The sequence below is a fragment of the Staurois parvus genome, unplaced genomic scaffold (assembly GCF_062004578.1).
Source record: "Staurois parvus isolate SC_StPar_1 unplaced genomic scaffold, SC_StPar_1.0 ptg001037l, whole genome shotgun sequence".
Taxonomy (NCBI): Eukaryota; Metazoa; Chordata; class Amphibia; order Anura; family Ranidae; genus Staurois; species Staurois parvus.
The window spans coordinates 159,730-281,625 of NW_028318833.1; the positions used below are offsets into that span (position 1 = coordinate 159,730).

Below are 121,896 nucleotides of genomic sequence, written 5' to 3' on the forward strand. Positions count from 1 at the left end.
TAAAGCACACAGCAACTCGCTTCTTTAAGGGCCTTTTTGCCCAAGTTTATTTAAAAGAAAAAGTTCCATAAACAAAAATGCTTCCCACGCAGGGGTATCCACCATCAAACCATATTCAGCCTTCTGGCTTGTACACCGATTTCCGTCTGTCTCCTGCAGACTCTTTCCAAAATAGGGCACACAGCTGGCCACTAGCACACAGCTAGTCTGGCTTCCACCTCTCCTTGGTGAAGCCCACCTGACTCCAAGGCAGAGACCTCCCGTCTGCCAGGGTGGAGCCCTCCTGACTCCGTCTGCCCGGGTGGAGCCCAGAATCATGGCCTGGCCTCCACAAAAAGGCCTGCACACACCTGTGCAATCAGCGCACTGGCTGCTCTCAAAACATGGGCCCAGGATTGGAGATTTCATCCCTCCCAAATCTCTTAGAAATCTCCAGGCTACAGGTCCCAAAACAGGCTTTACAAACCAAAGAGGAAACTTATAAACCAGTTTCCTCTACATTATGAGAACTGGCTGGAGCCCCTCAACCTGTATAGTTGAGAATCCTGGGTCTCCATCGTGATTTCTACCGTGGCACGATACCGCACTGCCACTATATATATATATATATATATATATATTTATAGGAAACAGTAAAAGTTATACATTCGAAAGAGAGATTATATCTAAAAAATGAATTATAAAAAATATAATGAAAAAATGATAATTCGATTTACCCATTATTAATGAATGCGTTTACATCCCATTCAATCTTGAGACCATGGGGCACATAAGATAAGAAGTGTAAATCCCCCATACTTCCAATTTGAAAATTTCACTTTTGATATAGCTACCCCTCCACTTCTTAGAAAAAGTATCAATGCCAACAAATAGCATAGCCTCAGGGTTTTTATTATGATAAGGGCAAAATGCTTAGAAACGCTATGGTTGGGAAAGCCCTTTTTTATATTAGTAATATGCTCTTTTACCCGGGTTTGAAAAGTTCTAACTGTGCGTCCAATATACCGGTACCCACACTTACATTGAATTGGCTAAACTACATTTTTAGTAGAGCAAGTGATAAAACTTTAAATTTTATATGATTCACTAGTGGTAGTAGAAGAGAAACTATCAATTTTTCTATTCTTACATATATTAAACGTACACACTGTACATTTTCTACACGGATAATATACCTTCATGTCGTGAAACATGAAGGGTTTCTTTGGAGCTGCTTTAACACTCGGGGCCAAAGATAATCTTAAGGGGGGTGCCCTTAACTACTTGCCGACTGCAGATAGCCGAATGACGGCTGCACTGCGGCCGGCCAGTTCTGGGTGGACGTCATATGACGTCCCCCCAGAACGCGCTCTCCTGCGCGCCCCTGGGGCGCGCACCGGGCGATCTCTGTGATCGCTGTGTCCTACGGACACAGCTGATCACGTGACGTGGTAAAAGGCCAATCACAGCGGCCTTTTACCACTTGATCAGCCGTGTCCAATGACACGCTGATCACAGGGAAATGCAAATACCGGTTCTCGGCTGCACTTTCCTCATTCTGTAAGATCGTGAGGAAAGTACTGCCGAGAACCGGCAGTTGTCAGAGCAGGGATCGGCACCGATCATCAGGGCACTGATGATCATTGCCCAGCAGTGCCACACACAAGTTCCGCCCACCTGTGCCCAGCAGTGCGCCCACCTGTGCCCAGCAGTGCCCCCACATGTGCCACATAGCAGTGTCACCACCTTTGCCCAGAAGTGCCACCTACCTGTGCCCAGTAGTGCCACCCACCTGTGCCCACCAGTGCCACCCACCTTTGCCCACCAGTGCCACCCACCAGTGCCCATCAGTGCAGCCCAGCAGTGCTGCCAGTCAGTGCCACCAGTCAGTGCTCAGCGGCTGTGCCAGTCAGTGCCCAGCAGTGCTTCCAGTCAGTACCCAGCAGTGATGCCAGTCAGTGCCACCTATCAGTGCTGTCTATCAGTACCAATTATCAGTGTTGCCTATCAGTGCCACCACTCAGTGCCGCATATCAGTGCCACCTATCCGTAACACCTCATTAGTGCTGCCTATCAGTGCCGCCTATCCGTGCCACCTCATTATTGCTGCCTATCAGTGCCTTTCAGTGCTGCTTATCAGTGCCCATCAGTGCCGCCTATCAGTGCCGCCTCATCAACGCACATCAGTGAAGGAGAAAAATTACCTGTTTGAAAAATTTTATAATAGAAACAAGGAAACTTTTTTTTTCAAAATTTTTTGCACTGTTTTTGTTTATAGCACAAAAAGTAAAGTGCCCAGCAGTGATTAAATACCACCAAAAGAAAGCTCTATTTGTGAGAAAAAAATTATAAAAATTTCATATGGGTACAATTTTGCATGACCGCGCAATTGTCAATCAAAGTGCGACAGCGCTGAAAGCTGAAAATTGGCCTGGTAATTAAGGGGGTATAAGTGCCCGGTAGGCAAGTGGTTAAAATTCATCAATCTCCTTGAGGATGTAGAATGGAAAGAAACGTATACTTTGGTGACTGCTGATGTCGCCTCTTTATACACCATCATTTCTCATACTCATGGTAGGGAAGCAGTAGAACATTTTTTAAAAGAAGATGACACACTATCAGACCTTCAGATTAATTTATTCTTTCTCTTCTGGATTTTGCTATGCAATACAATTATTTTTGGTTTGAGGACATTTTTTATTTAAAAATAGGGGAGTGGCCATGGGAGGAAAATTTGGCCCAAGTATGGCCAGCCTCTTCATGGCCAAATGGGAGGAGGAGGCCATTTCTGGTCCAAAATATCCACAACTATTATTTTGGAAAAGGTACATCGATGATGTCCTTTTCATATGGGAAGGGGAAACTAATACTGTTGATGAGTTTATTTCTACACTTAACAGGAATAATAGGGGTATTGTCTTTCAATATGAACTTAGTCAAGAAGAAATACACTTTTTTGACTTACAAATTAGAGTGGAGGATAAGAAGCTAGTTACCTCCTCTTTTTTCAAGAAAACGGACAAAAATAGTTTTATTGGACCCACAACTTGTCACCACCCAACGTGGTTAAAGTCAGTCCCTAAAAGTCAGTTCCTTATACTTAAAAGACGTTTTAATGGAAGCTGATCGTTTGAAATCACAATTCATTGAAAAGGGGTATGATAATCATTTACTAGAGAAGGCATTCAAGGAGGCAGATGCAAAAAACAGAAGAGAACTACTTGTTCCTAGCTTAAGGAATAACCCTGCGGAGTTGTTTAAATCGGCTTTTGTTACTACGTATTCCACCCAATACTGTGACATTAAGAAGATATTTAGGAAGCACTGGGGTGTACTACTCCATGATAAAATCTTGGGTCCCCTGCTCCCAGAAATTCCTCCTGTTATCTTTAGGGGGGCACCCCCTGTAAGGGACAGCCTGACAGCACCTCTATCAGTCCCCCGGTAGAGCCTCCCCAGCGTGCGGAGTCTAAGCACCAGAGCACTTGTTCACCAGGGCCCCTGATGGTGGGGATAGACTTGGAGCACTCCGGTACCAGGTCGCAACTACCAGGTATCTCCAACAGGGGTAGAGGAGTCTGACAGGAGCTCCAGAGAGCTAGGAGTCTGATGTAAGGGAGCCTAGTGATCCCTGCGGGGTGGGTGGATGGATGAGCTAAATCAGAGTCATGCAGGCCGGGACGATAACTAGAGGATCAGTAAGGTACAAAACGGTAGGCAAAGGATAGTCGGGTCACACGCAGGGTCAATACCAGGAGGTCAGATCTAAACGGAAACATCCGGGAGCAGAGTCAGGCAAGCCAAGGGGTCAGGATGGGAGAAGGCAACAAGGTCAAAACAATCCAGATCAGAAGTACTCACTACACAGGCAACAGGATACAAAGACCATTCGGCAACAAGTGTCTGTGCAGGGCTAGTTTAAATAGCCCGCCCTGCACCTGACAGGCGTAGCCTGGGTCCCAGTGCCTGCCTAGTACTGTCCAGATGACGGGTGCGCCTGGGTCCTAGTGCCCTGCCACCTATACGTCTCGGCAGACACCTACGCATGTGTAGACCCATGCGTCGCGATGGTTCCTGACACCCCCCTTAAGATTATCTTTGGCCCCGAGTGTTATAACAGCTCCAAAGAAACCCTTCGTGTTCCACAACATGAAGGTATATTATCCGTGTAGAAAATGTACAGTGTGTAGGTTTAATGTATGTAAGAATAGAATAATTGATAGTTTCTCTTCTACTACCACTAGTGAATCATATAAAATTAAAAGTTTTATCACTTGCTCTACTAAAAATGTAGTTTATCTAATTCAATACAAGTTTGGGTATCAGTATATTGGACGAACAGTTAGAACTTTTCAAACCCGGGTAAAAGAGCATATAACTACTATAAAAAAGGGCTTTCCCAACCATAGCGTTTCTAAGCATTTTTTCCCTTTATCATAATAAAAACCCTGAGGCTACGCTATTTGTTGGCATTGATACTTTTTCTAAGAAGTGGAGGGGTAGCTATATCAAGCGTGAGCTTTCCAAATTGGAGGTATGGGGGATTTACACTTTAAAATCTTATGTGCCCCATGGTCTCAATATTGAGTGGGATGTAAACACATTCATTAATAATGGGTCAATCTAATTATCATTTTTTCATTATATTTTTTTTTATAAATTTTTTAGATATAATCTCTCCTTAGAATTTATAACTTTTATTGTTTCATATATATATATATAGTTGTAATTAAAAATGTGTTTTTCTTTCATATTTATTTGTGAAAGATAAAATATTTCTTTCTTGTATCTGTTATTATTCAGTATTGTTGTGTTGCTAATTGCATTTTGTACACAAGATGGCACCAGGTTCGGCTTTGCTATGTCCGTGCTGCATTTTTTTTTTCATTTACTAGTGATATCTAATTCATCTGATGGTTTAAAGATAATCCGTCATAGTGTTTAGTTGTTTTTTGTGTCAAGTGTCCCATATATTCAGTTCTACGGAACACTGACACTGGCAACGTATCTGGGGGCATGTTTGGCTTCAGTGCTAATGTGTTCTTTCATGTTCCGGTATTAGCCTTGATTGAAATAGGGGAGGAGTTGGGCTCCCTCCTCCCTATATATAGGCGTCGTGTGCGCTCACTGGCCACAGCCTTGAAGACATCACAGATTACGAAACGTATTGAGAGGAGTCAGAGCACGTGACATCAGCACACACTGGAACGTGGTGGCCATCTTGTTGGTTAGAAACATATCATTTGGTTATATGGTGACATGTTGTTTTAATTATCTTTTGATGTACATTTAATACTACACTGTAAGGCAATAAATCCTGTTACTCATACAACACTATGAGGATTCTTTTGCTTTTTGGATGATTTTTGGAAATATCCTCTTTGAGGATAATTCATTGTTTTAGGTCTATATTTGGCAAATTACCTGGAGTATCAGTTGGGAGCGAATGCCTTGATTTGGGAATCTATTGAGAGGGATCCAATAGGCATCTATCTACATCCAACATTTGGAGATCACCTTATCCTTCCAGAGTAAATAGTGTCTGAGTTTGTCATCCTAATTTGATATCTGCACTATGCTTTTCCACTTAATTGTGTGGTCATTCCAGTCTGGTAAGAGGCAGTATTTCTTGAGGTGCTGGTGATGGTGGACTACCAAGGCATTTTTTTGAACTCTTTGAATTTATATTTGTCATGAGAGACTTTTTATTTTATCTTTCATTTTTTCTGCAAATCATTGAACTTTTTAATTTTTATTTTTTATTTCATGTTTAGTTTTAGAATTTTAATTGTAGCGCCGTACATTTTCTGTTTTATATGTTTTATGTATTGATACCTGCAATACTGTGCTGGCTGCTTTTTTGTTGTTACTTTACATGATATTTGAATATATAGGGCGGAAGTGTTAAATTGTTAAACATCATGTTTGGTATCTATTTGCACGGCTTACCATCATCTTTTATATTTTACCAAATAATTGGCCAATATATTGTGTTCTTGTGCATTAAATGTAAAATAAAGTGTATTTTTTTTCAAAAAATTTGCGTTTGAAAAATCGCTGTGCGAGTACTATGTGACATAAAAAATTGCAGCACCCATCATTTTATTCACTAGGGTATCTGCTTTAAAAATATATAATGTTTGGGGGTTCAACGTACTTTCCTAGCAAAAAATACTGATTTTTTTTTTCATGTGAACAAAAAGTGTTAGAAAAGTCTTGGTCTTCGGGTGGTTAGAAAAGTGAGTGATGTGTGTGTCACGGATCCAATCCACACGCATAAACTTCTTATGTTGAGCATAAAATGCCCCCACCCCCCAAAAACAATCCCTTTTTGGAAAGTAAAAGCCCAAAACTATTTGCTGACAGGCATGTTGAATCAATAGAAGAATTTATTTTTTTTACCACAAGCTTTTGGAAAATGACAAAAATTAAAACATGTTTTTTTACACAAAATTGTCACTTAAATGATTTACTGCTCACACATGCCATGGATATATGTGGAATTACTCCCCAAAATACATTCTGCTACTTCTCCCGAGTATGGGGGTACCACATGTGAGAGACATTTTGGCAGTCTAGCCAAGTACAGGACCCCAAAATCCAATAAGCACCTTCAGGCTTTTAAAGGGATTTATTTCCTCATTACACTTCCTGACTACCTATCACAGTTTCAGAGGCCCTGAAATGCCAGGATAGCACCAACCCCCCCCCCAAAAAAAAAATTACCCCTTACTGGAAAGTAGACACCCCAAGGAATGTGATAAGAAGCATGGTGAGTATTTTGCAGATCTCATTTGTTTTCACAAATTTTTTGGAAAATGAAGAAAGAAAAAAAAAACATATTTTCTTTTTCTATTTTTATATTTCAAAACCTTGTGAGAAAAAAACGAGATCTGCAAAATACTCACCATGCCTCTTTTTAAATTCCTTGGAGTGTCTACTTTCCAAAAAGGGGTAATTTTGGGGAGGTTTGGTGCTATCCTGGCATTTCAGGGCCTCTAAAACTGTGATAGGTAGTGAGGAAGTGTAATGAGGAAGTTACGCACCTTCAGGCTTTCAAAGTTGTCATTGGATTTCAGGATCCTGTATGTGGCTAGGCTCCCAAAAAGTCTCACACATGTGGTATCCCTATACTCGGTAGAAGCAGCGGAATGTATTTTGTGGTGTAATTCCACATATACCCATGGCTTGTGTGAGAAACATAATTTAAATGAAAACTTTGCGTAAAAAAAAAAAAAATGTTTTGTAATTTTCCAAAAATTTGTGGAAAAAAATAAATCTTCCATGGACTCAATATGCCTCTCAGAAGATAGCTTAGGGTGTCTACAAAGGGGTCATTTGGGGGTGTTTATACTATCCTGGTATTTTAGCACCTCAAGAAATGTGATGGGCAGTCAGAAAGTAAAAGCTGTGTAAATTCCACTATCTATACCATAGTCTGTAGACGCTATAACTGTCACACAAAGCAATCAATATACACTTATTGGGATTTTTCTAACCAAAAATATGTAGCAGAATACATTTTGGCCTAAGTTTATGACAAAATGTGTGTTTTTTGGATCTTTCTTATGATAGAAATTAGAAAATATTGTTTTTTTTTTTATTTTGTTCTCAAAATGTTATTTGTTTATAGCGCTAAAAATAAAAAGCGCACAGGTGATCGAACACCACCAAAAGAAAGCTCTATTTGTGTGAAAAAAGGATGTAAATTTCATTTATGTACAATATTGCATGACTGTGCAATTGTCTGTTAAACTAGCGCAGTGCTGTATAGCAAAAAAAATGGCGTAAATTGCAGTATCTATCCCATAGTTTGTAGACGCTATAACTTCCACACAAAGCAATCAATATACACTTATTGGGATTTTCTTTTACCAAAAACATGGAGCAGAATACATTTTGGCCTTAATTTATAACTAACTTTGAGTTTACTATATATTTTTATAGCCGAAAAAGCCGAATAAGTAAAAAAATATTGTTTTTCTTCCAAATTTTCTGTCTTTTTTTGTTTATAGCGCGAAAAATAAAAAGCGCACAGGTGATCAAATACCACCGAGAAAAAGCTCTATTTGTGGGAAAAAAGGATGTAAATTTTGTTTGGGTGCAGCAGTGCATGACTGCGCAACTATCAGCTGAAACAGTGCAGCGCCGAGTAGGAAAAAGAGGCGTGGCCATTAAGGGGGGTAAATCCTCTGGAGGGCAAGTGGTTAATAAAGGACATACATATCAAAAATTGCCAGTCTGTTTATTTACTGAATACATTTTCTAGAATGAGTATTATGTTCCTCTTACTCATTCTTGTGGGAATGATATCTGGGGCCTCCTCATTTATAAAGGGAACTTCTCCCCTCTTTCTTGGTCTGCCAGGCTACATGCTTGGATATAATTTTGATACGATATTTTGGCTGGAATCTCATATTTTACTTTGCTTTTTGCATGTGATTCCTCATTAAAACATGTTCATACGTCTAGGGCCACTTTATTTACACACAGAACAGAGCATCTGGGAGCTGTAATTTACTGTCAGTTTATACAGTGCTTGCTGCAGTAGGTTGTGTAGATCATACAGATGCCCCACTTTACCGGAAGAGTCAGGGCTTCCCCCGGGGCACGGCATTGAAAGGAATTGTGCAGTTTAATGTTACACTTAGAAAAAAACACTGATCCCTGCTAAACAAAAGTTGTTTGTTTTTTTGGTACATGTCCTCCAGGTCAATGCTCAGCCACCCATGTCATTTGTTTGAAAATGCCTTGCCTATTGGCCAAGAAAATATCTATTATTGATTTCTAATTTTCATCTCTTGATTTCATTCTGGGTCAGATTCAGCATCCAGACTTCAGTAAAGTTAGCTGAACTTGTCCTGAACCGAGCCCAGATACACTCAGCTCATCACTAGTGGGAAGGTGAGCAGCACTACAGATGAGCCAAGCCTTACAAATTATCTTGACCATGGGTCAGTGAGGTCGCTCTCCCAATATGGGTCAGTGAGGTCGCTCTCCCAATATGGGTCAGTGAGGTCGCTCTCCCAATATGGGTCAGTGAGGTCGCTCTCCCAATATGGGTCAGTGAGGTCGCTCTCCCAATATGGGTCAGTGAGGTCGCTCTCCCAATATGGGTCAGTGAGGTCGCTTTCCCAATATGGGTCAGTGAGGTCGCTTTCCCAATATGGGTCAGTGAGGTCGCTTTCCCAATATGGGTCAGTGAGGTCGCTTTCCCAATATGGGTCAGTGAGGTCGCTTTCCCAATATGGGTCAGTGAGGTCGCTCTCCCAATATGGGTCAGTGAGGTCGCTTTCCCAATATGGGTCAGTGAGGTCGCTCTCCCAATATGGGTCAGTGAGGTCGCTTTCCCAATATGGGTCAGTGAGGTCGCTCTCCCTATATGGGTCAGTAAGGTCGCTTTCCCAATATGGGTCAGTGAGGTCGCTTTCCCAATATGGGTCAGTGAGGTCGCTCTCCCAATATGGGTCAGTGAGGTCGCTCTCCCAATATGGGTCAGTGAGGTCGCTCTCCCAATATGGGTCAGTGAGGTCGCTCTCCCAATATGGGTCAGTGAGGTCGCTCTCATAATATGGGTCAGTGAGGTCGCTCTCCCAATATGGGTCAGTGAGGTCACTCTCCCAATATGGGTCAGTGAGGTCGCTCTCCCAATATGGGTCAGTGAGGTCGCTCTCCCAATATGGGTCAGTGAGGTCGCTCTCCCAATATGGGTCAGTGAGGTCGCTCTCCCAATATGGGTCAGTGAGGTCGCTCTCCCAATATGGGTCAGTGAGGTCTCTCTTCCAATATGGATCAGTAAGGTCGCTCTCCCTATATGGCTCAGTAAGGTCATTATCACAATATGGGTCAGTGAGGTCGCTCTCCCTATATGGGTCAGTAAGGTCGCTCTCCCTATATGGGTCAGTAAGGTCGCTCTCCCTATATGGGTCAGTAAGGTCGCTCTCCCTATATGGGTCAGTAAGGTCGCTCTCCCTATATGGGTCAGTAAGGTCACTCTCCTAGTATGGGTCAGTAAGGTCGCTCTCCCTATATGGGTCAGTAAGGTCACTCTCCTAGTATGGGTCAGTAAGGTCGCTCTCCCAATATGGATCAGTAAGGTCGCTCTCCCTATATGGGTCAGTAAGGTCACTTACTCAATATGGCCCAGTAAGGTCGCTCTCCCAATATGGGTCAGTAAGGTCGCTCTCCCAATATGGGTCAGTAAGGTCGCTCTCCCAATATGGGTCAGTAAGGTCGCTCTCCCTATATGGGTCAGTAAGGTCGCTCTCCCTATATGGGTCAGTAAGGTCGCTCTCCCTATATGGGTCAGTAAGGTCGCTCTCCCTATATGGGTCAGTAAGGTCGCTCTCCCTATATGGGTCAGTAAGGTGGCTCTCCCTATATGGGTCAGTAAGGTCGCTCTTCCTATATGGGTCAGTAAGGTCGCTCTCCCTATAAGGATCAGTGAGGTTGCTCTTTAAATATGGGTCAGTGAGGTTGCTCTTTAAATATGGGTCAGTAAGGTTTCTCTCCCAATATGGGTCAGTGAGGTCGCTCTCCCAATATGGGTCAGTGAGGTCGCTCTCCCAATATGGGTCAGTGAGGTCGCTCTCCCAATATGGATCAGTAATGTTGCTCTCCCAATATGGGTCAGTAAGGTCGCTCTCCCAATATGGGTCAGTAAGGTCGCTCTCCCAATATGGGTCAGTAAGGTCGCTCTCCCAATATGGGTCAGTGAGGTCGCTCTCCCAATATGGCTCAGTAAGGTCATTATCACAATATGGGTCAGTGAGGTCGCTCTCCCTATATGGGTCAGTAAGGTCGCTCTCCCTATATGGATCAGTAAGGTCGCTCTCCCTATATGGATCAGTAAGGTCGCTCTCCCTATATGGGTCAGTAAGGTCGCTCTCCCAATATGGCTCAGTAAGGTCATTATCACAATATGGGTCAGTGAGGTCGCTCTCCCTATATGGGTCAGTAAGGTCGCTCTCCCTATATGGGTCAGTAAGGTCGCTCTCCCTATATGGGTCAGTAAGGTCGCTCTCCCTATATGGGTCAGTAAGGTCACTTACTCAATATGGCCCAGTAAGGTCGCTCTCCCAATATGGGTCAGTAAGGTCGCTCTCCCTATACGGGTCAGTGAGGTCGCTCTCCCAATATGGGTCAGTAAGGTTTCTCTCCCAATATGGGTCAGTAAGGTCGCTCTCCCAATATGGGTCAGTGAGGTCGCTCTCCCAATATGGGTCAGTAAGGTCGCTCTCCCAATATGGGTCAGTAAGGTCGCTCTCCCAATATGGGTCAGTAAGGTCGCTCTCCCAATATGGGTCAGTAAGGTCGCTCTCCCAATATGGGTCAGTGATCTCGCTCTCCCAATATGGGTCAGTGAGCTCGCTCTCCCAATATGGGTCAGTGAGCTCGCTCTCCCTATAAGGATCAGTGAGGTTGCTCTTTAAATATGGGTCAGTAAGGTTTCTCTCCCAATATGGGTCAGTAAGGTCGCTCTCCCAATATGGGTCAGTGAGGTCGCTCTCCCAATATGGGTCAGTGAGGTCGCTCTCCCAATATGGATCAGTAATGTTGCTCTCCCAATATGGGTCAGTAAGGTCGCTCTCCCAATATGGGTCAGTAAGGTCGCTCTCCCAATATGGCTCAGTAAGGTCATTATCACAATATGGGTCAGTGAGGTCGCTCTCCCAATATGGGTCAGTGAGGTCGCTCTCCCAATATGGGTCAGTAAGGTCGCTCTCCCAATATGGGTCAGTAAGGTCGCTCTCCCAATATGGGTCAGTAAGGTCGCTCTCCCAATATGGGTCAGTGATCTCGCTCTCCCAATATGGGTCAGTGAGCTCGCTCTCCCAATATGGGTCAGTGAGCTCGCTCTCCCTATAAGGATCAGTGAGGTTGCTCTTTAAATATGGGTCAGTAAGGTTTCTCTCCCAATATGGGTCAGTAAGGTCGCTCTCCCAATATGGGTCAGTGAGGTCGCTCTCCCAATATGGGTCAGTGAGGTCGCTCTCCCAATATGGATCAGTAATGTTGCTCTCCCAATATGGGTCAGTAAGGTCGCTCTCCCAATATGGGTCAGTAAGGTCGCTCTCCCAATATGGCTCAGTAAGGTCATTATCACAATATGGGTCAGTGAGGTCGCTCTCCCTATATGGATCAGTAAGGTCGCTCTCCCTATATGGGTCAGTAAGGTCGCTCTCCCTATATGGGTCAGTAAGGTCACTTACTCAATATGGCCCAGTAAGGTCGCTCTCCCAATATGGGTCAGTAAGGTCGCTCTCCCAATATGGGTCAGTGAGGTCGCTCTCCCAATATGGGTCAGTAAGGTTTCTCTCCCAATATGGGTCAGTAAGGTCGCTCTCCCAATATGGGTCAGTGAGGTCGCTCTCCCAATATGGGTCAGTAAGGTCGCTCTCCCAATATGGGTCAGTAAGGTCGCTCTCCCAATATGGGTCAGTGAGCTCGCTCTCCCAATATGGGTCAGTGAGCTCGCTCTCCCAATATGGGTCAGTGAGCTCGCTCTCCCAATATGGGTCAGTAAGGTCGCTCTCCCAATATGGATCAGTAAGGTTTCTCTCCCAATATGGGTCAGTAAGGTCGCTCTCCCAATATGGGTCAGTAAGGTCGCTCTCCCAATATGGGTCAGTAAGGTCGCTCTCCCAATATGGGTCAGTAAGGTCATTATCACAATATGGGTCAGTGAGGTCGCTCTCCCTATATGGGTCAGTAAGGTCGCTCTCCCTATATGGGTCAGTAAGGTCGCTCTCGCTATATGGGTCAGTAAGGTCGCTCTCCCAATATGGCTCAGTAAGGTCATTATCACAATATGGGTCAGTGAGGTCGCTCTCCCTATATGGGTCAGTAAGGTCGCTCTCCCTATATGGATCAGTAAGGTCGCTCTCCCTATATGGGTCAGTGAGGTCGCTCTCCCAATATGGCTCAGTAAGGTCATTATCACAATATGGGTCAGTGAGGTCGCTCTCCCTATATGGGTCAGTAAGGTCGCTCTCCCTATATGGGTCAGTAAGGTCACTTACTCAATATGGCCCAGTAAGGTCGCTCTCCCAATATGGGTCAGTGAGGTCGCTCTCCCAATATGGGTCAGTGAGGTCGCTCTCCCAATATGGGTCAGTGAGGTCGCTCTCCCAATATGGGTCAGTGAGGTCGCTCTCCCAATATGGGTCAGTGAGGTCGCTCTCCCAATATGGGTCAGTGAGGTCGCTCTCCCAATATGGGTCAGTGAGGTCGCTCTCCCAATATGGGTCAGTGAGGTCGCTCTCCCAATATGGGTCAGTGAGGTCGCTCTCCCAATATGGGTCAGTGAGGTCTCTCTTCCAATATGGGTCAGTGAGGTCGCTCTCTCAATATGGGTCAGTGAGGTCGCTCTTCCAATATGGGTCAGTAAGGTCGCTCTCCCAATATGGGTCAGTAAGGTCGCTCTCCCAATATGGGTCAGTAAGGTCGCTCGCCCAATATGGGTCAGTAAGGTTGCTCGCCCAATATGGGTCAGTAAGGTTGCTTGCCTAATTTATTTTTTTTGGCAGCCATTGTGGTCAAAATACTCCAACCCACATTGTAGTAAATTATTGGGACCTAAATCATAATGTGACCGACTCTCAAGCAGTCCGACTCTCTCCACAGCTGCCATCCTCCCAGTCTGACCCTCCCCTCTTCCCCGTATATTACCAGCCTTATGGTACAAGCATACATCTGCTATCTCTACAGTCAGTGACCTGACAAGCATGCAGCCCAATTCTCGGACTTGCTAGCAACAGGTGGTCAGTGGCATTTTAACCCCCACCCTCTATCATTGGTGGCCAATGGCATTTTAGACCTTCCCAGTGATCACTGATAGCAGGGAGAAGAAGGAGATAGAGTCCCAATTCTGGGACTCGCCAGCAACAGGATCACAAAGGTGAAAACACTGGTCTTCTTGGATGCGGCACTCCCTTACTGCCTGGAGGAGGAGAGCGGCATTCTCTTATTGGCAGCTCAGGTTTTGCAGCATTTTTGTCTGCTGATGGAAATGAAAAAAAAATATTTTAAAAGTCCTACATTTAGTTTTATTAGAAATCAGCTCCAGCCTGTCCCCTGCCAGCATGCTGCAAAGAAGGACCCTTTTTCTCTGTGTGGAAGCAGTGGTCTCTCTGGATCAGTAAGGTTTCTCTCCCAATATGGGTCAGTAAGGTCGCTCTCCCAATATGGGTCAGTAAGGTCATTATCACAATATGGGTCAGTGAGGTCGCTCTCCCTATATGGGTCAGTAAGGTCGCTCTCCCTATATGGATCAGTAAGGTCGCTCTCCCTATATGGGTCAGTGAGGTCGCTCTCCCAATATGGCTCAGTAAGGTCATTATCACAATATGGGTCAGTGAGGTCGCTCTCCCTATATGGGTCAGTAAGGTCACTTACTCAATATGGCCCAGTAAGGTCGCTCTCCCAATATGGGTCAGTGAGGTCGCTCTCCCAATATGGGTCAGTGAGGTCGCTCTCCCAATATGGGTCAGTGAGGTCGCTCTCCCAATATGGGTCAGTGAGGTCGCTCTCCCAATATGGGTCAGTGAGGTCGCTCTCCCAATATGGGTCAGTGAGGTCGCTCTCCCAATATGGGTCAGTGAGGTCGCTCTCCCAATATGGGTCAGTGAGGTCTCTCTCCCAATATGGGTCAGTGAGGTCGCTCTTCCAATATGGGTCAGTGAGGTCGCTCTCTCAATATGGGTCAGTGAGGTCGCTCTTCCAATATGGGTCAGTGAGGTCGCTCTCCCAATATGGGTCAGTAAGGTCGCTCGCCCAATATGGGTCAGTAAGGTTGCTCGCCCAATATGGGTCAGTAAGGTTGCTTGCCTAATTTATTTTTTTTGGCAGCCATTGTGGTCAAAATACTCCAACCCACATTGTAGTAAATTATTGGGACCTAAATCATAATGTGACCGACTCTCAAGCAGTCCGACTCTCTCCACAGCTGCCATCCTCCCAGTCTGACCCTCCCCTCTTCCCCGTATATTACCAGCCTTATGGTACAAGCATACATCTGCTATCTCTACAGTCAGTGACCTGACAAGCATGCAGCCCAATTCTCGGACTTGCTAGCAACAGGTGGTCAGTGGCATTTTAACCCCCACCCTCTATCATTGGTGGCCAATGGCATTTTAGACCTTCCCAGTGATCACTGATAGCAGGGAGAAGAAGGAGATAGAGTCCCAATTCTGGGACTCGCCAGCAACAGGATCACAAAGGTGAAAACACTGGTCTTCTTGTATGTGGCACTCCCTTACTGCCTGGAGGAGGAGAGCGGCATTCTCTTATTGGCAGCTCAGGTTTTGCAGCATTTTTGTCTGCTGATGGAAATGAAAAAAAAATATTTTAAAAGTCCTACATTTAGTTTTATTAGAAATCAGCTCCAGCCTGTCCCCTGCCAGCATGCTGCAAAGAAGGACCCTTTTTCTCTGTGTGGAAGCAGTGGTCTCTCTGCAGAAGACCAACCCTCCCCCTTCTGAGTCAGAGCTTTGAAATCAGCAGGGTGCATGAGCTTTACTGATTAGAGAGTTCTGGTTTTACTCAGCAGGGGGAGTGTTGGACTTCTGCAGAGAGACCACTGCTTCAGCACACAGAGCAACGGTTCTTCTTTGCAGCATGCTGGCAGGGGGCATGTGCACCAAGCCTCTGCTCCCACTCTCATTAGACAGCAAAGAGCATCAGCTAAAGGTACAGAGCCGATTGGTGTGGCTCTGTGCTATGTGATCACTGGAAGGGTCTAAAATGCCATTGACCGGGCGCATGTCCAAGATGGCGACCGAAGCAGACACATAGTGAAGGAGCTCCACTGTACTGTTTGCCTATTACCCTGTATCTTGCAGATTGAGTGCATTTGGCTACCATTTCCTTCCTCTCCCTGCTATCAGTGATCACTGGGAAGGTCTAACATGCCATTGACAGAGGGTGGGGGTTAAAATGCCACTGACCATCAATGATAGAGGGTGGAATGGGGGGGTAAAATGCCACTGACCACCAATGATAGAGGGTGGGGGTTAAAATGCCATGATCGCCAATGATAGAGGGTGTTAGTTAAAATGCCACTGACCACCAATGATAGAAGGTGGGGTGGGGGGTTAAAATGCCACTGACCACCAATGATAGAGGGTGGAGAGGGATTTAAAATTCTGTTGACCACCAATGATGGAGGGTGAAGTGGGGTTAACATGCTGTTGACCACCAATGATAAAGAGTAGGGTGGGGTTAAAATGCCATTGACCACCAATGATAGAGGGTGGGGGGGGGGGGGGCTTAAAATGCCACTCACCATATACAGTATCTCCCAGAAGTGAGTCACTCCCTCCCCCTCACATTTTCGTACATATTTGATTCTCTCTTTTCATGTGACAACACTGAAGAAATGACACTTTGCTACAATGTGACGTAGTCAGTGTACAGCTTGTATAACATGTAAATTTGCTGTCCACTCAAAATAACTCAACACACCGCCATTAATGTCTAAACTGCTAGCAACAAAAGTGAGTCCACCCCTAAGTGAAAATGTCCAAATTGGGTCCAACTAGCCATTTTCCCTCCCTGATGTCATGTGACTCGTTAGTGTTACAAGGTCTCAGGTGTTAATGGGGAGCAGGTGTGTTAAATTTGGTGTTATCGCTCTCACTCTCTCATACTGGTCACTGGAAGTTCAACATGGCACCTCATGGCAAAGAACTCTCTGAGGATCTGAAAAAATAGAATTGTTGCTCTACATAAAGATGGCCGAGGCTATAAGAAGATTGCCAAGATCCAGAAACTGAGCTGCAGCACGGTGGCCAAGACCATACAGCGGTGTAACAGGACAGGTTCCACTCAGAACAGGGCTCGCTATGGTCCACCACAGAAGTTGAGTGCACGTGCTCAGCGTCATATCCAGAGGTTGTCTTTGGGAAATAGACGTATGAGTGCTGCCAGCATTGCTGCAGAGGGTGAAGGGGTGGGGGGGGGGGGGGTCAGCCTGTCAGTGCTCAGACCATACGCCACACACTGCGTCACATTGGTCTGCATGGCTGTCATCCCAGAAGGAAGCCTCTTCTAAAGATGATGACCAAGAAAACCTGCAAACAGTTTGCTGAAGACAAGCAGACTAAGATCTTGGATTACTGGAACCATGTCCTGTGGTCTGATGACACCAAGATCAACTGATTTGGTTCAGATGGTGTCAAGCGTGTGTGGCGGCAACCAGGTGAGGAGTACAAAGACAAGTGTGTCTTGCCTACAGTCAAGCATGGTGGTGGGGGTGTCATGGTCTGGGGCCGCATGGTGGTGGGAGTGTCATGGTCTGGGGCCACATGGTGGTGGGAATGTCATGGTCTGGGGCTGCATAAGTGCTGCCGGCACTGGGGAGCTACAGGCCCGGCTCTCCACTTTTAAACTCAGGTGAACAGGCCGCTATTGCAATTTTTCTATTTTATTTTATTTTTCTGTTACAACTTTCAGAGTTTGCGCAAGACCCCCCCAAACCATATATTTTCTGAAAGCAAAGGACTGGTAAAATGAAAGGAAGGTACGGCTGATTTTTTTTGGCCCTGTGAAATATTCACAAAAGTTTCTCAAAACAATATTTTAGTTAAAAACACACTAAACTCACTATTGGTGGATACATATATAGCAAAAATTAGAAATTTCCTACTAAATATAAAGGCTAAAAGCTGTATTGAGGTAATATTATTATTATTATTATACAGTATTTATATAGCAGCAGAAGGTTGCTCAGCGCTGTACATTATAGTGGGGGGCAGAACATGAGACAATACAGTAACAATACAATACACGAGGGGTTCGAGGGTCCTGCTCTTTCCAGCTTACAATCTAGGAATAGTAATAATAACAAATACTTGTAAATTTTAAATTGTGTCTCTTTGTGAAATGATGAAAACGGAATGTGGGCAAAACTGTAAATAAAAACAATTTAGTCTCAAAATCTGGAGGTTACCATTTTTCACTTACAACTTTTCAGAATTTGAAAAGAAAACCATATACTGTACACTGCTCAAAAAATGAAAGGAACACTTTGAAAACACATCAGATCTCAATGGGAAAAATTCTCCTGCTTGATATCTATAATGATATGGACGGGGTAATGTGTGAGGAATGTAAGGACGCCCCATCGTTTGATGGAAATGATCGACCTACAGAGGACTGAATTCAAAGACACCCCGAAAATCAAAGTGAAAACATGATGCTGCAGGTGAGTCCATTTTGCTGAAATTTCATTGCAGCAACTCAGAATGGTCCTCAGTAGTTTGTGTGGCCCCCACATGCTTATATACATGCCTGACAACGTCGGGGGAGGGTCCTAATGAGACCACAGATGGTGTCCTGGGGTATTTCCACCCAGATCTGGACCAGGACATCACTGAGCTCCTGGAATGTCTGAGGTACAAACTGGTGGTGTCGGATGGACCGAAACATGACATCCCAGAGGTGTTCTATTGGATTTTGGTCAGGCAAGTGTGGGGGCCATTCAATGGTATCAATTCCTTCATCCTCCAGGAACTGCCTGCATACTCTCCCCACATGAAGCCGGGTATTTTCGTGCACCAGGAGGAACCCAGGACCCACTGCACTAGAAGGAACCCAGGACCCACTGCACCAGGAGGAACCCAGGACCCACTGCACCAGGAGGAACCCAGGACCCACTGCACCAGGAGGAACCCAGGACCCACTGCACCAGCGTAGGATCTAACAATGGGTCCAAGGATTTCATCCCGATACCTAATGGCAGTTAGGGTGCCATTGTCTAGCCTGTAGAGGTCTGTGCGTCCCTCCATGGATATGTGTTGCACATACGGTTAATAATTCCACTGTGTGAAGGATGGGTCGGGTGAAACCAGAAGTGCTTTATTAGGAACGGCTGTAATAAACACATGACTGTTGGACTTGCAGAATCCCCGAGGCTAATACTTACCTACCCCTCTTAAAACCACCACCACCCCTTCAAAACCTTTCCACCCAAATAAACACGCAACTCTCTTTCTGGTGTAAAACCGGCCATAGCAGCCATTTATTCAACATAACCAAACATAAATTACAGTAACTCAATTGATACCTGACAGTAAAATACCAACCTGGGTCTAAGGTCTCTGAAGGCACCATTACTCCCATCACCAACTCGGCTGTATCTGATACCCAATGAAAGGCCCCCAGCCGCTACTACACCGCCTCGGGGACAATACTACCGTTACTTAACCCAGATACAGCCAAAATGAACTCCCACATTACCAACATGACCTTTTATTGGGAAGGGACACCCATACCTACGATGGGCCCAACCCATAATTCATCAACTTGTCACTCCACCACCGCCTTCAAAGACCCATCGACCCCTGCCGGCTGCCATGACAAACAAACAAACACTTCGGGACACAACCGCTGTCCCGAACTCTGAACAAACGCCATGAACCCACATAAAACAAATACCACTAACAACCCACCACACAACAAAACAACACTGGGACAAACACAATGACAAAACTATAACCAACACAACAAACAGAATACAAACCAACTTCAGGGCGGGAGGGCGGGAGAAACCACCTCCGTGATGGCACAAGCTCCGACTGACTCCGACAAGACCCAACCCACCCATTTCAAATCCTGCAAGACCACCCACAATGCTGCGTACACCAATCAAGTAAGTAACCACCCCCCATCCCCTTTTCCTTGCCTAGACTCTACCCAAATTACACTCTCCGCCTCGTCTGCACGCCCCAGTCATGCTGGCCCTCCCTTATACTTCGCTCAGTACAGGCCTTGACTGAAAACTCTTAAATACATGTGACCGGATGTTCATTGTAATCACGGTCCTGCCGGAAACAAAGTTTAGACATTTTGTTCCCCCTTCTGTGTCCTCCTATTATAAACAGGATGTAGTTCTGCCATCTTGTGATGATACAATAACAATGCAATCACTAGTATCTTCTATTGACAAAGATAGATTACTGTTATATTAGGTATTAGGCTTTGGATTTTAATTTTATGGGGCTGCCTATTTTCTACACTTTACATATGCCTCCCCAGACCATCACTGACCCACCACCATAACGGTCATGCTGAACCATGTTACAGGCAGCAGAATGTTCTCCGCGGCTTCTCCAGACCCTTTCACGTCTGTCACATGTGCTCAGGGTGAACCTGCTCTCATCTGTGAGAAGCACAGGGTGCCAGTGGCAGACCTGCCAATTCTGGGGTTCAATGGCAAATGCCAATCCAGCTCTATGGTGCCAGGCAGTGAGCACAGGGGCCACTAGAGGATGTCGGGCCCTCAGGCCACCCTCATGAAGTCTGTTTCTGATTGTTTGGTCAGAGACATTCACACCAGTGGCCTGCTGGAGGTCATTTTGTATGGCTCTGGCAGGGCTCATCCTGTTCCTCCTTGCACAAAGGAGCAGATACCGGTCCTGCTGATGGGTTAAGGACCTTCTATGGCCCTATCCAGCTCTTCTAGAGGAACTGCCTGTCTCCTGGAATCTCCTCCATGCTCTTGAGACTGTGCTGGGAAACACAGCAAACATGGCAATGGCATGGACTGATGTGCCATCCTGGAGGCGTTGGACTGTCTGTGCAACCTCTGTAGGGTCCAGGGTCCAGGTATGGCCTCATGCTACCAGTAGTGACACTGACCCTAGCCAAATGCAAAACTAGTGAAAAACAGTCAGAAAAGATGAGCAGGGAAAAAATGTCAGTGGCCTCCACCTGCAAAATCATTCCTGTTTTGGGGGTTGTCTCATTGTTGCCCATCTAGTGCACCTGTTGTTAATTTCATGAACACCAAAGCAGCTGAAACTGATGAACAACCCCCTCTGCTACTTACCTGATCAGATCAATATCCCAGGAGTTTCATTGGCTTCTTGCTTTACTCTGATTACAAAGTCTTCCTCTCATTTCTTTGAGCCGTGTATTTTCTGAAAGCACATGACCTGTAGAAATAAAGTGCTACTGATTTTTTTGGCCCAGCAGTAGTTACGTAAATGTTCATCAAATCGCTTTTTTACCAAAAATACAGTAAAATCATTAGTGCACACAAACACAACATTCCTGCTATATTGCTCTGAAGGTCTTGTTCACATGGGGCGTACTAATGTGTATGGTGGTAGAGGGCCATGTATACCCTCAAGGGGATGCCCATGTGTTCCATGCATCCCCATGCAGGCAGTCCCATTCATGTCTATTGGGATACATAGCCGCTGCTCCCAATCTGACATCTGTGTGTGGGTTTGGGTGTAGGACCCCCCGACCGCAGGCAGCATGAGCTCAGGGACATGGAACCAGACCTACATGGATGTCAAAATGGGAGCAACGGCTGTGTTCCTGCAGTCACTACATCCCAAATGACATGAATGGGACTCCCAGCACAGGGATGCATGGAACACCCCTGTGCAGGTAAACCCAGCCTTGCAGGGGAATACGCTGTGCATGCCGTGTGTGAACAAGACCTTACTATTAGGGATGCACCAATACCGGGATTGGGAACAGTGCAGATACCGAGTATTGAGTGATCGTAAAAATACTCCTGATACCCGAAACTGATACTTTGTGGTACAATTTACATCCATACAAAATGACTGAGCGCAAATCACACTGCAAAGAATGGCATGTGGTATGAACAGAAATGCGCTGTGATTCCTGTGTAGCGCTCACCCCCCGAAGGAGCCGCTGGAATTAATGGGCACTTCTGTCCTTACATCAGTGATGAACCATATATATATATTGGATCCACAGCACAGCAGGACACCTTGTGGGAAGTTGTATAACAGGTGTAACCACTTCATGTCCGGACACTTTTCAGCTTTCAGCGCTATCACACTTTGAATGACAATTGCGCGGTCATGCAACACTGTACCCATATGAATTTTTTAGCATTTTTTTGAGACAGATAAAGCTTTATTTTGGTGGTATTTATTCACCGCTGGGATTTTTATTTTTTTTGCTATGTAAATGAAAAAGTCCAAAAATTTTGAAAAAAGTGTTTTTCTTATAAAATTTTGCAAATAAATAATATTTCATCATAAATCTTGGCCAAAATTTATTCCGTTGTCTTTTTAGTAAAAAAAAAATAACCCAAATTAGTTTATAACCAAAAATTATAATTTTTAAACTTTTTTTTTTACATTTTTATTTTATTTTTTTATATTAGTTAGGTTTTTTTGTGGGTTTTTTTTACATACTGTCACCCTAGCAGTACACTGTCACCATGGTGACACTACTTCTTGTGGGGGTGATGAAGATTTTTTTTTTTACATTGATTGCTTTTACACCCATATAGGATGTAAAAGCAATCATTTCTCCTTCTCTCTGGCTACATTCTTGCAGCCATTGAGAACTACTGTGTGAGCTGTGATTGGTCACAGCTTGTCACATGGTACAATGCTGTTGTGAATAGCCCTGTACCATGTGACCTCTGTGATCATTCACAGATTTCACACGTAGTAAGCAATGATGTCACAAGTGACATCTTGCTTACCACTCTGCATGTGATCACTGATTGGCCAATCAGTGATCACATGATCGGGACCTCGCACAGAGGTCCCGTAAGTGATTGGTGTTCCACTGTGTCCAGAGGACACAGCGGGCACCGGATTGCGGTGCTGCGCGCTCCCAGGGGGGCCGGGAGGCCATTTATAAACGTTCCACCCGACCCTGCACTGCCACCGTCCAGTCGTTTATATACAATGGCCAGACGGGAGGTGGTTAATAAGACGGGTAAAACTCTGCAAATAGACTGCAAATTAACTTGGAAAATAGCAGGTAAATGCACTGAATACACAAACCTTCTAGAATTGGCACAATCACATCAATAAACACAATATTCATGTATATACGTATATACCGGTATAGCTATAGATCAGTATTACCCCCCTGCAACTACAGCAGCAATATGTCCCCAGCTAAACTGACGTCTCTTTAGGCTCAGCCCCACATTCCCTTGTATACTGTGAGATGTAACACTGTGTGAGTCTATGTGTTGTACAGGCCTGTGTTAGTGAATTGGTGGAATGCTCTTAAGGACTGACATGTCACAGGTTAGCAGTTGCTCACCACATTCAAGAAGAACAGTCTCCAGCATTTAACTCCTTGAAGATGTGATGAATGGGGATCTCCCTCTCTGGCTAGATTCATGTTGTCAATTGTCGGTGCTGCACAATCTCTGAGGTGCCTCGACTGGGATGGTCACACGCCTCCAACACTCTGGCCTCTGTCTGCGGTGGGAGATGTGGTTGCTGTCGGTAACTGCCATGGCTGGTGACTGGCACCAATGATCACAGTTGCTCCTGACTTCAGTTGCTGTAGATAACCGTTGTCCTTAGCAACCACTGCTGATCTGGAAACAGTGTCAGTGTACTTCAACAGTAGGGGCTGCAGACTCGCTCCCACATGTCCTCTGCAAAGGCTCCCCCACCCCCCCTCCTTGCAAAGCATCCTGGTCCCTGTAGTCCTGTGCAGTATGAAGTTACATTGTCTGCCTCTGTGATGAAACTGCAACTCCCACAAACACTCCAGTACTGCTGACAGCTCAGCCAATCAAACCCTTCCTGACAGCATGCGGTCTTAAAAGGGAAACAGCAATGGCCCCGCTACACCTGTCTAAATCTCATGCGGTTTCCTGCAGCGCTCCTGTGTGAACCCCGGGCTGAAATCACTATGAGAAGCCTGGAGTCACACAGGATGTGGTGGGGGAAACTACATACAATTTGGACAGGAATCGCACCACATTCCTGTTCAGATCACATGCCATTCTTTGCAGTGTCATTTACACCCATTCATTTTGTATGGACACAAATCGTGATGCAAAGTATCGGTACTCATACTCGTATCGCTGCTTCCCTACTTACTATGTTATTTCATTATTATTATTTATTGAATTTTTTTTTACAATTTTATTTTTAAATATTTCGTACTTTTTTTTTTGGGGGGGGGGGGGGGCATGGTGAGATATCAGGTGTCAAAACAGACCCCTGATGTCTCTTTTTTAAGACAGAGAAAGGAATTGAAGGCAGACCAGGCTAAGCTGCACATTACATGAATGAATGAGGAGTCTGTATAGAGACTCCTTTTCATTCATAAACTGACATAGTAAACACAGTTTACTATGCTGCGTTATCAATGGATATAGAAGTGATCAGTAGTACTTCTAGGTATGGTAAACCTCTCAGAGCTCACAGAACTCCCTCAGCCAATATTGCCATCTGCTTTTCTCTATAGGTGGATGGCACCATCTTTATTCAGGCATCAACCAAGGTCACCATCCATTTCCTGGACTGAGATGCCAGCTCAGAGATGACACATTCATGGAAATCCTATTGCCTGTGCAGTTATTGGTTGTGTTCACAAATGTTTGACACAGATCAGCCCCTTGCTGCAGTATCTCTTGTGAATTGCTACAAAGTTACAATGTTGCAATCTGATCAAGTAGGGGAGAGGAGACTAGGGGAATGCTCCCTCCTGACTGCAGCAGACTAAAGACATCATCTCTGCCTAGGCAAAGTCACTGACTGGAGATCAAGGATGAATTTTCAGTGATAAAAGGTGGAGCTTTTCTGAACAATGACCCTGTCGCTGTACATTGTGACATATCAGGAATTATTCATACAGTCTGGTGCAGTTACTGACAGGTCCACTTTACTTTTTATAAGTTTTTGACATTTGGATTTAAACCTGACTGTCCGGTTTCCTCTGACACAAAAGGAACAAATGCGTCTCTTCTAAATAACATGAAGGAATAGGTTTACTTGATGTGAAAGTGAAAGCAATCGCACATATTTCTGTAAGGTGGAGCGACATTTCCACCCCCTCCCCTGTATACAGACATTATCCCAGGGAGAGGAGAAGACGAGAATACAACCATTACTGACCAGAGACCGGCTGTGATCAGACAGAGACAAGGAGAGAGAAGGAAATGGCAGCATCAGGGGAAGAGGGGGCACCACTGAATGATCAGGAAGCGGCACGGTAAGATGATCCAAGTCCATTCTAAACATCTGTCTATACTTTGTAACATAAAGGCCCAGCAATCATTTCTATATGTACTGAGGAGTGCAGAAGAGTCTCTTTAAGGATGAGATAAGATCAGCCAGAAATTGTCAGCGGCCCAATCAGCTGCAGCCATTGATTTTTTTTTTTATGTGGCGGGGGGGCGGGGATACTGGTGACATCATTGATCCTATGTGGCCCCGTGGTCATATTTGGAGAATGTCCTGGACCAAGTCTAACCATGTGGACTTTTTAGGTTGATGATATCACCAGCCTCCCCGCTCCTTTTCTAGGACTGACTTCAGGGAATTCCATGGCTGCAGATGACTGGGCCTCCGGCCTGCTATCATGTGACGGAGTTCAGTTTATTTTTCACCTTCTGCCAACCACCTTTTAATGCATATATGCAGCACCATGAAAAATTGGCTTTTATTTTATAATTTACTTTATATTGATTTTTAACCACTTGCCGCCCTGCCACTGTAGAAATACGGCGGCAGGGCGGCACTCGCAGGCAAAACCACGTTTTAAAATCGCCGCCATAATTCGCTGATCGCCGCCATAATTAGTATAATAAAAAAACTAAAAATCCCAGTATCTTTCCCGCCATTTGTAAACGCTATAACTTTCATGTAAACCAATTTTTTAGCAAAGACATGTCGCAGAATGCATTTTGGCAGAAATTTATGACTAAATTTGATTTTTGCATTTTTTTTTTACTGGACATGTTTTATAGCAAAAAGTCCAAAATATTGTTTTTTTTCCCTCAAAATTGTCAGCCTTTTTTTTTCATAGCGCAAAAAATAAAAACCGCACAGGCAATCAAATACCACCAAAAGAAAGCTCAATTTGTGGGGAAAAAAGGATGTAAATTTCATTATGTACCATATTGCATGACCGCGCAATTGTCCGTTAAACTAGCGCAGTGCTAGCAGAAAAATGGCGTAAATTGCAGTATTTATACCATAGTTTGTAGACGCTATAACTTCCACACAAAGCAATCAATATACACTTTTTTTTGTTTATAGCGTGAAAAATAAAAAGCGCACAGGTGATCAAATACCACCGAAAGAAAGCTCTATTTGTGTGAAAAAAGCGTAAATTTCCTTTGGGTGCAGCAATGCATGACCGCGCAATTATCAGTTGAATTAGTGCAGCGCCGAGTAGCAAAAAGAGGCGTGGTCATTAAGGGGGGTAAATCCTCAGGAGGGCAAGTGGTTAAAAAGCTTACAACCAACAGAGTTGCACAAAATTGTGAAATAACATTCACAAGGCAATGAAAGAACAAAGAGAGGCTCATCGATGAGAGACATATAGGTAGGTACATACAATGTGTCACATACCTGACCGGAGGCTGCAATAGGGCTCCCCTTATGGCTAAGTGCAGTGCGCCCCTGGAGGTGGAAACAGGAGGTGCAGTGCCCAAAGAAGAACGGGTTGCCAGTGGTGTTGCTGCTTGAAAATGCCTGATGAGATGGAACCCGTGGGTGCTCCAGTTGCAGGATGTGTTTCTCCAAAGAACACATGGATCCCGGAGGATGGGTAGAGTAGTCAGACCCAGGATCAATATGGAACAGCAAACAAGAGCAACTTTAGGATCAAGCCGGGGTCATACACAGAGTAGCAGCAGACAGGAGACGGTCAGGATCAAGTCGGGGTCATACGCAGAGTAGCGGCAGACAGGAGACGGTCAGGATCAAGCCGGGGTCATACGCAGAGTAGCAGCAGACAGGAGAAGGTCAGGATCAAGCCGGGGTCATACACAGAGTAGCAGCAGACAGGAGAAGGTCAGGATCAAGCCGGGGTCATACACAGAGTAGCGGCAGACAGGAGACGGTCAGGATCAAGCCGGGGTCATACACAGAGTAGCAGCAGACAGGAGAAGGTCAGGATCAAGCCGGGGTCATACGCAGAGTAGCGGCAGACAGGAGAAGGTCAGGATCAAGCCGGGGTCATACGCAGAGTAGCGGCAGACAGGAGAAGGTCAGGATCAAGCCGGGGTCATACGCAGAGTAGCGGCAGACAGGAGAAGGTCAGGATCAAGTCGGGGTCATACGCAGAGCAGCGGCAGACAGGAGACGGTCAGGATCAAGCCGGGGTCATACGCAGAGTAGCGGCAGACAGGAGAAGGTCAGGATCAAGCCGGGGTCATACGCAGAGCAGCGGCAGACAGGAGAAGGTCAGGATCAAGCCGGGGTCATACGCAGAGCAGCAGCAGTCAGGAGAAGGTCAGGATCAAGCCGGGGTCATACGCAGAGCAGCAGCAGACAGGAGAAGGTCAGGATCAAGCCGGGGTCATACACAGAGCAGCAGCAGACAGGAGAAGGTCAGGATCAAGCCGGGGTCATACACAGAGTAGCAGCAGACAGGAGAAGGTCAGGATCAGGGTCGGTAATGTGTAATCAGCAGTAAACACAGGAACGGGAGGGGCTGCCGATAATCCAGCAATCACTGAGCAGAGCTGCAGTCCTTATAAAGGCCACTGAGTGTCAGCAATTAGTTCACACTGCGTGTGTTGGTGCGTTTTCGTGCACAGAAATGCTTTATTACGCGTCGCCCACCTATGCACATGCGCACTTCTTTGCGCGAACTGGTGTGGCCATATTGCACATTGGCGTATTCGTCCGGGCTTCCTCGTCTTTTTCTCTGACACAATGTCAGCACATAACAGACAATTGAGAAGGTAAATCGGAAACGGAAAGATCCCACGGCTCTCAAACTGCCTCAAAGATGAGTACAGAGTTAGCATGCAAGGCAGTGAGGTACTCCATTCATCTAATCTCTGCTGTAACCTTCACCAATTCCGATTGTGTAGGAGGCGTAGTAGAAAGCCAATGCATGGGAATGGTTCTCCTGGCCACTGTTAAAACATGGAAAGATAGTTTCCTGGCAAATTTGGAGAGGCTTGAAAAAGGTAGGCCCAGCAAAAAGTGGATGGGCTCAAATGAAATAGGAGCCTGTAAAAGTAGCTGAAAAATGGTTAAGACCTCTCTCCAGAAGGGTACAATGTGTGCAAGTCCAGAAAATGTGAAAGAGAGTGCCAGTATCCTCGCCACATCGCCAGCAGACAGGAGAAACACTCAGATTACGAGCATGGAGAACCTCAGGGGTCTTATACCAAAACATCAGTATTTTGTAAGTGTTTTCTTTGTATACTACCAAATCCTACTCCATTGATCCAAGGCAATATCACGTTGGAGGATTCGGGGCCATTTGCGCATACACCGTGTTCCAAATTATTATGCAAATGAAATTTTTCGAATTTCCCTAAATAATTGATGTAAATAACAGTCGGCATAATTCTCATGTTACAACTATTAAGAGTACAATTCAAATTTTATTGAACAAACCTCCTAATGATAAGAGGATTTTTGTTCCAAATTATTCCGCACAGTAAGTTTCAAAACACTTTCTAGGTTGTAAAGAACTGAAAATTGTCATTTGTTGTGTTTGCAGCATATTTACTGAAATCAAAAGCTATTTCAATCAAACTTTTAACAACATTTTAACTTTTTAACCTCCTTAGCGGTATTCCCGAGTGTAGCTCGGGGTAAAATTTGAGTACCAAGAGCGGTAACCCCGAGCTACACTCGGGCTTACCATGCGGCATTCTCCAGGGGTCCCTGCAGCACTTACCTTGTCCTTCGCTCCCGTGATGTGTCCCCTGCAGCACCCCCAGCCATCTCCTCCAGCCGATGCCGGCATCCGGCTTCTGTGTTCTGGTCCCTGTGACGTCGGGACGTACGGGCGCCGGAACCGGCGGGAAATTTGAAATTTTTAAAAAATGTCATTTTTGCTATCATTGCTGTTTCAAACCATTTCACATACATTTTGTCCCGAGTGCTTTGTCCGGCGCCCTGCCTGCATTTTGTCTGTTCTTTCTGCCTGGAAACTGAGAAACGTCCATGGCGTCCAAAAAGCATTCCTTTAGGTCAAAAGCGGTTTTAGACCGGCTAGAGAACAGCGATAGTAAATCAGAACCACTTGCAGAATTGAGTGATAATGATTTGTGGGGGAAATTCCTCATCAGACACTGAAAACGATTTTGTGACTTTGCTAAGCGATGTGCGAATTTGCCTCTGTATTTCACATTTCAATGTTTTTGGTTTGATTATATTTAGAGATGAGCGAATCGAACCAGGCAAACCGGAATTCGATACGAATTTCAGGAAAAATTTGATTCGCGTCGAATCCGAAAATTTGCCTACTTCGGGTGCGCGAATCAAATTTTTCCCGATCAGCCGGCAAAAGTGTCCCTGCAGAGAGCTCCGCTATTTCTGACATTTCTCTGACAGTTCCTTCACATGTACAGCGGTTGAAACATTGTATCTATTAGTTTCCATTTAGGATACAGATGTTTCAACCGCTGTACATGTGAAGGAGCTGTCAGAGAACTGTCAGAAATAGAGGAACTCTGCAGATACACTTTTTGCCGGTTTGGAATTCTTATTTTCATCCTACTTCTTCTTCTTCTTCTTCTTCTTCATCCTCATCCTCAGAAGAAGAAGAAGAGGATGAGGATGAGGATGAAGAAGAAGAAGAAGTAGGATGAAAATAAGAATAATTCCAAGCCGGCAAAAAGTGTATCTGCAGAGCTCCTCTATTCTGCAGATACACTTAGAGGAGCTCTGCAGATACACTTTTTGCCGGCTTGGAATTAATCTTATTTTCATCCTACTTCTTCTTCTTCTTCATCCTCATCCTCAGAAGAAGAAGAAGAGGATGAGGATGAGGATGAAGAAGAAGAAGAAGAAGAAGAAGTAGGATGAAAATAAGAATAATTCCAAGCCGGCAAAAAGTGTATCTGCAGAGCTCCTCTAAGTGTATCTGCAGAATGTCATTTATGGAAACAAATAGATACAATGTTTCAACCGCTGTATGGAGGGAATGTCCCAGAACTGTCAGAAATAGCCTAAGAAATAGCGGAGCTCTGCAGATACACTTTTTGCCGGCTTGGAATTCTCCTTCTTCTCATCCTTCTTCTTCTTCTCATCCTTCTTCTTCTTCTCATCCTTCTTCTTCTTCTCATCCTTCTCCTTCTTCTCATCCTTCTCCTTCTTCTCATCCTTCTCCTTCTTCTCATCCTTCTTCTTCTTCTCATCCTTCTCCTTCTTCTCATCCTTCTTCTTCTCATCCTTCTCCTTCTTCTCATCCTTCTTCTCATCCTTCTCCTTCTTCTCATCCTTCTTCTCATCCTTCTTCTCATCCTTCTCCTTCTTCTCATCCTTCTCCTTCTTCTCATCCTTCTCCTTCTCCTTCTTCTCATCCTTCTCCTTCTTCTCATCCTTCTCCTTCTCCTTCTTCTCATCCTTCTCCTTCTCCTTCTTCTCATCCTTCTCCTTCTTCTCATCCTTCTCCTTCTTCTCATCCTTCTCCTTCTTCTCATCCTTCTCCTTCTTCTCATCCTTCTCCTTCTTCTCATCCTTCTTCTCATCCTTCTCCTTCTTCTCATCCTTCTCCTTCTTCTCATCCTTCTCCTTCTTCTCATCCTTCTTCTTCTCATCCTTCTCCTTCTTCTCATCCTTCTTCTCATCCTTCTCCTTCTTCTCATCCTTCTTCTCATCCTTCTCCTTCTTCTCATCCTTCTCCTTCTTCTCATCCTTCTTCTTCTCATCCTTCTCCTTCTTCTCATCCTTCTCCTTCTTCTCATCCTTCTTCTCATCCTTCTTCTTATCCTTCTCCTTCTTCTCATCCTTCTCCTTCTTCTCATCCTTCTTCTTCTCCTTCTTCTCATCCTTCTCCTTCTTCTCATCCTTCTTCTCATCCTTCTCCTTCTTCTCATCCTTCTTCTCATCCTTCTCCTTCTTCTCATCCTTCTTCTCATCCTTCTCCTTCTCCTTCTTCTCATCCTTCTCCTTCTTCTCATCCTTCTCCTTCTTCTCATCCTTCTCCTTCTTCTCATCCTTCTCCTTCTCCTTCTTCTCATCCTTCTCCTTCTCCTTCTTCTCATCCTTCTCCTTCTTCTCATCCTTCTTCTCATCCTTCTCCTTCTTCTCATCCTTCTTCTCATCCTTCTCCTTCTTCTCATCCTTCTTCTTCTTCTCATCCTTCTTCTCATCCTTCTCCTTCTTCTCATCCTTCTTCTCATCCTTCTCCTTCTTCTCATCCTTCTTCTCATCCTTCTTCTCAAGCTTCTCCTTCTTCTCATCCTTCTCCTTCTTCTCATCCTTCTCCTTCTTCTCATCCTTCTCCTTCTCCTTCTTCTCATCCTTCTCCTTCTTCTCATCCTTCTCCTTCTCCTTCTTCTCATCCTTCTCCTTCTCCTTCTCCTTCTTCTCATCCTTCTCCTTCTTCTCATCCTTCTCCTTCTCCTTCTCCTTCCTCATCTCCAAGGGCATTTAAATTAAAGGTACAGTGTTCTGCACTGATTTAAAGGCTCTCTGAAGCCTAGAAACCCAAGTTATCTTCGTAGCGAATAAATTCGCATCAAATCAAATTTCTTCCTGAAATTCGCCGAATCAGCCGAATCGAATTTTTGAATACTTCGCTCATCTCTAATTATATTATTGAATTAAATTTATTATTAATATATTATTATTTTTTATGATTATTTATTAAATTATAATTTATGATTTCGTGTTTCAAGTTTTATCCTACCCGGGATGTTTACTAGACTCTTGTTCGGACGGATTTCAGTGAGTTATTCCTAAAAATTACAGCCTACAATAAAAAAACTACATATTTCCATGCAAAAAAATGTACCGCTTTCAGCACAAAAAATCGGAAAGAATCATACTGCCGAGGAGGTTAAACATTTGAAGCGGTCACGTTACATTGTAACATAGGAGCCCTTATCTGATAGCAGATCACAAGTCTGGCATCCATTGAACTTGTGAGTTTTTGGACAGTTTCTGCTTGAATTTGTTTGCAAGATGTCAGAATAGCCTCCCAGAGCTGCTGTTTGGATGTAAACTGCCTCCCACCCTCATAGATCTTTTGCTTGAGGATGCTCCAAAGGTTCTCAATAGGATTGAGGTCAGGGGAGGATGGAGGCCACACCATGACTTTCTCTCCTTTTATCCCCATAGCAGCCATTGATGCAGAGGTATTCTTTGCAGCATGAGATGGTGCATTGTCATGCATGAAGATGATTTTATTATGGAAAGCATAGTTCTTCCTTCTGTACCAGGGAAGAAAGTGGTCAGTCATAAACTCCACATACTTTGCAGAGGTCATCTTTACACCTTTGGGGCCCCTAAAGGGGCCGACCAGCTCTGTTCCCATGATTCCGGCCCAAAACATGACTTCACCACCGCCTTGCTGACGTCGCAGCCTTGTTGGGACAGGGTGGCCGTCTACCAACCATCCACTACTCTATCCATCTGGACCATCCAGGGTTGCACAGCACTCATCAGTGAACAGGACTGTTTGAAAATTAGTCTTCATGTATTTTTCTGCCCAATGCAGCCGTTTCTGCTTGTGAGCATTGGTTAGTGGTGGTCGAATAGAAGGTTTATGCACAGTTGTAAGACTCTGGAGGACTCTACACCTTGATGTCCGTGGGACTCCAGAGGCACCAACAGCTTCAAATATCTGTTTGCTGCTATGTAATGGGATTTTAGCAGCTGCTCTCTTGATCCGATGCATGGATCTGGCAGAAATCTTCCTCAATGTGCCTTTATCTGCACCAACCCGTCTGTGCTCTGAATCAGCCACAAATCTCTTCATAGTGCGATGATCACGCTGAAGTTTTCGTGAAATATCAAATGTTTTCATACCTCGTCCAAGGCATCGAACTATTTCACTCTTTTCGGCAACAGAGAGATCCTTTTTCTTCCCCATATTGCTGGAAAATGGTGCTCTGCTTAACTAGTTGCCGACCGTAGATAGCCGAATGACGGCTGCACTGTGGCCGGCCAGTTCTGAGTGGACGTCATATGACGTCCTCCCAGAACGCGCTCTCCTGCGCACCCCAGGGGGCGCGCACCCGGCGATCTCCATGATCGCTGTGTCCTACGGACACAGCTGATCACGTGATGTGGTAAAAGGCCAATCACAGCGGCCTTTTACCACGTGATCAGCCGTGTCCAATGACACGCTGATCAGAGGGAAATGCAAGTGCCGGTTCTCGGCTGCACTTTCCTCACGCTGTCAGATCGTGAGGAAAGTACTGCCGAGAACCGGCAGTTGTCAGAGCGAGGATCGGCACCGATCATCAGGGCACTGATGATCAGTGCCCTGATGATCGGTGCCCAGCAGTGCCACCCGCAAGTTCTGCCCACCTGTGCCCAGCAGTGCGCCCACTAGCTCCGCCCACCTGTGCCCAGCAGATCACCCACCTGTGCCCAGCAGTGCACCCACCTGTGCCCAGCAGTGCACCCACCTGTGCCACTCTGCAGTGTCGCACATCTGTGCCCAGAAGTGCCACCTACCTGTGCCCAGCAGTGCCACCCACCTGTGCCTACCCACCTGTGCCCACCAGTGCCACCCACCTGTGCCCACCCACCAGTGCTGCCGACCAGTGCCACCCACCAGTGCAGCCCAGCAGTGCTGCCAGTCAGTGCCACCAGTCAGTGCCCAGGGGTTGTGCAGGTCAGTGCCGCCAGTCAGTGCCCAGCAGTGACGCCAGTCAGTGCCGTCTATCAGTACCCATCATCAGTGTCACCTATCAGTGCCGCCTATCAGTGCTGCATATTAGTGCCGCCTATCCGTGACACCTCATTAGTGCTGTCTATCAGTGCCGCCTATCCGTGCCACCTCATTAGTACTGCCTATCAGTGCCCTTTAGTGCTGCCTATCAGTGCCCATCAGTGCCGCCTATCAGTGCCCATCAGTGCTGCCTCATCAACGCACATCAGTGAAGGAGAAAAAATACCTGTTTGAAAAATGTTATAATAGAAACAAAGAAACCTTTTTTTTTTTACATTTTTTGCATTTTTTTTTATTTATAGCGCAAAAAGTAAAGCGCCCAGTGGCGATTAAATACCACCAAAAGAAAGCTCTATTTGTGAGAAAAAAATTATCAAAATTTCATATGGGTACAATGTTGCATGACTGCGCAATTGTCAATCAAAGTGCGGCAGTGCTGAAAGCTGAAAATTGGCCTGGTAAATAAGGGGGTATAAGTGCCTGGTAGGCAAGTGGTTAATAATGTGGAACGCCGTCCTTTAGTAGTTTTTCCTTAAATTGGGCTCACCCTTAATCTAATTATCACAGGTGTCCCAGATTGTTTTAAGTGATCAAAAGAGCCCTGACACACAATGCCATCCATGAGTTACACTGAAAAACAAAATATTTAATCTTTGTGACACTTAAATAGAATTTGCATAATAATTTGGAACGCGGTGTATAAAGGTGTGTATCAATAGTAAGGGGCAGGCGTCATGAAGCAGCTTATAAGTAGAGGAAATGATGCCCTATTGGTATGGACCCTGAATGCAGATGTGTTCAAAGGGAATAGGCTTCTCAAGAGTTAGAGAAGGGGCTTTGGAGAAGCAAAAGTGACGTAACTGTAAGTAAACATAATACTGGTGAGGTGACATACAAGTAACTTTTTGAATCTCAGAAAAGAACTTAAGCTTACGAGTCAATGGGTGGACCAAATGTCGCAATTGAAATAGATTGGCCTTGTCCCAGGGACTCACGCGAGCCAAAGCCAATCTATCTGGGAGACTGGGATTAAGTATGACATTGGTCAGGGGGAAACACAAAGACAGGGCAAATCTAACCCCACACCGTCTCCAAATAAATAACGTAAAATGCATGGGCCCAAGCAGGAGATGTTTATGAGAGGTAGATTCAATGTTGGTCATAAACCAGAGTAGGGAACAAGGGTGCGTCGGACATAATTGCAGCCATTGAATCTCAGCCCATTTAATATTGGGATGCTGGGAGGACCAGGAGACAAGAGCATGAATGTGAGTAGCCAAATAATAGAACACAATGTCTGGGGCCCCCAGACCTCCCCTAGATCGAGGAGAGAGAAGGACCGTATGGGCAATTCGGTGAGAATTATTATGCCAGATGAAGCGGAGGAAGGATCTCTGAAGGGAGTGCAACTTGGACATGGGAATAGGAATAAGAAGCGTCTCAAACAGATACAGAGGTTTGGGCAGTATGGTCATTTTTAGCACATTGATCCTTCCAAGGAAAGAAATGGCGAGATTGTCCAAAGATTTTAAGGATTGAGAAATTGCATGAAACGGGAGAAATTAGCTTCATAAAGGGAATGGTAAGAGGAGGTAAGGCTAATACCTAAATACCTCAAGGCGTGGGGGCACCATTGATAAGGATAGTTTAACTGAAGGGAAGATAAAATGGTAGATGGTATATGGAGTGGTAATGCTTCAGTTTTAGATGCGTTAACCTTATAACTTGACAGGGCACCAAAAAGCTGTAAAGTGCGATGTAAGACTGGCAGAGTAACGTGGGGCTCCGTCAGTGTCAGCAAGATATCATCAGTGAACAAAGACAGTTTAAAGTCAGTATTGTGGGTGCGTATTCCATGGATATCCGGATTGGATCTAATAGCTATAGCCAGGGGTTCCAAACAGAGGATAAACAACAAAGGGGAAAGCGGGTATCCCTGACAAGTACCATTGGACATCCGAAAGGAAGGGGATAAGAACAATGCTAATTTGACGTGGGAAGAGGGAGTGGTGTAAAGGGCTTTTAAAGCAGCTACAAATGGACCACTTAACCCAAACCTCTCCAGAACCGGAAACATGTATGACCAACTTAATTGGTCAAATGCTTTTTGGGCATCCAAGATCAACAAAAGGGCAGGAGTCTGTGACTTATTAACAAGATCAATCAGGTCAATGGTCCTCCTGGTGTTGTCTGTGGCATGTCTAGCCGGGACAAAGCCCACCTGGTCTCTGTGTATAAGCTTGGAGATACATTTGGCCAGTCTGTTAGCTATTATTTTCAGAAAAATCTTGTAGTCACAAATTTAATAAGGCTATTGGACGATAATTATCTGGAAGGGAATGGTCCTTATCCAGCTTGGGGATCACAGAAATGTATACGCATGTAAAATAACCGTGTGGATGCGACCTCTTCAGGAGATCCCAAAACAAGGACAAAAGATGAGGTGCTAAGATGCCAATAAAGGACTTGTAATATGAGTAAGGAAGACCTTCTGGCCCTGGGGACTTGTGAGTAGGAAGATGCATGACAACATCCAACAATTCCTCAATGTCCTCATTCAAAGCTATAAACAACGGAAGGTGTCAAACATGGCAATTGTAAAGAGTCAGAAAAAGCATCAAAAGCAGCCATCTGAAGGGGAGGGTGAGTATTCGGGGCTAGTCAATTATAAAGCTTCTCATAGTATTCCCCAAATACTGTAGCCATAACATGCGGGTCATATGTGGGTTTGCCATCAGACTGGAGTAGGTGGCCTGGTAGTGAGGGAGATGTTTGAGATTTCAGTCTATTTATGAGCATGCAATGCGGTTTATTAGAAAACTCATAACATTTTTGCTTAGCCCAGGTGAGAAACTGGGCAGTTTTATGCAGGTCAAGAGCCCTAATTTGATCCCGTATGTAGGAAACTTTCTGAAGATGGGTTATCTAACAATCAACGTTTGGCTAAGGATAATTAACATAAGAGGGCCTGACTGGCACAAACCGAAGTCTTCTCTAAATGAGCGCCCATGGAAATACAAAGACCTCTGAAAACAGCCTTATGGGCCTCCCAGAGGGTAGAGGATGAAGATTTTGAGCCAACGTTATGTTGAAAATAAGCATCCAGAGCCCGAGATAGCTCCTTTCGAAGTTGTTCAGAGCGCAGAAAACTCTCATTGAGGCACCAGTGGCAGATCTTAGGGGAGGAGTTAGGAAGAAGGAGATTAAGCAACGATGAGGCATGATCTGACCAAGTCAAAAAGGGGATCAAGTGGGCGGTAACAAAAAAAGATCCAATCGAGGAAACATGCGATGTGGAGTAGAATAAAATGTAAATTGCCTATGGAGACAGTGTTTGACCCTCCGGGCGTCAAAGAGGCGATGCTCCCGGACCAGTTAACGGAAAGCCGTCGAGGAGGAGCATAGCCTCTTCAACAGAGTAGATGAAAAAAGGACCTTCCTATCCTTATGAGGGGACATTACCAGGTTAAAATCCACCCAACAATCATGCATGGAGTAGATAGTGAACACAATTTATCCAGGGTTGAGAGAGAAATAACAGCTGACCAGAGTTGGGTGCATACAAATTCAAAAGCACAAATGGGGAGCCCTCGTACATACATTCCAACAGAACATAACGACCAAGTGGGTCAACCCGAGAGGAAACCCGCAGGGAGCAGTTTTTCCGGATCAAAATAGCCACACTGGCTTTCCTGGAGCGATCAAAAGCCGAATAGGAGTGTGGAAATCTCTTGGAGGTAAAGCGAAAACCATCCTGTTTGAAATGGGTTTCCTGAATGAACATAATATCTGTTCCCGAGGATCTGAACTCATTCAGAGCCATCCACCATTTTTGAACTGAATTAAGACCTTTGACATCATATGACAACAGCCTTAACCACTTCCCGTCCGGCCGCTGTTTATAAACGGCAGGACGGGACACCTACAGCAGCGGGTTGCCGTCTCTAAACGGCGCCTTGTATTTGAGGCTCGTGCGCGGCTCCTAGAGCGCGCACCCGCGAGCCCGATGATCGCCGAGTCCGACGGACACGGTGGATTACGTGACATGGTATGGGACCAATGAAATCGGTCCCATACCATGTGATCAGCTGTGTCCAATAAGGACACAGCTAAAGTGTAAACAAAAGCCGCATGGTGCGGCTTCCGCCTCCTTCTCCTCTCACGGAGTTGTCTGTGAGAGGAGAAACAGCGAAGAAGAGGCAGTAGTTAACTGCCCTCCACCTCAGTGACACCTGATCGCCCCTAAAGTGTCCCTGATCGCCCCTAAAGTGTCCCTGATCGCCCCTAAAGTGTCCCTGATTGCCCCACGTGTCCCTGATCACCCCAATAAGTGGCCCTGATCGCCCCAACAAGTGGCCCTGATCGCCCCCACAAGTGTCCCTGATTGCCCGCACAAGTGGCCCTGATTGCCCCAAGTGGCCCTGATCGCCCACAAGTGGCCCTGATCGCCCACAAGTTGTCCTGATCGCCCACAAGTGGCCCTGATCGCCCAACAAGTGGCCCAGCAGTGTTCCTGATTGTCAGTGTCCCTGATCACCACATAGTGGCCCAGCAGTGTTCCTGATCGCCACAGTGTCCCTGATCGTCACAGTGTCCCTGATCGCCGCAGTGGCCAAGCAGTGTCCCTGATCGTCACAGTGTCCCTGGTCGTCACAGTGTCCCTGATCGCCGCAGTGGCCAAGCAGTGTCCCTGATCGTCACACAAGTGGCCCAGCAGTATCCCCGCAGTGGCCAAGCAGTGTCCCCGATTGCCACACAAGTGGCCCAGAAGTGTCCCTGATTGCCGCAGTGGCCCCCAGTGGCCCTGATCACCGCAGTGTCCCTGATTGCCGCACAAGTGGTCCAGCAGTGTCCCTGATCGCCGCAGTGGCCCAGCAGTGTCCCTGATCACCGCAGTGTCCCTGATTGCCGCACAAGTGGTCCAGCAGTGTTTCTGATCGCCACAGTGTCCTTGATTGCCGCACAAGTGGTCCAGCAGTGTCCCTGATTGCCGCAGTGTCCCTGATTGCCGCAGTGGCCCAGCAGTGTCCCTGATCGCCACACAAGTGGCCCAGCAGTGTCCCTGATCGCCGCACAAGTAACCCAGCATTGTCCCCGATTGCCGCACAAGTGGTCCAGCAGTGTCCCTGATCACCGCAGTGGCCCAGCAGTGTCCCTGATCACCGCAGTGTCCCTGATTGCCGCACAAGTGGTCCAGCAGTGTCCCTGATCGCCGCAGTGGCCCTGATTGCCGCAGTGGCCCAGCAGTGTCCCTGACCACCACACAAGTGGCCCAGCAGTGTCCCTGATCACCGCATTGGCCCAGCAGTGTTCCTGATCACCACACAAGTGGCCCAGCAGTGTCCCTGATCACCGCATTGGCCCAGCAGTGTTCCTGATCACCACACAATTGGCCCAGCAGTGTCTCTGATCCCCACATTGGCCCAGCAGTGTTCCTGATCACCACACAAGTGGCCCAGCAGTGTCCCTGATCGCCGGATAAGTGGTCCAGCAGTGCACCTGATCACCGAAGTGTCCCTGATCACCGCAGTAGTCCAGCAGTGTTTCTGATTGCCACACAAGTGGCCCAGCAGTGTCCTGATCATCGCAGTGGCCCAGCAGTGTCCCTGATCGCCGCAGAAGTGGTCCAGCAGTGTCCCTGATCGCCGCAGTGTCCCAGCAGTGTCCCTGATCACCGCAGTGTCCCCGATTGCTGCACAAGTGGTCCAGCAGTGTCCCTGATCACCGCAGTGTCCCTGATTGCCGCAGTGGCCCAGATCACCACACAAGTGGCCCAGCAGTGTCCCTGATCACCACACAAGTGGCCAGCAGTGTCCCTGATCGCCGGACAAGTGGTCCAGCAGTGCCCCTGATCACTGCAGTGTCCCTGATCACCGCAGTTGCCCAGCAGTGTTTCTGATCGCCACACAAGTGGCCCAGCAGTGTCCTGATCATCGCAGTGGCCCAGCAGTGTCCATGGTCGCCGCACAAGTGGTCCAGCAGTGTCCCTGATCGCTACAGTGTCCCTGATTGCCACAGTGTCCCTGATCGCCACACAAGTGGCCCAGCAGTGGCCCTGATCACCGCAGTGGCCCAGCAGTGTCCCTGATCACCATACAGTGGCCCAATCAGTGTCCCTGATCACCTTACAGTGTGCCTGTTCATAAAGTGTCCCTGATCTCTGCCACACCAGTGGATCCTGTTCACTGCCATCGTCTGTGAGGAGAGAGATCCAGTACAGCTAACTGTGAGTAATTTTCAGCCTTTGCACAGAGTTTACACACACTCACAAAACATTGCCAGCCACCTCACTGTATCTCTGATTTTTGCCCAACAGTGACTAGTGTGAACCAACTGCAGCCAGATATCTGTCCCTCACTGCAACACCATCCTGATCACTAAATATAAATTATATCTTTTCGATACTCCCTCCACCACCCCCAACAGTGCAACAACATATATCAGCAAATGTCCACATATGAGTCCATATATAGTGCTTTTTCAATATATAGTGCTTTTTCAAACGTTGGGGACTACTTCACTTTGCTGATTTTCAATCCAGGAACCTCAAATCAGGATACCTCAAAAAAATGTAAACTCAATATAGTGCATTATCATTACAACAGAAAAAAAGCACTCGTGAGAAACTAAAAGTGATTCCTCTTAAACTCCCACCCGTGACAAATCAACACTCCAAAAATCCAAAAATGTGATTTAGTGCAACACTCCACAACCAGTGTCACCATCCAAATGTACTAAATACCATTACCCTCTCATGGGAAATCACATGCATCCAAATAAAATAGTGCCATCTCTCTTGTGATATAAAATACCATTACCCTCTTCCAATGCAGACCAAGCAAAAACTCCTTCAGGGCAGTCCAAAAATTTCCCCCTCTCCGGAAGCTTCTTACTGCTTCCAATCCACCTTCCCCGTTCCTCAAAGGGGCAGATAATATAAGACTCAGTGGAGTATATAAAAGGGTTTCACAAATTTATTAACATCTTACATAGAAAACGCCAGCGTCCATCCTCTCCCACAGTCCATATAGCTGAACTCCAGTGTCCAAGATGGCCGTGCCGCTCCTTCCGGTTTGAGATTGTATTGTTACGTCCTTACGTCCCTAAGAGGGGGACATTTTTGGACTGCCCTGAAGGAGTTTTTGCTTGGTCTGCATTGGAAGAGGGTAATGGTATTTTATATCACAAGAGAGATGGCACTATTTTATTTGGATGCATGTGATTTCCCATGAGAGGGTAATGGTATTTAGTACATTTGGATGGTGACACTGGTTGTGGAGTGTTGCACTAAATCACATTTTTGGATTTTTGGAGTGTTGATTTGTCACGGGTGGGAGTTTAAGAGGAATCACTTTTAGTTTCTCACGAGTGCTTTTTTTCTGTTGTAATGATAATGCACTATATTGAGTTTACATTTTTTTGAGGTATCCTGATTTGAGGTTCCTGGATTGAAAATCAGCAAAGTGAAGTAGTCCCCAATGTTTGAAAAAGCACTATATATTGAAAAAGCACTATATATGGACTCATATGTGGACATTTGCTGATATATGTTGTTGCACTGTTGGGGGTGGTGGAGGGAGTATCGAAAAGATATAATTTATATTTTGTTTACACTTTCAAGGGTGAGAGTGATACTTTTCGTAGGGATATCTAGAGTTTGTATTATATTTATACCATCCTGATCACTGCCATACCAGTGGGTCCTGATCAGTGTCAAAAATATGGCCAAAAGATCATATACAAGCGAGGAGGCATTTCAAATTCTGAGTATGACAGATGAGAGTGACGGAGAGCTTAAAACATACCTTGGGGTGTTTGCTTTCCAAAATGGGGTCTTTTTGTGGATAATTCCATTGTCCTGATGCTCCAGGACCTCCAAAACAGCAATAGGTAGTTAAGAAATTAGATGTGCGATCTTTGCCCTTAGAACGCTAACAGGTGCTTATTGGATGTGGAACCCCTCTATGTGGCCAGACTGTAAAAAAGTCTCACACATTTGGTATCACCATATTCAGGAAAAGTTAGAGAATGTGTTTTGGGGTGTAATTTTAAGTATGCCTATGCAGTGTATTAGAAATATCTCATAGATTGACAACTTTGTGTAGAAAAAAATACATTTTCATTTTCTTTTCACATTTTCCAAAAACATGTGGCAAAAAATGAAGTCTTCAGAAGACTCTGCATGCCTCTTAAAACATACCTTGGGGTGTTTGCTTTCCAAAATGGGGTCATTTTGTGGATAATTCCATTGCCCTGATGCTCCAGGACCTCCAAAACGGCAATAGGTAGTCAAGAAATTAGATGTGTAATTTTTGCCCTTAGAACGCTAACAGGTGCTTATTGGATGTGGAACCCCTCTATGTGGCCAGACTGTGAAAAAGTCTCACACATTTGGTATCGCCATATTCAGCAGGAGTTAAAGAATGCGTTTTGAGGTATCATTTTAAGTATGCCTATGCTGTGTAATAGAAATATCTCATAGATTGACAACTTTGCGTTAAAAAAAATACATTTTCATTTTCTTTTCACATTTTCCAAAAACATGTGGCAAAAAATGAAGTCTTCAGAGGACTCCCCATGCCTCTTAAAACATACCTTGAGGTGTTTTCTTTCGAAAATGGGGTCATTTTGTGGGTAATTCAATTGTCCTGGTGCTCCAGGACCTCCAAAACTGTGATAGACAGTCAAGAAATTAGATGTGTAATTTTTGCCCCTAGAACGCCTAAGGGTGCTTATTGGATGTGGGGCCCTTCTATGTGGTTAGGCTGTGAAAAAGTTTTACACATGTGGTATCGCCATACTCAGGATGAGTAGCAGAATGTGTTTTGGGGTGTAATTGCAAGTATGCCTATGCCGTGTGAGAGAAAGAACTTGTTAAATGACAACTTTGTGGGAAAAAAAAAAAGAATTTTTTTTACTTTCATCATTTCCTTAAAAAATTGGCAAAAAATGACAACTTCAAAAAACTCCCCATGCCTCTCATTAAATACCTCAGACTGTCTACTTTCCAAAAAGGGGTCGTTTGGGGGGTATTTGTACTGTCCTGGCATTTTAGGGCCCCAAGAAATTATATAGGTAGTCCGTGCATCAGGATTGATACATTTTCAAATATATCAAATATATATACCGTGGTCTGTGGACTCTATAACTTTCACAAAGACTAAATAATACACACTGATTTGGGTTATGTCTACCAACAAAATGTAGCACAATGGATTTTGGCCTAAATTTATGAAGAAAGTATATTTATTTGCAAAATTTAGTATCAAATACTAAGAAAAACATGTTTTTTTTCAAAATTTTCAGTCTTTTTTCATTTTTCTAGCAAAAAATAAAAACCCCAGTGATGATTAAATACCACCAAATTAAAGCTCTATTTGTTTGAAAAAAATGATAATAATTTCATTTAGATACAGTGTTGTATGCCTGAGTAATTGTCATTCACAATGTGAGAGCGCCGAAAGCTGAAAATTGGCCTGGACAGGAAGGGGGTAAAAGTGTCCGGACAGGAAGTGGTTAAAGCCATCATGAAACAGTAATGAGTGTAGCAGCTGCGTGACCAGAGTATACAGAAAAAGTATCTTCAATGAGGCAAAACAGAAAACAACAGAAATAGAGAACCAGGTGATTAGCATGGCAACAAGCCTATCACAAACAAATGTATCACTCAGAACAGAGGCCATAGGGATTATGGATTGAAACAAAGATATCATCAAAGATGTGTACCCGGGATATTGGAGATATCCCGAGTCGTCAGGGCCAAAGGCCTGACGCACCAGGGGGCAACTGACCCTAACCGGCAGGTGCCTACCTCAGTAATTCACATGGCAGTTGTAATCAGGACACATCAACAAGGAAAATTGCTAATGCACACATGGGGATATAAAATCTCAATTAAAAGAGTGGGGAACGTGATACATAAAAGAGTCAGGAGGTAGGGCCCACTGAACCAGGAAGGCGGGGACGTTTGAGGAGTACGAGGAAATCTCTTCTTCCCAGGTTTAGCGGCTGTCCAGGTCTTGTGTGGAGTAGCAGAAGGCCTGGATGGTGTAGGAGGTTGCAGAAAGGTCTCTTCCGATAGGGGAGGGAGTCCTAGCTGTTTAAAGAAGGAGTCCGCTTCATGCAGGTCAAGGAGTATGACTTGGGCATTATCTTTGGAGAGAAATTCCCACCGGTAAGCTATACAATGCTGCTAGAGATGAGTGGTGACTGGCTTTTTGCCAAGGTGATTGAGGATAAATCACTGAAAATTTGAATCTTGTGTCCTTTGAATTCCAGGGAGGACTTGTTGCGAGTAGGGGAGACCAGGGCTTCTTTGCTGTCAAAGTAGTGAAAACGAATGATAACATCTCTGAGCCTAGTGCCCTCAGGAGGTTTTGGGTCTAATGACGTATGGGCCCGGTTCATGCGCCAATCAACATCTGGAACCTTTGGGGGCCTGTGTGGTAAACAGAGACAGCTGAAGTTGGGAGTCAGGGACCATTTCAGAGATGCCACGAACACGAATATTCTGGCGGCATTCCCTTTTTTCCAGGTCTTCCTGCTGGAGCTGTAATTGAGACACGGAGTGTTTCAGGTTCACATTATCCTCTTCCAGGACATGGACATATTGCACCATTTCATCAAACTTTTACTCAAGGTGGTCTGTGCAGTCTATCAACTGGGTAATCTCCCCCCTAAGCTCCTGAGCCAGTTTCCCAATTTCAGCAGAGATATTGTGTATGAATACTTGCAGTTTGTCCTCCAGGATATCCACCATCAGAGAGGGGACAACTGGGATGGGATGCAGAGCAGCAGGGGCATCTGTGTCTGTCCCTTAAATTTCAGCGGATCCTGCGGAGCACTCACTCGGACCGCCGCAACTCTTCGAGGCTGGGGATGCAGGCCTAGTAAAGAAGTGATCCAGCATGGAAGAGGAGGAGGAAGAGGAGGCGGTGTGGGCAGCTTCCAAAGCTTGATTTTTACCCATGAAGGTGCCTGTGGGTATCCTGACTTAGGGGAGGGCTCTCCCAAATCTGTGGCTGCAGCAGGAGGTCTGTGAAGGCTGAGGGTCGGCGGAGCTCACCCTTCATGTGTCCGCCATCTTTGTGTGCTGACAGCACAATCCCAGCACACTGGTCAATCAGTTACCAATGACTCTCAGCCACAACTTTCGATCAGGAGTCAGCAGGATGGTCTCACGATCAAGAGCCAATTACATAATAGAGAAGGGTTCTGCCTCCTGGACATTAACCACTTTAAGACCACCCTACCCCCCACTCTCTCTCTCTCTCTCTCTCTCTCCCAATCTCTCCCTCCCTCTCCCCTCTCTTTCTCTCTCCTCTCCCTCTCTCCCCCCATCCTTCTCTCTCTCTCCCCGTCTACTTCACCCCCCTCTCTCTCTCTTCCCACCTCCTTCTCTCTTTCCTTCTCCTTCTATGTTTCCCCCCCCCCTCCATCTTTCTCTCTCTCTACCCCCCTCTCCTCTCTTCGTCTCTCTCTCCTCCCTCTCTCTCCCTCCCCCCATCTCTCTCTCTCTCCCTCTCCCCTGCCTCTCTTTCTACCCCCCTCTCTCCACCCCCTTTCTAACCCCCTATCTCTCCCTCTCTCTCTCTCTTGCTCACTCTCTCGTTCTCTCTCTCTCCCCCCTCTCCCTCTCCTTCTCGCTTTCTCTCCATCTCTCCTCCTCTTCTCTCTCTCTACCCCTCTCTCTCAAATTCAGATTTAAATCAGCTTTATTGGCAGGACCAAATAACATTTTAGCATTGCCAAAGCAGTTTGTATGGGAAAAGGGGAGGGGATAAGGGGTAATATAATGGGGGATATAGGGGAAGAGTCCATGTAAAGGATTTTTAAGTCCTCAGTGTTTCATGTCCCTCTATTTTCACCATTGGCTCCTCTTCTCTAAGTAGAATTTAGAGTTTCCTCCTCTCTTCTATAGATGTGAAGTCCGGGATGAGAGCAGAGAGTCTCTGGAAGTGAGTGTCCCTCACTGATGAGTACTTGTGGCACAGTATCAGGAAATGGTCCTCATCCTCCAGGACCCCCTGGTCACATTGCTGGCACAGTCTACTCTCCCTGGGTGTATAGGTCTGTCTGTGCAATCCTGATTTGATTTCCAGGCTGTGGGCACTCAGTCTGTACCGGCTCAGGGTCTGTCTGTCTTTGGGGTCTTGTAGCACCTTCAGCTGTTTCAGTTCTCTATTTCTCAACATATTTTTCTTGGGAATCATTCATTATGTTTTTTATTTGAGATTTTGTCTTGCCAGATTGTTGGGCGTTTGGGATACACAAGGCGCTGATGAGTTGTTGCAGGCCACATGGCTTTGACTGGTCCTTATTGGTCAGTAGGGCCTTATGGTGGTATGAGTTAGAACTGCTAGAACTGCTGTTTTGTAGATGGGGAGAAGGTGTTAGGTGGTCCAGCTGTCTCCAGATGGTGTAGAAGGCTCTGCATGCCTTGTCTTTCAGAACCTCTATGGCTGGCTGGCTGGTTAATTTCTAAGCGGAGGTATGTGTAGGATGGAGGTATGTGTAGCTGTGGGATTCATCAAGAGTGCATTTGTTTCATGTAAAGGAAGGGCTCTTAGTTTGTTTTGTGTTCTCCCTTTGAGACAGCATGATCCATCGATCCTTCCTCCCTCCCTCCCTCCATTTTAAAGTGAATTTTGTTGGGAATGCAACAGCATGTACTATAATGTACTATATACAGTATTGTGTGTTAATATCACTTGACCAGTAGATGGCACTGTACACTAAAGGTTACTAGTTGTATATATGTAATACTTGCTGGTTCTTCCTGTTCTTCTCTATCATCTCTTCAGGAAGTAATCTGTCTGCTGAGAAATGTGCTCTGTATGTTTGTAACTTAAGCCACACAAGTAAAGCCTGAATTCTGCTATCACTACCAGTGTCTTCTCTAACACATAACCAACAGGTTATGGGCCCAGCTCCAGACACTGGAAAAAGGAAAACTACAAGTAAGTAAGTGCTGCATTTACAATCCAATTCACTGAAAGATGGCCAGTGCTTCAGATATGAAGTGTACAATAGCAAAGCTCAACAACACCAACTACCAGCTATGGAAGTTTAAGCTTGAAATGCTGTTATCCAAAGATGACTTGTGGCAGGTACTAGATACACACAGACCCAATGACAACCCGGAAGAATGGGACAGAAAAAACAGGCAAGCAAAAGCAGTCATAAGCCTGTTAGTGGAGGATGATCAGCTCATTCATATAAGGAAAGAAAGCACAGCTAAAGGTATGTGGACTGCATTACAAACACTGCATGAATGTGCAAACCTAAACAGTCAACTATATCTGCTACGCAAACTGTATAAGATGAGGCTGGAAAAAGGGCAGGAAATGGGTGAACATGTAAATGCTATGCTAGAAATTGTAGACCAGCTGGGTGCAATAGGTGAAGAATTAAAAAGCAACCATGTTGTGTCAATACTTCTGTGCAGCCTTCCAGAATCATACAGTGCCCTTATAAATGCTCTAGAAACTAGACCGGAAACTGAACGGACACTAGAATATGTTAAGGGAAAATTAATTGATGAATACAGCAGAAGAAAGGAAAATTTGCATAGTAAAGAGAACGAGAGACCAGAGGCAGCTCTGAAGGTGCATGAAGGCATAAGACAAAGTACAGAAACCAGGGTATGTTTTCGCTGCAAAAAGGCCGGTCACCTGATAAAGAACTGTTCAATCTGGAAAGCTGAGCAGCGAAAGCGGGAGCTACCCACAAGAGAAAGAGCTAAAGCGGTCATGAAAGAAAATGAAAGTGCATCATGGAGTGGTACTTTTAAAGTGACTCAGAATAGTACCTCACATGGATGGTACATTGATTCAGGGGCAACAAGTCACATGACAAGCGACGAGACATTCTTCACAGAAATTGATTTTAGTGTAAAAGATAAAGTCTTCCTAGCAAATGGGAAAAGTATTACAGCAGAAGGTAAAGGTCAGGGATTTCTTAACTGCAAAACGCCATCAGGGGGCAAGCAGAGCATCCTTGTAAAGAATGTTCTATATGTTCCAAGCCTAGAAGGAAGCCTCCTATCAGTTAAAACCCTTGCAAGCAATGGACTCACTGTCCAGTTCAGAGGTAATGAATGCACAATTCAAAATGGAAAGCAAATTCTAGCAAGAGGAAGATTAAATGAACATCTGTACAAACTCGTCACTGAAAGTGAGAAGGCTAATGCGGCAACTCATAACCCACATGACAAGTGCATCCACCTGTGGCATAGAAGATTGGGGCATCGAAACCCAGAAGCTATAAAGGACTTTGCAAAGAGAGGTCTATCAGAAGACATGAAAATATTGCCTTGCCACACACTCAGCAAGTGCACGTGTTGCATCAAAGCAAAGGCCACCCGAACCTCTCTTCCACAGACCAGTCAGAGTAAAACCATTAAACCCATGGAACTGATATACAGTGATGTGTGCGGACCAATGAAAACCATCACACCTGGCGGGAACAGATATTTACTGACTTTCATCGACGATTATTCCAGGTACACAATAACGTATCTAATGAAGCACAAAAGTGAGACATTAGAAAAACTTCAAGAGTTTGTAGCTATGACAAGCAACAAGTTTCAAAGGAAACCTGGAATAATACGCACTGACAATGGAGGGGAATATATGAATAAAGAGATGGAATCATACCTAAAGAAACAAGGTATTATACACCAAACAACTGTACCATACACTCCTGAGCAAAACGGTGTAGCGGAAAGAAAGAATCGCACTCTTGTAGAAATGACCAGATGTATGATTTTGGACGCTGCCTTACCTAACAAATACTGGGGAGAAGCAATAATGACTGCAACATACCTACAAAACAGGCTCCCATCAAAAGCTATTGAGAGTACACCATATGAACTGTGGAATGGATCAAAACCTAACGTAGGACACATCAGAGTGTTTGGCTGTAAAGCATATGCCCACATTCCAAGTCAGAAATGCTCCAAGTTGGAGAACAAAGCCATAGAAGGCATTCTGGTGGGCTACAGTGAGCAGAGTAAGGGATATAGAATCCTTTGTCCAAAGACCAACAAGGTCACAGTAAGCCGCAGTGTTTATTTTGATGAAAGTGAAGCACCAGATAATACAATTCTTGAAAAATGTGGAGAGGATTTACACGCTGAATCGGCAAGAGACACTGACCCATGCGAAGCAGGACAAGAGCCAGAACAAGAAGTGGAACTTACAATCAACGAGCCAATGAGAGCATGGAATGAAAAAGTGAATGAAATACTCAGAAAGGAAGGGTTCTCAAAAAATAAAGCAGATCCATGTCTGTATTCAAAGAATCAAGAGAACAAATGGACATACATCCTAATATACGTCGATGACATCTTGACGTGTTTTGAACAAGAAGGGGACTATGACCAAATAGTTCACAAACTGAAACAAAATTTTGAAATTAAAGAGTTGGGGAACATTACTCACTACCTAGGAATTCAAATAGAGCGGGAAGAGGATGGAAGCTATCTTCTTAACCAAAGTCAGAAAATTACAGAAATGTTAGAACAGTTTCACATGCAAGATGCAAAGGAAGTGAAAACACCAATGGAACCAGATTATCCAACAACAAGAGAACGTCATTGTTTTCTACAAAAGAGACTAAATGTCATATAATTATGCACATGCCATTGAGAAGGGGTGTTGGGAATGCAACAGCATGTACTATAATGTACTATATACAGTATTGTGTGTTAATATCACTTGACCAGTAGATGGCACTATACACTAAAGGTTACTAGTTGTATATATGTAATACTTGCTGGTTCTTCCTGTTCTTCTCTATCATCTCTTCAGGAAGTAATGAGTCTGTAATCTGTCTGCTGTGAAATGTGCTCTGTATGTTTGTAACTTAAGCCACACAAGTAAAGTCTGAATTCTGCTATCACTACCAGTGTCTTCTATAACACATAACCAACAAGTTTTTCTTTTTTGTTTCAGCCCAACTCCGGGCAAAGAATGAACCCCTCCCCCACCCCCCTCTAACCTGTATGTAGTTTTTCTCACCTTGTGAAGGAATGTATACTCACCAAAGTCCACTATTGGGGTCCCTCGCCAAAACCATTTCTTCATATGTGGAACGCTAATCCAGTGCTGTATATATGCCCATACTGACCGGTCCCTGACAGTCCCCACTGACATCACTCCTCTTCTGGATCCTGAGAGAACCCCGCTGTCCATGTACACAGACATTGACCTGGACACCAGAATAAGGGCCCTGCCTCCTGTAAATAGGAGAGGAGTGAAGACTCAGCACTGGGTGGTCACATGACCATGCCTTTAGGCCATTTAACTTTTTTTCTTTCATACCATTTAGTTTTAGGGGGATGGGAAAGGTTCATGTTTTGCCTCAAGTTGGACTTTAAATTTACAATTAAAAGTGTTCTGCCAAAAATCCTGTGTTGTCTGTTATCAGTTACATTGTTTCCAGCTGTTTCTGAGGACAATAGAACACCTACTTCTACATTTTGAAAACAAAGAGAGGTGAAGGTGCTTTGTAGTCCTGTCCAGTTTCTGTTATTCTATTACAGTACAGTGAGTGTTGTCACCCTAGGGCAGGAAGTGTGTTACTGGCAGGATCACCAGGTGATAATAAAGGAGAAAGAAAACTAATGCAGACACCACATCCAAGGGCAGGTAATCTGCAATATATGACATTTCTGTTTTGGAGTTTAGATATACACTCATTGGTTCAATTGTTTGATAAACACAAATTGCTAATCAGCCAATCAAGTAGCAGCAACTCAATGCATTTAGGCATCTAGATATGGTGAAGACGACTTGCTGAAGTTCTGCATCAGAATGGGGAAGAAAGGGGATTTAAGCGACTTTGAACATGGCATGGTTGTTGGTGCCAGACGGGCTGGTCTGAGTGTTTAAAAACTGCTGATCTCCTGGGATTTTCAGGCACAACATCTATAGGGTTTACAGACAATGGTCCTGAAAAACAGAGGCACACCCTGGGCTGAATATTCCTTCAGCCAATATCTAGTCGCGAGAGTAACCAGTAGGAGGCTGATGTGAGCATAAATAGTCTGGAGCCTAGAACAGCAGGTTCCTTTTAGAACAGCAGGTTCCTTTGCCCTGGTGGAGAGAGACCCAGGCTGGAGGGACTGTCTGCCCTCCTGGGCTAGCTGCTGAGGCCTGCAGGAGGTTCATCGAGGTCCCAGCTCAGGGAGAACTGGGGGGCCTACTGCTAAAGTGTGGAGAACAGTCAAGAGAACGTCTGTCGAGGATCTGGCCTGTAGACTCATGGGGCAGGTTCTGTCTGATACTGGAAGGTGGTGTCTATGTACACAGGGACACAGTGAGAAGAGGCCTCAGAGTGAGAGAACCTGGAGAGACTAACGCTGCTTTACCTCTTCTTCGAGGGACTGTTCCAGATTGCTGGCTCCGGGCTGTTTCCAATAGTGGATCTCCCTGAAGATGTATGTCTACATTTTCTGCTCTAGAGACCTCTCTGGAGAAGGGTAACTGCTACTACGAAGAATCCTTTCTTAAAATGGTTGTAAACCTCGGACATGACATATAAACAAAGCATATCCCTCTATAGTGTCTACTTGTCTCAATTAAGAGCACTAAGTGTCATCTCTATCTGCGTCATCGTTTTTCTGCTATCAGCATGAACCACTTCCGACAAGTTTTCCTGACACCAATAGAAAAATGGTGACAGAGTAGGGAGGTCCAGAACACAGCTTGTGATTGACAGCCACAGCTCTTTTCCTGTGTGCTGTGTTGAGGGGGGTGTGTCCCTTTCCTCCAATGAGCTCTCAAAGCTCTCCTCACTGAGCTCTGCAGAGTGGAATTTCAACTCTCTGCCCCTTTATTCTGAGCTTCAGAAGAATCTTTAAATTTCAGCACTTTGAATGGCTGTAGAGACTAGAAGACGCAGATAAACATGTACAACTTGTGACAGAGTGTAGCACCCTCTAGTGTACAGTTAGGTTAGGCAAATTTAAGTCTGTGTAATTATTGAGGGGTTAGTGTGTGGTCAGAATTACATCACATCAGCCCAAGGAGACACAGACAGACCATTAGAGCACAATGGATTGGGATAGTTGGGATATGAGGCTAATGGCAATGTGCTCATATATATTTGCAGAGACACTTTTTCATGTTACTTGAACTGTAATGAGTCTTGTGACTCATCCTAATATCCCCTCTACTGCCTTCCATGAGTGATTATCTTGCTGAATTTAGCCACAAATGTCCGGAGAACAGAAGAGGGAAGAAATGTAATAAGAGAACACATCACAACTTGTCATGTCCTGGACTTACCCCTCTAACCTGCTGCCCTAGGCAGTGGCCCATGAGCGCTCCTATGGCACATTCAGGACTGGCGGTCCTCAGTCCCATAAATAGACATCATGATGGTTACAGAGAGAGGTCCGTCCTGAATGTCACCCAGGATCTGTATACAGCATTTCTTTATATCACTTTTATATGTATACTGTATATAACAAATCACATCGATCTTCTCACTTCTTCTCCTCCTCTGTGTTGTTTCAGTGATATGACGAGTGGGGAGGAGAGCAGAAAGAGGCTGATTGTCTTCACAAAGGACCCCAAAACCGATGTGTCACAGATATTATCGCTTCTATCAGAAACTTCATCCTTGCAGTGTGGGGTCATGTGCTATGGATCTTATCTCAAAGAAATCTTGGAATCTTTCGTTGATAAAGTCATTGTTCTCTATCACCCATACTCTGCAGAGACCCCTCTGCCGGATCTGTCTGATATGAAGGATTTCCTGGATTACTACAGAAGTAAACATGGTAAGCGAGTCATACGGAATCCCAGATGAGAAAGGGATCTCCTGGATTCTGGGTCCACTCTGAACGGCTCCACAGATCAGAGCCCATTGTAGGATCATATGATAGCTGATGTATAAATATTGTGATATGCAGAGTCTCCTTTCACATCAGAGATCCCGGATTGTATGAGATGTATGTATGAGGAAAACTTCATTGTGATATATTATTATTAGAGATGAGCGAATTATTCAAAAATTCGATTCGGCTGATTCGGCGAATTCGCGGAATAAATTCGATTTGAGTCGAATATATTCGCTGCGAATTTAACTTATAAAAAGGGTGTTTCTAGGCTTCAGAGAGCCTTTATATTAGTGCAGAACACTGTACCTTTAATTTAAATGCCCTTGGAGTCTGCTGGGGAAGAGAAATAATACTGTCAGTCAGTATGACATGCAGATGAGTGCCGTCGATCTTAGAATCACCGCACACTTCACTCATTTGGGCAGTCACGGGGCCAAAACCAGAGTGTGGAGCCACAGTGTGGCAGTGGAGGCAGCAGCAATGGGAGGCCATACAGCACCCTATGACAAAATGTAACCCACCAGCAGTGTGAGGAGACCTGAAAGTGGCACATGGCAGAGTGTGGCGATGGAGACAGCAGCAATGGGAGGCCGTACAGGGACCCATGACACACTCTGGACCTGGCAGCAGCATGATGAGGCGGTACAGGGGCCCATGGCAGATTACGGGCCTGGCAGCAGCATGAGGAGTCGGTACGGGGGCCCATGGCAGATTACGGGCCTGGCAGCAGCAATGGGAGGCCATACAGCACCCTATGACAAAATGGAACCCACCAGCAGTGTGAGGAGACCTGAAAGTGGCACATGGCAGAGTGTGGCGATGAAGACAGCAGCAATGGGAGGCCGTACAGGGACCCATGACACACTCTGGACCTGGCAGCAGCATGAGGAGGCGGTACAGTAGCCCATGGCAGATTACGGGCCTGGAAGCAGCATGAGGAGTCGGTACGGGGGCCCATGGCAGATTACGGGCCTGGCAGCAGCAATGGGAGGCCATACAGCACCCTATGACAAAATGGAACCCACCAGCAGTGTGAGGAGACCTGAAAGTGGCACATGGCAGAGTGTGGCGATGGAGACAGCAGCAATGGGAGGCCGTACAGGGACCTTTGACAAAATGGAACCCACCAGCAGTGTGAGGAGACCTGAAAGTGGCACATGGCAGAGTGTGGCGATGAGGAGATTACAGATGACAGATTACGGGCCTGGGAGGCCGTACAGGGACCCATGACACACTCTGGACCTGGCAGCAGCATGAGGAGGCGGTACAGGGGCCCATGACAGATTGCGGGCCTGGCAGCAGCATGAGGAGACCTGAAAGTGGCACATGGCAGAGTGTGGCGATGGAGACAGCAGCAATGGGAGGCCGTACAGGGACCTATGACACACTCTGGACCTGGCAGCAGCATGAGGAGGCGGTACAGGGGCCCATGACAGATTACGGGCCTGGCAGCAGCATGAGGAGGCGGTACAGGGGCTCATGACAGATTACGGGCCTGGCAGCAGCATGAGGAGTCGGTACGGGGGCCCAAGGCAGATTACGGGCCTGGCAGCAGCAATGGGAGGCCATACAGCACCCTATGACAAAATGGAACCCACCAGCAGTGTGAGGAGACCTGAAAGTGGCACATGGCAGAGTGTGGCGATGGAGACAGCAGCAATGGGAGGCCGTACAGGGACCCATGACACACTCTGGACCTGGCAGCAGCATGAGGAGGCGGTACAGGGGCCCATGGCAGATTACGGGCCTGGCAGCAGCATGAGGAGTCGGTACGGGGGCCCATGGCAGATTACGGGCCTGGCAGCAGCAATGGGAGGCCATACAGCACCCTATGACAAAATGGAACCCACCAGCAGTGTGAGGAGACCTGAAAGTGGCACATGGCAGAGTGTGGCGATGGAGACAGCAGCAATGGGAGGCCGTACAGGGACCCATGACACACTCTGGACCTGGCAGCAGCATGAGGAGGCGGTACAGTAGCCCATGGCAGATTACGGGCCTGGAAGCAGCATGAGGAGTCGGTACGGGGGCCCATGGCAGATTACGGGCCTGGCAGCAGCAATGGGAGGCCATACAGCACCCTATGACAAAATGGAACCCACCAGCAGTGTGAGGAGACCTGAAAGTGGCACATGGCAGAGTGTGGCGATGGAGACAGCAGCAATGGGAGGCCGTACAGGGACCTTTGACAAAATGGAACCCACCAGCAGTGTGAGGAGACCTGAAAGTGGCACATGGCAGAGTGTGGCGATGAGGAGATTACAGATGACAGATTACGGGCCTGGGAGGCCGTACAGGGACCCATGACACACTCTGGACCTGGCAGCAGCATGAGGAGGCGGTACAGGGGCCCATGACAGATTACGGGCCTGGCAGCAGCATGAGGAGACCTGAAAGTGGCACATGGCAGAGTGTGGCGATGGAGACAGCAGCAATGGGAGGCCGTACAGGGACCCATGACACACTCTGGACCTGGCAGCAGCATGAGGAGGCGGTACAGGGGCCCATGACAGATTACGGGCCTGGCAGCAGCATGAGGAGGCGGTACAGGGGCCCATGACAGATTACGGGCCTGGCAGCAGCATGAGGAGTCGGTACGGGGGCCCATGGCAGATTACGGGCCTGGCAGCAGCAATGGGAGGCCATACAGCACCCTATGACAAAATGGAACCCACCAGCAGTGTGAGGAGACCTGAAAGTGGCACATGGCAGAGTGTGGCGATGGAGACAGCAGCAATGGGAGGCCGTACAGGGACCCATGACACACTCTGGACCTGGCAGCAGCATGAGGAGGCGGTACAGGGGCCCATGGCAGATTACGGGCCTGGCAGCAGCATGAGGAGTCGGTACGGGGGCCCATGGCAGATTACAGGCCTGGCAGCAGCAATGGGAGGCCATACAGCACCCTATGACAAAATGGAACCCACCAGCAGTGTGAGGAGACCTGAAAGTGGCACATGGCAGAGTGTGGCGATGGAGACAGCAACAATGGGAGGCCGTACAGGGACCTTTGACAAAATGGAACCCACCAGCAGTGTGAGGAGACCTGAAAGTGGCACATGGCAGAGTGTGGCGATGAGGAGATTACAGATGACAGATTACGGGCCTGGGAGGCCGTACAGGGACCCATGACACACTCTGGACCTGGCAGCAGCATGAGGAGGCGGTACAGGGGCCCATGACAGATTACGGGCCTGGCAGCAGCATGAGGACTCGGTACGGGGGCCCATGGCAGATTACGGGCCTGGCAGCAGCAATGGGAGGCCATACAGCACCCTATGACAAAATGGAACCCACCAGCAGTGTGAGGAGACCTGAAAGTGGCACATGGCAGAGTGTGGCGATGGAGACAGCAGCAATGGGAGGCCGTACAGGGACCCATGACACACTCTGGACCTGGCAGCAGCATGAGGAGGTGGTACAGGGGCCCATGACAGATTACGGGCCTGGCAGCAGCATGAGGAGTCGGTACGGGGGCCCATGGCAGATTACGGGCCTGGCAGCAGCAATGGGAGGCCATACAGCACCCTATGACAAAATGGAACCCACCAGCAGTGTGAGGAGACCTGAAAGTGGCACATGGCAGAGTGTGGCGATGGAGACAGCAGCAATGGGAGGCCGTACAGGGACCCATGACACACTCTGGACCTGGCAGCAGCATGAGGAGGTGGTACAGGGGCCCATGACAGATTACGGGCCTGGCAGCAGCATGAGGAGTCGGTACGGGGGCCCATGGCAGATTACGGGCCTGGCAGCAGCAATGGGAGGCCATACAGCACCCTATGACAAAATGGAACCCACCAGCAGTGTGAGGAGACCTGAAAGTGGCACATGGCAGAGTGTGGCGATGGAGACAGCAGCAATGGGAGGCCGTACAGGGACCCATGACACACTCTGGACCTGGCAGCAGCAAGAGGAGGCGGTACAGGGGCCCATGGCAGAGTGGCGAAGCGTAAGCAGCTTAAATTGAAGGCCATACAGAGGCCTATGTTAAAAATAATAACATGTTTGGGGCATGATTCATGGCGGATTTAGTCAGTTGTGTCAGGAACTGGTGGTTTGAAATCCAGACTAATCCACGCCTGATTCATTTTCACAAACGTGAGTCTCTCCACACTTTGGGTGGACAGTCGTGTCCTCCGCGGAGTTACAATACCTCCTGCCGCACTAAACACGCGCTCCGATGCCACGCTACTGGCCGGGCATGACAGCCTTTCAAGGGCAAATTCAGCTAGTTGGGGCCAAAGGTCAAGTTTTGTTGCCCAGTAGTCAAGGGGATTGTCTACCTCGGTTGGCAGGGTGCTGTCCAAGTAGGCCCAAGCCTGTTGTTTGAGCTCCTGCTCCAGGTCCACCTGATGCTGCTGCTGCTGCGGCTGGTTAGTAGTTTCCTCACTGCGCTGGTGAAGAAAGCTACTCATCATCGACTGCAGACTGAGGCAGCCGCTGCTGGTGGAGCTGCCACTGCTCCTACCACCCCACCCCTCCCCTGCTGCCATGGCAGCGGAACGCGAGCGCACAGGGCCCACAGTGTCTGAGGATGGACGTTGGCGCAGAAAGGCAGAGACCAACTGACTACATAGGTGGTTTTTATAGTAATTTATTTTGGCCTCCCTCTCAGCAGGTGTGAAAAAGGCCACCATTTTTGAACGGTAGCGAGGGTCCAACAAGGTGGACAGCCAAAAGTCATCCCTCTGTCTGATGGTTATTATTCGGCTGTCGCTACGCAAGCAACCGAGCATGCTATGGGCCATTTGTGCCAAGGAATGCGAGGGACTCCCTGCCTCCATCTCCACAGCATACTGCCACGGTGCGTCTGGGTCCTCTGTCTCCTCCTCCTCCTCTACCAGATGCTCCTGCTCCTCCACTCCTGTCCGCTGAGTGGAAAAACCACCCATTTCACTCAATAATTCCTGAGCACCAATGTCCTCCTCTACCTCCTCCTCTTCTTCCTGTCCTGCCCCCACAGGGGTCATGTGGCGTTGAGATCTGTGCGCCACGTCTACCGCACCCTGACCAGCCATTGTTAACAGCATTTGTTCCAGGACGTGCAACAGAGGAATGACGTCGTTCATCCCATAGTCCTGCCGACTCACGAATAGCGTGGCCTCCTCAAAGGGCCTGAGCAAGCGGCAGGTGTCACGCATGAGCTGCCAATGGCTGACATCTAAGTTACACAGGGGAGTACCTTTATCCGCTTGTAACATCAGGAAATCGGTGATGGCCTTTCGCTGTTCGTAAAGGCGGTCTAACATATGTAGGGTTGAATTCCACCTTGTTGCAACGTCGCAGATCAGGCGATGCTGTGGAATTCCGTTCTGCCGCTGCAGCTCAAGGAGGGTGTGCTTTGCGGTGTAGGAATGGCTGAAATGCATGCAAAGTTTACGTGACATTTTAAGGATGTCTTGCAGTGGGATGGTGGATTTTAGGAACCGCTTGACAACCAGATGGAACACGTGAGCCATGCATGGCGCATGGCACAACCTTCCTTGACGCAGAGCAGACACCATGTTCTTTCCGTTGTTGGTCAACATGGTTCCGATTTTCAGTTTGCGCGGAGACAGCCATCTGTCGATTTCTCTGTTCATTACACTCAGAAGTTCCTCCCCTGTGTGACTACGTTCGCCAAGGCATACCAGGTGCAGCACAGCGTGACACCGTTGCGCCCTGCATATGTGATATGCCGGTCGGGTAATGGGACTTGGCACGGGGGTGGCGGCTGAGGACACGGCGGAAGAAGAGGTGGTAGAGACGGACATCTTTGCTGGACCAAGGATGTGCAAACGTGGAGGCAAAAGCGGCGTGACCTGTCCAAGTTGCTGGTGCGGCTGTGCCGGCACCACGTTCACCCAGTGGGCCGTAAATGACATGTACTGTCCCTGACCGTAGTTACAGCTCCACACGTCGGCGCTGCCGTGCACTTTGGCAGAGACCGACATGCTCAAAGACTGGCCCACCATCTCTTCTACATGTGAATGCAGGGCTGGCACTGCCTTTTTGGCGAAGAAATGCCAGCTTGGCACTCTCCACCGCGGCGCGGCACAAGCCATCATTTCTCGGAAAGGTGCTGAGTCCACCACTTGGAAAGGGAGGGACTGCAGCACCAGCAACTTGGACAGGAGGACGTTCAGCTTCTGCACCGTCGGGTGCGTGCTCGCAAACTGTTGTCTCTTGGAAACGGATTCCAAGAAAGACTGCTGACGGAATCCGTGAAGAGGAGTAGCAGGAGAAGGAGCATCTGAACGAGCGGAAGATGCCAACGAGCGACAACTCCCCTCAGCAGAGGTGTTGGAGCCTTGACTGGCTGATAGAGGGCGATTGACGTCGGGTGACGGAGCAAGTAACGGAGCAGGTGATGGAGCGGGGGCTGGGGCAGGCAGAACCGCCGTATCTTTATCACGGTTTTCCCAGGCCACCGAATGGTGACGCTGCATATGCTGACGCAACGCTGTAGTCCCAACATGGGCCCCCTGGCCACGCTTGACTTTCTGGCCACATAGTCGACATACGGCTACGTTTACTTCCTCGGGCGGCTTGACGAAAAATTGCCACACCGCCGAGTAGGAAACTTTGCCCCCGCTACTCCTCACTGGCTGACTGCTACTTCCTCCGTGCACACCGGCACCACTACTGGCCATGGTGGTAGGCTGCAGTGGAGCTGGTGCTCTACTCCGTGGCCGTTTGCCTCCACTGACACTGCTGCGACCCTGCTGCCTCCTGGGCAACCCACCGACTGTTTTGCTCGCTGCCAAGCTGGCACCCTCTTCTCCTGATGATGCGGAAGCAATAGCCTGATGACGACAAGGCTGCCAAGTGCGATCAGCCTCATCATCATCAATTAGGGTCTCCGCCTCACTACTAGCCCCCTCGGCTGCGTGTGGGTCAGGAGACAGACCTGTCTCTAGACCGGCTACCGAGCCACTCTCCTCGCCAGTACTTCGCCTGGCTGCTGAAGAGGCGGATGTCTCCCCCCGTTCCTGACCGCCCTCTGTTAGCTCTTCCTCACTGTACAGTGGGGCTGAGCCCACAGCATGCGATACTTTGCTTGGTGAGGGAACACCAAAGGACAGGGGCAGGTAGAGGACACGTGATTTCAGTGGGCTTGCTCCCGGGCCATGCCAACTAACGGTTGTGTCTGACGTACACACCGACCGTTGGCTGTAGGTGTCAGAGGTGACCTGGGAAGAGGAAGACGACCGAGCCAACCAATCGATGACGGCAGGGTTGTCGGTGGAGACACGACCGCTGGATGACACCGGGAGCACTGGCCTCTGGCTGCGACTAGTGCTGCCTCGACCCCTTCCTCTGCTGCCACGTCTGCTCGCTCCTGAAACATTGCCTCCTCTGCCACTCCTCTGCATGTTGTCTGACATACTCTTTAATTCAACGATTCTGTGTCCCTGAGTAACGATTCTGTGTCCCTGAGTAACAATTCTGTGTCCCTGAGTAACGATTCTGTGTCCCTGAGTAACGATTCTGTGTCCCTGAGTAACAATTCTGTGTCCCTGAGTAACGATTCTGTGTCCCTCAGTAACGATTCTGTGTCCCTCAGTAACGATTCTGTGTCCCTGAGTAACGATTCTGTGTCCCTGAGTAACGATTCTGTGTCCCTGAGTAACGATTATGTGTCCCTCAGTAACGATTCTGTGTCCCTGAGTAACGATTCTGTGTCCCTGAGTAACAATTCTGTGTCCCTGAGTAACAATTCTGTGTCCCTCAGTAACGATTCTGTGTCCCTCAGTAACGATTCTGTGTCCCTGAGTAACGATTCTGTGTCCCTGAGTAACGATTATGTGTCCCTCAGTAACGATTCTGTGTCCCTGAGTAACAATTCTGTGTCCCTGAGTAACGATTCTGTGTCCCTGAGTAACGATTCTGTGTCCCTCAGTAACAATTCTGTGTCCCTGAGTAACAATTCTGTGTCCCTGAGTAACGATTCTGTGTCCCTCAGTAACAATTCTGTGTCCCTGAGTAACAATTCTGTGTCCCTGAGTAACGATTCTGTGTCCCTGAGTAACAATTCTGTGTCCCTGAGTAACGATTCTGTGTCTCTGAGTAACAATTCTGTGTCCCTGAGTAACAATTCTGTGTCTGTCCCTGAGTAACGATTCTGTGTCCCTGAGTAACAATTCTGTGTCCCTGAGTAACAATTCTGTGTCCCTGAGTAACGATTCTGTGTCCCTCAGTAACGATTCTGTGTCCCTGAGTAACGATTCTGTGTCCCTGAGTAACAATTCTGTGTCCCTGAGTAACGATTCTGTGTCCCTCAGTAACGATTCTGTGTCCCTGAGTAACGATTCTGTGTCCCTGAGTAACGATTCTGTCTGTCCCTGAGTAACGATTCTGTGTCCCTCAGTGACGATTCTGTGTCCCTCAGTAACGATTCTGTGTCCATGAGTAACAATTCTGTGTCCCTGAGTAACAATTCTTTGTCCCTCAGTAACGATTCTGTGTCCCTCAGTAACGATTCTGTGTCCCTGAGTAATGATTCTGTGTCCCTGAGTAACAATTCTGTGTCCCTCAGTAACGATTCTGTGTCCCTCAGTAACGATTCTGTGTCCCTCAGTAACGATTCTGTGTCCCTGAGTAACGATTCTGTGTCCCTGAGTAACGATTCTGTGTCCCTGAGTAACGATTCTGTGTCCCTCAGTAACGATTCTGTGTCCCTGAGTAACGATTCTGTGTCCCTGAGTAACAATTCTGTGTCCCTCAGTATCGATTCTGTGTCCCTCAGTAACGATTCTGTGTCCCTGAGTAACAATTCTGTGTCCCTGAGTAACGATTCTGTGTCCCTGAGTAACAATTCTGTGTCCCTGAGTAACGATTCTGTGTCCCTGAGTAACAATTCTGTGTCCCTCAGTAACAATTCTGTGTCCCTGAGTAACAATTCTGTGTCCCTGAGTAACAATTTTGTGTCCCTGAGTAACGATTCTGTGTCCCTCAGTAACGATTCTGTGTTCCTCAGTAACGATTCTGTGTCTGTCCCTGAGTAACAATTCTGTGTCCCTGAGTAACAATTCTGTGTCCCTGAGTAACGATTCTGTGTCCCTCAGTAACAATTATGTGTCCCTCAGTAACGATTCTGTGTCCCTCAGTAACAATTCTGTGTCCCTGAGTAACAATTCTGTGTCCCTGAGTAACAATTCTGTGTCCCTCAGTAACGATTCTGTGTCCCTCAGTAACGATTCTGTGTGCCTCAGTAACGATTCTGTGTCCCTGAGTAACGATTCTGTGTCCCTGAGTAACAATTCTGTGTCCCTGAGTAACGATTCTGTGTCCCTGAGTAACAATTCTGTGTCCCTGAGTAACGATTCTGTGTCCCTGAGTAACAATTCTGTATCCCTGAGTAATGATTCTGTGTCCCTGAGTAACAATTCTGTGTCCCTGAGTAACAATTCTGTGTCCCTGAGTAACAATTCTGTGTCTGTCCCTGAGTAACAATTCTGTGTCCCTGAGTAACAATTCTGTGTCTGTCCCTGAGTAACAATTCTGTGTCCCTGAGTAACAATTCTGTGTCTGTCCCTGAGTAACGATTCTGTGTCCCTGAGTAACAATTCTGTGTCCCTGAGTAACAATTTTGTGTCCCTGAGTAACAATTCTGTGTCTGTCCCTGAGTAACTATTCTGTGTCCCTGAGTAACAATTCTGTGTCCCTGAGTAACGATTCTGTGTCCCTGAGTAACAATTCTGTGTCCCTGAGTAACAATTCTGTGTCCCTGAGTAACAATTCTGTGTCTGTCCCTGAGTAACGATTCTGTGTCCCTGAGTAACAATTCTGTGTCCCTGAGTAACAATTCTGTGTCCCTGAGTAACGATTCTGTTTCCCTGAGTAACAATTCTGTGTCCCTGAGTAACAATTCTGTGTCCCTGAGTAACGATTCTGTGTCCCTGAGTAACGATTCTGTGTCCCTGAGTAACGATTCTGTGTCCCTGAGTAACGATTGTGTGTCCCTGAGTAACGATTGTGTGTCCCTGAGTAACGAATCTGTGTCCCTGAGTAACGATTCTGTGGCCCTAAAGTCTCTGTGGCCCTAACTCTGTCCCTAATACACACAGGTCTGTCTCTCTTGAATGACCGGAGGCTAATGGAGAATTCTAAGATGGCCGCGATTTATAGCTCCACCATTACACAGTGCTGGCTGGCTGGCTGCTGATTGGCTAATGCGATCACATGTCATGAATGAATGCATTATGGGTCAGCGCGCCTTGTCTGCGCGCCTTCCCAGAGATCCCCGCTCCGTCGCCACACATGTCGCCGCCATTTTTGGGAAAATTCGATTCGTGCGTCCGAAGTTTGCTAATTTTCGGATTCGGCGCGAATCAAATTTTTCCTAATCTTCGAAACGAATTCCAATTCGTCATGTTCGATTCGCTCATCTCTAATTATTATTATTATACAGGATTTATGGCGCCAACAGTTTGCTCAGCACTTTACAATATAAAGGGATACAATACAGCAATAATACAGTTCAATACAAGAGGGATAGGAGGGCCCTGATCCTGGGAGCTTACAATATAAAAGGGAGGGGCTAGCGGTACAAAAAGTAATAACTGGGGGATGAACTGATAGGAGGAATAGAAGATTTGGTTATTAGCTGAAGGAAGGATAGGCTTCCCTGAAGAGAGAGTTTTTTAGGGATCACCTAAAAGTAGGAGATAGGCAGATTGTAGTAGAGAGTGCCAGAGGATGGGGGAGGCTCTGGAGAAGTCCTGGAGACAAGCATGGGAAGAGGAGACAAGGGAGCTAGAGAGCAGGAGGTCAGAAAAGGGTTAGATCCTCTGCTGAGTATTATTGCTGGCTGTGTCCCCACTGAGGAGATCCATCCTCTCTATCTGTCCTGGTGATCATTGACAATGAGAAAGCTATTGTAAATCCAGAATGTTGAAGAACAAGGGGTGGGGGAGGGGAAAAATGTATTCTGCTCCATGTCTAAACAAAATCCCAATATGTGTAAATTTAATTGGTTTACGTGAAAGTTATAGAGTCTACAAATGGCGGTATAGATAATGGAACTTTTTTTTTCCATACTAGTAATGGGGCTGATCAGCGATTTATAGCGGGACTGCGGCGGGCATTCTGACACTGGGGGGAACTGACTAACTGCCACTGACATCCCCAGAAACACCAATACAGTGATCAGTGCTAATAGAAAGCACTGACACTGTACTAATGACACTGTGCAGGAAGGGGTTAACATGTGGGACGATAAAAGGGTTAACTGGGTGCGATTTACTAGGGAGACATGCTGTGCAGAGCAATACAAAGCAGCATGTCCTTGCTGACAGGAAAGAGACCTGTGTTGTTTACACTCAGATCTCTCCCCTCTCAGCTTTGGTGGCGATCACCGAGTTCCGACCGGGAATTGCTGGCCCGGGGCTTGGTGATTTACAACCTCAGCAGCCAATAGCGGTGAGGGTAGGGAGGTGCACACGCCCCCAACCCAGAAATGAAAAATCAGTTATCTTTACATGATTTTGCGCAGTGGAGCTGCGGTGTAGCAGTACATCTGGTAGGGGACGCCGTGAAACTGGTTAAAGGATAAGTTCATCCGTTTTTGGGGTGGAATGTGTAACATGTTCCCATAGCTCCCAACTGTCCCTGATTTCCAGGGCACTGCCCGAGAGCCCGTGGTCAGTAGGGGGCCCCATGAGATGCCTCTGGTACCTTTTTCATAGGCTTTTTTGAGTTTGGGCAAGGGCACAGGGGCCCCATGATCCCCGATTGCCCGAGGGGTCAGTAGGGGGCCCCATGAAATGCCCCTGGTACCTTTTTCATAGGCTTTTTTGAGTTTGGGCAAGGGCACAGGGGCCCTATGATCCCCTATTGCCCAGGGGCCCCATGAGTTGTCAGTCCTCCCCTGATAGCGACTGAAAAATTACAGTAAAATAACGCCTGTGGTAAATTTTTTGCAATTGTGCAATTCACCAAGAATTTTGCGGTAAATACCTCTTGCAGTAAAATATCTGTATTGTGGTAAATATGGCATATTTTCATGTGGTAATTTATCGCACTGTAGCTAGTTTTTGAGGAAGCCAGCCGTAGTGTCCTTAACAATGGATAACTCCGGGTGTCCGTGTTATCGCATGTGGTAACCCCATAGTGTTTTAGGTTTTATTATTTGCAGCAGCGATGGAATTGGGCTTTTATTTTGCGGTTGCACATGTTACCTTGTGGATTACATTGTCTCCATATCCTGAGCGTGGAGTAGGGGAGATCCAATATTTCTTGTTTATACATTTGGTGCCTCTGATTGGCCTCTGCAACAAGCAAGGCCCCTTTCACATAGGCAGGCCAAGGGGCCCGCATGTCTGTTTTTCAGGCAGACCTGACCGGACCATCCATTGCTCTCTATGTAGCTGCGGATATAAACAGACTTGTGTCCTCTTACACCTGCCTGTATCTCATCAGATCCACTAAAACCAGACAGATGGGGATCCCTTCCTCATCCATCTAGTGGGTCAGATTAGATGACAGTCAGATGTAAACACACAGGCGGTCCGTTTACATCTGACAAGTTATAAAGGAGAGTAGGTCTGCTTTGTATAAGTGGAGTGGGCACAGACCCTGGTGATAAATATCGCACATTGTTTAGTTTCTGTTGTGTTTGTGAATTGGACTTAACAGCTTACCACATTGTTATTTGCTCTCCCACCACTCTGCTACCCGGCTAAGTTCCTCCTGTGTTAGTGCCTGCATGCTGTAAACCCCAGTAGCCATGCCTCCGTTCTTCTCTCCAGGTCATGACTCGGGTAATAAATATTGCTCGTCTATACTGCTCTGACCACAAACCCATCTTACTGCTTGTAAATGAAGACAACACAACAATTTGGAGTTGAATGGCCATAGCAGCCTTTTATTAACCAAAATATAAAGAACAGAAGAATAACCGATAAATATCATAATCACACAGTGTAACAGAAAATTATGGAGCCCCAAGGTCCTATTAGGTATCAAGCTGCAGACAATACCTGTGTGTCACTTAACCAGGCCTCCAGCCACAAGACCACTGACTCAGAGACAACACACAGATACACATCCCAACAACTGGGAGCTGTACCTCGGACGGGTCCCTACAATTTACCTTTTTTATCCATCCCAACCCAAAAGGACCTTGTACCCGCATGCCACAGGCCAAAGCAAACCACAACCACCAGCATAACCCAGCACCCAAAGATCCAATGTAGGGTGGGAGGGCGGGGAGTTTTCCCCAACACAGCAGACCTCCACAACTAAAGACCACCCCAGACCAACTGCCAGACAAGCCCCTGCAGTTCCACCCATCCTTGACTTTGACCCAATCAGATATTTTTTGCTGCCCACTTTACTTTTAAATTCTTCAATCAACCACCTAGCCCAAGCCCCTTTAACCCCTGCCATGCCCTCCGTCTATTTCCTATGTCATTTTTCTCCAGAAATCCCCCCCCCTGTACTGATCTCATCTTCTCTCCTTCCAGTCCTTGCAGCTCTGACAGATATCTCCCTGAGCTTGTCAGTGACACAGAAGGGGAGATCAGTTAATGATCCCCTGTGCCTGTCAGCTCCCTGCTTCTACCAGCCTGCCTTACACCAACATTCTGACCAGCAGATCAGCAGAGGACATTTTTCCTCTGCTGTGTAAGCCGTGTACCGGGGTGGGCTCCCCAGGATACAGTGAAGTCACGAACGAGGAAAGCAACCCCAACACCAGCTTTTGTCACAACAGAATTTTACTTAGATGTGTCAAATAAACGCAACCACAAATGCTGGGAACATACAATAAATTTACATACACCCAGCCCAAAGGCTGAGACCCTTGTGCTGCACAGCACGGCGCCTCCTGATGGAGGAAGGTAGAAAGTGTAGTAATTTACCTACTGGGGGGCACAACTAAGCTGCCACACCTTACCTGTTATTACCCTACAGAGCAGGAATCAGTGTATGGGGGTATGGTATGGGCTAGCCTGCGGTGCAGCACAACAGCTTACAATCTTACACAAATCTACAGTATTCCACCTCCCATAACTGGTCCTGTAGCACATGCCTGAGTATTCCTTCTGAGCAAAACGGCAGTCTGGCTTGAGTTTGTAGGATTTTATCAGTCCTTCCAATGATCAGTAACAACACTTGTGGCCTGACACAAACAGAGACCCTAACTAACTATAGGCCTGGACTTGAATTTACTTCAATCAGTGTTCAAACAATGAAAGCTGTTTCCCCATCTCACAGCTGCGTCTAATAATGATGAGTGTGCACACCTTTCCATGAGCAGTTGTGTCTATTATTCCTCATACCAGGTCTTTGTTTTCTATAATGGTTACATACTTATGGACCTTCCCAGTCCAATGTTGTCCACTTAAAGCTGCCAGTTTATTCAAAATATTTTTCTACTATACATTAAACTTTGGTTCGGCCCTCCACAACAGTCCCAGTTTCTCATGTGGCCCCTTGGATAAATGAATTGCCTTCCCTTGGAATAAAGTAAGCTTCCAGTTTTTCTAGAACTGTACCCCTTGGTCCTAAGTCGTCCCCTTTTACTTATAACTAGGAGAACATTAGAGGGGAACTCGGCTAATCAAGCGCTGCGGCTGCTGCACATAAAACTCTTCCACAGGCAGACTGTACACAGAGAACAGCCATACTGCAGTCGGTCTTACAACCCGACCTGGCAACAACTTACTGTGTGGTAACAGCCACCTGAACACGTGAGAAGATTTCATCCTTCATCCTATAGCTGGTTTTAGTTGCTACTCTTAGAGGGGCTCCCCTCTTTTTATTTTACAGTTTAACTCCTCATTGGGGGATATCCCTGGGTGCAACTGCCTACTATTGAGAGCTGTTTACTGTATATAAGATATTTTGTATATGACTCGGTACTTGGTATTTGGTACACATAATAAAAAAACTTGCTTGGTTGTTAAAAAAAGGCTTAAATCTTTCCCTATCTTTAAATGAGTTTATTATCAATTTTAATAATGCAATTGTACCTGACAGTTACACTATTGAATATATGCCACTGCATACAAATAGTTCAGCCTAAAGGTGGCATCTGCTGGCTGAAAGCTTTCTATTTATCATTGGGGTCTCCAACCTGCATGTAATGACTAAGTCACAGCTGATATAGTGGTCACACGATCAGGAGCCACTCTAATTGGCTCCTGATCATCAGTGGAGACCCTGACTGCTGGGATTGAGAGCCACCAGCCGTGCAAAGTGTCACCTTCAGGATTTCGAAGGGGAGAACATTTAATAATGTATTCACGGCATTGTGCTGAGGAATAATACAAAAAAATGATTGCAGAAAGGAAGGGATAACACATTTGTGAATGGAGAGTACAGCCAGACACACACACTTCAGTCTGATTGTACAATCTACTATGTTTTTACTATAACAGTTGAATGTACGAATTGTGTTTTGTTGACCATCTCCTTAGAGCTACAGTATGCTTGGAAGGTTCTTACATGTATTGTCTAGTTTATAGTCTTGTCTACTCTGTAGGTCCAGGAAACATAAAAGTTGTGATAAGTGATGTGAAAGATATAAATTTGGAGAGACAGATTATAGCCCGATGGATGGAGGGGGGATACCGGGACTGTGAACTCCTGACCCTGAGCAAAGAAGAAATGAAATATCTGACTAAACATAAAATAAACCCTCTATCAGTGGAGAGAAGAATGGCCAATAAACTGCGACACATCCACCACATCCTAAAGGAGGCTTCAGGTAATGGAGACATTTCAGTCATTTATTGCTCTATTATCCTCCTATAAAAATATTGCATTTTCATGAATATTATGTAGCACCCTCCTAGCGCAGGATGCTGGGTAAATTTAGTTTTTGGCTTCTTCTGCAATCAAGGAACCAGTAATTGTTTGTTCTGTCCTATTCACAGTCTCACAGGCTGGGAGTATGATTGCTTCCTCATGCCTCTGAAAGGCATTTCTAGAGTTTAGGTTGGGAAATTCAAATCAACTAATCTGAATGTCTATTGTGTTCCAGCCAATCCCTGGGGAAGAGTGCCTATTAGGGGTTGGAATTGAGATAAATGATCTGAGACACTGGAGATCAGGGTTCCTTCTCCCAAGGAGGGTTCCAGAGGTGCAGGAGCTTCTGCTACTAGGCAATCTGTGGACTGACAGCTGCTCTAGGAGGCCTTGGAGGCCAGGATTAAAGGATTAAATAGACTTTGCTTAGAACTACCTCCAGAACCACACCATTAAGGTATCTGGTCCTGAGAGGTGCTATCTCTTTCACTGGGTTGTGCCTGGAGGAAGCTGGGAGGTGGCATATGTTCTGGGGACTTGCGAGTACTGACCCTAAATTCATCCTTGAGACTGTGTACTGGATGATGCACTGGGTACCAGTAACTGTGCACGGGTGCAAGGTAACCAGATGGCCAAAAACCTGCCTTATGGTCCCCAGATGTGAGGCCTTAGACTGTTCAATACTCACAATTACAAAGGAGAAGATTGAATGCCAAAGAGACTTACCTCATGGTCCCCAGCTGTGAGGCCTAAAAGTGATTGTAAAGGTCCAACTTTTATTTTTAAAATATTACAACCATGTCTATACTTACCTACTCTGTGCAGTGGTTTTGTACAGATGAGCCCCGATCCTCCTCTTCTTGGGTCCCCTGCCTGTGCTCCTGGCTCCTCTTTTCTGTCGGGTGCTCCCATAGCAAGCAGCTTACTATGGGAGCCAGGTGTGTTCCAAAGCCACTGCTCCATCTGTCCATTTACACACGGAGCTGTGGCTTTGCCCTGCCCCCTCACTCCTCATTGGCTGACTAGATGTGATTGACAACAGCGGGAGCCAAGGGCTCCCACTTGCTGTCTCAGCCAATGAGGAAGCAGAGACCCAGGCCAGTCAAGGCTGTCATGCACATCGATGGATAGCAATGGGGTTCAGGTAAGTATTGGGAGGTGGGTGGGGGCACTTATGCACACAGAAGGTTTTTTACATAGAATGCATGAAGGTAAAAAGCCTTGAGACTTTACAACCACTTTAACCTGTTCAGAAGGACTTAGGGAAGAGATTTTCTTCCAATTGCTATGTGCTGAACGTTATGAAGTATCCCCTGTCCCCAACCCCTCTCCATATTACAAGTTATACAAGCGATAAATCACAAAAAGACAGCCCCTTGACTGTTTATTGGAGCCGGAGTGATTGGACTGTTGCTTGGGTGGCTGGTGGCCTCAGTACCTTTTGGGAAAGAACCAGGCGTGGTCTTTGTATAGGGAGTATGTACCAATGGAGGGGGTTATCCTCACATTTCCACCAAACACCTAAAGGGCCCCTGTCAGAGATGTAGAGCGACTGCATTGGCTGAACTCTGCTTCTGAAGGTGTCTTTCCACAATGTCTCATATTTGTCTTTTGTTCTTTACAGAGAAAAACCGCAAAAAGAACTTAAGGAAGGTAAGGAATAGATATGCAATGATAATTTGTGACCAAGGGTGTGATTCTCCCAAAACATAGTTTAAAGCCCAAATCCAGGAAACTTTAAAATGTGGGGATGCACCTGCAGTACAAGTGTTAACTGCTTGCTTAAACTAAGGGAAAGAAAAAGCACTTTTTTTACTTACTTGATCCTTCGCTACCTGGCAGATAGTGTCCCCCCCATGCTCTGGCAGTGGACTGTCCCTCAGCATCGTCTTGTCCGGTGTTGGGCTATGGACCCTGCGCTGGTCTTGATGACATACTGTAAGGACCTTAGACGGGTGGAACATTGGGGAGAAGACGCTGTGGGGACTGGTCTAGTGGAGGAGCAGATAAGTAACTTTTTTAGTGTTTCCTTAGACGTAAACAAACAATTAACTCTTCTAATCCAAGTGCAGACCCACTGAAAGGGATCATTTTAAAGTTTACGTTAGTTGGGCTAAAAATCGAACTTTACCCATAACAACGTGATCAAAAATAATGTTTTTTAGTAAGGAACATACTGTATATCCACATCAAAAATTTTGCCACCAAAATCAGTGTGAGCTGTAAATTGCCTCCACCATTTCTCCTGTTTCTTCTTGCTGAAGACGGCCATTTTGCTAAAGCTCAGAGCCCCTGAACAGCAATAAATCTTTAGGCTGTCAGCAGATCAGTCTGTAGTGGCTCTGATTTTTCAGCACAGTGTCAAAAAATAGAGAGCAACTGAGCATGTGCAGAGCAGGGTGAGAAGTGTATTTCTGGGTTTTAAACAGTATAGACACTTATTTTTAATGTTTTACATAGCTATACCTGAAAAAGGGGCCGGCCTGAAGGGATCTAGCAGGACTTAAAGTGTTACTAAACCATGGACCCTGCATTCACTATATCCGCTCTCCCCGGACCCCGCATTCACTATATCCGCTCTCCCCGGACCCCGCATTCACTATATCTGCTCTCTCCAGACTATGGGAGCCAGGTGTGTTCCAAAGCCACTGCTCCATGTGTCCATTCACACACGGAGCTGTGGCTTTGCCCTGCCCCCTCACTCCTCATTGACTGACTAGATGTGATTGACAACAGCGACATTCACTATATCCGCTCTCCCCTGACCCTGCATTCACTGTATCCGCTCTCCCTGGACCCCGCATTCACTATATCCGCTCTCCCCGGACCCCGCATTCACTATATCCGCTCTCCCCGGATCCTTCATTCATTATATCCGCTCTCACACAGTAGACAGAAGATGGAAATGCAATTGTTTTAGTAAACTTTTATATAAACTGCTAAATACCTTTTTTCATCAGCAGTATATAGCAGTCTTGTGACTTCTACCAGTGTCCAGCAGAGCACTGGTTACAGCTTGTAGGAGGAGTTTTCCCCAGAATATGCAAGAGATTATAATTTGCTAAAGGTAAAAATACTAGCCAGGCTGGAAGTGACTCTTACCTTGACTGGCATGGACAGCTGGGTTCATGCACCTAATCCAAGACTGGATGAAGCCTGAGGAGATGACCCCCACCCAGATTGTGGAGCAAGTTGCCCTGGACCTGCTTCTACCAGGGATTCCTAAGGAGCTGCACCAGTGGGTGGCCCAGTCAGAGCCCCAGTCCCCAGATGAGATGGCCACCACAGTTGAACATCACAGCTAGGGGCCCTTCTGCAACCTGAGCGCTGATGTGGATCAAGGAGATGTGTCCCTGTGTCAAGATGCTGCATGTTGACCACATTGTGTATGCTTTGATGCATAACACTCCCACCAGAAGTCAAGCATCTAATCCTTTCAAAGAACTGTCAGGGAAAGAGAACCCCACAATGTTTGGTGCTGGTCCTGCCACCAACTGGGTCATAAGGCAGCCCAGTGCCAAAGCAGGATGAGTTGATGGAATGCGATGTGAGCCATGAACACTTCATGTATACTTATGTAATATGTGCTGTGAAAAGTCTGAATGCACATTGAGTGTGTGAAAAGAGTCAATGAATAAGAGTTTGCTGAACTCTTGGTCTCCGTAAGTGCTCCAATCAGATAGTTTGCAGGGAAAGCTGATCCCTTCAGAACAGGTGGGTGTCATCTGTGTGGACCTCAATGACTATTCGGTGCCACTATAACCTTATCCACCCTAGCAGAAACCGCATCGAGTTTGGGTGATCTTAGGATTGCCAAATGACTTTCTGATCGGGCGAGACTACCTCCTGTTTTAGGACTTGTATGAGCATAAATTGGAGGGTCTTGAGGCCTGCACTAAAAAGGAGGAAGCCTCTGACGAGGGAATTAGTAACATACTCCAGCTTAAAAATAAGGATGAAAGATGTCAAGAGATGTGTGAATCGGCAGAAACTGACCCAGGTTTTCTGCAGGTGACTGCAGGATTTCAAGCTGGGATTCCTGCTTCTAAGCCAGATCTATCGAGGGCTCTGAGGAGGACTTTCTTGGTGCTCGTTTGAAAGACTCCACTTTGATCTATGCCAGGGAACAGGTCACAGAGTTAAATGATGAACCACAGAAACATGGAGTAGTTATACAGTTCCCCCATTTTGCTGTGAATCTGATTTCCTATACAGAGTAATCAAAGAGAGCAATGAAATGATTGAACAACTCGTGGTACCCCAGTCTTTCAGGCTCAAAGTGTTTTACGTTTGGCTAATGGTCATGTGCTTGGGGTTCCTTTCAGGTGGCTAAATGCAGGAACTGGTTTTGGAATGGTTTTATTGGCCCCAAGTATACCAGGAAATTAAGGACTTTGTGGATCCTGACCTGTCAAATAACCATTGCGACACCCCACTTTTGCACGATTGCATTGCCATGGACCTGATGGGCACCTTAGTTAAATCATCTAGGTGACACCAGTAAATATTGGTCCACGTCTGTGCCACCAGGTACCCGGAGGCAATACCTTTTAAGAAATATCTCATCCAAGGTCATTACACGGGACCTGTCATCTTTAGTCACGACTGGGAAAGTTGTTTAAAAAAAGGTTCAGTTAGTCCTAGATGCCTTCCGAAAGGCAGGGTTCATTGTGAACCTAGAAAAAAGCAAAATTGGGTTAGAGGAGGCCCACCATTTGGGGTATGTTATAGGCAGAGGCATGACCAAACCACAGTTGAATAAGGTGAAGGACATCCAAAAGTAGCCCCATCCACTCACACAAAAGCAGGTGTGTTCTTTTCTTGGCATTGTTGGGTATTATAGGAGGTTTATTCCCAACTTTGCCAGCCTGGCAGCACCTATGACAGACCGCATGAAGGGGAGAACCTTCACTGTTATTCATTGGAGTCCTGAGGGAGAAGCAGCTTTCTGCCATCTGAACAGGCTGTGTGCCAGGAACAGGTCTTCAACCTCAGACTTTCGGAAAGTGTTCTTGGTTCAGAGAATCCATGATGGACACTTCCCCTTTCCGGAGACTTCTTGCTATGCAAAGTAGGACATTTGAACTGTCACAAGATCAGTTAATGGCATTACATACAGTAGGCACAGAGGAAAGGTTATCTCAACAGAAAAGTCAGATGTATGTATCCATTACAAGATATACTGTATGTGTCAGTCTGCATGTTAGAAAATTACGGCTTAACAAAAAAAGTCAGAAAAATAAAGCAGGAAAATCCTCTCATTTGAGAGCAAAGCCTTGCAAATGTACATAATGACTTCCAGCTAATACAAAACCCACATCAAGACAGATGCTGCGAAGCTGGGTCTGGGTGCAGTCTTGTCTCAGGTGATTGGGGGGGGGGGGGAGTACACTGGCATGTACCTGAGACGGAAGATCATACCAGCTGAAAACAAACTCCATTGTGAAAAGAGCGTGTCTGGCAATAAAACGGGAACTAGAGACAATCCGCTACTACTTGTTGGGCCGACTCTTCAAGTACCTGTCAGATCATGTGGCCCAGGGGCAGACTGACGATTTGGAAACTAGGCACTGCCCGAGGGACTGGGGTCAGTAGGGGGCCCCATGAGATGCCCCTGGTACCTTTTTCATAGGCTTTTTTGAGTTTGGGCAAGTACACAGGGGCCCCATGATCCCCTATTGCCCGGGGGCCCAATGAGTTGTCAGTCCGCCCCTGATGTGGCCCTTTCATGGATGGCACAAAATACCACTGAAAGGTGTTCTGGATAGCTTCAGTCTTTATGCTGGAGCTGAGTGAGCAGTGGAGGGTGCAGTGGCCGGAAGATCATTTCATCTTGGTGCGATCTCACATCGTATAGTTCTCTTTCTTGGTGTTCACAAATTCATCTGGAGAACTGGAAAGCTGAGGTTGGAAGAGAGCGCAGAACTCTGTGCTGTACATTCCCTATTCTACACCGACTCATTCCGTACTCTGCACTGTACATTCCCTATTCTGCACCGACTCATTCCGTACTCTGCACTGTACATTCCCTATTCTGCACCGACTCATTCCATACTCTGCACTGTACATTCCCTATTCTACAACGACTCATTCCGTACTCTGCACTGTACATTCCCTATTCTACACCGACTCATTCCGTACTCTGCACTGTACATTCCCTATTCTACACCGACTCATTCCGTACTCTGCGCTGTACATTCCCTATTCTACACCGACTCATTCCATACTCTGCACTGTACATTCCCTATTCTACACCGACTCATTCCATACTCTGCGCTGTACATTCCCTATTCTACACCGACTCATTCCGTACTCTGCGCTGTACATTCCCTATTTTACACCGACTCATTCCATACTCTGCACTGTACATTCCTTATTCTACACCGACTCATTCCATACTCTGCACTGTTCATTCCCTATTCTACACCGACTCATTCCGTACTCTGCACTGTACATTCCCTATTCTACACCGACTCATTCCGTACTCTGTACTGTACATTCCCTATTCTACACCGACTCATTCCATACTCTGCACTGTACATTCCCTATTCTACACCGACTCATTCCGTACTCTGCACTGTACATTCCCTATTCTACACCGACTCATTCTGTACTTTGCACTGTACATTCCCTATTCTACACCGACTCATTCCGTACTCTGCACTGTACATTCCCTATTCTACACCGACTCATTTATTACTCTGCGCTGTACATTCCCTATTCTACACCGACTCATTTATTACTCTGCGCTGTACATTCCCTATTCTACACCGACTCATTCCGTACTCTGCACTGTACATTCCCTATTCTACACCGACTTATTCTGTACTTTGCACTGTACATTCCCTATTCTACACCGACTCATTCCGTACTCTGCACTGTACATTCCCTATTCTACACCGACTCATTTATTACTCTGCGCTGTACATTCCCTATTGTACACTGACCCATTCTGTATTCTGCACTGTACATTCCCCAATCTACACCGACCCATTCCGTACTCTGCACTGTACATTCCCTTTTCTACACTGACCCATTCTGTATTCTGCACTGTACATTCCCTATTCTACACTGACCCATTCTGTATTCTGCACTGTACATTCCCTATTCTTCACTGACTCATTCCGTACTCTGCGCTGTACATTCCCTATTCTACACCGACTCATTCCGTACTCTGCACTGTACATTCCCTATTCTACACTGACCCATTCTGTATTCTGCACTGTACATTCCCTATTCTACACCGACTCATTCTGTACTTTGCACTGTACATTCCCTATTCTACACCGACTCATTCCGTACTCTGCACTGTACATTCCCTATTCTACACCGACTCATTTATTACTCTGCGCTGTACATTCCCTATTCTACACTGACCCATTCTGTATTCTGCACTGTACATTCCCCAATCTACACCGACCCATTCCGTACTCTGCACTGTACATTCCCTTTTCTACACTGACCCATTCTGTATTCTGCACTGTACATTCCCTATTCTACACTGACCCATTCTGTATTCTGCACTGTACATTCCCTATTCTTCACTGACTCATTCCGTACTCTGCGCTGTACATTCCCTATTCTACACCGACTCATTCCGTACTCTGCACTGTACATTCCCTATTCTACACTGACCCATTCTGTATTCTGCACTGTACATTCCCTATTCTACACCGACTCATTCCGTACTCTGCACTGTACATTCCCTATTCTACACCGACCCATTCCGTACTCTGCCCTGTACATTCCCTATTCTACACCGACTCATTCTGTATTCTGCACTGTACATTCCCTATTCTTCACTGACTCATTCCGTACTCTGCGCTGTACATTCCCTATTCTACACCGACTCTGTCAGGAATGGACTGGCCAGCAATAGTGGGACTCACCTGCTTTTTGAGCTGCAGTACCAGGGCTGGCCAGCGGGTGCTCCCAGCAATCAGAGACTCAACCTTGCAGCCAGTCAAACACCTGGAACTAATTATACTGGTGTATTTAAGGGACATTCAGACCTGCAGACTCTGCCTTGGTGTTGTGTTTTTCCTGGGCCCTGCATCCTGCATCCTGCATCCTGCTCCTGTTCCTGTCCCGGCTTGATTCTGACCTCTGCTGACTTCTCCTGTTCTGATCCCTGGCTTGTGACCCCGACCATTCTCTGCCTGACCCCCTGTACCTACCTGCCTGTTAGTTGCTGTACCCTGCTCGTGACCTGACTATTCTCCGCTTGCTCCCCCTGTACCTACCTGCCCAATTGATATTGACCCGGCCTGCCTGACGACGCTTGCACTGTATGTACTGTTATCTGTGGGTGGTTTGGTTTGGTTCGTTTGCACTGTGTTATGTTTTAGTATTGCACTGCGTTTATGTTTGTATTGTTAGTGTTAATAAATTGTTTATAACTTATTTGAAGTCTGCGTTTCCCTGCGTCAGTCACACACCTCTGGTCATACCCGGGAGCCCTGACATTACACCAAGGCCAATCCTGACCAGAAGTGGCTGCACAGGGAAGCCATCTTGGTTTGTTGATGGGAAGGATGGATCTGGATGAGGTTGCGTATTTATATCTGCTAGTGTTTGATGACAGGGAGTATGCTTATCAAACTCTGAAGGAGTATCCCCGGGATGAACTGCTAGAATGTATACGGCTCGCTCATGTTCTAGTAGATCAGGGCACAGAGTTCTCTGAGGTGCAGCCATTGATTGAGGTTTGTGCTGAGTTGGTTTCATCTGGTACCCCCGAATGCAGGGATGAATTTTTGCCGCCATTTAGTGCAGACCAGGTAGAGTCCCTGGTATGGTTATTAGAGGATGATGTGGGTTACTTTCTGGAGCGTTATTCCACATGTTCACCACAGGTACTAAGAGATTGTATAAACGCAGTGCAGTCTTTGGTCAGACAGGCTTTGTGTAAGCTCAGCTTTGTTCAACCCATACTGCAGACATGGTCAGACTTGTTGCACCCAGCCTCAGTCAGCCTACAAAAACCCAATCCTGCTTCTAATCTATTTCCTCAAAGCTCTACTCCTGCATTCCCAACAGCTCCTCCAGTTACAGCCCAGTATACTTGGCTATCTACCGCATGTCAGTACCCTGTTCCCACTCGCTGCACCTATCCTGCTTTTAACCCTGTAAAGAAGCCCTCTGTAGCGACTGTTCCTTCCCCTGTTCCATCCTCCAGCTCTTCTCTGTCTCCAGCTGCTCCATTCATTTGCAGACCTGCGTTTACTTGCAGTGCCCCAGTAGTTAAAACCAGAAAAAAGCGGAAATTCTTTCCAACCAGTACCATCCTGCCAGTATCCAAACCGGTGAGCCTGCCGTCTGAGAACCTGCCTTCCGTGGTTCAGCCTGATGCCTCTTTTCGGCCTGAATCCTCTACTCGGCCTGATGCCTCTACTCGGCCTGAAGCCTCTACTCGGCCTGAAGCCTCTACTCGGCCTGAAGCCTCTACTCGGCCTGAAGCTTCTACTCAGCCTGAAGCCTCTACTCAGCCTGATGCCTCTACTCAGCCTGATGCCTCTACTCAGCCTGATGCCTCTACTCAGCCTGAAGCCTCTACTCAGCCGGATGCCTCTACTCAGCCGGATGCTTCTACCCAGCATAATGAACTGATCCAGCCTGATGATCCTATTAGGCCAGTTGACTCGATGCCCGCTGTTGATCCAGATGATCCGGTACCTGATCCGGTGCCCGCTGTCGTGCCAATTGACTCAGAGCCCGCTGTCGTACCTGGCAACTCGGTGCCCGCAGTCTTGCCAGACGACTCGGTGCCCGCAGTCTTGCCAGACGACTCGGTGCCCGCAGTTCTGCCAGTTGACTCGATGCCCGCTGTTCCGCCAGTTGACTCGGTGCCCGCAGTCTTGCCAGACGACTCGGTGCCCGCAGTCTTGCCAGACGACTCGGTGCCCGCAGTCTTGCCAGACGACTCGGTGCCCTCAGTTCTGCCAGTTGACTCGATGCCCGCTGTTCCGCCAGTTGACTCGGTGCCCGCAGTCTTGCCAGACGACTCGGTGCCCGCAGTCTTGCCAGACGACTCGGTGCCCGCAGTTCTGCCAGTTGACTCGATGCCCGCTGTTCCGCCAGTTGACTCGGAGCCCGCAGTCTTGCCAGACGACTTGGTGCCCGCAGTCTTGCCAGACGACTTGGTGCCCGCAGTCTTGCCAGACGACTCGGTGCCCGCAGTTCCGCCAGTTGACTCGATGCCCGCTGTTCCGCCAGTTGACTCGGTGCCCGCAGTCTTGCCAGACGACTCGGTGCCCGCAGTCTTGCCAGACGACTCGGTGCCCGCAGTTCCGCCAGTTGACTCGATGCCCGCTGTTCCGCCAGTTGACTCGGTGCCCGCAGTCTTGCCAGACGACTCGGTGCCCGCAGTCTTGCCAGACGACTCGGTGCCCGCAGTCTTGCCAGACGACTCGGTGCCCGCAGTTCTGCCAGTTGACTCGATGCCCGCTGTTCCGCCAGTTGACTCGGTGCCCGCAGTCTTGCCAGATGACTCGGTGCCCGCAGTCTTGCCAGATGACTCGGTGCCCGCAGTCTTGCCAGACGACTCGGTGCCCGCAGTCTTGCCAGACGACTCGGTGCCCGCAGTTCCGCCAGTTGACTCGATGCCCGCTGTTCCGCCAGTTGACTCGGTGCCCACAGTCTTGCCAGACGACTCGGTGCCCGCAGTCTTGCCAGACGACTCGGTGCCCGCAGTCTTGCCAGACGACTCGGTGCCCGCAGTTCCGCCAGTTGACTCGATGCCCGCTGTTCCGCCAGTTGACTCGGTGCCCGCAGTCTTGCCAGATGACTCGGTGCCCGCAGTCTTGCCAGATGACTCGGTGCCCGCAGTCTTGCCAGACGACTCGGTGCCCGCAGTCTTGCCAGACGACTCGGTGCCCGCAGTCTTGCCAGACGACTCGGTGCCCGCAGTCTTGCCAGACGACTCGGTGCCCGCTGTTCTGCCAGTTGACTCGATGCCCGCTGTTCCGCCAGTTGACTCGGTGCCCGGAGTCCAGCCCGATGTGCCTCTGCCCGGAGTCCAGCCCGATGTGCCTCTGCCCGGAGTCCAGCCCGATGTGCCTCTGCCCGGAGTCCAGCCCGATGTGCCTCTGCCCGGAGTCCAGCCCGATGTGCCTCTGCCCGGAGTCCTGCCCGATGTGCCTCTGCCCGGTGTGCCTCTGCCCGGTGTGCCTCTGCCCGGTGTGCCCCTGCCCGGAGTCCTGCCCGGTGTGCCAGTCTTTGATATCCCGCCAGTTACCAGACCCGGGCGGTGGAACTTTTTGCCCAGCTAGGACTGTTTGGAGTGTCCTGAGGCCGCTCCTTGAGGGGGGGGTACTGTCAGGAATGGACTGGCCAGCAATAGTGGGACTCACCTGCCTTTTGAGCTGCAGTACCAGGGCTGGACAGCGGGTGCTCCCAGCAATCAGAGACTCAACCTTGCAGCCAGTCAAACACCTGGAACTAATTATACTGGTGTATTTAAGGGACATTCAGACCTGCAGACTCTGCCTTGGTGTGTGTTTTTCCTGGGCCCTGTATCTTGTTCCTGCATCCTGCTCCTGTTCCTGTCCCTGTTCCTGTCTTGTTGCTGACCCGGCTTGATTCTGACCTCTGCTGACTTCTCCTGTTCTGATCCCTGGCTTGTGACCCCCGACCATTCTCTGCCTGACCCCCTGTACCTACCTGCCTGTTAGTTGCTGTACCCTGCTCGTGACCTGACTATTCTCCGCTTGCTCCCCCTGTACCTACCTGCCCAATTGATATTGACCCGGCCTGCCTGACGACGCTTGCACTGTATGTACTGTTATCTGTGGGTGGTTTGGTTTGGTTCGTTTGCACTGTGTTATGTTTTAGTATTGCACTGCGTTTATGTTTGTATTGTTAGTGTTAATAAATTGTTTATAACTTATCTGAAGTCTGCGTTTCCCTGCGTCAGTCACACACCTCTGGTCATACCCGGGAGCCCTGACAGACTCATTCCGTACTCTGCACTGTACATTCCCTATTCTACACCGACTCATTCCGTACTCTGCACTGTACATTCCCTATTCTACACCGACTCATTCCATACTCTGCACTGTACATTCCCTATTCTACACCGACTCATTCCATACTCTGCGCTGTACATTCCCAATTCTTCACCGACTCATTCCGTACTCTGCACTGTACATTCCCTATTCTACACCGACTCATTCCGTACTCTGCACTGTACATTCCCAATTCTTCACCGACTCATTCCGTACTCTGCTCTGTACATTCCCAATTCTTCACCGACTCATTCCGTACTATGCACTGTACATTCCCTATTCTACACCGACTCATTCCGTACTCTGCACTGTACATTCCCAATTCTTCACCGACTCATTCCGTACTCTGCACTGTACATTCCCTATTCTACACCGACTCATTCCGTACTCTGCACTGTACATTCCCTATTCTACACCGACTCTTTCCGTACTCTGCTCTTTACATTCCACGCCCACCATCCATTGGTATAATCTGGTGGACTGAAACCCATACACATGCTTCAAAACCCAGACTGTGTGGGTGAATCCTGGACAGGTGGCAACCCCAGCCTAAGTAGAAAAGCCTGTCCCCTGCAGCATGAAGCAGAGAGGGGCCTTTGATTTCTGTTTGAAAGCAGTGGCCTCTCTGCAGAGGTCTGGCACACCTCCTGATGAGTCAGAGCTAGAGCTCTCCAATCGGCGGTACCAATAGCTTTGCATGCATGGAAATATTTGTATGTTCATTTTTTCATTTTATTTAAGGGCAGACATGCAATCTTCTCCAGATCAACGAATGATGATTATTGCTGGATAACAGATCTGCTTCGTTCAGATCATTTCAAGGATCATGTATCAGATGTCAAACATTTTGAAATCACGGTTGACCCAGTCAACACTGAGAGGTGCACCTTTGGTATCTTCTACTTCACCAAGAGAGGACAAATCAATGAGACAGATTCTGAAGATGTTCAGCTGATACTGGAGCACACAGGGCGTCTTGGTAAGAGACATTATAATACCCGTATTTTTTAAAGCCGTAGGAAACCGCATCCAGGGAAAAAAAATCCCCTGCAAGGTAAAGGCATGATGTGCTAATATTCATCACATACTAGCACATTATGAAGGACTTACCTTGAAAGGAAGCCCTCCAGTGGCGTGCTGTCACTGCTGACAGGGCTTCCATCTTCACCTGTCTTCCTTCTGGGTTCATGAGCTACGGCCATCTGACAGGCCGAGCCATGATGACGTCACTCCCGCACATGCATGAGGGAGTCCCGGGCCACGGCACAGTGCTCTGAAGGAATGGCACGGGTATGTCGTTCCTTCAGAGCACATGTGCCAGCTCTCAAAAAGAGTGAATATCTCCTAAAAGGTTCACATTTAGTAGATATTCATTTTACCTACAGGGAAGCTTTATTATTATTGTCACGGATCCACCCACACGTCCACGCCCACAGCGACTAGCTAACCGAGGCGCACACGTGCGGCCATGACTTGGGGTAAGAGGGAATAAGGTTGACTTAACTTACTTATATAAAACCGGCCATGATATACTTTCACAGCCCACACTACCTCTGGCCACCACCGGAGGGAGACTCCACTCCAATCCAGCTTGCTGACCACACACACAGGCAGATACGATCTTGCATACAATCTGGTGTACTAACTAGGGTTGAGGAGCAGCCTAGCAATTGGCACACTCTTCTAGGATTCCTCCAGCTATCCTACAAGCCAGACCCCCAATGTTCCACTATCCACACACCCCCACACCAGACACACCACAAACGGTAGCTGGCCATCACCCAACAGTTTATCCGCAGAACGGTCTGTTGGGACACCACACACACACACACAGATCTCCGTCTGGCAGATCTGTTACCTTTACAATCTGCAGGCAATCTGCCCACACGCAGTGCAATTGCATACAGATTGGCAATGAGCTTGACCGAGCGTATAAAGGCACTAAAATACAATACAATCTAATCTCTCCGAAGATATGAGCCCGAGCTTAGTACATAGAAGTCACTTATTAATTTTAACATTTAATATCCCGAAAGTGGGCAGTGCATAAAATGTGTACAAAGTATAAAAAGTTACAGAAAATACAAGAAGACACACAAATGACTATTCACTATAAAATAAAAGGGAATAAAAAACAGAAATAAAACTTTTACCAAGAGTTACCCTGTGACTGGAGCAAGTCAGAGAAAGTCCGCGATCCACCAGTCAATGGGACGGGCTTTATATGAATCACCCCGTCCATACCTCAAGTCCTCAATTTTTGGGAATATGGACGTAGGCTGGACATCAGTCCTCGGCCAATCAACCCTGGGGGGTGTTCCCGTACCAGCCCACAGGACGTTCTGGGTGCTGAACTGCCCAAAGTCAATTATACCAGGAACGGCTTGAATCAACAAGTCAGGGATTGAATTTCCGACACCAGCGCATCAGTTCGACCGCGACAGTACCACTCACTGTTCAGCTGTTAATGCCATTTCAAAAGTTGTTTCAATATTTCTAAATCTGCAGCTTTCATTCTAATAATCCCTGATGATCCTGCCATGGAGGTGCTTGTTCAGGCACTTCCTGTAACAGGGTGACGTCACAGGAGCACAATTGGGAGGAAGTGTTTCCTAATTATAGTCCTGTGATGTCACCCTGTCACTATCTCTCCCAATCAATTGGCTGTGCAGTCATACTCCACCATAGTTCTGGGCAATATTCAACCCAGGAGACAGATAGCATCTGGTGGTGAAGGAGAAGCACAGTGAGGGACAGCTCCAGACTGAAGGTTCATATTGCAGTCAGAGCTGTTTTTTCTTTTTAACTTAGTGGACCCAATTTTTTGAAAAAAAAAAAAAAAAGTAAAGTTGGTTTTCAAAGCACTGTTAATGCATTGTTTTCAAATGGCAGATGCAACTTTATGACAACTTTTAGAAAATCCACATTCCCACCCATCACCCCCAAGCTGAACTGTGCTGATCCTCCTCCATAGCTGCTTACATACCTTAGATCCTAAACCATGGCCTCATCCGGGATTTACAGACTAATGAAAATAACTTCAGCTGAGTCCATATTGAGTGGAATAGGAGACACAAATCTTGGATCTTTAGTCATGATATGGATTCATAAGACTCAGAAACAATAACTGCTGTGCTCATGCTAGTGACTGACCGCACCCTATGTGTACATTTTATTTGTATTTATTACCCTTTAAACCTCTGCTCTACAGTACAGAGATGCGGTTACACAAGTGATCAGAGTCAAAAATAGGGATCATAGCTCCACGTCCCCCACATTACATTCACAAGAAAACAGAGGATATTAATCCACCAAAAGCTTGGGACTTAAGGACACATTGATCAATCTGAAAGCACATCCAGTACATAGGTTGAAAGACAAGTAGGTGCAGAATTCCTCCACATAGACCCCCAGGTACCGGCCAGTATATGGTGTACTACAGGAAGGGAACACAGGTAGGAACCTGTCTGTTATTCGCTGGGAGGACAAGCCCCACCAACACTGAGTCCTATTAGCTCAGGCAGATCACGCATGTTATCACTGTGCACAAGGAAACAGCCAATCAATATACACCTCCATTCAGAGGATCACACAAGGATGTGCTGTATGGTCCCATGGTGCACATCCTTGTGCACAGTGAGAACATACATGATCTGCCAGGCAACAAACCAAACATGCACTGAGCTTGTGGGAAGAACAACCCACCAGGGGTAAGTACTAGAACACAAGATGGGTGTGACATAATAATGAAGATTTGAGTAGCTGAGATGTGACCTGTAGAAAATATGACAATGTAGATTTAGCTTCATTCCATGGTAATATAAAATGTGTTCAGAATTAAGGCAGAGGCACATGGTCACCAATTAGCATCTGAAGGGACAGAGCTTCCACTGGAAGGAGGTGACACCTAGATGCCAATAAGATTTGTCACCTTCTGGGAAATCTGGAAGGAAACTGGCTCTAGACGGTTTGGCTTCATGACACAGCGGGGGACCAGAGAGGTACAGGAACACCCCCCAGAGTCGATTGGCCAAGAGCTAATGTCCAGCCCATGTCTATATTCCCATAAATTGAGGACCCTGAGATATGGACGTTGTGATTCGTATGGAGCCAGTCCTATTAACTGATGGATTGCGGACTCTCTCTGACTCCAGTTGCAGGATAACTCTTGGTAAAAGTTTTATTTCTGTTTTTATTTCCCTTTTATTTTATAGTGAATAGTCTTCTTGTATTTTTTGTATTTTCTGTAACTTTTTATACTTTGTACATATTTTATGCACTGCCCACTTTCGGGATATTAAATCATAAAATTAATAAGTGACTTCTGGGTACTTAAGCTCGGGCTCATATCTCCGGAGAGATTGTATTGTATTGTATTGTATTGCAGTGTCTTTATACGCTCGGTCAAGTTCATTGCCAATCTGTATGCAATTGCACTGGGTGTTGGCAGATTGCACGCAGATTGTAAAGGTAACAGGTCTGCCAGACGGAGATCTGTGTGTGTGTGTGGTAGCCCAGCAGGCCAGTAAAACTGCTGGGTGGTGGAAAGCTACCGTTTGTGGTGTGTCTGGTGTGGGGGTGTGTGGACAGTGGAAGAGTGATTAACTCCGGGGTTCTGGCTTGTAGGATATCTGGAGGAATCCTAGAAGGGTGTGCAATTGCTAGGCTGCTCCTCAACTCTTAGTGTGCACCAGATTGTATATAAGATTCGTGTCTGCCTGTGTGTGTGGTTAGCCAGCTGGATTGGAGTGGAGTCTCCTTCTAGTGGTGGCCAGAGGTAGTGCGGGCTGTGAAAGTATATCACGGCCGGTCTTATATACGTATATATATATTCAGATTAAGGTCCCCTTATTCCCTCTTACCCCAAGTCACGGCTGCACGTGCGCGCCTCGGTTACCTAGTCGCTGTGGGCGTGTGCGTGTGGTGTGGATCCATGACAATGGGTTTGTAACAATTCAAACTTGAGGTGATGGTAGCCGTATTAGTGCATTTGCAACAGAAACAATTGAGTACTGTCCGTGATACTTTTTTTATTTGCACTAACATACAATTTTGAGGACAAGCTTTCGGGGAATGTCCCCTTCTTCAAGTACTGTTTGGACTTTGAAGAAGGGGACATACCCCGAAAGCTTGTCCTCAAAATTGTATGTTAGTGCAAATAAAAAAAGTATCACGGACAGTACTCAATGGTTTCTGTAACAATTCAAACAATTCCACTGATTCTCCAAAGACTCCCTAACCTGCTGAGCTGCTGTGACAACCCCCCCTCTTAACCTTCACTCTGACCTGACATATAGGGAGGATGGGGGAAAACTTCCTTTCTGAGGTTTAATCTCTTAAATAAAGTCCCAGTGCTGAATACAGGATCTACTCATGAGGATCCATATGACCACCAATGAAGTAAGACCTCGCCCCTTCTCACATTAACCTAACATCTTAACCCTATTCTCCCCTAAATCATGCAAAACCACCATCCATTGTTCTTCTCGGGTCTAACTGTGTGCAGTAGCATCAAATGTGGTTGTATGGCAGTTTTCTCTATGAAGAAGCCACATGTCATTTTTCACACATACACATTTTGTCAGTTGGCAAAGATTGACCTTTTTCTGAATAATAAGCCACATTGTGAATGTCCTTGGTGTAATGTCCTCCAGGTTAGATAGATAGAATGTTTGTTTTTTTTCTTTTTTTGATAGAAGCTGAGTAGCAGCCTGGGGATGAGTCAGCCTGGGGGGTGAGGTAGTTTTGGTAAATCTAAAGGAAATGGTACAGAGATTGTACAATCAGGCTGCACAGTGTTTTGCCACCTTGATACAAGTACATAGGGAGGAGTGAACGGAGACCCCCAAATGTCAAGTCCTGTTCACAACACCGCATTGTGGGAACTCACAACCCTGCACACTTGTTTTTGGACATTTTGGAGCATTTCTGCTTGTCACGCATAAGGAAGCCCATTCACACGACAAATTCCCCAAAGACGTTTCAGAACTTTAAAAAAAAGTTGAACGTGGCTGGTTTTTTCAACACTATTTGGTGCACTTGCAGCGCGTTTGTTACACGATAGACGCATGACTGCTACCCATGCTTGGGGTGCCATTAACATTTAATTACGCTGAAAGTGCGATGCGCGTTTGTAGTGCATTTGCAAAATGTGCGGCAAAGCGTGTATTTTCTGTGCAGCTTGCGTTTGGAAACACACAGATGTGAATGGAGCCTCATTGTTCTTGTGTAAACGCACCAATTTCACTTTCAGGTCCAATACACACGTAGCGTAGTGAGAGCGCATTGTTTTTGGCTCATTTTTCCTGCAATATGCATAGCGGCAAAGTACCTCATGGGACATTTTGGTGTGTTGCGGTTTGCACATTTTTTATGATGAGTTTTGCTGTGTTTGTCGCTCGTTTTTTCACATGGTAAAGTGTCTGTTTGGCCTGTTTTCAATACTAAAGCTCTGCTCCACATCGGCTGGTATTTAGTGAGAACAGATAATGATATCTTACCTCCCAACCGTCCCGGATTCGCCGGGACTGTCCCAGGATTTGATGTAAGTCCCGGGGTCCTGGGGAATCAAGGCTTAGTCCCGGCACTTGGCTCCAGTGACTTGCCCGGTAGGGGCACTCTAGTTCAGGCACCAGTGACACCGGCCCCGTGGCTTGTGCGGAGTGTCTGGGGTCCCACACACCACAAGTATATCTCTGTATGGCAGCCAGCGTCTCTCAGCGCCATCTACCTCTCACACATACACAGCGCAGAGCGGCTGAATCCACCTCCTCCTCCTTGTCTGTGATGTTCTCCTGTACATAGACACGAGGAGAGGGGTGAGGAGGAGGAACACCACTCTGCCTGAGCTGCACTGATCTGAGGTCCTGTAGTAAATACAGGGGAGAGGACTTGTGCTGGGGGGGTTGGCTATGAAATCAGCGCAAGTCCTCTCTCCTTCTAAAGTACCCCCTAGTACATATCCTCTCCCTCCCCCCCAATTCAAAGAGATTTTGTCTGCCATAGAGGGGACAATCCTGGTATCTGCGACCTCAGGTACCCAACAACAGATGCTGGGCAATTGCCCCAGGTGCCCAAACTAGCGCCGCCCTGCCAGGCAAGTTAGTGGAGCCCAGTGGCAGAATTCATTCCGGCATTTGGTCCTTGTTGGGCTCCAGGACACACCATGACTGGCTCGCACCATGAATCATAGGGGAATGGGCTGTGCATTCCTCTGCAATTCACATGCAATCCAGGCGCAATGCTATTTCAGCCCATCCATTTGAATGCATGCATTACTTTATAAAATGCACAGCAATCAGATCACATGGTATTACTGTGCCATACGATCTGGAACAGGCAACACACTGTGTTTGTGACCAGCATTTGGGGTGTTGTTGAGTTAACATTGACACCCGCTGCAGATCACAATTGCAGTGAGCTTTGAATGTAAATGACATGGAATGCAGGTTTCCCGCACCCTGTCCTGGTGTGAACGGGTCCTTAGTCCGGATTTGGGGGATTTTGTTCATATCTTGGAAGGTCCCATCAAAACTGGGTCAGTTGAGATGTATTGATCTATATTAGAAGGAGAGAGAATTTGTGTTTTTAGGGTTTGTACTGGGAGGGGGAATATGGGTTTAAGGATTTGTGATAGAACTGGCGAGAGGACAGGTGCTGGCATGGGGGATTTGGGGGAAAGGGTGCTGGAGAGGATGGGGGGGTTACCAAGGATGGGGGGGGGGTCTGCTGGAAGGGAGGACTTGGAGGAGAGGATGTGTGCTGAACGTTGGGAGAGGGTTTTTGCTGGGAGGGAAATTTGCGGATGGGAGTTTTGATGAGGGGGAGGAGGATTTGTGCTGGGAGGGGATTTGAGGGTGGGGTATTTGTGCTGGGATAAGGAGTTGTACTGGGAGGGGGGATTTGGGGGATGGAAGAAGATTTGTACTTGAAAGGGGGATTTGAGGGAGATAATTTGAGCTAGAAGTGAGGAAAGGATTTACGTTGGGAGGAGGAGGATCTGTGATAGAATAAGGATTTTGGAGGAAGGAACTTGAAGCAGGGAGAGAATTTTTGCTGGGAGAAGAAATTTGTTAGATTTGTTGTACTGGGAAGGGGGCTTGCGGGAAAGAGGATTTGTGCTGGGAGGATTTGGAGAGGAGGAACTGGGTAAGAGAGGATTTGTACTGGAATGAAGGATTGTGCTGGGGGAGTGGGGGATTTGGAGGGGTGTAAGAGGATTTTTTCTGAGAAGGGTACCGGGGAGGAGAAGGAGTTGTACTGTGAGGGGGAACTAAGGGGTGTGGGGATAAGTGCTAGAATAGGGAAGAGGGAATTGTGCTGGGACTGGGGATTTTGGGAGGGTGGAGAAAGACTTGTGCTGAGAAAGGGGGAAGAATATTTATGTTGGGGGAGGGGAGATTTGCATGTGAGGATCTGTTCTGGGAGACAGAGAGAGGATTTGTACTGGGGGGAGGAGAGAGTGAAAATTAGTGCTGGATTTAAAAAAAAAAAAAAAAAATTTCAGGGGAGGGAGTGGTATTTTTTTTTAAATGGGGGGGGGGGATTTTACGCTCTCCCTACCCCTACACTATGCGTTTCACACCCTTGACTCCTGCACTCTTTTTGATTGTACTCCTGACTCTTACTATGCATTACATATTCCTGACCCCTGCATTCTGTGCATTACACACTCCCGGCCCCTGCATTCTGTACATTACATACTCCTGACCCCTGCTATCATGTACCTGGTGATGGAGGCCAATAGAGAGAGGGCTTCCCTTGTGGCTAAGTTTCAGACTCCCCTGAGAGTGGGACAGCGGGAGTCAGGCCCAAAGTGGCACAGGTCGCCTGTAGGAGTGCTTGTTGGTGGTCCACCCAGGAGCACAGCTCATGCACAGAGATGAGGTCTGCAGACAGGTGGCACCTGTGTGAGGTATGCAAGCCCTTCCAGGAATAGAGGATTACTGAATAACTGATTCAAGCCAAGGTCAGGTACCAGGTGGGAAGCAGAGCAGACGTAGTCAGATGGGATAGCCGAGGTCATACACAGAGGAGCAAGAGAGAGTATCCGTTAGCCAAGCCGAGGTCAGATCAGGGTTCAGCACAGTAGACAGGTCCAGGAGCAAGCCAAGTCGGTATCAGCAAATCACAGGTCACAATAACAAAGGAAACAGGAACAAGGTATGGGGAGCTAGAGATCATCCAGCAACTTGAGGAAGTGATGAGTCTCCTTATGAAGGCCGTCTGGCACCAAACTGAGGCTGATGTGTGCTTCTGCGACCATGCAGGGTACTGACAGAAATGCCAGATCTTCCAGAACTTCTGCCGTGGACAAGACCTTGACAGTGCCCCCCCCCCCAAAGGGCAGCCTCCGGATGCCTACCTGGGCCATCTTTTCAGGATACTTCGAATGAAATTCTTGGAGAAGCCCGGGGGAATGTACATTGCCTTTTGGTTCCCAGGAACTTTCTTCAGGTGGGTACCCCTTCCATATCACCAAGTACTCAATTTGTCTTCCCCGCCTTCTGCAGTCCAGAATTGCTTCAACCTCGTATTCCGCCTCCTCCCCAACTGTTATTGGCGGAGGAGGTGGTTCTACTCTCTCTGGAAATGGATCAGGAATAGCTGGCTTGAGTAAGGAGACGTGGAAAACTGGATGAATCTTGTATGATTTAGGAAGAAACAGCTCCTAAGCCACTGGATTAATTTCTCTCTTGATTCAGAAAGGGACAATGTACCTTGGTCACAAATTTCGTGATGGGCAAGGGAGTTTTAGATTGGCAGTTGACAGCCAAACTTTGTCTCTGATCTTCAGAGGAGGGTTTCCTCTCCGTTTCCTGTCATAATGCTTCTTATAATCAGCCTGGGATTTGTGTAAAGACTCTTGGAGAACTCTACAGTTGTTTTGTATCATGGAGAGTCTGTCTTGTACTGCGGGTACTGAAGCTTCAGGAATGGTGTCCGGTATGCAGAAAGGGTGGAATCCATATTTGGCCTAAAATGGCAACTGGTTTGTGGCTGAATGGACTGAGTTCTTGTAGGCAAACTCCGCCAATGGGAGTAGGGATGCCCAATCATCCTGGGAAAAAGCAGAGAAGCACCGTAAGTATTGCTCCAAAGCCTGGTTTGTTTGCTCCATTTGCCTGTTACTCTGAGGATGGTAGGCAGACGATAAGCAGAGTTCCACCTTTAGGGCCTTGCAGAGGGCTCTCCAGAACCTGGAAGTAAACTGCACCCCTTGGTCTGAGACAATATTACTGGGCAGACCATGTAACCTAACAATCTCTTTGATAAAGGTAAGTGCAGTCTCTGGTGCAGATGGAGTACCCACCATTGGTAAGAAGTGGGCCATCTTGGACAGCTAATCCACTACTACTAGAATGGTAGTAAACCCCTCAGAGGGCAGCAAGTCCACAATGAAGTCCATTGCGACCATCTCCCAGGGACTATCAGGAATGGGCAGGGGCCTCAGTAACCCCCAAGCCTTGGCTTTGTCTCCCTTGCTATGCAGACACACCATGCAAGATTTCACATAGGCTCTACAGTCTTGATTCAAGTTGGGCCACCAAAAGGATCGCTGAATCAGTTCCATTGGTTTACGGGCTCCAAAGTGTCCAGTCAGTTGATGATCATGGAAAGTCCTGAAAATTAGAGCTCTTACTTCTTGGGGTACAAAGATCTTATCCTTGTGCCAAAGAAGACCATCCTGCCTTCTTAACGAGTCTTGTTCAGGTTCAGAACATAGTGCAGAGGCTTGCTTGATTGAAGACTTTAGGCTGGGTTGAATCAGCAAAAAAGTTTGGGCCAACAAGATGGTGTTGGGGGGAGAAGGCTCCTCTGGGTTTGGGAACATACAGGAAAGAGCATCTGCCTTCCTGTTCTTGGATCCTGGGCGCTGGGTTATGTGGAAATTAAACCTGGAGAAATATAAAGCCCATCTAGCTTGCCGAGGTCTTAGGCACTTGGCGGATCTTAGATATTCCAGATTTTTATGATTCATGAAAATCATAATTGGGTGGCTGGCTCCTTCCAAGAGGTATCTCCATTCTTCGAAGGCTATCTTGATCGCTAGAAGTTCCCTATCTCCTACATCGTACTTCCTTTCAGCTTGACTCAGTTTCCTCGAACAAAAGGCTATTGGGTGAAGCAGAGCCTTTGGGCCCTGGCGCAGAGAGAGTACGGCTCCTGTAGCCACTTCTGATGAATCCACCTCCAGGATGAAGGGAAGTGTTGGTTCTGGATGCTGTAACACAGGAGCAGAAGTGAACTGATTTTTTAATTGCTCGAACACTATTTGAGCTTCCTGGCTCCAGCAGAAACGTGTATGCTGGCGAGTGAGTTGAGTAATAGGAGCAATGGTGGTTGAAAAGTGCTTAATAAATTTCCGATAGAAACTGGTGAAACCTACGAATCTTTGAACCCCTTTTCTGTCTGAAGGTGCAGGCCATTCCAGGATAGCAGATACTTTCTGAGGGTCCATGGTGATTCCCTCAGTGGAAATTACGAGCCCCAGGAACTGGATGGACTGCTTCTCAAACTCACACTTCTCCGCCTTGGCGTGCAAGCCATACATCCTTAGAATGTTTAGCACTTTCCTAACATGATCTCGATACAGTTCCAGTAAGGTAGAGAAAATTATGATATCATCCAGGTAGACAATTACGAAGAGATCAAGGTATTCTCTAAAGATGTTGTTTACATAGTGTTGAAACGTAGCAGGGGCATTACATAGCCCAAACAGCATCACCAGGTACTCAAAATGTCCAAAGGGTGTTCTGAAGGCGGTCTTCCACTCATCGCCCTCCCTTATACGGACTAAATTGTAGGCCCCCCGTAAGTCCAATTTAGTAAACACTCGGGTTGTTCAAAACCTCTGAAACAACTCGGGCACAAGAGGAAGAAGATACCGATTCTTAATGGTAATTTTGTTAAGCTCTCTGTAATCAATGCAAGGTCTGAGAGACCAATCTTTCTTTTCAACAAAGAAAATACCAGTCCTGGCAGGAGAAAAAGAAGGGCGGATGAATCCCTTAGCAAGGTTCTCGTCTAAGTAATGCCGGAGGGCTTCCAGTTCAAGCTCGGACAACGGGAAAATTTGCCCAAATGGTATTTCTGCCCCTGGAAGTAACTCAATTGGGCAATCATAAGACCGATGAGAAGGCAATGTGTCGGCCTTCTTTTTATCAAACACATCAAGGAAGTCATGGTAGGTAGAGAAAACTGATTGACTGGCCTCTGGTGAAGGTTGGACTGAGAGACATACGGAAGAATTGGTGAGAGTAGGGGCACCACAGTGCTGCAGACAATATTCTGATGAAAAGATGATTTCTTTCTTGGGCCAATTGATCTGTGGATTGTTGGCTTGCAACCAGGGTATTCCTAGGATGGCTGGAAACATGGGGGATCTGATGATTTCAAAACGAATAAACTCCTGATGGCCGGAGTCAGTTGTTGCTAGAATAGGAATAAATTCCTGGGTAACAGGTCCCAGTAGTGCCATCCGCTAGTAATACTTCAAGTCTCTGTTTCTTAGGCAGAAGAGGGATATGTAAGTCCTTGGCAAGTTTGATGTCCAAAAAACAGCTACAGTCTCCTGAGACTATGACTGCCCGTAACTTGAAGTCCCTTCCAGCCACCTGCAATGATATGAGGAGAATGACATGGGTGGTTAAAGTTCTGGATAACTGAAGGTACGAAAGATGGAGCTGGCTGGACATACTTGGTCGCACTGGACAGTTACTCAGGAAATGACCCGTGGCCCCACAGTAGAGACATAGATTGCCTTGATGTCTGTGTAGCCTTTCTTCCGGAGTTAGGGCAGGTCAGAGAAGGCCAATTTGCATTGGTTCTACCTCAGAAATGCTGATGGGTTGCGGAGTAGGGGCAGGAGCCGTTGGTCCTGGAACCTTTGGCAGAACCCATGTGGGTCAAAAGGTCGATCCAACTGGGTAGAGAGCAGAATAAGGTTCTCCAAGGAGGAGGGAGCGTCCACCCTAGCTAACTCGTCCTTGAGTGATTCGGACAGGCCTAACTGGAACTGGTACTTTAATGCTGCGTCGTTCCAACCAGTATCCGCTGACCATTTGCGGAACTCCACTATGTAGTCCTCCACAGGCCACCAACCTTGTAGTAGAGCATGGAGGGCAGAGTCAGCAGTGGCGGTCCTCTGGGGATCATCGTACAGGGCAGCCATGGCTTAAAAAAATTCACTCAGAGTTGAGTGCTGGGTTTTTTTGTTCCAGTAGACTATGTGCCCAAGACTGAGGTTCTTCAGACAAGAGGGAGATGATGAACCCGACCTTGACCACTTCCAGTGAAAAGGTTCTGGGTTGTAGAGCAAAATACAGTTCACAGGCATTTTTGAAAACTCTGAACTTACGTTGATCCCCGAGGAAACGTTCCGGAGTAGGAATTCTGGGTTCCGGAGGTGGTAACACCACAGCAGGAGTGGTAGCAGGAGACAGACTGGCAGGTGCGGCTACAGGGTTAGAACTGACGGAAGGAACCTGGTTCGCAGAAGTATTGAGGGAGTGAAGATGCCCTTCCAGCTGGAAGTATCCTTGCTGTAGCTCTTTCACTGCTTGAGTAAGCGCCGTCATCTGCTGGCACAGGGCATCTAGTGCGGAAGCGCCTCTAAGCCTCGGACATACTGGCTGGATGATACTATCACGTACCTGGTGATGGAGGCCAATGGAGAGAGGGCTTCCCTTGCGGCTAAGTTCCAGACTCCCCTGAGAGTGGGACAGCGGGAGTCAGGCCCAAAGTGGCACAGGTCGCCTGTAGGAGGGCTTGTTGGTGGTCCACCCAGGAGCACAGCTGATGCACGGAGATGAGGTCTGCAGACAGCTGGCAACTGTGCAAGGTATGCAAGCACTTCCAGGAATAGAGCATTACTGAATAGCCAGTTCAATCCAAGGTCGGATACTTGGTGGGAATCAGAGCAGATGTAGTCATATGGGATAGCCAAGGTCATACACAGAGGAGTGAGAGAGTATCCGTTAGCCAAGCCGAGGTCAGATCAGGGTTCAGCAGAGTAGACAGGTCCAGGAGCAAGCCGAGTCGGTATAAGGAAATCACAGGTCACAATAACAAATGAAACAGGAACAAGGTATGGGGAGCTAGAGATCATCCAGCAACTTGAGGAAGTGATGAGCCTCCTTATAAAGGCCGGCTGGCACCAAACTGAGGCTGATGCTTGCTTCTGCGGCCATGCAGGGTACTGGGATCTTCCAAAACTTCTGCTGTGGACAGGACCCTGACACCTGCATTCTGTGCATTACATACTCCCTGCCCCTTCATTCTGTACAATACATACTTCTGACCCCTGCATTCTGTGCATAATACGCCTGTTCGCTGTATTTGGTGCATTATGTACTCCTGGACTGTGCTCTCTGTGTGTCATGTACTCCTAAACCCAGCACTGACTATAGCCCTTTGTACGTTACATACTCTTGATCCTTGAACACATTGCATTACACACCCTGGACCCCTGCAGTCTGTGTCATGTATCCTAAATCCCACACTGACTGTAGCACTCTGCCTTACACACTCCTGCACCACATATACTATATTGTACATTACATACTTCTCACCAAAGTGTTCATTGTCTCAACAGCTGTTGGTTGCTATGCAGTCTCTGACTATTTTATTGAATTCCTTCTTTAATGTAGGCTCGGGCAAGGCAATCAAAGCATATTTTATAGATACAAGGAAGTTTGGGTTTGTTTAACCACACCCCGTAAGCCCCTCCCTCTGGTAAGAGTTTGGTCACACGCACATTTTGCCACAGCATGCTACGCGCACTGCAGGTCACTTCCTTCCTCAAGTGTCCCTCATTCTGAAGTTCAAAAGTTGGGAGGTATGTGATATACAGTCACCGGCCACTTTATTAGATATACCTGTTCATTTGCTTGCAATTACTAATCATCCAATCACATGGCAGCAACTCAATGCATTTAGGCGTGGTGAAGACGACTTGCTGAAGATCAAACCGAGCATCAGAATGGGGAAGAAAGGGGATTTAAGTGACTTTGAACGTGGCATGGTTGTTGGTGCCAGATGGGCTGGTCTAAGTATTTCAAAAACTGCCATCTTCAGGGTTTACGGAGAATGATTTCCTGAACATGAAAATGAGTTCACTGTATTCCAATGGCATCCACAGTCACCAGATCTCAATCCAATAGAGCACCTTTGGGATTTGGTGGAACTGAAGATTCATATCATGGATTTTCAGCTGACAAATCTGCAGCAACTGTGTGATGCTGTCATGTCAATATGGACCAAAATCTCTGAGGAATGTTTCCAACACCTTGTTGAATCTATGCCACGAAGAATGAAGGCCGTTCTGAAGGCAAAAGCGGGTCCAACCTGGTACTAGCAAGGTGGTCGGTGAGTGTAGACTGATATTGATTGTGTGTAAGCACAGAGGTGGCCGAAAGCAATCTCCTGGGAGGGGGGCAGGTGCCGGTTGTGTGTCTATTAGGCCAGCTGGTGAACTACTTCCTTCTATTGGTTTTCATGTCCTAACTACCAGATTCAGGACAGGGCAGGGAGTAATCAAGAAGTCTTATACTGGAGATTAGAGATAAGGACTGTCCCAAAAGACAGAGAAAGCTTTTCTTTTCACAGAGGCACAATAGCTGGAATTTAGGGAAATATAAGGTGAACTTAGCCTGTAAGGCTCTGTAGTAAGGTTTTTGGCCAAGTAGGGATATCTGTCTGTAAAAGGGAAAATGATAATAGCTCTTACCAAAGGCTATGCACAAAGTCAACAAACAAGACAACAATGAGTCTATGACCTGCTCACCAGCCTCCCTTATTCTGATGCAGCAGATTTTACAGTTGGAGGTTGATTTCTGGAAGCCTCTTCTGCAAATCCAATGAATGGTGAACCTGGTGGTACATTGGCTGTCTTTCCACGTCTCTTGAGCAGTCTTGTGCAGCAGTATTATTAGTCAGCCGGTCTGGGGGGTGCATTCTGGCTCCCCAGTGGCAAGGAAAACAGGACTCTGAATCTCCATACAGCAATTTGCAGCTAGCAAGTGGATCTCCAGAACATGCAGGCCCGCTGGTGACATAGTTACAGTCACTAACCTCTCTCTCGCTAACAGGTCACTCCCTTCTACACTGGCTGGCGGTAGTCTCCCAACTGCCTCCAGTCTTTCCTGGGCTTTTCTATTTATACCCCTCACCTGGGATCCTCTTTGTAGTTTCTTTATCAGCTCATGGCTCAGACTACATATCCCATCATTCCGTGTTCTGTATTTGAGGATAAGTAGCTCGAGGTCCATAGACTCTCCATCCTGTGACAGCAAAAAGGAACTGCAATCAGGCAATTTAGCAATATTACATTTCAGACTCTGCATAATCCAGTAACAGCGATTCTGATTATAGCAAGAAGTCTGTCAAATATTTATCACCTACCCAGCACACCTTACCAGACCCTGAATCATGGCGATTGGTTGGGTTGTCAATTAAATAATTACACCAACTGATAACCCTCTATTCACAGACAACAGTCTCTGGCAGTGTTTGGAGAAGCCTTATAAGGAAAATTATAAAGGATGACTGCAGTCCACTGCTCCCTACAGATCACATGACAGTAAAAAATAAGAGAATTTGGAAAATACTAGATCCCCATCACTGGATAATTAGGAAAGAAGTACAATATGCAAATTAATTCCAAAACTACCTCATTGTGCCTCCCAATAACTTTATTGTGACTACAGACACTTGGAATGTTACTGTAGCACCCTCCTAGGTAGGTGTTAGGATTAGGTAAATTTGGTTCTGACTCACTGTATCCAGTGTGAGTGTGTTGGTTGATTGTTTGTTCTGTTCTGTGTTCCAGTAGTTGCAGGATTGATTGTTTCCCCCGAATAGTCCAGAAAGCTCTGGAATCTAGTGGGCAGAAAGAGTCTAATCAGCAGCTAAATATTCATACAGCCCTGGCCAATCCCTGGGGAGGGTCACCCAGATGGTAGCTGGGAGTCTGTATAAATATTCTGAGACAGAGAGCAGTGAGGTATTTTTCCCTACAAGGAAATCACAGCCTAAGGGGGGATTCTTGCACCCTTAGGCCATCCTGCCATATGCCTGCAGGGTGCTAAGGCCTTTGGTGGGCTAACTGGAGGCCTGTTTTGCTGGAAGCTGCAGAGAGCTGACCGAGGGATTGTTTGATTGAGGATCTAGTCTGGTATCACAGGGTGGATGTGTCTGGAACATATTGGAAAAAGGCAATTTTCCAAGGACTGGAAAGAGAGAACCTGGAGACCGTGGGCTGCTGCCATCCCTCGTGTGTTAGAGTCAGCTGTGTGTATAAAGGGAACATAGTGTCCAGTGTCCTGAAGAGCTCAGTCTATTTGATTCCTAGTGAAAGGACTTTGCTTGGACTGTTCACCAGAGGAAGATCAATCTCCTCAAGTTTCTATAAGCTCATAGTTTTGGAGTATCCCACTCAATTCCCTAACTCTATCCAAGTTACCCTAAAGTAAAAACACCAAAAAGAACACCCCTGGACTGTTCATTGAGCCAAAGAGTGACTGTGACCGTGTGCCTGGCTGCGAGGCAACTACTGGGGAGAGAACTCCATGCAATCTACTAAGCGGCTCCTGTGGGGAAAGTGCTCTGCTACCATAGATGCCCCATTAACATCACCAGAAATGGGAGGAAACAAATGACAATTGTATCTTCAAGAAAAATGTGACTAATAAATGATTGTGGTGATGGTGATGATGATGGTGATGATGATGATCTGTACATACAGGAGGAAGAGTATAATTCTTATTATGAATACTTTGTGTGTCTACAGGGAAGGATCATGTGATCATAGTAATGGATGATGTGGAGGACAGCAGTGATCAGGAGAAGATCCGGATATTGGAACGTCATCCCAGCACAGGAGAAATGTACCGCAATCTCTTTTTATTTAGTCATCAGGAAAAACAGTCAAATTATCAGACATTGTTCTTATCTCTTATGGAGATCAATAAATGTCTACAACAAGCTGCTGCAGAAGGTAACATTTCAGCATTTTATACATTCTGATTTTAGTTATTTTTCACTCTTTGGATTGATATTTATTTGGTTTCTCATTAAAAGTAAAAATTCCAGTATCCTGTAGGTCCCTTTCACATGGGGTGGACCTGTTAGCAGATCCATTTGCTCAGCGGGAGATCTCTCCGCTGATCCCCACTGAGCAAGTGGATGACATGTCCGTGTCCGCTCCGCTGCTGCAGAGCGGACACAGACACAGCTCGCTGTCCTCTATGGACAGTTGGATGGAAATGGACCGCCTGGCCATTTCCTTCCTACTGCCATCCATTCCGATTTATGGAAGGGAAACAGATCCCCATCCGTCTGTTTTTTGCGGATCGGACTGGATGTTGGCAGGTGTAAACAGACACATGTCCATTTACACCCACCGCTCCATATAGAAGAATAGAGGTCCGTAACAGGTCCGCCTGGAAAACAGGCAGGCAGGCCTGATCGAAATGTCCACGTGAAAGAGGCCCTACATGCTGACTATCAAAAGTGTGAGTGCGGAAAAGTATGGTAATGTAGTGGCATAGAGTGCAGAAGTTCATGTCTTCAGAAAATAACAGATATTACCGTATTTACTCAAATGTAAAGCGCACCTTTTCTGGCCAAAAAGAGGCTCTAAACTCGGTGTGCGCATTACATTCAAGGGTGCCTTACATTCGGAGGGAAACACTGCTAAGCTTCCAACACACCTGTCAGTGCCGCCACCACGTCCGGCGATTCTGCACTGGCTGCAGGCGGTACCTCCCACACACCCAGCGGTAAGGCTGCGACTCTCGGAGCTGACACCTGGTGTGTGACCAGAACAGGCCTGGACTGGCCATAGGGCACACCAGGCATTTGCCACCTATGTGCCACCCAGATGCCTATCCTATCCATCTCCTGCATGCAATCGGCTCCTGTATGCTTCCCCTCCCTCATCTCCTCCAGCGGCCCCCCAGCCTCATCTCCTCCAGCGCCCCCCCCCCCTTCTCCTCCAGCGGCTCCCCATCTCTTCCATTTCTTGTTTCTCTTTTTCTTCTCTCTCTCTCTTTCTTTCTCTCTTTCTTTCTCTATCTCTCTCCCATTTGTTTCTTTCAACTCGAGTAAATTCGGGTATTGCAGATAATAAAAATGCAAAATGTGATGTATTGGAGGAGAGCACAAACACCTACTTTTCAAGGGTGGCAGGAAACAGACAAAACATTATCTGCCTTGTACACTGCAAGGAATAGAGATAAATGTGTTTTAATAATAAAAGTTCTATAAAATCTTGGCCATTTTTGCACCTACAACTTACATTCTTCCTTCTTTCCATCCACTTTCTCTCAGCCACTGCTTCCAGTACCAGGGATAAGTGATGTGGATCCCTGCTGGGACTATACAGGCAGTGTAGGATGGATCACCTCACCTGTGGACATGTGCTGTTGGCAACAACTGCCACTCTTACAGTATGGAAAGTGATAGCGGCAGTTGTGGATCTGGCATGCTATAGGGAGTCCTCTGTGTTCCTGAGCTTTTACTTTACAATAACCATGGAATGTATGAAATGTTCTGTGAGCTGGTCAGGGAACAAGTGGTGAGCAGGACATCTCAGACCTAGTGTGCCCTTCAAATGCCAACACCCGGGGAAGGACACAAGAGACTCAAACATGGTGCTCTGTGATGGTTTATTACATGGAGTCCCCCATACTGCAGGAGCGCCATGACACTTATTTGCACATTTATGTTCCTCAATTTAAACTGAAAGTAAAATGTTTTTATTTTGTATAGAGCAGAGAGGGATTAGAACCCTTGACAGCTGAAAATGCTATAATTTTATATCCAAATATCCTCAAAGGTGTTCACATGCAAAGACTAATGCATTACTTTATTCATATATCAGCCAAGGATTGAACCTCAAGACCATAATGAGAACATAGAAAAACATTTAAATTGATCTTCAAACCGAATAGAACATCGATATGTCTCAATAAATCGTAATAAAGTCATATTGTTTTTGTTAATCTATATATCAAGCAGTCTAAAAACTAAATTCCCTTAACAAGTATCAGGGCCCTGGACCCGGCATAAGTCATCAAATGGGCTGTTATCAGGCATAACCAGGACTTTAATACATTACATATCTACATTCAGGAGACTGATCGGAATACACTGCCAAACAGGAATGGCTACACATGGATCAAAATCCGTCATGGAACAAAATACTGTACAAACATTTGGACCATGTGGAAGTTGATCCCTATTGCCCTCCATTGCCATGTTATTGTTCCTCTGATCACACTCATATTACACAGATTCTCAAACTAGAAGATGTTCCCTATAAGAAAAAAAACCTGTCTTTAGTAATGGTGTTGTTTGTTCTATTTCCATTTGTTTTAGCTTCTTTTGAAGAAAAAATAGACAAGATCAAAAACATCATTAAACGCAGTAAGTAGTCTGTGTTTTCAGTTGTGATCGGCTCTTTACATTTTTTTGGACCTTATTGTGACTTTATTCTTTTACTTCACTTAGGTGCCCGCAACAGATATATGGTAAGAATATTTACAATAACCATGTATAGAACAATTGAGTATAAAATACCAGCCTTCTCCTTATGTAATAGGAGATTCTCCACTCAAATCAGCTGCAAGACATTAAAATTATGGTTATATTAACCCCTCGCCCTCCAGAGGATTCCCCCCCTCCCCCCTTCCTGACCAGGCCATGTTTTGTGATACGGCGCTGAGTTATTTTAACAGACAATTGCAGTTCAACGCTGCACCCAAATTAAATGTATGTCCTTTTTTTCCCACAAATAGAACTTTCTTTCGGTGGTATTTGATCGCCTCTGCGGTTTTTATTTTTTGCGCTATAAACAAAAAAATACCGACAATTTTGAAAATAAAAAATATATATATGTAACTTTTTGCTATAAAACATCCAGTAAAAAAAATTTAAAAATCAAATTTCATTATAAATTTAGGCCAAAATGTATTCTGCTCCATGTCTTTGCTAAAAAAACTTCCCAATACGTGTAAATTAATTGGTTTACATAAAAGTTATTGCATCTACAAATGATGAGATTTGGTTTGCCCCGCCCTGTGTCCTTATGCAGGGAGGTGGGTTGTTCTCTTGAATGTTTATATGTTGTGTCTGTGTTAAAATAAAGCAGTCTATTTCCTGATTTTACTTCGAGTGGTGTCCGTGGTCGGTGTTCGGACAGGGAAGCGGTAGTCTAATGGAAATACCCAAGTGCAGTCGGGGTCCGGTTCCGTTACATTGTGTAATGTCACCCATATCATCCCGGATCTCCTGGATGATGTGATTGACCAAATATGTTTACATTGCAGGGATCGGGAGATGTCAGGAGTCAAGTGACAGGGTTCCAAAAAGATAAATACAGTTGTGTTCAAAATAATAGCAGTGTGTTGAAAAAAGTGACTAAAGCTGAAAATCCTTCTAATAGCTTTTATTTCCATCCACACAAATGCATTGGGAACACGACACATTCTATTCCAAATCACAACATGAAGAAAAATACATCAAATTTGTGTTGTTCCTCTAAAAAAATGGAAGAAAAGTGAATATTAGACGGTTCAAAAAAAATGGCCGTGTTTGTATTCTTCTTTACAAACTCAAACATTCACTATGTAAACTGAGAAATGTTTGAAGATTTTGCTTTCCTTTGAATGACTTCATGAATATTTGGTTGTAGTCGCACTGTTTCTGAGAACTGCTGTACATCTGTGTTGCATGGAGTCACCCAACTTCTGGCCCCTGTGATCAGGTATTCCAGCCCAGGATGATTGGACCACATTCCACAGCTCTTCTCTATTTCTTGGTTTTGCCTCAGAAACGGCATTTTTGATGTCACCCTACAAGTTTTCTATTGGATGAAGATCCGGGGATTGGGCTGGCCACTCCATAACGTCCATCTTGTTGGTCTGGAACCAAGATGTTGCACGTTTACTGGTGTGTTTGGGGTCATTGTCTTGTTGGAACACCCATTTCAAGGGCATTTCCTCTTCAGCGTAAGGCAGCATGACCTCTTCAAGTATTCTGATGTATTCAAACTGATCCATGATCCCTGGTATGTGATAAATAGGCCCAACACCGTAGTATGAGAAACATCCCCATATCATGATGCTTGCACCACCATGCTTCACGGTCTTCACAGTGTACTGTGGCTTGAATTCAGTGTTTGGGGGTCATCTGACAAACTGTCTCCGCTCACTAGACCCAAAAGAACAATCTTACTTTCATCAGTCCACAAAATGTTGTGTCATTTCTCTTTAGGCCAGTCAATGTGCTCTTTGGCAAATTGTAACCTCTTCAGCACACGTCTTTTTCCCAACAGTGGGACTTTGTGGGGGCTTCTTGCAGATTGCCACCTGTTTTTCAAAGAATGAATGACCTCACTAATAGAACTCCACACTGCTATTATTTTGAACACGCCCCTTTCAATGAGTGATTCAATGACACAGAATCAGCAGCATGCATGTCATGACTGTTGGGTCTGTTGGATTTCTATGACTCTACTGCACCTGCTAGGAAATTATTTGCCATGTAGAAATATAATTTCCACCAAAAACAGGGATTGATCCGGTTAGTGATGTCTGACTGCTATTATTTTGAACATAACTGTAGGTGCAACGCTATCTAACAATAAAAATTACAACTGAATAAACTACTACAGAAACAAAATCAATCATCAGTGCAGTACAACACTCCGCACAGTGTCTGTGGTCATACATACCGTTTTTCCCCCACATTATCACTTGTTTGCATTCACATGTAAGCCTGGCTGATAGCTGAATATACTGGTGTAGCACTACTCCCTTAGGGGCCGCTGGATTTCTTTGGGTCCCCCTATGCTCGGCACAGCCAGGCAACATGCATTTTCCACACTTGTACCCTCAGAGTCAGTAAACAGTCCATGAGCTGGTTTTTAGTTGTTTTTATTAAAAGGTTAACAGTTTGGACGGGGTCTAGTGGTATATGAGATGTCCAAGGAACTGCGACAATTGAGGGCAAATTTGTTAGCAACTATGTACATTTGGACTAGCAAAAAAAAAAACAAAATAGCAACAGTTTCTGTTAAGGAATGCTATAGCCAACACTGGCTCTGAGGTCATCCAGGGTTCCATCGTATGGACTCAGATGCTGCTTGGTTCTATTATCTTGTTCGGTATGATATGCCTGTGTTTTTATGTCCATTGTGAGTATAATACTTACCTTGTTCTTTCAATAAACATTTTAAACGGTAATGTACTAGGTCGCTGCATTATCTTTTGTTTTTCTATTTGCATTCAGTGAAGTTGGACCACCCCGGTCTGTTGAGGGCAACAAGCAGTGCATATTCCAGAACATTCATATTGATTCCACAGAGTCTATTCCTAGCGCAGGAGAAAAGTGTTTTGCTGTGTTGGATTTTTCATATGAAAGTGGTCCTAGTGGCCCTTGAGCCGCTGGATTGCTTTCCATAGTGGTGGAAGGGGACATCCCCCCCCCCTCCTGCGGCTCGTTGGTGTTTCTCAGGCTTACTGTTAATGCCGGCTGGCCAGAGAAATGATCTGATGGTGCAACCTCCTCAGGATGGTGGCGATGAAAGATTCTATGGTCTTTGATCACCTCTATCATGATGGTGGACCGGAATGACGTCATGACGTTACATCCAGTCGGCGGTGGAAGTAAACAAATGTTTTTCTTTTTTAAAGCAAAAGTTAAGAAAAAAGTTTTAACCTTTTGCTTTTATAGGTAAAGAAGAGGTTTGGAGTCTTTTTGACCTCAGATCTCTTCTTCTTGAGGACCTGTCATGTATATTTCTATTATAAGGGATGTTTACATTTCTTGTATTAGGAATAAAAGTGATAAAAAAATAAATAAAAAAATTGCCCCCATCCCACCCATCCCACCATGTTCACATGTAGAAGTGAACCCATACGTCAATTGTGTGCGCATATGTAAATGGTGTTTGCAGCGCACATGTGAGGAATCGCCGCGATCGTTAGAGCGAGAGCAATAAATCCAGCGCTAGATCTCCTCTGTAACTCTGAATTGGTACCCTGTACCTATGGAGATAATACCGTAGTTTGTTGCCATTCCACAATTGTGCGCAATTGTAAAGCGTCACATGTTAGCTGTCTATTTTCTCGCCATAACATCCTCTTTTATATTTTACAAAAAACTTCGGGGTAAATATTGTGTTTTGGTTTCTTTAATTCACTAAAGTGTATTTTTTCCCAAAAAAGAGTGTTTTAACCCCTTGCCTACTAGGCAGTTCTACCCCCTTCCTGCCCAGGCCAATTGTCAGCTTTCAGTGCTGTCGCACTTTGAATGACAATTGCGCGGTGATGCAACATTGTACCCATATGAAATTTTTATCATTTTTTTCACACAAATAGAGCTTTCTTTTGGTGGTATTTAATCAGCACCGGGGGGTTTATTTTTTGCACTATAAATAAAAAAGCGCAAAACATTGGGGAAAAAAGTTTTTCTTTGTTTCTATTACAAAATTTTGCAAACAGATCATTTTTCTCCTTTACTGATGTGCATTGCTGAGGCTGCACTGATAGGCAGCACTAATGGGCACTGATGAGGCGGCACTGATAGGTAGCATTGATGGGCACTGATGAGACAGCACTGATAAGTAGCACTGATGAGGTGGGGCTGATGAGGCGGCACTGGTGGGCATTGATCCGTAGGCACTGATGATGCACTGATATGCAGCACTGATGGGCACTGATAGGCAGAACTGATGGCCACTGATAGGTGGCACTGACTAATAGCACTGCTGGGCGTTACTGATAGGTAGCACTGATGGGCGACACTGCTGGGCACTGATGGGCAACACTGCTGGGCACTGATGGGTGTGACTGCTGGGCACTGATGGGTAGTACTGCTGGGCACTGATGGGTGACACTGCTGGGAACTGATGGGCGGGACTACTGGGCACTGATAGGTAGTACTTCTGGGCACTGATGGGTGGGACTGCTGGGCACTGATGGGTAGTACTGCTGGGCACTGATGGGTGACACTGCTGGGCACTGATGGGTGGAACTGCTGGACATTTATGGGTGACACTGCTGGGCACTGATGGGTGGGACTGCAGGACACTGATGGGTGGCACTGCTGGGCACTGATGGTTGGGACTGCCAGGCACTGATGGTTTGGACTGCTAAGCACTGACGGGTAGTACTGCTGGGCACTGATGGGTGGAACTTCTGGGCACTGATGAGCGGCACTGATAATGAGTGCCCTGATTATTAGTGCAGATCTCCCGTCACATCTGCTGGTTATTGGCAGTACTTTCCCCACGCTGTGACAGTGTGAGGAATGTGCAGCCGATAACCGGCAACTGTATTTACATCGTGATCTCCTGTGTCATTGGACACAATTGATAATGTGGTAAAAGGCCTCTGTGATTGGATTTTTACTTTATCACGTGATCAGCTGTTTCCATAGGAGACAGCGATCACCTGCGGCACCGGGTGCCAGCCGCTGGGGGCTCACAGGGGGCGTGTTCTGGGAGGAAGTCCACAGACACCCTCCCAGAACCAGACAACCGCGCTGTAGCCATCTTGCAGCTATAGTGCGGTTGGGAAGAGGTTAAAAAGCGCTGCGCAAATACCATGTGACTTAAAAAATTGCAACAATCACCATTTGGTTCTCTGGGGTCTTTGCTAAGAAATATCTAATGTTTGGGGATTAGAAGTAATTTTCTAGCAAGAAATACCAATTTAAACAAAACGTCCCGGAAAATGTTTGGTCTTCAAGCGGTATAAACATTCCGGGTGTTATTCATTACTTTTGTGTGAATCAGGAAACATCTGCAAAGTAGTTTTTGGTTTTTTTGTTGTCAATATAGACCGACCCCTAATAGTGATCCCAGGATTGCTGGAACCCGCCGCATTGTGAGATTTGTAGTCATGGATTTAGTGTAATGTACAATCATTTCTCTTTTTGCTGTTATCTAATGATTATTGTTTTGTATCTTTCATTATATAGTGGTATCTCTCAGGATATTACACAGTTGGGATCTTTTCAGGGTCATCAGAGAGTGACTATGAATGGCTTATCAACCGACTAAAATGGGAGTCCTTCCATATTAAAATTATAACCGTCCTTCCTCACTACATCTCCAACAATGGCGGGCGGCAGTTCAGGGAGGCCGTCTCTCGGTGCACGTTCGGTATTTTGTATCACACCAAGAAAAGAGGACGAATCAACATTGTGGACGTCACCGACTCTGTATATGATGAGGAGCTGAGATATCTGTGTGAGCGCCTAGGTAAGAGGTCATCATATATGTGGCTGATTCATAACACAGACGGCTACATGGGCTGATGTTCCATCATGTATGATTCGGGTAGTAGGGTTCATCACTGCCCATCCCCCACACACAATCATGGCCAAACATCTTGTCCCCCCGGCATTTGTCAGATAACGCCCCACTTCACCCAGAAAATTGCTGCAATGACAAATGTTCCGGCATTCTGGTGTCATTTTTTGTGTTTGTATTGTATGACACCAAAAAGTGGAGAAACAACAAGCCAAATCTGACACCTTCCACACAGAACTACAAAAATGGACCCCAAACATCCTACTACCCCAACTACTACACCTCCTGCTACTCCAACTACTACACCTCCTACTACACCTCCTACTACACCTCCTACCACCCCAACTACTACACCTCCTACTACACCTCCTACAACCCCAACTACTACACCTCCTACAACCCCAACTACTACTATTCCTACTACACCTCCTACAACCCCAACTACTACTATTCCTACTACCCCAACTACTACTATTCCTATTACACCTCCTGCTACCCCAACTACTACTATTCCTACTACACCTCCTACTACCCCAACTACTACACCTCTTACTACCCCTCCTACCACCCCAACTACTACACCTCCTACTACCCCAACTACTACACCTCCTACTACTCCAACTACTACTATTCCTACTACACCTCCTACTACTCCAACTACTACTTTTCCTACTACATCTCCTACTACCCCAACTACTACTATTCCTACTACACCTCCTACTACTCCAACTACTACTATTCTTACTATACCTCCTACTACCCCAACTACTACACCTCCTACTACACCTCCTACTACCGGAACTACTACACCTCCTACTACACTTTCTACTACGCCAACTATTACTATTCCTACTGCACCTCCTACTACCCCAACTACTACTATACCCACCACACCTCCAACTATCCCAACTACTACTATTCCTACTACACCTCCTACTACCCCAACTACTACTATTCCTACTACACATCCAACTATCCCAACTACTATTATTCCTACTACACCTCCTACTACACCAACTACTACACCTCCTACTACCCCAACTACTACACCTTCTACTACCCCAACTACTACTATTCCTACTACACCTCCTACTATCCCAACTACTACTATTCCTACTACACCTCCTACTATCCCAACTACTACTATTCCTACTACACCTTTCAGAGACAACATCTTCCAGAGATCTCCATGGAGAAGAGAATTCATCACCGTTCAATCCTCAAGCTTTAATAGTCAGAGGAGAAAGACAATAATAATAAAAACAATGTTATTTTATATAGCGCCTTCAAAGGTAGATTTTCAAATTACTTTACAAAAATAACACAAGAAATACACCAGATAAAATTGTCTGAAGAAAAACATTTTTAAATTTGATTTGAATGAGTTTAGAGAAGATGACTTTCTGATGTTCTTTGGAAGCGATTTCCAGCGTTTTGGAGCATAGCAGGAGGAGGTTTTCTATCCCATCAAGTGTAGGTGAAAAGGAGGGCACACAGAAGACCAGAATTTGAGGCGCAGAGGCTACAATTGGGGGAGTAAGTTGATAAAAGTTCAGAGAAATAATGGGGTGGCAAGCCATGAAGAGCCTTATAGGTGAGCAAGAGGATCTTAAATTCTATGCAAAACCTGATGGGTGGCTAGTGCAAGGACTCCAGGATAGCGGTAGTATGGTCACTTGTACCAGAACCTAGTCAGGATTCTGGCTGCAGAATTTTATGTATATTGAAGTCGATTAATAGTGGATTGAGGTATACGGCGAGTAGAGCATTGAAATAGTCAAGTCAGTAGAACACAAATAACTCCTAGCACCATCATCTTATGACCTAAGCCCAATAGGGAAGACTATATAGCAATGTAGCTCTACCCCCATAGGAGCCGCTGGTTATGTTGTGTCCTCTGTTCTTATCTTGACTTGGACAAAAGCCTTGGCACCATTGACACCTTAGCTTTACATGTTAGTAGAGGTAGATTAGTAGGATCACCCTGAAATTAGGCTTGAAACCTCATGGCAAATAGTAAGATAAATTGTCGAGCATTTATCAGATAAGATAAAGTTACATAGTTAGTCTGGCTGAAAAAAGACAAACGTCCATCCAGTTCAACCATGCTCCTGCTGGGAAAAAATTCCTTCCTGACCCCCGAGAGGCAATCGGATATTCCCTGAATCAACTTTACCTATAAATGTTATATCCAGTTATATTCTGTGTATCCAAGAAATAATCCAGGACTTTCCTACAGCAATCCACTGAGCTGGCCACAACCAACTCTGGAGGGAGTCTATTCCACATTCTCACAGCTCTTACTGTGAAGAAACCTTTCCGTGTTTGGAGATTACATTTCTTTTCCTCCAGATGTAAAGAGCGCCCCCTTGTCCTCTGTGATGACCTCAGGGGGAATGACTACACCGAGTTCACTATATGAACCACTGATGTATTTATACATGGAGATCATATCCCCCCTTATGTATTATACATGGAGATCATATCCCCCTTATGTATTATACATGGAGATCATATCCCCCCTTATGTATTATACATGGAGATCATATCCCCCCTTATGTATTATACATGGAGATCATATCCCCCCTTATGTATTATACATGGAGATCATATCCCCCTTATGTATTATACATGGAGATCATATCCCCCCTTATGTATTATACATGGAGATCATATCCCCCCTTATGTATTATACATGGAGATCATATCCCCCCTTATGTATTATACATGGAGATCATATCCCCCTTATGTATTATACATGGAGATCATATCCCCCCTTATGTATTATACATGGAGATCATATCCCCCCTTATGTATTATACATGGAGATCATATCCCCCTTATGTATTATACATGGAGATCATATCCCCCCTTAATCTCCTCTTCTCAGTAGAGAATACATTCAGTTCCTCTAATCTTTCCTCATAGCTGATCTCCTCCATGCCTCGTATCAGTTTAGCTGCTCTTCTCTGTACTTCCTCCAGTTCCCCAATGTTCTTTTTGTGAATTGAAGCCCAAAACTGAACTGCATATTCCAGATGAGGTCTTGCTAATGATTTGTACCGGGGGGGGGGTGATATCTCTCTCTCTGGAGTCTATACCTCTCCTAATACAAGAGAGGATTTTGCTCGCTTTAGAACCCGCAGCTTAGCATTGCTGCCATTATTATGCTTGTGATCTACCAGAACCCCCAGATCCTTCTCCTCCATTGATTCCCCCAGTTGTACCCCCCTAGTATGTATGATGCATATTATTAGCCCCAAAGTGCAGAACCTTACATTTATCAACATTAAACCTCATTTGCACATAGTTGCCCAATTACACAGAGCATTGAGGTCGGCTTGTAAATTGGAGACATCCTGTAAGGACGTTATTCCCCGGCACAGCTTGGTGTCATCTGCAAAGACTGAAATGGAATTTGCAGTATCAGACCCCATATTGTTTATAAGTATATTAAAAAGTAAGGGTCCCAACACTGAACCTTGGGGTACCCCACTAATAACACTGAACCTTGGGGTACCCCACTAATAACACTGAACCCTGGGGTACCCCACTGATGACCCCAGACCATTTAGAGTATGAATCATTAACCACTACTCTCTGAATATAATCTTTTAGCCAGTTTTCTATCCATTTACTTACAGATTTTTCCAAGCCCGTAGCCTTTACCTTACACATTAGCCGTGTGTGGGGAACTGTGTCAAACGTTTTTGCAAAATCCAAGTATACCACGTCCACTGCCACCCTTCTGTCCAAGTATACCACGTCCACCACCACCCCTCTGTCCAAGTATACCACGTCCACCACCACCCCTCTGTCCACGTATACCACATCCACCGCCTCCCCTCTGTCCAAGTATACCACGTCCACAGCCACCCCTCTGTCCATGTATACCACATCCACAGCCACCCCTCTGTCCAAGTATACCACGTCCACCGCCACCCCTCTGTCCAAGTATACCGCGTCCACCGCCACCCCTTTGTCTAAGTATACCGCGTCCCCCGCCACTCCTCTGTCCAAGTATATTACGTCCACCGCCACCCCTCTGTCCAAGTATACCACGTCCACCGCCACCCCTCTGTCCAAGTATACCACGTCCACCGCCACCCCTCTGTCCAAGTATACCGCGTCCACCGCCACCCCTTTGTCTAAGTATACCACGTCCACCGCCACCCCTCTGTCCAAGTATACCACGTCCACTGCCACCCCTCTGTCCAAGGTCTTGCTCACCCCCTCATAAAAATAAATCAGATTTGTTTGACAGTTTCTGGCTTTCATGGTTCCATGCTGTCTGTTGCTTAAAATATTTTTTCCCAGTAAGAACTCCTCTATGTGGTCTTTTATTAAACTCTCCATTACCTTCCCAACTAAGTTGCACTAACAGGTCTATAATTACTTGGGAAAGATTTTGACCCCTTTTTAAATATTGGCACCACATTGGCCTTACGCCAATCCAGTGGTACTATGCCAGTCATTAAAGAGTCCCTAAAAATGAGAAACAATGGCTGTGAGATGACAGAGCTCAATTCTTTAAGGCCCCGTGGGTGTGTGCCATCCGGTCCAGGGGCTTTATTCACCTTTATTCTGTCTAAATATTTCTGGATCATATCAATTGTGAGCCAATGTGGATCATCTGGGGCTGTGTCAGTACCACGCCCATTATGGACAAGAGCTCCCCCATGATCCTTTGTATACACAAAGCTGAAGAAGGTATTAAATAAAGGGGCCTTCTCTTTGTCCCCAGTCACCCACTCTAGATTATTTTGTAAAGGGCCTACATGCTGGGACCGGACATTTTTACTATTAATATATTTGAAGAATCTTTTGGGGTTGGTCCTGCTATCTTTTGCAATCGGTCTTTCGTTTTCAATTTTTGCGCCTTTATTTCCTTCTTGCATATTCTGTTATATTCATTGTACTATTTAAGTGATATCGTTCCTCCACTTTTATATATTAAGTGTAACAATAGAACATTTAGCAGTATGAACAATACTCTGGAGATTAATTTGAGGCATTTAAAGCACCGTTTTATAATTCAAACCAGACCAGCATAGCTCTTCCCACTTATTGAGTGGCAGAAAAGCAAAAAAAAAAACAAAACAGGTACCAAATCAGTTAATGGCTAGGTTGCTAATGGTTCTTAGAATGAGAGCTAAGCCTAGGCTTTTGTAAAAGGGGGCTGGCAATATTCTCAAAGCAGCATCCAGCAGCTAGTGAGCAATATTCAGTCCTTAATTTTAGTCTTCTGTTGGCTATGCTGAGGCCCTTGAAGATGTTGGTGTGCTTAACCTCTTGGAAGCAGCCGAACGCAAATGTGCAGCCTCCCGACATCTGGGCCTAGATGCCGAGTGGCCACACATTTGCGTTCTATTAAAAAAAACATGTGCTGAGAGCGTGTGCTCCAAGCTAACACATTCGGTACTCACGGAAAGGTCCCGATCTCATCTTGCGATCGGGACCTTTTCCGATCATGTGACTGCCATGACAGCGAATCACGGCGGTCACATGACCCTAAACCCTCACCCTGCCTCCCGTCTTCTGGAACCCTTAAAGGGCCGGGGGACGCATGCCTGCTACCCATGCTTGGGGTGCCATTAACATTTAATTACGCTAAAAGTGTAATGCGCGTTTGCAGTGCATTTCCAAAACGTGCGGCAAAGCGTGTATTTTCTGTGCAGCTTGCGTTTGGAAACACACAGATGTGAATGGAGCCTCATTGTTCTTGTGTAAACGCACCAATTTCACTTTCGGGCGCGATACACATGTAGTGTAGTGAGAGCGCATTGTTTTTGGCTCATTTTTCCCGCAATATGCATAGTGGCAAAGTACCTCCTGGGACATTTTGGTGTGTTGCGGTTTGCACGTTTTTTATGATGAGTTTTGCTGTGTTTGTCGCTTGTTTTTTCACATGGTAAAGTGTCTGTTTGGCCTGTTTTCAATACTAAAGCTCTGCTCCACATCGGCTGGTATCCACATAGGCCGGATTCACCAGGACTGTCCCAGGATTTGATGTAAGTCCCGGGGTCCTGGGGAATCAAGGCTTAGTCCCGGCACTTGGCTCCAGTGACTTGCCCGGTTGGGGCACTCTAGTTCGGGCACCAGTGACACCGGCCCCGTGGCTTGTGCGGAGTGTCTGGGGTCCCACACACCACAAGTATATCTCTGTATGGCAGCCAGCGTCTCTCACCGCCATCTACCTCTCACACATACACAGCACAGAGCGGCTGAATCCACCTCCTCCTCCTTGTCTGTGATGTTCTCCTGTACATAGACATGAGGAGAGGGGTGAGGAGGAGGAACACCGCTCTGCCTGAGCTGCACTGATCTGAGGTCTTGTAGTAAATACAGGGGAGAGGACTTGTGCTGGGGGGGTTGGATATGAAATCAGCGCAAGTCCTCTCTCCTTCTAAAGTGCCCCCTAGTACATATCCTCTCCCTCCCCCCCAAATTAAAGAGGTTTTGGCTGCCCCAGAGGGGACAATCCTGGCATCTGAGACCTCGGGTACCCAACAACAGATGCGGGGAAATTGCCCCAGGTGCCCAATCTAGCGCCGCTCTGCCAGGAAAGTTAGTGGAGCCCAGTGGCAGAATTCATTCCGGCATTTGGTCCTTGTTGGGCTCCAGGACACACCATGACTGGCTCACACCATGATTCAGAAAGGAACAGCCTGTGCGTTCCTCTGCGATTCACATGCAGTCCAGGCACAGTGCTATTTCAGCTCATTCATTTGAATGCATACATTACTTTAAGAAATGCTCAGCAATCAGATCACATGGTATTACTGCACCATACAATCTGGAACAGGCAAACACTGTGCTTGTGACTAGTATTGGGGGTGTCATTGGGTTAACATTGACACCCGCTGCAGATTTCAATTGCAGTGAGCTTTGAATGTAAATGACATGGAATGCGGGTTTCCTGCACCCTGTCCTGATGTGAACGGGTCCTTAGTCCGGATTTGGGGGATTTTGTTCATATCTTGGAAGGTCCCACCAAAACTGGGTCAGTCAGGAAGTATTGATCTATTTTAGAGGGAGAGAGAATTTGTGTTTTTAGGGGTTGTACTGGGAGGGGGAATATGGGTGGAAGGATTTGTGATAGAACTGGCAAGAGGACAGGTGCTGGCATAGGGTATTTGGGGGAAAGGGTGCTGGAGAGGATGGGGGGGGGTATTTTATCAAGGATGGGGGGGGGTTACTGGAAGGGAGGACGTGGAGGAGAAGATCTGTGCTGAAAGTTGGGAGAGGGTTTTTGCTGGGAGGGAAATTTGGAGATGGAGAGTTTTGATGAGGGGGAGGAGGATTTGTACTAGAATTGAGGGGTGGGGTGTCTTTGTTCTGGAAGTGGGGAGAGGATTTGTGCTGGGAGGGGATTTGAGGGTGGTGTATTTGTGCTGGGAGGGGGTATTTGGGGGAGATCATTTGAGCTAGAAGTGAGGAAAGGATTTACGTTGGGAGGAGGAGGATCTGTGATAGAAGGATTTTGGAGGGAGGAACTTGAAGCAGGGAGAGAATTTTTGCTGGGAGAAGAAAGTTGGTATGCTTGTTGTGCTGGGAAGGGGGGCTTGTGGGAAAGAGGATTTGTGCTGGGGGGATTTGGAGAGGGGGAATTGGGTCAGAGAGTATTTGTACTGGAATGGAGGGTTGTACTGGTGGGGGGATTTGTGGGGGTGTAAGAGGATTTATTCTGAGAATGGTACTGGGGAGGAGGATTTGTGCTGTGAGGGGGAACTGAGGGGTGTGGGGATAAGTGCTAGAACAGGGAAGAAGAGGGAATTGTGCTGGAACTGGGGATTTGGGGAGGGTGGAGAAAGTCTTATGCTGAGAAAGGGGGAAGAATATTTATGTTGGGGGAGGGGGGATTTGCATGTGAGGATCTGTTCTGGGAGACGGAGAGAGGATTTTTACTTGGGGGGGGGGGATTTGTACTTGGGGGTTGAGTGAAAATTAGTGCTCTTTTTGATTGTACTCCTGACTCTTACTATGCATTACACATTCCTGTCCCCTGCATTCTGTGCATAACACTGCTGACCCCTGCATTCTGTACATTTCATACTCCCAGCCCCTGCATTCTGTACATTTCATACTCCCAGCCCCTGCATTCTGTACATTTCATACTCCCGGGCCCCTGCATTCTGTACATTTCATACTCCCAGCCCCTGCATTCTGTACATTTCATATTCCCAGCCCCTGCATTCTGTACATTTCATACTCCCGGCCCCTGCATTCTGTACATTTCATACTTCTGTCCCCTGCATTCTGTGCATAAGCCTGTTCTCTGCATTCAGTGCATTATGTACCCCTGGACTGTGCTCTGTGTGTCATGTACTCCTAAACCCAGAACTGACTATAGCCCTTTGTGCGTTACATACTCCTGATCCTTGAACACATTGCATTACACACCCTGGACCCCTGCAGTCTGTGTCATGTATCCTAAACCCCACACTGACTGTGCATTGGACATCCCCAACCCCTGTGCTCTGCCTTACACACTCCTACATCATATATACTATATTGCACATTACATACTTCTCACCAAAGTGTTCATTGTCTCAACAGCTGTTGGTTGCTATGCAATCCCTGACTATTTTATTGAATTTCTTCTTTAAGTTGTAAGCCGTGTACTGGGCTGGGCTCCCCAGGATACAGTGAAGTCACGAACGAAGAAAGCAACCCCAACACCAGCTTTTGTCACAACAGAATCTTACTTAGATGTGGCAAATAAACACAACCCCAAATGCTGGAATATACAATAAATTTACATACACCCAGCCCAAAGGCTGAGACCCTTGTGCTGCACAGCACGGCGCCTTCTGATGGATGAAGGTAGAAGGTGTAGTAATTTACCTACTGGGGGGCACAACTAAGCTGCCACACCTTACCTGTTATCACCCTACAGAGCAGGAATCAGTGTATGGGTGTACGGTATGGGCTAGCCTGCGGTGCAGCACAACAGCTTACAATCTTACACAAATCTACAGTATTCCCCCTCCCATAACAGGTCCTGTAGCACGTGGCTGAGTATTCCTTCTGAGCAAAACGCCAGTCTGGCTTGAGTTTGTAGATTTTTATCAGCTCTCCAATGTGAAATGTCACTTTAAGTTGTGGAGTCCTTCCAATGATCAGTAACAACACTTGTGGCCTGAAACAGAGACCCTAACTAACTAACTATAGGCCTGTCTCAGTCCTATAGGTGCCAACACTGAAATGAGGTGCGTGCACGATCTTTACAGACCCGGGTCTGCTTTGTATCCACTGCTGACTCTGAACAGAACAAATGTCTCTCCACTAAGCATGCAATATTCTCAGCAATGTATGTTGCTTTGCTCCTCTGTCCTCATCAGCATTCCTGGCAGCAAATCTTCCTTTCTCTGAACAGGATCAGGGTCTTGGACAAGATCAGCTTCAATCAAGTGAATTTCTGATTACGGAGGGCCGTCATATCAGCTTGATGGCAAAGGATTCTCAAAGTCACTCAGCCATCTTCTCTCTCTCAAGCATGGCTCCTCTCCTCTCTTTTTCCTGTTCACTCTCCAAGTGTAAAACCCCACCCCTTCATGAATATAGAAGTCTCTATGCAGTCTGAGGCTGTTAGAATAAACAGTGACATCTTGTGGCTAAACTGCAGAATGTCAGTCAGAACAGTTTTTAATTTACTTCACAAACAATGAAAGCTGTTTCCTCATCTTACAAAGGTAGGCTCAGGCAAGGCAATCAAAGCATATTTTATAGATACAAGGAAGTTTGGGTTTTGTTTAACCACACCCCGTAAGCCCCTCCCTCTGGTAATAGTTTGGCCACACGCACATTTTGCCTCAGCGTGCTACGTGCACTACAGGTCACTTCCTTCCTCAAGTATCCCTCATTCTGAAGTTCAAAAGTTGGGAGGTATGTGATATACATTCAGTGGCCACTGTATTAGGTCCACCTGTTCAATTGCTTGGTAACAGAATTGCTGATCAGCCAATCACATGGCAGCAACTCAATGCATTTAGGCATCTAGACATGGTGAAGATGACTTGCTGAAGTTCAAACTGAGCATCAGAATGGGGAAGAAAGGGGATTTAAGTGACTTTGAACTTGGCATGGTTGTTGGTGCCAGATGGACTGGTCTGAGTATTTTAAAAGCTGCTGATCTACTGGGATTTTCAGGCACAACTATCTCCAGAGTTTACAGAGAATGGTTTTTTGAACATGAAGATGGGTTCATTGTATGCCAATGGCCTCAACAGTCACCAGATCTCAATCCAATAGAGCACCTTTGGGATGTGGTGGAACTGGAAATTCGCTTCATGGATGTGCAGCCAACAAATTTGCAGCAACTGCGTGATGCTATCATGTCAGTATGGACCAACATCTCTGAGGAATGTTTCCAACACCTTGTTGAATCTATGCCACGGAGAATGAAGGCAGTTCTGAAGGCAATAGAGGGTCCAACCCGGTACTAGCAAGGTGGTCGGTGAGTGTAGATTGATATTGATTGTGTGTAAGCACAGAGGTGGGCGAAAGCAATCCCCTGGGAGGGGGACAGGTGCCGGGTGTGAGTCTATGAGGTCAGCTGGTGAACTACTTCCTTCTACTGGTTTTCATGTCTTAAATACCAGATTCAGGACAGGGCAGGGAGTAATCAAGGAATCTTATACTGGAGATTGGAGGTAAGGACTGTCCCAGAAGACAGAGAAAGCTTTTCTTTTCTGTAACAGGGGCACAATAATGGTATATCAGTACATAGGAGAGCTGGAATTTAGGGAAATATAAGGTGAACTTAGCCTTTAAGGCTCTGTAGTAAGGTTTTTGGCCAAGCAGGGCTATCAGTCTGTAAAAGGGAAAATGATAATAGCTCTTACCAAAGGCTATGCACAAAGTCAACAAACAAGACAACAATGAGTCTATGACCTGCTCACCAGCCTCCCTTATTCTGTTGCAGCAGATTTTACCATTGGAGGCTCTCCTTTGGAGTGTTGATTTCTGGAAGCCTCTTCTGCGGATCCAATTAATGGTGAACCTGGTGGTACAATGGCTGTCTTTCCACATCTCTGGAGCAGTCTTGTGCAGCAGTATTATTAGTCAGCCGGTCTGGGGGGTACACTCTGGCTCCCCAATGACAAGGAAAACAGGCCTCTGGGTGAAAGCTGGCAGTAGCAGACAGTAGCAGACACTCACTTGATCTCCATACAGCGATTTGCAGCTAGCAAGTGGCGCTCCAGGACATTCATATATATATGTGTATATATATAGTTTTTAAAATATATTCTTCAGATTTTTTTTAACATATAAAAAAGTAATTTTAAAATTTTTACATATATTTGTAAATGCATTCCAAAATGTAGATTTGTAATTTTAAAGACATACAGTATATTTGAAATGCATTTTTAGAAAAATGTATATATATTTTTAATAAAAACCCATTTCAACATACAGCATTTCAAATATATGGCACTATATTTGGGAACAATATTTTTAAAATATATTTCAAATATACTTTTCTTCCATGTGGGTTGGGCTCCTCTTTGTAGTTTCTTTATCAACTCATGACTCAGACTACATATCCCATCATTCCGTGTTCTGTATTTGAGAATAAGTAGCTTAGTTTCCATAGACGCTCCATCCTGTGACAAAAATGAACTGCAATCACGCAATTTAACAATAATACATTTCAGACTCTGCATAATCCAGTAACAGTGATTCTGGGTATAGCAAGAAGTGTGTCAAATATTTATCACCTACCCAGCACACCTTACCAGACCCTGAATCCTGGCCATTGGTTGGGTTGTCAATTAATTCATTACACCGACTGATAACCCTCTATACACAGACAACAGTCTCTGGCAGAAGGAAGAATAACAATCTGTGTTTGGAGAAACCTTACAAAAATATAAAGGATGACTGCAGTCCACTGCTCCCTACAGATCACATGACAGTAAAAAGAAGAGGATTTGGAAAATACTAGATCCCCATCACTGGATAATTAGGAAAGAAATACAATATGCAAATTAATTCTAAAACTACCTCATTGTGCCTCCCAATGACGCTATTGTGACTACAGACACTTGGAATGTTACTGTACACCCTCCTAGGTAGGTGTTAGGATTAGGTAAATTTGGTTCTGGCTCACTGTATTCAGTGGAGCTGCGGTTTGTTGTTGAGCAAATTTAGTTTGGCTCACTGTAACCAGTGTGAGTGTGTTGGTTGATTGGTCTGTTCTGTGTTCCAGTAGTTGCAGAATTGATTGCCTCCTCCTGAATAGTCCAGAAAGCTCTAGAAGCTAGTGGGCAGGATGAGTCTAATCAGCAGCTAAATATTCATACAGCCCTGGCCAATCCCTGGAGAGGGTCACCCAGATGGTAGCTGGGAGTCTGTATAAATATTCTGAGACAGAGAGCAGTGAGGTTTTTTTCCCTGCAAGGAAATCACAGCCTAAGGGAGGATTCTTGCACCCTTAGGCCATCCTGCCATATGCCTTCAGGGTGCTAAGGCCTTTGGTGGTCTAATTGGAGGCCTGTTTTGCTGGAAGCTGCAGAGAGCTGACTAAGGGATTGTTTGCCTGAGGATCTAGTCTGGTATCACAGGGTGGATGTGTCTGGACGATATTGGAAAAAGGTAACCCATTTTTCAAGAACTGGAAAGAGAGAACCTAGAGACCGTGGGCTGCTGCCATCCCTCGTGTGTTAGAGTCAGCTGTGTGCAAAGGGAACATAGTGTCCAGTGTCCTGAAGAGCTCAATCTATTTGATTCCTAGTGAAAGGACTTTGCTTGGACTGTTCACCAGATGAAGATCAATCTCCTCAAGTTGCTACAGGCTCATAGTTTTGGAGTATCCCACTCAATTCCCTAACTCTATCCAAGTTACCCTAAAGTAAAAACACCAAAAAGAACACCCCTGGACTGTTCATTGAGCCAAAGAGTGACTGTGACCGTGTGCCTGGCTGCGAGGCAACTACTGGAGAGAGAACTCCATGCAATCTACTAAGCGGCTCCTGTGGGGAAAGTGCTCTGCTACCATAGAGGCCCCATTAACATCACCAGAAATGGGAGGAAACAAATGACAATTGTATCTTCAAGAAAAATGTGACTAATAAATGATGATGGTGATGATGATGATGGTGATGATGATGATGATGATGATGATGACGATGATCTGTACATACAGGAGGAAGAGTGTAATTCTTATTATGAATACTTTGTGTGTCTACAGGGCAGGATAATGTGATCATAGTAATGGATGATGTGGAGGACAGCAGTGATCAGGAGAAGATCCGGATATTGGAACGTCATCCCAGCATAGGAGAAATGTACAGCAATCTCTTTTTATTTAGTCATCAGGAAAAACAGTCAAATTATCAGACATTGGTGTTACCTGTTAAGGAGATCAATAAACATCTACCACAAGCTGCTGCAGAAGGTAACATTTCAGCATTTTAAACTTATACATTCTGATTTTAGTTATTTTTCACTCTTTGGATTGATATTTATTTAGTTTCTCATTAAAAGTAAAAATTCCAGTATCCTGTAGGTCCCTTTCACACGGGGTGGACCTGTTAGCAGATCCGTTTGCTCAGTGGGAGATCTCTCTGCTGATTCCCACTGAGCAAGTGGATGACAGGTCCGTGTCCGCTCCACTGCTGAAGAGCGGACACAGACACAGCTCGCTGTCCTCTATGGACCGCCTGGCCATTTCCTTCCTACTGCCATCCAATCCGATTTATGGAAGGGGAACAGATCCCCATCCGTCTGTTTTTGGTGGATCGGACTGGATGTTGGCAGGTGTATACAGACACATGTCCATTTACACCCACAGCTCCATAGAGAAGAATAGAGGTCCCTAACGGGTCCACCTGAAAAACAGACAGGTGGACCTGATCAGAATGTCCACGTGAAGGAGGCCCTACATGCTGACTATCAAAAGTGTGAGTGCAGAAAAGTATGGTAATGTAGTGGCATAGAGTGCAGAAGTTCATGACTTCAGAAAATAACAGATATTATCGTATTTATTCGAATGTAAAGCGCACCTTTTCTGGCCAAAAATAGGCTCTAAACTCAATGTGCGCATTACATTCAAAGGCGCCTTACAGGCCTGGACTGTGACGTAACACGTAGGCACGCAGAGACGCAGTTTCCGGAGTGACGCACTTCCGGTACGGGACGCCATTTTCCAAGAGTAACACATGAGTGCAGTTTACCCATGCAGGGGAGAAAAAACGCTGTACACAAATGTGAGTTACTTCTTATTTGCCCTATAAATAAAAATATTTGCTGGATTTGAAAATTACTACACTATGGAGGATCTCTTTTTTTTTTAACTCACTATTATGAGAGTGAGAATTCACAGAGGATCGCTGTAGAGGACTCCATAAGGTATAAAGGTGTGGAGGAGACCAAATAGGAGGATAGCCTGAGAGGTACCATCCAGGAGTGTTGAGGATCCAAGGTGATCCTAGAGGCTTGTGGGCTCCTAGGGGTCGCTGAAAGGAGGTGAGGAGGCATTGCAGCCGAAGTGGAAGAGTGTGTTTACACGAGTGGCACTATGATAACACACTGCATGTGCATTTAAGCATCACTTGGATTACATTGTTTTTTGGACATTGGACGATATATTAATTTATAGTGATTTGGCACGATCACACGTTATAGATTTATTGGAAGTGGCACTAACACAAATTATGTTTAATGATTTTAACATAGCACCATTATGATATATGTTGTTTAATATTATTTATGAGATAAGTGACACGCGTGATGAGCACTTAGAGTATTATAGGCACTGTGAGATTTCTCACAAGGTCAATACATTTAATTTATTACTTTCATATATATTATTTTGATTATGTTATTTAGCGCTACACTATTATAATATTCATTTGAGCACTGTTTTTTGGTATCAGTAGGAGTGTAAGCAGCTGTATACTAGGGAAAAGGGAGGGTGGTCCATAGAAGCGCAGGAGGACTTACAATATACACATGGATCAAAATCCGTCATGGAACAAAATACTGTACAAATATTTGGCCCGTGTGGAAGTTGATCCCTATTGCCCTCCATTGCCATGTTATTGTTCCTCTGATCACACTCATATTACACAGATTCTCAAACTAGAAGATGTTCCCTATAAAAAAAAAAAGCAAAAACTTTGTCTTTAGTAATGGCGTTGTTTGTTCTATTTCCATTTGTTTTAGATTCTTTTGAAGAAAAAATAGACAAGATCAAAAAAATCATATTCAGTAAGTAGTCTGTGTTTTCAGTTGTGATCGGCTCTTTACATTTTTTTGGACCTTATTGTGACTTTATTCTTTTACTTCACTTAGGTACTCGCAACATATATACGGTAAGAATATTTACAATAACCATGTATAGAACAATTGAGTATAAAATACCAGCCTTCTCCATTCTCCACTCAAATCAACTGCAAGACATTAAAATGATGGTTATA

At 46.2% G+C, this 121,896-nt stretch overlaps 1 protein-coding gene across 1 annotated transcript; it reads left to right on the forward strand.

The window, feature by feature from the left end:
- The first annotated feature begins 52,083 nt into the window (after nucleotides 1-52,083).
- Nucleotides 52,084-121,695, forward strand: LOC149440998 (uncharacterized). Its single transcript, XM_089657888.1, has 10 exons — nucleotides 52,084-52,345; nucleotides 67,878-68,102; nucleotides 69,768-69,796; nucleotides 80,890-81,127; nucleotides 97,940-98,146; nucleotides 100,531-100,578; nucleotides 100,663-100,682; nucleotides 106,138-106,420; nucleotides 119,667-119,873; nucleotides 121,643-121,695. The coding sequence occupies exons 1-10, from the start codon at nucleotides 52,084-52,086 to the stop codon at nucleotides 121,693-121,695; spliced, it is 1,572 nt and encodes a 523-aa protein (XP_089514014.1).
- Nucleotides 121,696-121,896: the final 201 nt, after the last annotated feature.

Coding starts and splice junctions, on each gene's coding strand:
- LOC149440998 (XM_089657888.1), top strand. CDS start 52,084: ATGACGAGTGGGGAGGAGAGCAGAAAGAGGCTGATTGTCTTCACAAAG. Junction 69,797..80,889: donor GCAAAAAGAACTTAAGGAAG/GTAAGGAATAGA, acceptor ATTTTATTTAAG/GGCAGACATGCAATCTTCTC. Junction 100,683..106,137: donor GTGCCCGCAACAGATATATG/GTAAGAATATTT, acceptor TTCATTATATAG/TGGTATCTCTCAGGATATTA.